At 44.6% G+C, this 128,537-nt stretch overlaps 3 protein-coding genes, 1 long non-coding RNA gene and 2 other non-coding genes across 13 annotated transcripts; 4 read left to right on the top strand and 2 right to left on the bottom strand.

Annotated features, from left to right (window-relative positions):
- The first annotated feature begins 9,519 nt into the window (after positions 1–9,519).
- Positions 9,520–23,824, top strand: LOC133241373 (uncharacterized). The gene is made up of 2 exons (XR_009734585.1): positions 9,520–10,021; positions 21,833–23,824. It is a non-coding gene; the product is annotated as an uncharacterized LOC133241373 (long non-coding RNA).
- A 19,433-nt stretch (positions 23,825–43,257) lies between these two features.
- On the top strand, positions 43,258–68,509 carry CGN (cingulin). 3 transcript variants are annotated; one of them, XM_061406639.1, is made up of 21 exons: positions 43,258–43,333; positions 49,864–50,738; positions 51,480–51,580; positions 51,724–51,793; positions 51,897–51,986; positions 53,660–53,787; positions 54,423–54,555; positions 55,119–55,331; positions 55,753–55,901; positions 56,158–56,290; positions 59,350–59,550; positions 59,882–60,088; positions 60,847–61,104; positions 62,112–62,282; positions 63,357–63,518; positions 64,860–64,949; positions 65,422–65,505; positions 65,619–65,737; positions 66,068–66,176; positions 66,561–66,724; positions 67,004–68,509. In XM_061406639.1, exons 2-21 carry the CDS (start codon positions 49,878–49,880, stop codon positions 67,143–67,145), a joined length of 3,585 nt encoding a protein of 1,194 aa, XP_061262623.1. In that variant the 5' UTR covers positions 43,258–43,333; positions 49,864–49,877; the 3' UTR covers positions 67,146–68,509. The 3 variants fall into 3 exon arrangements, 2 of the variants coding, with proteins under 2 accessions (XP_061262623.1, XP_061262632.1); XM_061406648.1 differs by lacking the exon at positions 43,258–43,333 and adding an exon at positions 45,310–45,976; XR_009734580.1 differs by lacking the exons at positions 66,561–66,724; positions 67,004–68,509 and adding an exon at positions 65,868–65,958 and having other exon boundaries at positions 66,068–66,156.
- A 1,330-nt stretch (positions 68,510–69,839) lies between these two features.
- Positions 69,840–119,964, top strand: TUFT1 (tuftelin 1). Of its 6 annotated transcripts, XM_061406692.1 has the most exons (13): positions 69,840–69,994; positions 94,662–94,736; positions 95,147–95,248; positions 102,219–102,305; positions 102,860–102,949; positions 104,864–104,929; positions 108,354–108,467; positions 112,496–112,624; positions 113,379–113,473; positions 115,560–115,665; positions 116,506–116,589; positions 117,514–117,614; positions 118,435–119,964. In XM_061406692.1, the coding sequence occupies exons 1-13, from the start codon at positions 69,935–69,937 to the stop codon at positions 118,496–118,498; spliced, it is 1,173 nt and encodes a 390-aa protein (XP_061262676.1). In that variant the 5' UTR covers positions 69,840–69,934; the 3' UTR covers positions 118,499–119,964. The 6 variants fall into 6 exon arrangements, with proteins under 6 accessions (XP_061262676.1, XP_061262694.1, XP_061262704.1 ...); XM_061406710.1 differs by lacking the exon at positions 94,662–94,736; XM_061406720.1 differs by lacking the exon at positions 102,860–102,949.
- LOC133245467 (small nucleolar RNA SNORA11) lies at positions 72,228–72,358 on the top strand. The gene has a single exon (XR_009735724.1). It is a non-coding gene; the product is annotated as a small nucleolar RNA SNORA11 (small nucleolar RNA).
- Positions 98,216–99,887, bottom strand: LOC133241364 (calponin-3-like). The gene has a single exon (XM_061406747.1). It carries the CDS (start codon positions 99,692–99,694, stop codon positions 98,705–98,707), a length of 990 nt encoding a protein of 329 aa, XP_061262731.1. The 5' UTR covers positions 99,695–99,887; the 3' UTR covers positions 98,216–98,704.
- Positions 106,947–107,018, bottom strand: TRNAG-CCC (transfer RNA glycine (anticodon CCC)). Its single transcript has one exon. It is a non-coding gene; the product is annotated as a tRNA-Gly (tRNA).
- Positions 119,965–128,537: the final 8,573 nt, after the last annotated feature.

Below are 128,537 nucleotides of genomic sequence, written 5' to 3'. Positions count from 1 at the left end.
AGACATACAATATACATGTAAATTGTTCCAATATCTTTTATAGAATAACAAATGGTTGCAAAACTTGGTGGCTTAGCACAACAGTTTTATTATTATCCCTCACAGTTCTGGGAGGTCATTAGACTAAGCTAAACAGTTCTCACTTGGAGTCTCATGCAGTGGCTGAGGCTGAAGTCATCCCAAAAGCTTCCTCAAAAGTTCAGAAGTTGATAATGACTGTTGGCTTGGACTGCATGTAGGGCTGTTGGTCAGAACAGTCACCAGTTGGCCTCTCCACGTGGCCTAGGCTTCCTCATATCATAATGGCTGAGTTCCAAGATTGAGGGTCCCAAGAGGACCAGGCAGAAGGTGTATGGGTTTTTGTGACCTAGCCTCAGAGGTCACTGAGGCTAGCATCACTTCCATCACGGTTACAGACCCACCTTGGTTCAAGAGGGATGGGAAACATGTCTCAAAGGAAGTAGTAGAAGCATCACATTGTAAGAAAAGTGTGTGGAATGTGAAATCTTGTTGTGGTCATCTTGAAGAATACAATCTACCACACAAATAAATGAATATATAATAGTGATATGGTGTAAGTGCTAGGGGTGAGGAAAAAGGAAGACAAGGAACTGGGGGTGTAGTGCAACGGTAGGGGTGGTTGGAGGAGGCTTCGTCATTAAAGTGACATTTGAGCACAGACCTGAAGAAGGTGAATTCAAGTTCAGGTTTTATTCTTAGTGAAAGTGAAGTCATGGGAGGATTTTGAGCCAAGGAGTGACATGGCCTGACTAACATTTTTAAAGGACCACTCTGGCCACTTGGAGAGAATAACTGGTAGGGGCAAGGTTAGCGAGCTATTGCAATTTGCAGGTAAGAGATGATGGTGGCCTGGATCAGGGTGGAACTGTGGAGCTGTGCTTCAGTTGAGTGAGTTCTGGAGTATGTTGTTTACTTCTCAGTGACCTATTTTTCTGTAATTTAGTTTGCGCCCTGGGAGACAGTTTTGACCCATAATGGCTAACAAAATGTGTGTGAGTGATGGTACTATGCCTGCCACAAAGAAATAAAGGAAGAACATTCTGCTGAATGATAAAATGGGAGTTTTGCAGGGGCTGGGGACACCTTTGAGGAAAGAATTCAGGAAACAAGGATAAAGATCAACAGATCATCACAGGATGGAGTAAGTTCTTTGACACCGGAAAAGATATTCTAGCTCTGCCACAGCCTGGGGGGATTGATCAACAGTTGAATGACTTGTAGTTGGAAGAAATCAGAGGTAGAGGCATCTATAACTTCAGAGCATTTGAAGAAAACTCTAAACCTTGCAACAGCAGAGCAGCATCTCAAAAAAAACTATATAGTTAGCATTTCCATTTCCAGAAATGTATTCCCCTAGCTAAAGAGGGAAAACCTGTATTAATTTGGACAGTCTTGGAACATTGTGTCATCAGCTAACACACAAGTTTCTAGAGTGAAATATTAATAATATAATTGATACTTATCATTCTCCTATATTTGAACTATCTTGATGATTACGGGAAAAACCAAAGCAGCAGAACAAATAGCCTGGATCAAATCCTTAAGAATGAATTCACATAGGCCTCTATAACATATTGGGGATGGGTCTGAAAGCCAGCCCAGTTTTCTGTATTGAAGAAATTGGGACCCTAATACTGCTGCTAAAAAGCTATCCCAGTCTTCAGTAACCAACTTAGAAAAATTGAATCCTCTCCATATGGGTTTCTAAGAAAGAAGGTCAAAAGTTAATGGAAGTCCCAAGTTGGGCATTTCACAGTTAGGTAGCAGGAGGGTGTTTCTTTTCAACAGTTTTTGGAAACACTTATTTGCTTCCTTGGCTTATGGTTTCTGCCACGAGTTGAAAATTGGAAACACCTGTAACTTGGAGCGTGTCAAGGCAGAGATACAAATGATTTCAACATGTCTTCAGAAGTAGTGAGCCTTGGGTGCCCCTCTGCTGTCATTCTGTTAATGTACTGAATGCTCAGGTTCAGTGTGTGGGTGACCGGTACGTGTCAGGGTGGGGATTGGAGAGGACTGTGAGGTCAGTCCAGGCAGAAAGCAGCTTCGTGGGGACCAATGCTAGGTTTCCTTAAAAATGAGCATCCCATTCTTATAGAACACACTCAGGGTCGTCAAAACCAAGAACTCAAAGGGAGCGACTCATTTTGGAAAACAGTAGCAACATTTTTCACCACCTGAGCATCTCCCGGAAAAGGCAATGGCACCCCACTCCAGTACTCTTGCTTGGAAAATCCCATGGACGGAGGAGCCTGGTAGGCTGCCATCTATGGGGTCGCACAGAATCGGACACGACTGAAGCGACTTAGCAGCAGCAGCAGAGCATCTCCCAGCTTGAAAAGATTGACAACTGATTGCACTGAACCTGGAAGTCTAAAGAAGTCAACATGTAGGAGGAGAAGGAGACACGAAATGTCTAGCTTGACAGGGAAATCATCGTGAAATAAAGGGCAAGTGAAGAGCTATATCTGACCGGTGTCAAATAAAAAATGGGGAACTTGGAGGCTGCTATAGATTGTACTTATGAATATTGTTTGGTAATTCCTTATGTTTATAGGCTCTGAGGTCTTTCCTAGGGGCTCAGAAAATTCTCAGGAGGTGAGAAATAGCTGGAGGAAGTTTTCATATTGGGTTTCTCAAAGCAGAATTCCTCATTCTCTTCCAACAAGAAGCAATGGAATGTCTCTGTCTTCAAAATATAGTTCTCAAGACATGCATGAGCAGTAACTGCATCAGTCATGAAGACTTCTCTGTGAGCTGCTATATGATTTCATGGAAGATAATAACTTAGTTAAATTTAGAATTAAGTTAACATTAGTTAAGAGATACCAAGAAGCAAACCTATACTTGTTGCATCTAGGTTGTTGCTATGGAGGTGAGCAGGTATAAGAATTGAGTAATTAAACTGATTCTATAAAACTTCATGGCAAAATGAATTGGATTACTTTATGGACACACTTGGTTTTTTTTGTTTGTTTTTTTAGTTTTACCAGTTTATTGCTACCAACCCATCTCCCTCCACCCTCATGCACACATGCTCAGTCATGTAACCCCATGGACTGCAACCCGCCAGGCTCCTCTGTCCGTGGACTTTCCCAGGCAAGAATACTGGAGTGGGTTGCCATCTCCTTCTCCACTTTATGGACACACTTGTTATGTGGCTTGTTCATTATAAAAGGTTGCAAAGCAAAATTTAATTTAAAAATGTTTTTGGTCTAAGATACATTATTTTTCTAATTTAGCAGTGTATGTTTTTTATTATAGTTGTAATAATTTCCAGACACAACTGTGGATGTTAAAAAAAAACTTGAGTCATCCTTTTGAAGGACATGAGGATTTTTTTTTTTTTTTTTGACATGAGGATTAAAATCATTGTTTTACAGTTGAGGAGACTGAGGTAGCCTCCAGAATTAAGTTTAAAAATTTTCTGGTGTAGATAAGTGGTCAGATTTTTTTGGGTATCTTGTAGTTGTTGGTTATATACAGTAAGAGTTAGAGATAGCAAGGAGACCATCTCCTGTGATAGCCAAAGAGGCATTTTTAATGCCTTTCCCATTGCCTGAAACATAAAGGTAATAAAATTTGAAAATGTGAAAGTGCCAAGATTCACCAATTTAAAATCATTTTAAAGGAGGAAAATTATTTAACCTTCATTCAGCCAGGAAATAATTCTCACTTCTAGGTTTGCATGTAAATGCATTGGTGTGTTAGTACTATGAGTCAGGTGGGAATATGAATTTCCTCTTTCCTATGCACCTGCTTCCTGACAGCCTCTGATCTCTGCTTCTCCTATTTAGAAATCCTATTCCTAGTCTAGAAAAGTAAATGTTAATGTTTTATGTATTATGAAACTATTGAAAATCTCTATGAAAGCTATGGATAATGTCTACCAGAAAAACACACATTTGTGCATATACACAAAATTCTGCAAACACTTTGAGGTTTAAAGCCCATTCCCATGTCTGTACATGGTCCCCAGGGAAAGCACCTCAGGTCCAGGGTTCGTTGGACAAGATGCTTCACGTCCTATCTTCCCAGAGAAATGATAGCCTCTCGATAATTATATGAACACGTGTGCCCAAAGAACTATTATAGAGTTCCTTCTTATTCTAAGTGGCTTATTATTATTGTTGTTGTTACTGTGATTTTATGTCTTCCTTTACCTTTGCCCCAAATGTTCTTCTGTATCTGTGAAAGTCCAAGCACCTCTAAAACCTGAAAGATGATCAGATAGTCTAACTACCTCAGCCAGCTGAACTTGATACCACTGGAACTGAGGAGGTTATCTCTGATTCACCAATCCCACAAATAAAGTGACCCTCTTGGTATGCCTGGCCCCACTCCACCTGATTCATTGGCTGTGGCTTATTGAATATTCATGTTCTCTCTGCATTTCTCAGGCTCCCTTGCAAGTGTTAGGCAGGGCCTCGAGATTGAGTCCTGGCAAATGGGAATACAGGTGTTAGGTGATGGGTGACTCCCAGCCCACTTAAAGACTGGTGTGGCTCTCCTCTTCCTACTTAGAGGAATGGTAGAAACATAATATAGAAACAGCCAGGATTCCTAAGTCACCCCAGGGAGAAGACCTGAACTACTGAGCTTTTCAACATACATTGGGTTTTACCAGAACAACCACAAACCTTTATTGTGCTTAGCCTTTGCGATTCGATTAATTTGCTAATTCAGCATGGCCTAACTATACTGATAAATACATTGGTATAAAGAAATTGGATTAAAAAAAGAAGAAAGAAATTACCCCAGAACATTTTTATGGAATGGAAATAAGTATGGTTAACTTGATAGAGCTTGATATTCCCTACATCGAAGGGTTATTGTATTGTAGATATGACAGTATATAGAATGCCTAGGATGGCATCTGGGTTATGTTAGTTACTCTATAAATGGTGGCTTTTATTGTTAGTTCTTAAGATATCCTATCCCATAAGTATTTAATGGGACATGATAAAACTTGACTACACTCATGGATGATAGGCTCCATATTCTGATTCTTTCTCAGATTTCTTCCCTTTAGGGTATCTCTCCTAACTAGTTTGGGTGTGGGGCTCAAGCATCTTTTATAAGATTACTGCAAATCATAACTTCCAAGAAATAAACTGTATACTGTCTTTAATCCAATAAAAATAGAGTCAAATCCTGTTATTTCTTCCACATGTTAACTAACAAAACAGCATAACAGGCAAAATAATATCTCTAGGTGCTACTTCTTGTAGTCCAGACAATGAAAGAATATGACGTATAAAATAATGCTACATGAGGGACTTTCTTGGTGGTCCAGTGGCTAAGGCTCCATACTCTCAATGCAGGGGGCCCAGGTTTGATCCCTGGTCAGGGGACTAGATCCTGCATGCTGCAACTAAGACACGGCACAGCCTAAATAAAGAATTTTTAAAAAATAAAGTAATGCTGCCAGAGACAGACAGTACACTCTGGGTTGGCGGGGAGGATAGCTCTATGCAGGCTCAAGTCTTCAGTGAAAACTTGAAAGAATTAGGGCTCAGATCTTGTCTTAAAGCATAGGTAGGATGTAGATAAGTGAAGGAAAGGAAAAACATTCCAAGTGGGCAATAGAATGATCAAGGTACTGATCAAACTCATGAAGGTTAAATATCAGGTTAAATCATATAAAATTATTGGGTTTTTTGGAAGGTAAAAAACAGTCAAATATGGGCAATTTCATATTGTTCAACCTAATAAAAGTGACATTTGTGGAGTGGTATACTGGAAGTTTCAACTGTATTGGTAATGTTTCTGTCTTTTGTACTGAGTGGTAGTAGATATATAATAAGTTCTTTACATGATTTCTTCTTTCTTAAATATTTCACAATTATTAAAATAATTAAAAGAAAAGCAAAAAAAAAAGAAAGTCTCATCAAATAATTTAAATAATTCCTTTAGGTAACACTTATTCTCTGGATGAAAATAACATTTCTCAGCAATCTCACATTTTTCTCAGCATTCTCACACCTTCACCCTCTTTCCCAGCATTTCTCCAAATGTACCAGCAGGGCTTATCAACCATATGACAAAGGAGAGAACCCGGAGAGCCCTCAAGCGTAGTGTCCATTGACTCCTCTGGCCTTGGGGGCCACGTCCCCCCTCCGCCTGGCCACACCTTGCCGTGTTGGTGTTTGCAGCTGAAATTCGTGGTTGGAGACCATACAGCTATGATCTGTGAGGTGGCCTTCCTCGGGGTGCTCAGGCCCTGTGGCCCTCCCTCAACCTTTTCTTAGCTCTCTGACTGTGGGTCTATGAGGCCCATGGCACCCTGGCCCAGGGTAGCGGAAGGGGGTGGTTCCCTCTGCAGTGTCCACTCCAGGGTCACCTTGCCCCGGAAGTTCACCCCTCCAGCCACCAGCCAGATAGTCAGTCACTGTGGCTTTCCCAGGAAAGCTAGATCTCCAGGCCTCCTGCCTGACCACACTTCTCCACGGTGTGACAGAGGGGAACAGGGCATCCTGGGCTTCCTGACGAGGGCCCAAGTAGGACCAGTCTCGGCCATTCCCTCCGATTCTATGATGCGCCCCTGCCATCTCTACACAGAAGGCTGGAGGGGAGAAATTGGGACACACATCTGACAGTTCCCCCCTTGTGCTTATTTCTTGTTCCCATCTTTCCACCATTCCCCCAGGATCAAAAGCATAGGCCTGCCTGCCTTCCTTGGCTTCATGTCCTTCTGCCACTGAGCAGCAGGCATTGGGCCTGGCAGTCATACCCTCTGGGAGAACTTCCTGAATTAAGTTCCCCAAGCGGGGCTCTTCAAGGAGGCACAGGAATTCTCTTTTTAAAAGGGAATTTAGGAAATCCTCTTTCAAGCCACTAACCTGGCTTATAAAGTTCTTGTCTTGCTATAAAATCCCATGTTGACTGTCAGAAGCCAAATATCTCAGTTATTTCCCCCTCATGCCTTCTGTAACAAATCCTTATTTCCCCTAGGCAGATGAATGTCAAGGGCCAACTGAGGATCAAGTCATTTTCTCAGAAAGGGAAAAAGGAAAGCATGTTATTCTTCAAAAGATTACTTTTCTAATTGCACAAAAATTCTCCCCATCCCCTGTTGCTCTCCCTCAAAGAGCTCCAACAACTCTCATGACCCTTAAATTTCAAACACCAAGATTTACTGGCAGGATTGGCCTCAAAATGTTGAACAACTAGCTGAATAGCAACCCTGACCCATGACGAACATGTACAGGAAATAAAACCAGTTAAGTAAGTTCACAGTGTTTGCTTTTCTTCTCTCCCAAAACACATCTGTGTACAGCTTTGTAAACAATTTACCCAGGGGCTCCCCTTCCTCCATCCACATTTGCAATGACCCTTTCTTGCCTGGTAAATAAAATCTGTGGTGCACTTCAGATGCCAGTTAACAAGGCCTGACTTACATAATCTATCTCATTGGTATCACAATTGCCTTTTAGGCAAGAGGTCTTTGGAGGAAAACACTCAGATTCCGTATTCAGTCAGTGAAAAAAAAATGAGAGACCAGGTAAGGAGTCCTGCCAATCACAAAGCAGCACATTACTTACCCTCATCTAAGCTCAGTTTCTTCAATTATGAGATAGGGTTATTAGGAGAATTCACTGACCCAATGCACGTAATTTGCTTAGCACAGCAAAGTGTTGAGAAATATGTGTTAATGATAATCATCATTATTATTTTATTGTTATTATTGGGCCAGTGGCCCACTATTGATGATGGAAGTGTTTCCCTGCCTTCAGCACCTTTACCCACACATACATGTGAGCCTTTTGATCCAAACGTTGAACTAATGAAAATGGCAGGAATGAAGTGAGTGTGTGTAATGGGGGCAAAAACAGAAATTTCAGTCGGAGACCATAGTCCTGATTAGCACAAAAGCAAGCTTCCCCCACTGAGAAGGGACAAAGTCAAATTCAAGCACTTCAGGCTCTCATATGACTTATATAGAGCAATAAAAATATTTTAATAAACAATGAGGGAAAAGAGAAAAATGTTTAAAGCAAACATATATTAAAAAACAGACCCACAGGAGTACGTGACCACACGATATTCTAGTAACCCAGGCTTTCAGCTCTGCACTTCCGACAGTGCTTCCCGACGTGGAACGTGTCCATGGCCCCGGGGTCACACGGTAATAGAAGAGCCACAGAGAAAAGAGGAGCTTGGCAGAATTCCCTTCATATTTTAAGCTACAGCTTTCTTTACTGAAATAATAGCTTTCAAGACACAAATTGTTCACAAACCATTAATAGTATATATTGAGATGGGAGGATAAGCAAGAAGAATAACTAAGTCTGGTCTATTCTTTAAATGGGGACTTCCCTGGTGGCTCAGACAGTGAAGAATATGCCTGCAATGCAAGAGACCCAGGTTCCATCCCTTGAAGATTCCCTGGAGAGGGGAATGGCAACCCACTCCAGTATTCTTGCCTGGAGAATTCCATGGACAGAGGAGCCTGGCAGGCTACAGACCATGGGGTCTCAGAGAGTTGGATAGGACTAAGCGACTAACACACACATTCTTTAAATGAAACACTGCCTAAGTATAGAGGAATGAAGTAGAGGACTTTTCAAACCTTTCTAGGTCTCTTAAAATAATTCCATTGTCTATTGCAGTGGTTTTTCAGACATTTTTTTGACCACAACACACGGCAAGAAATATATTCTACTTCTTGATCCCGTACATGCAAACATGACACTGGTTTCATGAAAGAATACTGACTCTTAGTATGTAATGTTTTTCTATTCTTTTACTCCGGCTCCTTCCTTCCTTTCCCTTTGTTTCTCCCTCCCTTCCTTTCTAAAACTCCTTGCCAAACTGATTTTTGCCACTTATAATCTGAAAAAATACAGGCCTAGTGGGTTTTTCTAATCACTATATATTTCTGCAGGTGAGTTTACCCATCCAGAATATGGATAGAATTCAGCCAACTTCCCAGGACAGCCGTTTCTAGGTTTGACTTTTTTGTCTCTAGGATTTAAGAAGTCATTCCCAGGGGATCTTGTTTTCTCTATAGCTGAAGGTAAGGATTTAGGAGCCTGGGGGAAGAAGGGGTTCAGATGAGAATCAACAGAAAGAACTGCAAGGTCTGAAGACAAGAACCATTTATCTGGTGCAATATATTTTATGTTAATTTAAGAAAAACTCTTATCTTAAATATTTAGCATCATCAAGCACCTTTTACAGTTAACCCAGCAAACAAAGCTCTGGCTCGGAGGCCCAATCATTTATTTTCACGGCAGAGACCTCTTTTCTAAAAGCCAGGTCCCATCCCCCGCCCCCAGAGCCCCGACCCCTCCCAGGCCTCGGGTAACTTTTCCCTCCAGTTTGGTGGAAGGTTACATTAGAAGAAAATAGTCCCTACCGTCTAGAAACTTTTCAGGGGAAAGGAGGGCGTTTGACGTGTGGGTGGGTGTGCGGAAAGCGCCAGCATGAGCAGCGGGAGCGGCGAACGCCGGGGGCTGGGCTGCAGAAGAGTGCGGAGGCGCCAGCGGCGGGGGCGGGACGGGACGGGGCGGGGGTAGCGGGGCGGGGGTAGCGGGGCGGGGCGCAGGGGAGAAGATAGCCCTGAAGTCTCCCAAAGGGCAGTGGCTGCCGGCTCTCCTCGGTTGAGCAGCTGCTGCCCGTGAGGGGGCGCTGGCGGCCGGGGAGTTAAGGATGGGGCCTTGGTCTCCCGAACCCAGTGAGTGGCTTGGGTTGTCAAGCCACTCGTCTTTTTTTTTGATAATTTTTTTTTTTGTCATGATGCTGTTTTGGCCTCCGACTCCGTGAAGGGAGCCATATTAAGAGTGCAGAAGAGGTGACCCGGAGGAAAAATTAAAAGGCGACTTTTAAACATAGAGTTTTTCTTTCTTTTCTCTCTCTCAAATTAATTTAGATGTAAATTACATTTGGAAAGATCAGGCTCGAAGGCTCTCATTTACCCTCACCAGATACTTAGAATAAGATTTCGGTGCGATAGTAATTTTGCCAATGGAGGCCGACTCCCTAAAACATCACCCTGGTAAGTAATGAACATTTCCATGGGTTATGACTTTGAGGTTTTGTTTTACTTCATTCTAATACATGGCCCTTCTAAAAGTGGTACGATCATAACTCAGCCCAGGTTTAATTAAGATTATTTTTGAAAAATCTCGATGGGTAGGTAATTTACCTAGTTTCTCATTCAGATTTAGGAAATTTTGCTTTATTGCTGCATGCATTTCTAATTATCTTTTCCCATGCTGTTCTTAGTATGGATGGAACACAGTCTCTCTCTTTCCTGCTTGGTATGTCAGCAAACATTTGAGGAGTGTTTAGTTCAGAATACTGTTGGGTATTATGGATTAAATAATCTGATATACCTGTCAATTTCATCAGAAACAGCATTTATGTATATACACATAGTCTATATCGGGCTTCCCAAGTGGCATAGTGGTAAAGAATCCGCCTGCCAGTCCAGGAGATGCAAGAGATGCAAGTTTGATACTTGGGTCAGGAAGATCCCTGGAGAAGGAAATGGCAACCCACTCCAGTATTCTTGCCTGGAAAATTACATGCACAAAGGAGCCTGGAAGACTACAGTCCTTGAGGTCAAAAAGAGTCAGATGCAACTGAGTACACACACACTCACACATCTATACCACGTTATACGCCAGAACACACACACACATGCCTATACCATGCTATGCACCAGAAATCTTTGTGAAATGTAAACTCAAATTAGAGACCTTGTTTTATTTTGCAGTGAAATGGAGTTAATCTCATTGCAGTGTTGTGTATTTTAAGATACCTAGATTATAATAGGGACTCATTAACTGATAACTATTTATTATTTATCTAGATATGCTCCAAAGTGCTTTGCTCATGGCAAACAGTAAATACTGGTTGAATGAATGAACATGGCGTGTTCCTTACTATACACGTAGGGAAAACGCCAGGATGGGGATCCAGTAGCGCAATGACGTCATCAGTGACGCTTAGCGTGGATGTGTCTGCCCTAAACCTTTCACCAGATGCAGGCTCTCTTGACCTTGGAATGTGGATTACTTAAAATTTTAGGGGGAAAAAAATGTGTACCTAGTAGGCCCTCGCCTCTTGTTAGTATGGAGCTTGAGAAGTTTTCTTAAATGTGGAAAAGCTAAGCTCACTTGACACAAATCAGGGGGAAAAAAGGTTTCTACAAGTTATTCAAGTTATTCATGTCAAAAGCGATTAGTGGGCCCCAGCTTCCATTACATCATTCATTGGGAGAGGCTGGGAGCTCTGCAAGTCATATGATTCCATGGAGGAATTAAGGCTGAATTTTCTTTTGTGTTTCTGCCCTTAGCTATATTCAGTAGTAAGCATGTTTGGAAAAGGTTAAAACAGAACATGGAGCTCTAGTTTATTTTAATGCTGTCAGACTGCTAAGCAGTGGAAACTTGCTGAAGAGATTTACCAAGCTGTTTCCTTAAAGACTTTAGTGAATTAATTAAAAGGGTTCTGAGAGATACAACATGCCAGACCCCTACTGGCTCAGAAAATTGTTCTTTCTGATTGATGTGACTTGACAGCTAAGCACAGCACATGTAAAGCTGCAGGGGAATAAAACAAGAGTAGTGCTGATGTGTTCAAAAGACATGTAAGTGTTCCACTTGAATTGGCTGTGACCGCAGAGTCAGCTGGACACTGTGCTCGTTTCCTTTGGCTCAAGTACCCGAGCTCTGTAGAAGCACAGATTTGGCAAGGTGCTCAACTACTGAGTGAAAATGAAGTCACAGCTTCAGAAGAGATTCACAGATGGCGATGTGTAGGTATTCTGTTTCGCATTTGCGTCATTGCCTTTAGAATGCCTGCTTTAAGATGGTCCTCAGTTATGGAACCATGCCTGTGCCACACGGTCTCCAGAGGGACTGAGCCACAAGTGAACTGTGTTCTTTAGTAGACAAATATCTAAGACAAGCAGATAGCTCGCAGAAGTATTCTAAAATTTTTAGCCAAATTCTGGGCAATGTTGGGTCTAACTGATTTAGAAAACATACTCTTTTTCAGCCAACAGTGAAGCCGACATTGTTAACGATATGAACCAACACTGAAAGCCTTCATCAGTAATACATACCTGCAGTCAGAATTTGAATGTGACCTGGCCAAATGTATTTACTCATTCAATGCTTATTTAAATAAGTGGTAGGCCTTGCAGATACCTCAGTTCTTATATTCTTTCATAGTGCTGTTCAGTAGGAACATAAGGTGAGCCATATATGTAATTTAAAATTTTCTGGTAGCCCCATAAAGACATTCAAAAGAAACCAATAACATTAATTTTAATAATGTATTTTATGTCCACCAAATATATATATATATCATTTTAATATGCAGCAATATGGAAATTATTAATATTTGCATTCTTTATTTGAATTGTTATAATTCAGTGTGTATTTTACACTTAGAGCTCATCTCACATTGCACTGCTCAGATTCCACATATGACTAGTGATGTTGGGCAGCCCAAGTCTAGAAGGAAACACAGATGAGTAAAAAGGTAATTTCAGTAAGACGTAATAAAGGCAACGATGAGAGAAGTGTAAGGTACAATGAGAACACATAGAAGGGCTTAGTTCATTTATTCTTCCACCTGAAATTTCCATACTTCTCTCTGCTCCTCTATATTCTTCCTGCCTCCATGCTAATCCAAGCTGGCATCATCTCTCTCTTTGATTTCCACAACAGCCTCCAAAATTGTCTGCCTGCATTCACCCATGGCCCTCCCTGCAGCTACAGTGGTCTTTTAAAAATGACCATGTGGGACTTCCCTGGTGGTCCAGTGGCTAAGAATCTGACCGCCAATGCAGGAGACATGTGTTCGATCCCTGGTCCGGGAAGACACCACGTGCTGCAGAGCGACTAAGCCCATGCACTGCAACTGTTGAAGCCTGCTCGCCTACAGCCTGTGCTCTGCAATGAAGAGTAGCTCCTGCTCACAGCTAGAGAAAGCCTATGCACAGCAGGAAAGACCCAGCGTGGGCAAAAATAAATAAGTACCTTTTAAAAATGTCCATCTGATAATATCATTCCCCTGCTTCAAACCTTAACTGTATGATGAATGCACATTGAACAAGTGTGGAATGATGCATATAAAACGCCTGGCACAAGGCTTCTGCTCACTCTTTGGTTCTCCCCACATCTCCCTTTCCCTGTCTTGTTTCTGTCATTTTCCTCTCTGGCTCTGGAAAAACCATCTGCCTCTCACTTCCTTCTTCCTCTTATTACTTCTTAGTCTCTTATCATCTGAATTTTCTTTTTTCTTTCTTGCTTTCCTCTTTCCTTTTCTCTCTCTCATGCTTTAGTTTATTACAATATAGAATTTAAACAGGCTTAAATTTTAGTGCTGTAGTGAGTTCCCTGGTGACCTAGTGGTTAGGATTCTGGTCGCGATTCTGGACTTTCACTACCGTGGCTTGGGATCAGTCCCTGGTCAGAGAACTGAGATCCCATCACGCAAGCGTCACAGCACAACTGACAAAAACAAACAAAAAAATGTGTGCTGTAGTTATGTACTTCAAGTTCTTCATTTTCTTTGTTTATTTGCTACTCGGCATGCGAGATCTTGGGCTTCCCGGGTGGCACTAGTGGTAAAGAACCCGCCTGCCAGTGCAGGAGACATAAGAGACACAGGTTCAATCCCTGGGTCAGGAAGGTCCCTTGGAGGAGGGCATGGCAACCCACTCCTATATTCCTCCCTGGAGAATCCCATGGACAGAGGAGCCTGGCAGGGTACAGTCCATAGGGTTGCAAAAAGCTGGACATGACTGAAGTGACTTAGCACAAACGTACTCATGTGAGGTCTTAGTTCCCTGACCAGGCAATGAACCTACGCCCCTGCTCTGGAAGTAGAGTTTTAACCACTAGACCATCAAGGAAGTCCCAAGTTCTTCATTTTAAAACTTAGAAGAGATTGACCTTGTATCAGGATTAAATTAATATGCTTTTTATTTCAGCATGGCCTTCAGTTAACTCTTCTTATAGAGAACTTCTGTAGAAGCAAACGTATTCTCTCCTGGGAGGAAAGCAATCCCCTTTCATGTTTTGTGGAGGAGAAAATGATGCAGCTATATACACAGTATCCTCCTCTAGTGATTTGAAACAAGTCAGAAGGAGAACCCAGGTACCTGCCCGTAGCTGTGCCTTTCTTAGGTAGATTGCTGCTGCCTTCTGGCAGTAGGGCAGTGAGGCAAGTTAATTATTCAGTGTCAGAGGAGGTAAATAAATAAATGAATTACCTAATTAAATAAACCTTCGGGGTGCTAAAAGCTGGCAGTTTCCTTAACCACACACTTTTTTTTGAGAACTAGTCCTCTTGTATGAAGGAACAGCCAACCCAGGCATATGGGCTCTTCCCTTTTACCTCTGAGAAAGTGCATTTATGACCGTCTGTGTACTCATCTCTCTGTTTATGTCTCTGACATAGACCACTCTGCCAGTTGCCAGCACTCTGTCTACCTCCACTGAGAACATGGAGAGATTCTGCCACTACAGAAGGAGGAAAGAAAGTTATAATTCAAGAAGGACTTCCTGGCCTTCCCTGGTGGTCCAGTGGTTAAGAAGTTGCCTAGCAATGCAGGGGACAAGGGCTCGATTGCTGGTCCGGGAGGACCCCACGCGACGCAACTACTAAAGCCCACCCGCCCTAGAGCCTGTGCTCCACAATGAGAAGCCACAGCAACGAGAAGTTCACACACCACAGCTAGAGAGTAGCCCTCACTCGCCACAACTAGTGAAACCCACATGGAGCAACAAAAACTCAGAGCAGGCATAAATAAACAGATATTAAAATGTAAAAAAAAGAAAGGACTTGCTGCTGTCAAGGCATGACAGACACCACCACAAAACAAGTGAGGGAGAATCTTAGCTGAGAAAAGATGTTTCTGTTATAGAAAATACCCCACCTCACCCCCTCGCCCATCCCAAGCCTCGCTTGAGGGAGGCTCTACTCCCGGAAGGGCTTGGGCGGTCAGAGTCAGAATCAGCAAGCTTTTGTTGAATAGACAGATGCTGCATACAAGGCAGCTCCATGTACTTCTTTCTACTACACCCTTTTAATATTTGAACTTAAGAGAAACCCTCCAACTTTTTCCTAAGTGGAATTTTATTTTGAAATGAGATCCTGCAGCGTGAGGACCAACTACAGAAACACTTGAGTGTTAAGGGACCTCCACAGCCTGAAACATTTTTCCTAACTTGGACCACTGTTCCATGCGCATCCAGAGGCTATACTACATCCTGCATTAACAGCTTGTTCTTAACCTCCCACTCCAAAGATTTACTGAGAATTTCTTTCTGAGCAGAGCTACTCTCGTAAAAGAAATAGTAGAAGCATGTTGTGCTAGGATAATTGCTATAATAGAAAGATCCAAGTGGAGAACATAGCTCACATACAGTAGTTTATTTCTTGCTTCTAGGGTTGTATAACTTTTGAACTGTGGTGTTGGAGACAACTCTTGAGAGTCCCTTGGACTCCAAGGAGATCAAATCAGTCAATCCTTAAGGAAATCAGTCCTGAATATTCATTGGAAGGTCTGATGCTGAAGCTGAAACTCCAATACTTTGGCCACCTGATGCGAAGAACTGGCTCATTGGAAAAGACCCTGATGCTAGGAGATATTGAAGGCAGGAGAAGGAGACAACAGAGGATGAGATGGTTGGATGGCATCACCGACTTGATGGACATGAGTTTGAGCAAGCTCTGGGAGTTGGTGATGGACAGGGAAGCCTGGCATGCTGCAGTCCATGGGGTCTCGGTCAGACACGACTGAGCGACTGAACTGAGGGTTGCAGAGCAGCACTCCTCCATGTAGCCATTTAGGTACCCAGGTTAATGAAAGCCTGCAAAAGGCATGGAGGAAACAGGAGGTTTTTATGAATCTAAAAGTAGGGCTGTTGTCATTTTTTTTTGCTAAGTCATGTCTGACTTGGTGACCCCATGGACTGTAGCCCACCAGGCTCTTCTTGTCCACAGGATTTCTGAGGCAAGAATACTGGAGTGGGTTGCCAAAGAAAATTTTCATATATAGAGAGGACTGGGCCCCCAGGATGAGGGTGAGCATGTGGAGCGTATCCATCCTACTTTCATCAGTCTGGAGACCGCTGACGGCCATTGGCATTAGTTACCATCCAGAAGGATTTGACTGCTAAGGCCTGAAGGAAAAATGTTGTGTTTATTGACTGTGTTCATCTCTCACACTCAAACTTTTCTTTCCATTCTCTCAACTATGTCTTAATTCATCATTTCCTTTTTTTAAAAAAAAAAATGCATGTATTTGGGGGCACTTGGTCTCAGCCACCGCTCACAGGATCTCTGATCTTTGTTGTAGCAATTGGGATCTTCAGCTGCAGCACGCTCAATCTTTTAGTTGTGGCATGCAAACTCTTAATTGCGACATGTGGAATCTAGTTCTTGACCAGAAATTGAACCCAGGCTCCCTGCATTAAGAGCTTGGAGTCTTAACCACTGGACCACCAGAGAAGTCCCCAGTTCATCATTTCTTAAACTATGTAAATAGCCTCCTAACAGAGGCCCCTACCTCTGTCCTCTCGCACCCTCAACCCCATCTAACATGTGACTCACCGTGTTATGCTTCAATGGTTCCTCGTCACTCACAGGCTTGAGTCAACTTTCGTGATAAAAAAACTGAATTCACATTCCAGTCCCTTCCTACCTCTTAGACCTCATCTCCTGGCATTGCACCCTGGGCATTCTGTGTCCAGCTTTGTCTTCCCCGCATACTCTATGTACTGACATGCCTCCTTGCCTGGGATGTGCCATCCTTCCTGGGCCCACTCCCACCTGTCCATCAGTTTTCTCTTTAATGTCACTCCATTGGTGAAACCTTTCTTGATTCTCCTTGGCTTGGTGATGCACCCCTTCTTCAAGAGAATCATAATTGATTGGTAAAGAATAGTTATCTCTCTAAACAATGTATTTTTCTCCTTTAGACTCTAAGCTAAATGAGGCCCTAGAACATGTGTTTTCATTGTGTATCTCAAGTGCTTCATATGGTTTCTGATGAAGAGCTGGTATTCAGTGAAGATTCGTCAAGTGAATGAATGAATGGTTTTTAACCCTTGGATCATTTAAGGATGAAGATGCTCTTTCTTGTCTGTCACCCACCTAAGAATAAAGGGTTTGAAACTTCCCTGATGATTCAGTGAGTAAGACTTCGTGCTCTCAATGCAGGGGACTCTGGTTCAGTCCCTGGTCAGGGACATCCCATATGCCACAGGTGAAAATCACACATGCCACAACAAAGACCTGGCACAGCCAAAAGAAGAAGAAAAAAAAAAGAATAAAGGGTTTGAAGAAGACAGGACAGGAAGTTGACACAAAAGCAGAAGAAATGAAAGTTGGATCTCAGAAGACTGTTGAATGAGAGGACTCTGACATGTCAGTGTGTAGGGTTGGATGGGGCATCTTAATGCTGTGAGAGAGGAGACTGGTCGTCAGTACCCAATCTTTCATGGCTCCTTACTGACAGAGAGCCCTTATATTATTCAAAGTGTCAATGCTGCTGCTAAGTCACTTCAGTCATGTCTGACTCTGTGTGACCCCATAGACGTCAGCCCACCAGGCTCCCCCACCCCTGGGATTCTCCAGGCAAGAACACTGGAGTGGGTTGCCATTTCCTAGCTTATTGGAGGGGGTTTCTTGGAACAACCTTTAAAGATGGTTGACTTCACTGGGAGGTCTCCCCTTTGCCTCAGCCTCATTTCTGCTGCTTAGAATGGATGTGGTATCTGCAGCTGCAAATCTTGTTACCAGGAGACAACCCTGAGGATGGAAGCCATGGGCTAAGGAGAGCGGAATAGAGATGTAGAAGGAGCCTGAGTCCCTAATAGGATGGAGTCACCCTACCGGGCCTGCTGTGCCTATTTTGAACTTCCCCATAAGAGAGAACTAAAGTTTCAATTCGTTTAAATCACTCTTACATTTCCTGTTTTATGTGAAAGTGAAGTGAAAGTGTTACTCGCTCAGTTGTGTCTGACTCTTTGTGACCCTATGGATTGTAGCCTGCCAGGCTCCTCTGTCCACAAATTTTCCAGGCAAGAATACTGGAGTGGGTTGCCATTCCCTTCTCCAGGGGATCTTCCCCACCCAGGGATCAAACCTGAGTCTCCTGCATTGCAGGCAGATTCTTTACCATCTGAGCCACCAGGGAAGCCCAAACTAATCCCAGCTGATACAGAGGAGACATTTACAGAGTCCTCATACATCAGATGGAGAAGGCAATGGCAACCCACTCCAGTACTCTTGCCTGGAAAATCCCATGGATGGAGGAGCCTGGTGGGCTGCAGTCCATGGGGTCGAGACTGAGCGACTTTGGTTTCACTTTTCACTTTCACACATTGGAGAAGGAAATGGCAACCCACTCCAGTGTTCTTGCCTGGAGAATCCCAGGGATGGTGGAGCCTGGTGGGCTGCCGTCTACGGGGTTGCACAGAGTCGGACACGACTGAAGTGACGCAGCAGCAGCAGCAGCAGCATACATCAGATATTTCATGCATGTTACCTCTTCATAGCTTCATGATAGTGCTATAAAGGTTGGTCAGCCTGCTCCTTGTCCAGCTGTGTGTTATTGGGAAAGTTACTTCACCTCTCTGCGCCTCTGTTTCCTCATCTGTAAGATGAAGACAACACAATAATAGCACCTCCTCATAGAGTTATGAAGATTGGACAGTTCCTGTATGTAAAACGCTTAAAATTGTGCTTGGCGTGTAGTCAGTGCCTACTCTTGCATGCATGCTCAATCACATCTGACTCTGTGACCCTATGGACTGTAGCCCACCAGGCTTCTCTGTCCATGGGATTTTCCAGGTAAGAATACTGAATTGGGTTGCCATTTCCTTCTCCAGGGAAACTTCCTGACCCAGGGATAAAACCTGCGTCTCCTGTGTTGGCAGGCGTCTTTACCACTGAGCCACCAGGGAAGGTGGTGCCTACTCTTAGCAATTGCCATATTAGCAATAACATAATCACATTCAGATGCCTGTCTAAGGTGACACAGTAAGTGGTAGAGCCAAGTTGCAAACACAAGCCTACATGAATCTTAAAACTATGCATTTCTCCATGCACTTTGGAAGGACCCAATGTGGGTAGGCTGCAGGGTGGAGGGCAGGAGATGGTCATGATCATGGCATCCAGTCCCATCACTTCATGGCAAATAGATGGGGAAAAGTGGAAGCAGTGACAGAGTTTATTTTCTTGGGCTCCAAAATCACTGCAAACAGTGACTGCAACCATGAAATTAAAAGATGCTTGCTCCTTGGAACGAAAACTATGACAAACATAGACAGTGTATTAAAAAGCAAAGATATCATTTTGCTGACAAAAGTCCATATAGTCATGGCTTTTCCAGTAGTCATGTATGGCTGTAAAAGTTGGACTATAAAGAAAGGCTGAGCACCGAACTGATGACTTCGAATTGTGGTGCTGGAGAAGACTCTTGAGAGTCCCTTGGATAGCAAGGAGATCAAACCAGTCAATCCTAAAGGAAATCAACCCTGAATATTCACTGGAAGGACTATGCTGAAGCTGAAGCTCCAATACTTTGGCCACATGATGCAAAGAGCCCACTCATTGGAAAAGACTCTGATGCTGGGAAAGATTGAAGGCAAAAGGAGAAGAGGGCAGCAAAAGATGAGATGGTTAGCACCACCACCTCAATGGACATGAATCTGAGCAAACTCCAGGAGATAGTGAAGGACAGGGAAGCTTGTGTACTGTAGTTGCAGAATCAAGACACAATTTAGCAACTGAACAATAATACCACCTGGGCTTCCTAGGTGGTGCTAGTGGTAAAGAATCCTCTTGCAATGCAGTTGGCCAGGTTGGATCCCTAGGTCAGGAAGATCCCCTGGAGGAAGAAATTCAACCCACTCCAGTATTCTTGCCTGAAAAATTCCAGAAACAGTGGAGCCTGGCGGGCTACAGTCCAGGTGGCCACAAGGAACACACACGCATAATACCACCTACTTTATGAGATCATCGTGAAGATTAAATGAGGTAATATATGTAAAAGAATAGTGTCTGACATATAGAATAAATGCATAGTGTGAAAGTCACTCGGTTGTGTCCGAGTCTTTATGACCCCATGGACTACACAGTCCATGGAATTGTCCAGGTCAGAATACTGAAGTGGGAAGCTGTTTCCTTCTCCAGGAGATCTTCCCAACCCAGGGATCAAACCCAGGTCTCTCACATTGTGGGAGGATTCTTTACCAGTTGAGCCACCAGGGAAGTCCATAAACACATGTGTTGTTTAAATAAATATATACAATTCGAGAGTTATAGATAACATATAAATGAAACACTCCTTTTGTAGTTTAGTGCCATAAAAATTCAAAAACAGGAAAAATCATAGGAGAAAAGAAATTTCACTTATTTTAGTAGAACCAAATAATGGACAGAGATGTGGGCTGGATCCAGGCAAAAGTATGGAGGCAGAAACTGGCATGGTCAGTGCTACAGAAGAGGTGGGGGTGAGAAGGGATGGTCAGACAGTAGAACTGGGGAATAGGGAGAGATAAGGTTGAGGTCTGATTACATAAGACTCTGAAAGCTAGATTTGCTTTAATGGGCAATGACGAATGGTTGGAACATTTCATGATGAATGTGGCCTATTTGGAAGATTCATCTGGCAGATGAAGATTGGAGAAGAGAAAATTAGAAGGAAGGACAATTAGGAGGCAGTTACAAAAATTCTGGCTTGAGGCAGTGAGAACCTAATTTAATATTACATTAGACATGGAGGAGATGAGGGGAAATTTTGAGATATATGGTTTTATTTATTCTTTTAATTTTTATTTTATATTGAAGCATAGTTGATTAACAATGTTGTGTTAGTTTCAGGTATATATCAAAGTGATTCAGTTATACATGTATCTATTCCTTTTCAATTTTTTTCCCATTTAGGTTATTATAGAATATTCAGTGGAGTTCCTGTGCTATATGGTCAGTCTTTGTTGGTTGAGATATATGGTTTTTAATTTATTTTCAAAAAAATAAAGGTAAGATATACTTAAAGTTGAGCTTCCCTGGTAGCTCAGCTGGTAAAGAATCTGCCTGAGACCCCGGTTCAATGCAGGAGACCCCGGTTCAATTCCTGGGTAGGCAAGTTCCCTTGGAGAAGGGATAGGCTACCCACTCCAGTATTCTTGGGCTTCCCTGGTGGCTCAGATGGTAAAGAATCTGCTGCAATGCAGGAGACCTGGGTTTGATCCCTGGGTTGGGAAGGTTTCCTGGAGGAGGGCATGGCACTCCAGTATTCTTGCCTGGAGAATCCCCATGGGGAGAGGAGCCTGGTGGGCTACAGTCCATGGGATCACAAAGATTCACACATGACTGAGCGACTATGCACAGCACAGAACAGCATACTTAGAGTTAAAAAAATCGAATAGTACATAAAGGCATAAAATGAAAAACAAAATCTCCCGTCTCTTCCTCACCTCAAGTCTAGCTTCACAAAGGCAACCACTCTTTAACAGTTTCTTGTGTATCTCAGATGAGTTTTAAGCACATAGCTATCAATAAACAGTTGACTCTCTTTTATTTCAAGGAGGTTGCTTTCTATAATGTTGCCTCCAACGTTGAATTAGCAAATACCATTGCTCCTGGGGGGAAATACAGGGTAGGTTCTTGCAAGCCTATGATCAGAACATTTTCAACTAATAAATTCATAACTTTGTTTTGTGTTTCTGTCAAAAGACACCTTCTTTAATAACTATTGTTTCATTAACTTGTGACTAACAGCCTTCTAAATCCTGCCTGAAGGAAGCTTATTTAACACCTGTTTTCTCTGTAGGGCACAGCTCAGCCTTCTTGCACCTGGAAGCACGTAAGCACTACCGTTGGGGGCCGCTGAAAACAGTGAAATCACCCGCAAAAACAAACCTGAAAAACAGCACTAAGTAGACCGTGAATGGGACACTTGGCAGGATGAGAGCTGAAACAAGAGGCGGAGTGTTGCTGCTGGGCCTCAGCTGGGAACGTAACTGTCCCATGACTCAGATTGGTTGTTGCTCTGGACTTGTCTGGGATTGACCATGAAAACCTTATGAGTACTGATTGGGGAATTACAGATAAATTTTAGTAAGTAGGCAAATTGACAAATACAGAACTTGCAAATCATGAGGATGAACCAAATGTAGAGAGAGGACCAGTTTCTCAACTGTGTGACTTGTCCAGTCACAGATTGCATTCAGAAGGGCCTTGAGCTTGGTTTAATGCTCTGCTGTTGTTACTGTCCTGAAATTCCTAACTTAAAAAAAAAATTATAGTTGATTTATAATATTGTGTTAGTTTCAAATGTACAGCAAACTGATTGGGTTATATATATACTATACATAATTTTATATAAAATAAAATTAATAAAATGTTTATTTTATATAAAAATACAGATTATTTTCCATTATAGGTTATTATTAGATATAAAATATAGTTCCCTGTGCTATACAGTAAACCCTTGTTGCTTGTTTTTATCTATTTTATATATAGTAATGTGTATCTGTTAATCCCATACTCCTAATTTATCCCTTCCCCCCACCTTGAAATTCTTAACTTTTAAACAAGAGGCCTCATGTCATTTTCACTTTGCTGGTCTTGTAGCTGGTCTTGTCGCTGGTCGTGTCTTTATGTTTGTGTATGCGTATTTAATTGCATAAATGAGATCATATTATAAATACCCTTCCTTTTTTCCTTCTTATAGTTTCCTTTTTTAAAAATTCAATCTTTGGTGGTATTTTTATATAGACATATATAAATCTACTTTCATCCTTTTAACGTCTGTGGTATAGATGTATCATGATTTATTTTTCAAGTCTCCAATTACTTTGGACAATACTTTGTTTATGAATTTTTACTTTTAGGAATTATGCCAAAAGAACTACCCTTGTTACACACACACACACACGCTTTGGCATATCATCCAATTATATTCATACACTACACTAGCAGTAGAATTGCTGCTACATTGAAGTATATTTGTATTTCAAATAATGATCATTATTGCCTTGTTGCTCTCTAAAAAGTTTGTACCAGTTCTCACTCATACCAAGAAAATTTGAGAATTTATGTTCTTAAATATAGCTTGCCAACTTCACAAATTTCCAAACTTAAAAAAAGTTGTCAATCTGGGCTTTCCTGGTGGCTCAGTGGTAAAGAATGGAAGATCCCCTGGAGAAGGAAATGGCAACCCACTCCAGTATTCTTGCCTGGGAAATCCCATGGACAGAGAAGCCTGGTGGGTTACAGTCCATGGAGTCGCAAAAGAGTTGGATACAACTTATTGACCAAACAACAACAATATCATTCTAAAAAAAAAAAATAGTGGAAAAAATATTTGCCAATCTGATCAGCTGAAGAGGTATTTTGAGCTTCCCTGGTGGCTCAGTGGTAAAGAATCTGCCTGCAATGCAGGAGACCTGGGTTCAATCCCTGGGTTGAGAAGATCTCCTGGAGAAGGAAATGGCAACCCACTCCAGTATTCTTGCCTGGAGAATTCCATGAACAGAGGAGCCTGGCTGGCTACAGTCCGTGGGGTTGCAAAGAGACATGACCGAGCAGCTAACATACTAAAGAGGTGTTTTGTAGTTATTTTAATTTGCATGTATTTAATCATGTGTGAAGCTGAACATTTTTTCTCATGTTTATTTATTAACCATTTTTTCTCTGTTTTTGCATCTCCTGTTGCTACCCTTTGTTCATTTTCCTATTCGGTTGTCTTTGTACTTTATATAAATTAAAGAAATTAACCCTTTGCTTGTTATATGAATTATAAATAATCCTGACTTATGAGTCTTTTGCTTTTATTTGCAGCATTGTTTTTTCCAAAACAGAAATGAAGATTTTTGTGTTATACACTGAAACTTCTAGATGAGAGATATTTTAAATTTCAAACAGCGAATTCCGTGGTGGTCCACTGATTAGGACTCTGTGCTTTCACTGCTGGGGTCTGGAGGGAGCTAAGATCCTGCAAGCTGAGTGGTGTAACCAAAAACAAACCTTTCTTAATCAATATTACTTGATGATAGCTCAGATGTAAAGGGCCTGGGAGAGGAAGACATCAAAGACAACAGCAGTGTTCCTAGGTTTGGGGAATAATAATAGTGTCTTTACCAGGTTTCTCCGACAGGGATTCTCTCAGTGATAGGTCCTTCACCATGAGCTTAGGGAGCTGAACTTTCAAAATCAAGAGTTCATTAGAGTTTACTGCTTTTATTTTTTAATAAATGATTTAGGATTAATTTTAGATTTACAGAAAAGTTGCAAAGATAGTAAGAGATGGTTCTCAGATACCTTATGCCCAATTTTTCCTATTATTAACGTATTACATTAACATGGCGTATTTATAGCAATTAATGAGCCAATATTGACACATTGCTATTGACAAAGTCCGTACTTTCTTCAGATTTCCTTGGTTTTTAGTTTCATATCTTTTTTCTATTCCAGGATAATGTCTTTTTTAGCTTCTTATTGGCTGTGACAATTGAGTTTCCTGATTTTTGTCACTGTCATTCCACATCAGTTCACTAATGGGAGCAAAATCCTATCTGAGCTAGCCGTCCCAGGTTAGAGGATCAGCAGATAACTGACTCTAGATTCCTATCTTCCCTCTCTTCCTGCTTTAAATCCCCCCTTTCTGAGGCTGTGAGTCACCCTCCACTTCCTCTCCATTCACTCCCGTACCCTGCACATTCCTTCTTTGTCCTCTGACTTCAACCTAGTATTGGTTGTCTTCATTTGAAATCAAAGACTGTTTTCTAGATTCCTTTGCTAAGATTAGGATTAACCCCCACATCTTCCCATCAGTTTGCTTTATTTATTTATATAATGGTTTGTTTATCCCCTGAATCAGGGTAGCTGGCTAGTTTTCTTAGCAGCTAGTCTCTAGTACAGTTCTAAGCCTGGAGTTGCTCCTGATACTGGAGAGAAGGAGGACTATAATTAGCAGAGGCAGGGAAGTTGGGAAGGAGAACTGTTTACTAAGGAATTTAGTGCACCTGGTTTGTATGTGTCCTAAGCAAAGGTGAGATGCACAAGTGCAGAAATCCTGGAGCAAGTTAGAAGTACAGATTTCGTACGCTGATGAGAGGTCAGTGTTTAAAACAGAGCTTGGAGAGATGTCTACTTTTGGAGGTGTCAGTAGGAAGCATGAGAGTGAGAGAGAAGAGTAGGGGGAGAGGAAAAAACCTTGTCCACAGTCAGGGGACGGGGAAGACACTCCCACGTAGGAGGCAGGGGAGGAGCTGGAGTAGTAGATCATGGACAGAGCATTGGTGTAGGAACCCAAGGAGAAAGGAATATGGAACACCAGGAAGCCATTCAGTGTAGGGAGGACTAAGAAAAGCCTTCAGTTTCTGAACTCACCTGCAGAGGAGGGACGAGAGGACTTGGAACCCTCGCATAAAATAAAGTGCTTGACTCAGACATAGTAAACAGAAAGGAAAGAAATAAGACAGCTTCAATCTTCAAAAGAATGGGGCTAAATTCCTCCTATACATCTTCAGGTCATAAGGAAGGTATCACAGGGAAGAATTATTGAAGATGATAGAGAAGAAAGGGAGGCTAGTGGAAATAAGATTCTAGCTTTTAGTTGTCCTACTTCACTTAGGATGTCAACTCATGAAGGCAGGGGTTTCTGTCTGTTTTGACTTCTTTAATATTCCAGGAGCCTAAAACAGTGTCTGGTACCTGGTGGGTTTTCAATAAATATTGCTGAATGGTGGAAAGGAACAGAAATTATTAAGTCTAGACACTAAGAGGAGAGGCTGGTTTTAGAATGAACGATAAATAAATATATCTTCGTCTAAGACCATGAGGAAAACTGAGGGGCCAGAGGGGAAGAAGGAACTTATACCCGAGGCCCTAAACTGAATAATAAGGTACCTGATGATGATGGACTGCAGGAAAGCAGATCTGGCAGGGAACTGAGGGCAACAATCCCTTTCTGCTCCCATGCAGGGAAGCCAAGAACTGGCTTGGGACACCAGCTGGGCACTCTTCCCAGCCCTTGCATTCCAGCCGAATACCCTACACAATGAAGAAAGGGGACTGACAGTGCAGTGACATGATTTAGGTTAATGAACTACTGATCGTCTGCCAAGTGGGTGGGAAGTTGTTTTTGTCTGCTTGCTTCTATGGAAAAAAATTGTTATGAATGATTCATCTTGTCTCATTACTCAAGAGCACAAATTGATAACAAGAGTTTAAAACCTAGGGAGAACATAGCTACCTCCACCCTATCCCACAGCCCAGTTTTTGGTGGATGGGTACGTTCACCCTCTCACTTTCTTGATTATGAGGGTTTCACAGACGTGTGTGTGTGTATGTATATATACATGTATATGTATATATATAGTCAAATTGTATATTTATATGTGTGCAGTTCACTGTGTGTCAATTATACCTCAATCAAGCTGTTTAGAAAAAGGAAAACAGAATCTTACATGTAAAATTATTTAAATCACAGAGTTTGGATTATATATAATATATATACACACATATATACACAGGGCTTCCCTGGTGGCTCAGATGGTAAAGAATCTGCCTGCAGTGTAGGAGACCCAGGTTTGATCCCTGGGTCAGGAAGATCCCCTGGAGAAGAGAATGGCAACCCACTCCCGTATTTTTGCCTGGAGAATCCCACGGACCAAGGAGCCTGGCAGGCTACAATTCATAGAGTGGCAAAGAGTCAGACACGACTGAGCAACTAACACACACACACACACATACACATATATATATTTACTTGCATATATAAATTCATCTAATTTATCTTTACAATCCAAGAGAAAGTCATTTTGAAATAAATTATTTGAGGGGAAAATAAAGGTCAATCTTGGGAGACAAGATACAAAGAGAACCACTAAGATTTCCAGCCACATCCCAGGATAAACTAAGGAATTCCTTCTCTCAGGGGGAAAACTGAAGAGGAGAAAGAAAGTTTTTGGTTAGCTGGTGGTGAGAGTGTTGTGTTCTTTTTGTAAACTTTTTGTAATTCTTCTTGAGGTCATGCTGTCCTTGTAATCTTCAACCTATAGAAGACCCTCTCTTCCACAGCCTGGAGAGAAAGATGGCTTTTTCCTAGGAAGGCCTGTTGCTCTGCCATTCTGCTGCTGCCAAGGGTCACATTTCTTCATCCTCCTGATACACTACAGAACTCGAGAGACACCGGTACAACTCACCACATAGATGGATCTGGGGCCTGAGCGGTGAACCAAATCCTGGCTGAGGCCGGTTTACTTTAAACTTTTCTGAAGAGGTTTTGTAAATCATTTCCAAAGGAATTAAATTTAATCGAGTAAGGACTGAAATTACTCCCACTGTGGTCTCTGCCATCACCTGGCAGTCTTAGGGTTTTTATGCCAGACAATATGCATGAAACAGTGCTGGGTGCTGTTCTTAACCCTAAAGAGGCAGGGTTGGTTCTTGATCTCAACTTGAAATTCAGAAAGCCTAAAGAATAAAAATCCCTGGGGTAGGGATAACAAATAAATATTTACTTTGTGAGTTGGAACTGGTCTGCTTAATAAAGCTCGTTCATAAGTGAGAAGGGTAAATATCAACTCACTTCTTGAACTAACAGGCCCCCCAGTTCACCAAAAATCTCCAAAGGACTAAAGGGATAACAGCCAAGTGTGCTAGTAATTGCTTTCTAGTCCTTCAGGCTGTGCCTCCAAAGCCAGTTCCTGCTTTTGGTCAGATCACTCCCCAAACTTGTCACCATCATGATGCCCTTTAAAAACTGTCTTCATAGCACTTAACAGTGTTTCATCAATTAATTTATCTGTTTATTTTCTGTCTCTTCTACACTGGAAGAGAATCTCCATGGGAGCAGGGATCTTACCTCCTGTTTTCGACACTGTATTGCTACAATAATGTAGTATAATGGCTTCCCCAAAATGGGCTTCCCTTGTGGCTCAGTGGTAAAAAACCTGCCTACCAACGCAGAAGATGCAGGTTTGATCCCTGGTTGGGAATGTTAGGTTGTTAGAATAGGAAAAAGGAGTCCAAAATGGGGGTGGCTAAAAGACAAAAGGAGGAAAAAGTCCTTGAAAAGGGAGCAAAGGAAAAATTTATGGACCCAGAATGGGAATCTCAGGTGAAATAAACACTCCCCCTTCCTGATCATTGATAGGTGTTATGCTAGTCTTAATTTGCAAAGGGCAGGCTCAGGGGGAGGAGACAAAAGGTATAAAAAGAGGGAGCCAAGACAGGCTGGAGCCTTTCCTTCCAGGGTTGGCCTGCCCTCATGCCTCCGGGGTGTATTATCCTTTGTTTACCAAATAAAACTCTGAGCTGTAACCCTGGTCCTTCGTTTCAAACCTTTGTTGTGGCAAGACTGAACAGAGGAAATTATGCAGTCTCCCTACAGGAAGATCCCCTAGAAAAGGAAATGGCAACCCACTCCAGTATTCTTGCCTGGAAAATCCCATGGACAGAGGAACCTGGTGGGCTACAGTCCATGGGGTCGAAAAGAGTCAACCATGACTGAGTGCGCGCACACACACACACACACACACACACGTAAGTCCCAGGGGGAGTGGTGGGCAGGGTTCTTTCCTTGCCTGTCTTGTTCAATACTGTATATCTGCAGTCCAAGGGTCACAAAAGAGTTTGATGCAAACTTAGTGACTAAACAACAAACAAAAGATGGCCACGTCCTAATTCTAGGAACTCCTGAGTATGCTACCTCATGTCATTAAAGGGACTTTGCAGATTTAAGGATGGAGATATAAAAGTAGGGAGAATATCCTGCATTTTCCAAGTGGGCCCAATGTAATCACGAGGGTCTTTATAAGAGGGAAAGAGGATCAGTGTCAGAGGACATATGGCAACAGAAGTAGCTGTCAGAAAGTGGGAGAGGGACTGGCAGGTCCTGTGCTGCCGGCTTTGAAGATGGAGGAAGGGGCCACGAGCTAAAGAATGTAGACAGCTCCTAGATGCTGGAAAAGACAGGGAAATAGATTCCCTACTAGCCTTTAGAAGGAATACAGCCCTGTGACAACATGATTTTAGGATTTCTAATCTCTAGAACTGTAAGATGATAAATTTGTATTGTTTTAAGCTGTTAAATCAGAGAAGGCAATGGCAACCCACTCCAGTACTCTTGCCTGGAAAATCCCATGGACGGAGGAGCCTGGTGGGCTGCAGTCCATGGGGTCACTAAGAGTTGGGCTCGACTGAGCGACTTCACTTTCACTTCTCACTTTCCAGCATTGGAGAAGGAAATGGCAACCCACTCCAGTGTTCTTGCCTGGATAATCTTAGGGACAGAGGAGCCTGGTGGGCTGCCATCTATGGGGTCACACAGCGTCGGACACGACTGAAGCGACTTAGCAGCAGCAGCAGCAGCAAGCTGTTAAATTTGTGCTAATCTTTTACAGTACCCATGGAAAACTAACACAAATGATACCTGATGCATAACAGACTTTTAATAAACATTTATCGGTTGACCAACTTCCTTATATATGAGGCCCCAGTGAGCAATAGAAACAACACTTCGCAAACTTCATGGTGGTGTATAATAGCCAAGTGTGTTCATAATCCTAAATTCATTTTATTTTCACAATTATTATTCTTATATTACAGACAGGGAAATTAAAACTCAGTTGTCCAAGTTCCCATAGGTTTTAAGAGGCAGAAAGTATATTCAGAACCAATATTCTTCTTTTTTTTTTTTCAATATTCTTATTTTCTCCTTATTTTTGTCTGATCTATAAACAATATTAACAATAAAGGACAGGTTTTAAAAAATTCATTTGCAATCCTATTACTCTAATAGATCAGTTTTATTTTTCTGTGTTTTCTTCCAGGTTTTATCTATGTAAATGTAAAACATCTTTGTAATTATAGTATGTGATATATACATATGTAGTTTTAATTTTTCTTGTTAATATATTTTACTGCCTGGGTGTATTGGTTTGGGTCTTTTGGGAAACAGATGCTAAGACAAAGTTAATAATAGAAGAAGTTTATTGGGAGTAACACCTGAGAAAGATACAGAGCGAGGAAGCAGGATTGGGCAAGGAGAATTCCAAATCATCGTGCAGCTCTGACAATCTCAGCAGGCCCAGCAGGGAGATCTGGGACAAAGATGGCCAGTGAGAGGAGTCTATGGAGCAGAAGCTCCATGAAGCTGAAGCTCTAATACTTTGGCCAACTGATGTGAAGAGCTGACTCATTGGAAAAGACCCTGATGCTGGGAAAAATTGAAGGCAGGAGAAGAAGAGGATAACAGAGGATGAGATGGTTGGATGGCATTACTGATACGAGTTTGAGCAAGCTCCAAGAGATGGTGAAGGACAGGGAAGCCTGGAGTGCTGGAGTCCATGGGGGTGCAAAGATGCGGACACAACTGAGCGACTGAACAACATGGAGCAGAAATGGCCAGTCCTGGTACCCACATTGGGCTCAGTCATTCCTGGGGGCTGCCTGGGAAGAATCTGGTCTCAACTTGAATATAATCATGAATCCTATAGGTGCTGCAACTGGAAGCTGTGAGGTCATTGCATTCTGGCAGGTGAACACAAGGACTTTCCTGAAAGGAATCCAAGTGGGGCAGCTCCAGGGCTACTACAGTCCACCTCTTACATCATGAGGATTCACTTCTCCCTACATATTGAGTAAGTGTTCCCTGGACCTCTCCTTCTCCGGAGAAACTTAGACAAGGGACGTTAGTGCAGTAACGTGCAGTCCCATTGCTGCAGCTGGTCTCAGGGCTGCAACTTGTGCTCACTGTTTCCTTCCTCCACTCCAAATCCCCTTTGTTCTCAGCCGTCACCTCTACTGTTCTCAGTGGCTTACCCAGTGGCGCAGCCCAACCCCTAGCCCCTGAGGAGTGTGACGTACCTTCTCAGGTCAAAATTACTACATTTGTCCATTCAAGGTCAAAATTAGGCAAAATGTGCCCGGGTGGGTCACTGCACATATTCCTCCCTGCCCAAACTGGGTAGCAGCAGTTTACCTCTTCCGTAATCAGGGCCAATGACCCCCGACAACATGATCACTTCTCTTCTTGCCTGCTGCTCCCTGTGTATAAGGAATCCAAAGTGACCAGGCTGCAGCCATAGCATGAAACTCAATGTTACCCTTCTAGGAAGAATATAACCCTCTGGGGATTAGAACTTCAAACCCTGCAGAGCCCAGAGTTGTAGAAACAGTCAGTGCAAAGTCCCTGGTGAGTCACTGAGAGTGATGGTGAGTGGGTGCTATTGTCTGAATGTTTTCGTCCCTCCAAAATTCATACGTTGAAATCCTCATGCCCGGTGTGATGGTGTTAGGAGAAGGGGTCTTTGGGAAGTGATTAGGTCAGGAGGGTAGAGCCCTCATGAAAGGTATTAAGTGTCCTTATTAAAGAAGTCCAAGAGAGACGCCTCCCTGCTTCTGCCATGTGAGGACACAGTGAAAAGACAGCCATCTAAGAATCAGGAAGCCCTTACCAAATACTGAGATCCTGGGTTTCCCAGACTTCTGAATCATGAGAAATAAATGTTTGTTGTTTATTAGCTACCTGATATGTGGCATTTTGTTATAAGGGTGAGCTAAGATTTGGGGGCTACTCTTTTCCTGCTCTGGGCCCCATTCAGAGCTGGCAGTTTTTTGTCACCTAGTATGTGGGCCAGAGCACTATTACTAGTGTGGAAAGTATTGCCTTCACAAGCTGAAGAGGCCTCCCAGGTCTGTGATCCCTTCTTTGCGATAAGGCATGGAAGATGAAGTAGTATGTCTTTTCCTTTGGAAGGGATGTCCTGGCATGTCTCTTCAACACTGGAATCTTAAGAACTTGACTGATGTCATAGGCCCCTGCATTTCTGTAGGGATTATCTTCCGCGCTCTGGCGTGCATGTGTCTTCCCGAGGCTTTTAGTGTGCCAGCTCTTCTTGCTCATTCTGACCGATCAGCACGATGTCATCAATGCAGTAGACCAACGGGTGCTCCGCAGGATGTCCACACAGTCCACATTGCTTCTGACTAGACAGAGTGGATCCACAGGACCCTGGACTTTGACTGGGACTCTACTTACCACCTGACTCACACAGGGTCCCACCCCAGCAGTGGGGTAAGGATGATGCTTTGGGTCTCCAGGTGTCGATGTCAACTGAGATTCTGTGTCCCACAGTCCTCAATACACCTGGGGGTTCTTTCCTATCTTTACAGTCACCTGAGTAAATAGTCATAAGTCCCTTTCTGGAAAGACTGGGGAATCACTACAATATATACTTACTGTGGTGTTGCCAGTCTTGGAGACATGGACATCTCTTTAATCAGTGAATTCTGGGTCTGGAAACTGACTGAGGCTGGGGAACGAGATAAGAGATCATGATTTCTTTTTTTTTAACTGGGACCTCCATCTTGAGTTTCTGCTCATCTATGTTTGCTTTCTTTTCATTACATATATTCAGTAATACCCTTGTTTTGACTGCCCCTAGGGATGTCATGGAGAAGGCAATGGCAACCCACTCCAGTACTCTTGCCTGGAAAATCCCATGGACGGAGGAGCCTGGTGGGCTGCAGTCCATGGGGTCGCTAAGAGTCGGACACGACTGAGCGACTTCACTCTCACTTTTCACTTTCCTGCATTGGAGAAGGAAATGGCAACCCACTCCAGTGTTCTTGCCTGGAGAATCCCAGGGACGAGGGAGCCTCGTGGGATGACGAGTATGGGGTCACACAGAGTCGGACACGACTAAAGTGACTTAGCAGTAGCAGCAGGGATGCCATGTTCTATTACCCATCTACACAACTCCTTGTGTCAAGCTACTGGGCTGTCACTATGACTTTGCTAATCATTCATTATAACCCCCAACCCACTGGCAGTTAAATGTTGCCACTTGGCCTCTATTGCTTTGGGACCCCATTATCCCTTTGCTGTTGGAGAGCCAGGCTGTGACAGCATCTTCTCTTGCTAGCTCTGGTTTGCAGAAGAAAACCAACACTGAGCTTCTTAGTAATGCGTCACTCCTCTCACCAGCACATTCCTGATGGCACTGGTAAATGGACTGTTCTAGCCCACTCCAGTATTCTTGCCTGGATAATCCCATGGACAGAGGAACCTGGTGGGTTACAGTCCACAGGGTCACAAAGAGTCTGACATGACTGAAGTGAATTAGCATCCACGTAGACCTTCCATGGAACATCCTTTGGTAGGGTTTCTGGCCTCTTATCATTGACTCTGGCATGATCATTTCACTGAGCCATTTAATCCTTTCTTCCCCCAATTGCTGTGGCAATCCAGGCAACTGAACTTAACTCAGCAAAGTTTATCACATCCTCCATGTTCCTAGGAGCCACTGAGGCAGGTCCTTAAGAGGAAGTTAAATTCTACCCCAGAAGAGGGTGGAGGGTGTCCCAGTCAATAAACTCTTCCTTACCCAGTCTTGTATTTCAGCCCCTTGATTAAGCACCATCAAAAATCCAATTCTATAGATATTCCCCAACTCTTACAGTTCATATTGGTCAGTTGTCACAGCTACTTTGGGGGTATGTCCTTTTCTTCTCTCATCAGGACCAGTATGTTTTCACTGGACTATGCTGTAACTTAACCCTAATAAGATCCTGGCAGTCAGGAGAGGAGGTGGAGACAAAGTCTGAGGGGGTAGGGGTGGGGGTGGCGGGAGGCCTCTGCAGTATCTTTCCACATGGAGGGAATGCTAGGTCCTAACAGGAAAGGGTGGGCCCCCTCTTAAGGCACTGAGGAGTTCAGAAGATTGTAGGGAGTCAAAAATCTTTGAAGGAACCCCCTAGATGCCTCCATTCAGTGTGTCAGGGTCCTGGGTTTTCCTAACTAGGATCCTGACCTTGAGTACAGATCTGCCTCCCAGAATTCTCAAGTCCTGAGTTTGGTCTTCAGCATTTTTTCTTTTTTCTTTCCTCCCCCAATGCAATAGATAAGGGCCTCTTTGTAACCCATCAAAGAGGCTCTCTGGCCTTCACAGTCAATTTTCAATGTTTGGTAACTGCTCTAAGCTTTTCATTATCTCTTGGCAGGGCTCAACACTACTTAATAACAGTCAGCCCATTCCATTGTCCTTGGATTCACTGCTATCCCTCCGCCTACCACATATATCTGAATTGTTGCACCATAGGAATATTTTCCTGCTTCACCATCAGTGAAAGTTTTAGCAACTGGATCGCCCTCTTGTCTCAGAGACTATCTATCTGTACCCCCACAAACTATCCAGGAGGGGTTGTTTTTTTAAGGTTCAGTGAGGCAAAATGGCAAAATGGTTGTCTGAGGAGGCCTTACAAGTAACTGAGAAAAGAAGAGAAGCCAAAGGCAAAGGAGAAAAGGAAAGATAAACCCATCTGAATGCAGAGTTCCAAAGAACAGCAAGGAGAGATAAGAAAGCCTTCCTCAGTGATCAGGGCAAAGAAATAGAGGAAAACAATAGAATGGGAAAGACTAGAGATCTCTTCAAGAACATGAGAGATACCAAGGCAATATTTCATGCAAAGATGGGCACAATAAAGGAAAGAAATGGTATGGACCTAACAGAAGCAGAAGATATTAAGATGAGGTGGCAAGAATACACAGAAGAACTGTATTAAAAAGATCTTCACAACCCATATAATCACAATGGTATGATCACTCACCTAGAACCAGACATCCCAGAATGTGAAGTCAAGTGGGCCTTAGGAAGCATCACTATGAACAAAGCTAGTGGAGGTGATGGAATTCCAGTGGAGCTATTTCAAATCCTGGAAGATGATGCTGTGAAAGTGCTGCACTCAGTATGCCAGGAAATTTGGAAAACTCAGCAGTGGCCACAGGACTGGAAAAGGTCAGTTTTCATTCCAATCCCAAAGAATGCTCAAACTAGCACACAATTGCACTCATGTCACACGCTAGTACAGAGAAGGCAATGGCAACCCACTCCAGTGTTCTTGCCTGGAGAATCCCAGGGACGGTGGAGCCTGGTGGGCTGCCATCTATGCGGTCGCACAGAGTCGGACACAACTGAAGCAACTTAGCATCAGCAGCAGCAGCACATGCTAGTAAAGTGATGCTCAGAATTCTCCAAGCCAGGCTTCAACAGTACATGAACTGCGAAATTCCAGATATTCAAGCTGGATTTAGAAAAGGCAGAGGAACCAGAGATCAAATTGCCAACATTCACTGGATCATCGAAAAAGCAAGAGAGTTCCAGAAAAACATCTATTTCTGCTTTATTGACTATGCCAAAGCCTTTGACTGTGTGGATCACAACAAACTGTGGAAAATTATTCAAGAGATGGGAATACCAGACCACCTGGTCTGCCTCTTGAGAAATCTGTATGCAGGTCAGGAAGCAACAGTTAGAACTGGACTTGGAACAACAGACTGGTTCAAAATAGGGAAAGGAGTACGTCAAGGCTGTCTATTCTTACCCTTATTTATCTTATATGCAGAGTACATCATGAGAAACGCTGGAATGGATGAAGCACAAACTGGAATCAAGATTGCCGGGAGAAATACCAATAATCTCAGATATGCAGATGACACCACCTGTATGGCAGCAAGCGAAGAAGAACTAAAGAGTCTCTTGATGAAAGTGAAAGAGGAGAGTGAAAAAGATCGCTTAAAACTCAACATTCAGAAAACTAAGATCATGGCCATCCGGTCTCATCACTTCAGAGCAAATAGATGGGGAAACAGTGGAAACAGTGACAGACTTTATTTTCTTGGGCTACAAAATCACTGCAGATGGTGACCGCAGCCATGAAATTAAAAGATACTTACCCCTTGGAAGAAAAGCTATAACCAACATAGACAGCGTACTAAAAAGCAGAGACATTACTTTGCCAACAAAGATCCAAGAGTCTTGTTCAACACCACGGTTCAAAAGCATCAATTGTTTGGCACACAGCTTTCTTTATAGTCCAACTCTCACATCCATACATGACTATTGGAAAAACCATACCTTTGACTAAATGGATCTTTGTTGGCAAAGTAATATCTCTGCTTTTTAATCTGCTATCTATACGTGTTTGCTGCTGCTGCTAAGTCGCTTCAGTTGTGTCCGACTCTGTGCGACCGCATAGATGGCAGCCCACCAGGCTCCACCGTCCCTGGGATTCTCCAGGCAAGAACACTGGAGTGGGTTGCCATTGCCTTCTCTGTACTAGCGTGTGACATGAGTGCAATTGTGTGCTAGTTTGAGCATTCTTTGGGATTGGAATGAAAACTGACCTTTTCCAGTCCTGTGGCCACTGCTGAGTTTTCCAAATTTCCTGGCATACTGAGTGCAGCACTTTCACAGCATCATCTTCCAGGATTTGAAATAGCTCCACTGGAATTCCATCACCTCCACTAGCTTTGTTCATAGTGATGCTTCCTAAGGCCCACTTGACTTCACATTCTGGGATGTCTGGTTCTAGGTGAGTGATCATACCATTGTGATTATATGGGTTGTGAAGATCTTTTTAATACAGTTCTTCTGTGTATTCTTGCCACCTCATCTTAATATCTTCTGCTTCTGTTAGGTCCATACCATTTCTTTCCTTTATTGTGCCCATCTTTGCATGAAATATTGCCTTGGTATCTCTCATGTTCTTGAAGAGATCTCTAGTCTTTCCCATTCTATTGTTTTCCTCTATTTCTTTGCCCTGATCACTGAGGAAGGCTTTCTTATCTCTCCTTGCTGTTCTTTGGAACTCTGCATTCAGATGGGTTTATCTTTCCTTTTCTCCTTTGCTTTTTGCTTCTCCTCTTTTCAGAGCTATTCATCCCCAAGGAAAAGAAATGCAAAAAAGCAAAATGGCCATCTGAGGAAGCCTTACGAATAGCTGTGAAAAGAGGTGACTTTGCACAAAGGCACAATACCTGTGAAAGATATAGGGGAATGAAACACGAATGGGTAAGTAAAGTTTTCGGGTGGTGATACAGATGTGATAACTGAAAGAAAAGGAAGTAGGAAGGAAAATTGGGGAAAGAGAATCTCAAACCATGATGCAGACAGATCCTCCAAAGTTGCAGTTGACCCAATGGAAGGTTCCAGGGCTTAGAGAAAGGCTTAGAGAACACTGAACAGAAATGAGCAGTGAGCAGAGAACAGTGAGCAGAAACGGCCAAGTCCTAATGCACACATGGTGCCTAATCATAGGCTGAGAGCTGCTCACGGGGAGTGGGGCCCCAGCTCTACCACTGCGAGTGCAGTCGCTCGGTTGTGTCAGACTCTTTGCGACCTCATGGGCTGTAGCCCACCACTCTCCTCTGTCCATGTAATTTTCCAGGCAAGAATACTGGAGTGGGTTGCCATTTCCTTCTCTAGGAGTTCTTTCCAACCCAGGGGCTGAACCCAGGTCTCCTGCATTGCAGGTGGATTCTTTACTGTCTAAGTCACCTGGGAAGGTGATAGATCCTAAGATTATGTCACTGAAGGCTGACAGCTAACAGCACTCTGGCAGTTGAATGGCATGTTTTTCTTAAAGGGAGATCTGAGTTACATTTCTCTGTGGCTGCTGTATCAGGCGTTTGGTTTTCGAGTCCAGTGCTCTGTCTGTGTATCATCTTGCCTCTATTTGAGACATATACTTTGAAAATCATTCAGATAAAGAGCCTAAGTAAATCAACGTGAGACTCTGCTGAAATTCTCACAGTCCACAGTGGACTGTGAGAGAAAGTGGGGCTTCGGGAAAGTGTGTATAGGTTTAAGCTGTCTAGATTCTGCCTCCTTCACTGATGAGGAAAGGAAAGCAGGGTGGGAGGTGGAATCAGCTGTTGTTTGGGTGTGTGGAAGAAAGCTGGTTCTCTCCTCAGAATGGTGATTTACCAGCTCAGAAAAAAAAAAAAAAAGTATGCAGAAGGAATCTGTTCCATTTAATTTCCATTGGAATTGCAAGTATGTAGCCTTCTTGCTCTATTTTTCTTTTAAATGATACTCATATTTTGAACATATGCCAGAGACTGAACATACTGGAATTTCGTTGCTCAGAGCATTGGAAGCCGGGACTGATGAAAGGGTTTGAGGTTAAGGGGTCAACTCACGAGCTGGGAGAGAAGTCTTTCCCTTATCAGGAAGTGACTCTGATTAGACCCAAAATGTTGCTTGGAATTCTTTGTCCCAAACAGTTACCTTGTTGTATATCAGATATTGTTACACATATTCATGTTTCCAGCTGATGATAAAAGGAGGAGCTGCAAGACCAACATGACTTTTTCCTCCCAAGGAGAGCAAAAGAAACAATATAATTAAGGAATCTGGAATTATCTTAATTTCTCAGAAGAAACTGAGCTCCAGATTTAGGAAATTTGGCTAGGATTATAGCTTTTTCAGACTCAAAATTAGAATACAGGTCTCTTGACTCCTGACTCATGCTCTGCCTCAGTGATGTCCACTAATAAAATCTCTGTGGACAGAGTGGAAGATGTGGGTTAGAAGAAGTGAAATATCTTTGGGGGACTCTTGGCAATCCTGAACCCCAAGACTGGAAGAGTGTATCAAGTGAGTATATAAAGTGGCCATTTCTTATCTTCCCTAACAACACCCATAATAGAAATTTTACTCAACCAGGAAAAGCCCTAAGCATGAGTGCAATGACATGTTGGTACTGCTGTTGAAGAGCAAAATATTTGTAATGAACTTTGTAAAGAAATGATGAATAATGTGCTAAAAGGACATTCCTCCCTTGGTCACTACTCTAGCGCAGGGCTTACCACCTCAATCAAGACTTGCCATTGCATTCATCATTCCAACCTAGGTTCACCTTCTGAAGTACACCTTCACTTTCTTGTTCAAAAATCTACAGTAGCTCTCTGTGATCTATCAATAAAGCCCACATTCCTTACCTTGATTTTCATAAAGAAAGTGAAAGTTGTTCAGCTGTGTCCGACTCTTTGCGACCCCATGGACTAACTCTCCAGGCCAGAATATTGGAGTGGGTAGCCTTTCCCTTCTCCTGGGGATCTTCCCAACCCAGGCACCAAACCCAGATCTCCCGCATTGCAGGTGGATTCTTTACCAGCTGAGCCACCAGGGAAACCCAGGAATACTGGAGTGGGTAGCCTTTCCCTTCTCCAGCAGATCTTCCTGACCCAGGAATCAAACTGGGGTCTCCCGCATTGCAGGCAGATTCTTTACCAACTGACCTATGAGGGAAGCAAGGCCTTGAATAATTTACCCTACAGTTTACCTTTCTGGTCTGTTTCTCAATACTCGCCTGTCTCTCTGCTCAGCCTGGAGGATCTCCTTCCAGTGTCCACAATAACCACTGTGCCTTCCTGCTCCAAGGGCTCTCCCTACCCTTTCACCTACCTGTTTTTTTTTAAGGTCCACATTAGATACCTTCCCATTCTAGTTGAAAGGAAGACTTTTCAGTAGTATTTCACTTGTGCCATTCATTTGGCACTTTTCATACTCTTCCTTAGGCTTATGGGTAATTCCAACAGCTTCAAAACTTATTTACAAAGTCTCCAGCCCTCAGAATCACTCTCCTTGGGACTTCCCTGGTGGTCCAGTGGCTAGGACTCCGTGCCCCCAGTGTAGAGGAGCAGGTTCAGTCCCTGATGGGGGAACTATATCCCACGTGCCACAACTGGCAGTTCATGTTCCTCAGCTAACAGATCCTGCGTGCCTCAACTAAGACCCAGCACAGCAAATAAATAAACAAATAAATACGAAAATAATAATAACAATAAATAATTTAATTTCTCCATCAATCTGGTGGGCTAAAGTTATCTGACTCAACTTCTGCAACTTCTTACCCCTTCATGTCTGGCCTTCCAATTTAAGTTCCAGAACACAAAATTTACCTTTTCTTCTATGTCCAGGCTTTCACTGCTGTTTCTTGAATCTTGCTCACTCTTCTGGCTTATTCTTAAAATACAACCAAGTCTCTCTTTCCTGAAAACAAAACCAACATAAAACTTCCCCTTTCTTTACCCTGTTTTTCTTTAAGCCAAGGTACATTTCCCTCTTTTCTTGATATACTTGTTATTGCAGTTTGCCCTAAGGGTCTGCCACTCTGCTGAAACCAACAACTAGAAGATCAACCATAATTTCTAAATCCCAAATTTCAGTCTCTTCTACTTAAACAATGCTCTTCTATGGACTTTTTCATCTACCTCTCTGCCTACTCCATCACTGGTTTTTATTTTTGCTTTTATCCACCTACTCCATACTTCTAAAGGTTTGTTCTTTGGTCCTGTTTAGAAACTTTCACATCTATGAGGATGATTCTTAGATCCGGTCTCTAGCGCTAACTTTACCTTCATTTCTAGTTGTTTGCTAGACTGCGTTTGTGTGTGAAGGAGTCTTTGGGCCTAGAAAAGAAAACAACAGTCTCAAAAGCCCTTGCTGAACCTTTAGGTCCCGTCCTGATGCTCCAGGCCGGTTGTATCTACCTGGGCCTTATCAAGCCCTGCCCAGAAACCTTCCACCTCCTACATCTGTCAGGGACTTACCACCCCCTGCCCAACTACAAATGCCATCTCAATTAAAGAATACCCAAAACATCCCGCCTAACGTTTCCCTTATTGCTTCCACAAACCTCCCTTTAAATATGAAGCCTCCCTGATCCCTCTTTTGCACTCAGTCTGGTCTTTGGCCAACTGTCGCCCCTCCTTGCCTAAATAAAGGTAACCTGCCTCTGTTGAGGTCGTCTCTCCTTCTTCTGCCTCGGCCTGAACTATACCTTATGGTGTGTGTGTCCCACCTCCCAAGATGGAATTTCCAAAGCTAATTTATTTTATTCTTCCTCTTTTAGGTTATCCCCAAATCCCTTCTGTCTCCTGTCCTTTTAAGCTCAGCCAGTGGCATCACTCCTTTTCAGTTATTTTAGTTCAGTTCAGTTCAGTCGCTCAGTCGTGTCCGACTCTTTGCGACCCCATGAATCGCAGCACGCTAGGCCTCCCTGTCCATCACCAACTCCTGGAGTTTACTCAAACTCATGTCCATCGAGTCAGTGATGCCATCCAGCCATCTCATCCTCTGGCGTCCCCTTCTCCTCCTGCCCCCAATCCCTCCCAGCATCAGAGTCTTTTCCAATGAGTCAGCTCTTCACATGAGGTGGCCAAAGTACTGGAGTTTCAGTTATTTACTTATCTTTAATTACTCCTCCTGTGTAGCCTTCCTGCTGCTCCATTTAGGAACTGGGCATAGAATAATAGGTGATCCCCGGGACAACGATTTCAGTAGAGTTGTTAGTGGTAGTGGTGACAGTCTTGGATAACTCAAGAACTGAGGAAAGAATTGTAGGATAAGAATTTGGCTCCAAATTCACTTTTCTTTCATGAAGCCTTCTCCAGTTTACCTATATCATTCTCTTCTATTCCATGTCACAAAAGTAAAATTACCCTCTTGAATATACCAATGTAATTCATTTCTTCTTCCTGGATTCTATGTTTTGCTCTAATTTTCTGCCTTTGCTGTATTTATAAACTGGTAAATTCTGCCAAAGTGTAACATTTCTTAAGGAGAGAGAACATCAGATCAGATCAGATCAGTCGCTCAGTCGTGTCCGACTCTTTGTGACCCCGTGAATCGCAGCACGCCAGGCCTCCCTGTCCATCACCAACTCCAAAGGCCTCAGTGTCACCTTTGCCCCCTGTGTCTGGGAAGTGTCTCTCTGAGATTGTGTGCTTCCTTGAGGAACAGGTGACTATCGCTGTGACTCAGAGGCCTCCCAGTTTTTCCTTGTAATCTGTATTCAAAGGGTTGGGGTGGGTGTTTCCTTTGTCACTCTAACTTTACAAGTACACTAAGTAGCCTAACGATTGAGGCGTTACCTTAGGAGAGTTTAGGCATTTCCGTTTCCCAATATTTAGGTCAGTTAAACAATCTTATATTAAAAAAAAAAAAATCTCTTAAAAAACCACCCCAGGGGTTTGAAGGTACTTGGTCCTGAAGAGGCACTTCCTTTTCTGATCCCCAACCCCCTTGCTTTTCATTTCTTTTCTGTCCCACCCTGGGGCATGGGCCAGTTTGACGACTTTAATCCCTACCTAAAGCTTCCCTTGGAATGCAGATTTGCTTCCCAGCCTAGGAACCGGGAGACGGACTTTACTGTCCAGGACCTACACCTAGCCTTCGAAGCTTGGGGGAAGGGGAGGGAAATGAGCTCCCTCGAAAGCACTAGACTGTCAGCAGCATATAGGATTCCTCTTCAATGCCAAATAGGTACATAATCAATATTTGTTGAATAAATGCGAATATCGGAACCTAGCAACTCAAACTAAGTCTATCTCTTTTTCATATATCTCAACCATTGAAATCTCGGAAGTTAGCTTTCTCGCTGTTTAACTGCAGCTAGTTGATTAGCCGGCGTGTCTGCAGTTTGCGGAGCACCCCGACTTTACTCTTCAGGGTTCTGGGATCAATTTCCCCACTTCTTGAAAAGCTAAAGTCTAAAATGGACTTACAATCTGGGGTTGAGATCCTCTTCTGTTTAGAATGAAAGTCATTCGTATTCCATGTAAATTCACCCCGCCCCTTCCCATTCATTCACTCGACAAATATTTACTAAGCGCCTAACAGATGCCTGTCCCTGTTGTAGGCATTTGGGATAAACCAGAGAACAAAACAAGAGATTTTTGCTCTGGTGGAGCTTAGAGTAGGGCGAGAGACAAACGACGAATACGAATTTTAGATTAAATCATATAATCTGGAAGGTGATACATACTATGAAGAAAAAGGTGCCAGGCTGAATGGAGGCCTGTTGTGGAGGCCAGGAGATTAGGGAGGAGAATCCAAGATTGGGATCCGGCTCAGGTTGGGAAAAAGGGAGACGGAGCTGAAGTGAAGGGGCTGCAGACGTCTGGGGACCGGGAAGGTATCTTCCGCAGGATGCCACGGAAGAGTATTCTGGTTTATGCGGAGATAGGGGAAGGGCAGAAAGGAGTCTGGACAGAGGTTCCGGCCGAGAACCCGGCAGCGGGGCACTGCTCAGCAGCTGAGGCGAGAAGATGCTCTGGCAGGCGGCTTCCAGTCCAGCGCCCGGGCAGGGGCCGGTCAAGGGCGGCCAGCCACTACGCCCCCAAAATGGCCTCCCAATGCCCCTCGCCGCCCCACCCCCGCCCCCGCGCCTCACCGCCAGCCGGCCCACGTGACCGCCGGCCCCTCCCGCCCACCCTGGCTGGCGACCCCGGGTCCCGGTCCCTGCGGCGGCGGCCCCGCCCCTCGCGGGAAACGGACCAACCGGAGGAAGGGTAGGGCGGGTCGGGTGGTGACGGCCAATGAAGGTGGAGCTCCGGAGGGGAGTAACAGGTTGGTGGGAGGGGGAGAAAGAAGGAGGGAGCGCGGAGGGACAGAGGGGGAGGGCCCGGGAGCCGATCGTGCAGCTCTCCCCGAGCCCGAGCCCGAGCCCGGGAGCGCCGAGCCCGGCTAGGGTGAGTGAACCGGGCGGGAGGCGAGGGCACCCAAGAGGCTGGCGAGCTCTCAGGTGTACCCTTGAGGGGCGGGAGTCAAGGCGATCAGAGATACCCAGGGCACAGGTGCTGTGTTGGCGAGAGGAGGAGGGGAGGTCAAGGTAGGGTGGGAGTACTACTGATAAAGAGCTGGCTTCTGCTCTAAGGTGCCAGACGCAGGTGCTTGGGAAGGTGCCAGGTGAGGGGCACCTGAGGCTGAGGCTATTCCCCGGGCATGAAAGCGTTTCAGGGCCAAGATATCTCTGGAGGTCAGACGCCAGTCCCTGGGGCAGAATTTCTCCTGGAGACCGGAATGGTAGGGGGAAGGAGTCAGTCTCGGTAGGGCAAAGGGGACTTGTTGTCTATGGTTCAGAGACGGAAAGGAGAGGGCGTGGAAAGGTGCTGTTTCTCTGAGGTTCTTTCCCCTACTGCCAGTCTGAGCCGTCCCTGATACCTCTCTTCTGGCTTTGAGATGGCTCTGAGGTGTGGAGTCTTTAACCTTTCACCTATGGGAGGAGACAGGTGCAATTAATAGACACTGAGAGGTAAAAGGAGAGGATACCCCCATCTCTTTGCTAGGTGTGAAACTAAGGCTTTCAACATTTGTCCTCCTTTGCTTTTTTGCCAGAGAGGATTTTTCCTTCTTCCTCTTGAGAGAGTGCTCTATGAGAGAGGGATTTGAGTAAGCACTGATCCCTAGGCTTACAAAATATGTAGAAATACTTTTTTCTAATGAGGCCTCTTTCTGGGAGCTAATGTCAAACCCTCCCTCCAAGCACACATACTTCTGGGGTTCTAGATGAAGCTGTTGGGTGAGGTTTGGGAGCCTAACAAATTTTCTCAATGCCTCTTGGAAATTCTCCATTATTCGCTGAGACCCCACCAGGCATCCCTAACAGCTGGACTGTGGTGGCTGTCAGACTGGCAGAAGACACTGGTGCAGGAAATAAGCAGGGCTCCTCAGGAGACCCCAGGACTAGGAGATTCAGCACCTCTAAGTCTTCAGGCTGGATGAGAGGTGCACATGAGGGCCTAGACTAAACTTCTGAGGCAGATTTCCTTGCCTTAGGCAGGTGAGGGAACCAGAGCCAGCCATAACTTGGCCCCTTTGATGCCCTGCCTGAGGAGTTGTTATAATTGGGAAATAATTAGCAACCGCTATGTAGTCGACAGGCTGCTTACACATGCCTCCATACCTCTTTTTTCATCCTGGGTATTTGGGAATGGGGGGCTGGCCCTAGGGGACTGCTAATCCAGAGATTTGCCTGACCCTAAGAGGATTCTGGTTTCCTAGAACCCTTCCTGCTTTCCCCAGGCTGACCTGCTTGCCACCACCCCTGTGGGAAGTGAGGAGAAGAGTAGGGCCGCTGGTTTTCTTCATGCTAGGCAAGGGGAGAACTAAGAGCCAGGGAGGTGGCCCAGGTTATGTGGGATCTGAAATGCAACCTTGGAAACTCTCAAGAGGGAGGGGTAGAGGGAGACAGTCTTCCTGTCGCACACTGGGCTGTCTCTCACTCACCAGGCTCATTGTGTATCTGTTCGTATCTCTGTTCCTCCTGCCTGTTCCTTTCCCACCTTCTGCCTTGGCATCTAAGCTGGACAGAGTCCCTGCCCCTGGTTTTGCCCCTCTGCCTCCTCTGTGGTGTGGAATTTCTCTGATCTGCTTCACAAACTGCCAGTGGAGTCTCCCTGGCCCTCCCCTTCCTCTTGCCTCTCAAACCTGTCCAGCCAGTTTCCAGGGGCCCAGTTCCTCATTGTGTTCCCCCCCCACCCGCCCCCACTGGCCCAGCAGCTCTAGCCTGGCGCTCAGGTTTGGCTGTTTCAGTGGACTGAACCAGGAGTACACTTGGGGGGTTCTTTTTGGATCCTCAGTCAACCTTATCTCATTACCTGTATGAGAAAATAGGAGCCAAAAGATCAAGGTCACTGAGTGGTCCTTTTCTATTTTGTTTTCCTTGTTACCTCCAAGGGGAGTCTAATCAGTGTACCTCTACCCATTTTCTGCCTCTGCCAATTATATAGCATCTAGTATATTGCAAGGCCCTCTATATACCAGTTCTTCCTGGGCACACCCGAAACCACCCCACCCCCACTTCTGCCAGGAGTCCAGAGACCCTGTCACTCCTAGTTGGAAGCCAGACGCTTATGGCTGGGCCAGAGATGATGGAATTGGGGCAGGGCAGGCTAATGAGTAACTCAGGGAGAAGTGGCTGCCTGATACAGGTGCTGTGTCCGCCCCCTCCTCGCAGGCAGGAATGACAGGCAGACAGATGAAGCTGAATTAACTTGTGGTCTAGTCTTCTTCCCAAGTCCAGTTGGTGAAGAGCGCCCTGGGCACATGCCAGTGGTGGGAAAAGCAGGGTCAGGCATCTGGTGAGAGCAGAGGCTCTGGGCTCTCTGTTGCCTGGCACTCGATCACTGTTTACCTGCCTCTGGCGCTTACGCAAGACCTTGGAGCTGCCCTACTCCCTGGACCCCGCCCCGCTGTCCTCTGTAACTGAAGGCGGATAGGTTTCGGGTTTTCCATGTTGAATCATTTAGAGCCCTGCTTTCTGACCCACTCCAAAGATCCCTTCAGCCCTCCTGGCCCTGGATTCACATGTTCTGGGGCTGAAGAAGATTGAGGTATGGGAGTCCCTGGGACCTAGGGGTAGGCTTGGTTCCGCCTCTGAGCAACTTGATGCTCCTGGGTGGGCAAGGGGCTATGTATTCTCTGGGACTAGGCTGAGAACTCCTTGACCTGAATCTGGAAGATCAGTTGATATACTATCATGGTAGAGCCACATCATGACTTCTGATAGCTGGCAGTCTAGGCACATTTGGTTCCAAAATTATGACTGAAGAGGGCAGGGAGTCCAGGCCAGGAAGAGGTTCTGTTACTAGGGCAAACAAGAAATGGCTGTGTGGGATCCTTGGGAAATCTCCCCACGGCTGTGTGAGTTCTCCTTGGTTCAGGATACAACTTTTAATAGATTCATGTTGATGTCTACTATCTGCTAGGCCCTGGGGACACAGGAGTCAGCTGAGAGCAATGTTTGTTTCCCCTCCAGGAGCTTATAATCGAGTGGAGGAAACAGGAAACAAATTGTCCCTCGATAACTATATAATTGTGGTACATGTATACAATGGAATATTACTCAGCCATGAAAGGGAATGAATTTGAATCGGTTCTAGTGAGGTGGATAAACCTAGAGCCAGTTATATGGAGTGAAGTAAGTCAGGGAAAAATAGATATTGTATATTAATGCACACATGTGGAATCTGGAAAAATGGAACTGATGGACCTATTTGCAGGGCAGGAACAGACGTGGATGTAGAGAACAGACTTAGGGACATGGCTGGGGAAGAGGAGAGTGGGATGAATTGAGAGCGTAGCATGGAAACACATGTTACCATATGTAAAACAGATCGCTCATGGGAAGTTGCTGTATAACTCAGGGAGCTCAACCTGGTCCTCTATGGCAACCTAGGGGAGTGGGATGGGGTAGGGGGTGGGAGGTAGGGTCAAGAGGGAGGGGACATGTATATACTTAACGGCTGATTCATGTTGTTGTATGGCAGAAAGCAACACAACATTGTAAAGCAATCATTCTCCAATTAAAAATAAATTAAAAAAATAAACTGAGGCAAACTCATGAGGCCATCTGTGGAGTATATAATGTGCATCTGATCTAGTCTGTGGGAGGGAAGGATCAGGAAAGGCTTCTCTGAGGAAGTGACATCCTTCTGTAAACCAAATGAAGCCAAGAAGGCCCCCTTGAAAGGAGCAGCATATGTGCAGGATAACATTTGTTGACAACTTTGTGACAGGCTTTTGCTGCTAGGTGTGTTCATGTTTACTATCTTGTCATTTGCCCTCTTTTTATTGAAGTAGAATCTAAGTAAATAAAGGGCAAAAATCTTGTGTATAACTTAATAAATTTTTATAGTTGTATATACCCATATAATTGTTGTTGTCTAATTCTCTTGGGCAATTACCTACCTTGTGAGGTAGTATCATTATGCCCATCTTACAGATGAGGAAACAGGCTTAGAAAAGTTGTGATTTGTCCAAGGTAATATACATTAAGTGAAGAGCAGAAACAAGGATTCCAGGTCAGATCCGGAGTCTAGTCCGGAGCCTTTCCTATCAGATGAGTGGCTTGGAGAACTTATACCTTTGCCTTGTAGCTTCTTTTCTGGTCCCATTTCTTTTCTTTTTAAAAAAGAATTATTTATTTATTTTTGGCCGTGCTGTGTCTTCATTGCTTCTTGAGCTTTTTTCTATTAGTGGTGCATGGGCTTCTCATTGGCTTTCTCATTCCCTTGTTGTGGAGGATGGGCTCCAGGGTGCCTGGGCTTTAGTAATTGTGGCTCCCAGGCTCTAGAGCACAGGCTAAGTAGTTGTAGCACATGGGCTTAGTTGCTCCACAGCATGTGGGATCTTCCCAGATCTCTGAATCTGTGTCTCCTGCCTTGGCAGGTGGATTGTTTATCATTGAGTCACCAGGGAATCCCTCTGGTCCTATTTCTTACTTGAATTCCAGCATAGGGTCCTACCAACTAAGTATCTTGCTGTCTTGGGTATCTGAGTCAGAGGTTGGTTGGTCCAGAGAGGTTGGTCCTCCCCATTGTCTGCACAGTGGAAGGATGGGGTCCTCGGGTTTACAGGTGGGCTTTGAGGACCTTTTGAGATGCTGTGCTAAAAGTCTGGGTGAGCTGTCACCTGGGGGAAGGGTGCATTGCTTTCATGTTTTCTCAAATACCAAAAAGGTGAAGAACCATTGCTGATAAGGGGTTCCTCCCCGCAGTATCTTCCTCTGGAGGGGAGGGACTGGGAATGTTAGGAATGCTCTTACTCCAAGCCCTGTCTCACCTAGAGCTCTGCCCCTCCTTTCCTTGCTCCCGCTGGTTCATGGGCTGCTTAGCCCTTCTACAGTCCGTGCCTGAAAGGGGCCTTGCCAAGTTTCCTTGGCCCAGAGCTCTTCTGGAGGGTTGAGTTAGGTATGTTTGTGTCTCTGGCACTTCAGAGGCTCCTCCTCCAGTTTGGTGCTAGGCCCTGGTGGAGGTTAGCAGAAGGGGCGGGGGAAGCTGGTTTTTTATTTGCTTAGAGGAGAAACTCTCCTCCCCAAGTTCCTGGAGCCGGCACATACCTGGACTACATTCCATCTGCTGACTCTGGGCTTAGGCAGTATGGACCCAGGGAGGCGACCTGCAGGTGGTCTTGGCTCTGGCCCTCAGATGGACAAGTCTGCCTGCCCTGGGGCCTCTTGGACTCATCCCACATGGCCTGCGGGATCTCAGTTCCCCAACCAGGGACTGAACCCTGGCCCCGGCAGTGAAAGCATGAACTTCTAACTACTGGACCACCGGGGAACTCCCTGGACTGGTACTCTTAAATGTTATTTAAATCTTTTCTTGAGTGGGCTTCCGTGGTGGCTCAGATAGTAAAGAATCCTCCTGCAGGGTGGGAGACCTGGGTTCCATCCCTGGGTCAGGAAGATCCCCTGGAGAAGGAAATGACAACCCACTCCAGTATTCTTGCCTGGAGAATCCCATGGACAGAGGAGCCTGGCTGGCTACAGTCCATGGGGTTGCAAAGAGTTGGACTTGACTGGGTGACTAACGCTTACTTTTTTCTTGAGTAGGCAATACTCAAAATGGACCAGATTCAAAAGGTAGCAGATTCAAAAGGGACCAAAAGGTACTTCCCTGGTGGTCCAGTGGCTAAGACTACCTTCCTAATGTAGGGGACTGGGTTCGATTCCTGGTCAGGGAACTAGATCTCATGTGCCACAGCTCAGATCCTGCATGCCACAACTAGACCCGGCACAGCCCAGTAAATGAGTAAATAATATAAACAAACAAAAAACCCCAAAGGGACAAAAAGATGTCTAGGAGAGAGCCAGTCATTCTCCCAGCCCTGTCCCCTATCCTCAGTTCCCCCACCCCTGATGCCATCACTGCTGTCGGTTTCTCTGAGCATCCTCCCAGAAATGGGATGACATACCCTGGGGTCTGCTGTATTTAAAATGAGCTCTGGGAGCGGAGGCCCCAGTTCTCCACTGGGCTGGAGGCATCTGCATGTGGGGCTTGTGCCTTCCTTGGGGTTGGGGGAAGCATACGGTAGTGCTATATGTGTATGTGTGAAGATGAAGAAAAGTCTTTAAACTTTGGGCAAAGCCAAGCTCCTCAGGACTGTATTAGAGGAAAGAAGTCCTTCTGGGTCAGTGGGTCTCAAAGTGTGGAATCTGGATACGGCATCAGCATTTCCTGGGAACTTGTTAGAAATGTAAATCCACGCTTGGGGACTACCTCCTGAGTCTGATACTCTGCAGAGGGTCGGGGTGGGGAGGGGGTGGAGTCTGTGTTTTAACAAGTCCTTCAGATGCTGCTGCTCAGATGAAGGATGAGGACCACTATTTTATATAGAGGGAACTGGCAGGCAGTCAGCCTCGTAGAAGCTGGCAAGTGGAGGTTTCTGGGTTTCTATTTCTAATCTCTCAGCTTAAGCTCTTTCCTTCATCTTCCAGGACCCCTCCTGTCCATGGAGCAGGCGTCCACCATGGCCGAGCCCCGGGGCCCTGTTGACCATGGAGTCCAGATTCGCTTCATCACAGAGCCAGTGGGTGAGGCAGAGATAGGCACCCTACGTCGTGGTGGGCGACGGCCAGCTAAGGATGCAAGAGCCAGTACTTACGGGGTTGCTGTGCGCGTGCAGGGCATCGCTGGGCAGCCCTTTGTAGTGCTTAACAGTGGAGAGAAAGGCGGTGACTCCTTTGGGGTCCAGATCAAGGGGGCCAACAACCGAGGGGCGCCAGGAGCTCTGAGCTCTGACTCGGAACTTGCTGAGAGCCCCTACTCTCAGGCCAGGGAGTTGCCTGCCCCCTCGCAGGGCAGCACCTCAGATGAGGAGCCCGGGGCCCACTGGAACGGAAGGCTACTCCGCTCCCAGTCCCAGGCCTCCCTGGCAGGCCCTTCCCTGATGGATCCAGACAATAGGAGCACCAGCCTGCTGGAGCTGGCCCCGCAGAGGACTTCCCCTGGCAACACCATTGACACTGCCCCCCTGTCTTCGGTGGACTCACTCATCAACAAGTTTGACAGTCACCATGGGGGCCAGACCCGGGGCCGGACTGGCCGCCGCACGCGGATGCTGCCCCCTGAACAGCGCAAGCGGAGCCAGAGCCTGGACAACCGGCTGCCACGGGCCACCCTCCAGGAACGGGAGCGCCAGTCCCCTGATCACTGGATCCCTGGCACAAAGCATGACCAGCGCACGGGCAGCTCGAAACCATCAGCCCAGAGCTCTCTAGGCAGCTTTAGCCGTGCCCGTCAGACCCAGGACTGGGTCCTTCAGAGTTTTGAGGAGCCACGGGGGAGAGTACAGGACCCTGCAGTGCTACAGGTCAGACCCCATCCTTCTGTGGCTTCCAACCCCTGGCCCCTTCTCATCAGCCCCAACCCACCAGCCCTGGGCCCCCTAGTGGACTCAGATGGTCTATAGCAGAGTCTACATGTTGTCTTCCACTTTATCCATCTGCTTAACAGATGATATTAACATGTACAAGATACTTCCATGGGCAGAATTCTAAAGGAAGTGGAAGTAACTGTGAAATCACCATTCACAAGCCTGGAGAGCTAACTCGTTCTTGCCAGACCACTGTGTGTGCCTCAGTCACTGGCATTTGCTAGGGCTGCCACAGATGTGAAGCAGGCTTGGAGGATATGAGTGGCTCTCTGCTGCTCTGGCCAAAACTCCCATCTTTGTCTCCCACTCAGGAATGTGAGTGAGTAGGGGAGTGACGTTACTCTGAGACAAAGTTAAATCTATTCTAAAAGTAAATCATTTACACATTCTAGTACATTAACTGCCATTAGTGACAAATAGCCTGTGACACAGCTCACAACTGGTTGAGAGCTGCCTGTCGAGCAAAATCTGGTTTGCAGCAATAGTGAGAGGTGGATCCTTCCTGGCCTGTTGCTCTGGCCTCAGAAGTATTGCCTCTGTACCCCCTTTTCAGGCTCGTTCTTCATGCTTGAAGGGCCTCATCTCCCAACTGCCGCTTCTCTTCTACCTGCACCCCATACACGCTTCTGGCTTAATCTTCTCAACCTCCCGATTTCTTTGGGTTTACTTCTTGTGTAGTTCAAATCAACTCCAGACCTTCTCCGAGACCAGCAGGAGGCCGCCCCACCAGGCAGTATGGATCACGTGAAGGCCACCATCTATGGCATCCTGAGAGAGGGGTGAGTAGGGACCCCTCCCAACAGCAGAGTCACTTTCTTGTTCTAGCTTTGTTCGCCATCTTCCCTGCTCATAACCCTCCCTTCCCTCATCTCTTCCATCCCTTGCCTCCCCTTACCTTTGCATCTGTCCTTTCATCCTCCAGAAGCTCAGAAAGTGAAACCTCTGTGAGGAGGAAGGTCAGTTTGGTGCTGGAGCAGTTGCAGCCTCTGGTGGTGAGTGGCCTTCTCATGGTGGAGTGAGGGGGCAGGCTTAGGGCCTCATGCGCCTCAGAATCTGGATGTGGACTCACTTCTTTCCCCACTGTGTCTCTGGCAGATGGCTTCTCCTGGTTCTGCTAAGGTAGGGCAGGCTGAACTCACCCAAAAAGTGGAGGAGCTACAGAAAAAGCTGGATGAAGAGGTGAAGGTGAGGAGAGGGTCAGAGGTGCAGGAGGGGTGAAGGACCACATGGGAGAAGAAACTTGGCCTGGATGGGCCCTTCCAAGCAGTGGGAAGAGCGCTTGTGTGTCCTGAGAGATGAGACAAGAGTGTGTGCTAGTCCCAGGAAGGACTTTGGGGGTTCTCCAGAGCCTGGAGAGGAAGAACACATTCATCAGGGGTCCAACTACTTTTCATTCTGTTCCTCTGGACAGTCCTGTCCTAGCTCTGCCCCTTGTGCTGTGCTTAGTCACTCAGCTGTATCCGACTCTTTGCAACCCCATGGACTGTAGCCCGCCAGGCTCCTCTGTCCATGGGATTCTCCAGACAAGAATACTGGAGTGGGTTGCCATGCCCTCCTCCAGGGGATCTTCCCAACCCAAGGATTGAACTCAGGTCTCCCACAATGCAGGCAGATTCTTTACCATCTGAGCCACCAGGGAAGCCCAGCTCTACCACTTACTGACTGTATAAATCTTGAGCAAATTATTTACCTCAGTTCTTTTCATCATTATCATAATGATGGCAGTAATAGTAGCTGCCATTTATTGAGCTGAATTATTGTAGTAGGTACTATCCTGAGTAATATGTAATGATTATAGTGACCCTATAAAGTAGGTATCCTGGACCCTTGTATGATAAGAAAGTTGAAGATCAGAAAGATGAAGTGAATTGCCCAAGGTGGTAAGTTGTAGAGGAATTTTAAAATTCAGGTCAGTCTTATGCTCAAGGCTTTGTACTCCTTTTTTTTTTAAACACTGCTTCTACCTTGGCACAGTGGTAAAGAGTCCGCCTGCCAGCACAGGCGGTGCAGGAGGTGGGGGTTTGATCCCTGGGTTGGGAAGATCCCTTGGAGTAGGAAATGGCAACCCACTCCAGTATTCGTGTCTGGAAAATTCCGTAGACAGAGGAGCCTGGTAGTCTACAGTCCATGGGTCACAAAGAGTCAGACACAACTGAGCACATACACACAGTTATTACTGTGTAATAAATTACCTCAAAACAAACATCGCCCAGTATCAGAGTGTCCAAGGTCTGGGAGCCACTTAACTGGGTAGTTGTGGCTCAGGGCCTGTAATAAGCTTCCAGTCAAGATGTTGGCTGGGGGTCTCGTCATTAGGATACTTGACCGGAGTTGCAGGATTTACTTCTAGCATGGCTTACTCAATGGTGGTTAGCTGGAGGCCTCAGTTCCTTGCTACGTGGACCTCTTCATAGGGCTGCTTGAGTGTCTTCACAGTGTGGTGACTACCTTCCCTCAGAGTGAGTGATTCAAGAGAGAAGCTTAGAAGGAAGCTGCAGTGCCTTTTTATGACCTAGTCTTAAAAGTGACACATCACTTCCTCCTTTTTCTGTTTGTTAGAAGAGATGGCCTGTACTCCAGGGGAGTCTATACTAAGTCCAGCCTCTGCACAAGGGGAGAGGTTTCACCTTTTGGAAGGAATGGCAAAGAATCTGTGGACATATTTTAAACCATTACAAGTATAAGGACTATTACAAGGTTTCATCTGAGGCTTAAATGCAGATAATACACACAAGATTCCTAGTTCAGCGCCTGTCACATAGTGAATATCAATAGGTGTTAGACATTTCCATTATTCCTGGTCCTTCTGAGAGGCTTGACCTACCCTTCACCTGTTTCATTCTCCTTTCCTTTTCCAGAAACGGCAGAAGCTAGAGCCATCCCAGGTGGGGCTGGAACGGCAGCTGGAGGAGAAGGCAGAAGAGTGCAGCCGATTGCAGGAGCTGCTGGAGAGGAGGAAGGGGGAGGCCCAGCAGAGTACCAAGGAGTGAGTGCAGCTGCTAGTGCATGCAGGGCCATGTGGGGACCTCAGCCAGATTCAGAGACTCCCCCAGTGCTGGGGGAGACAGGGAAATCTCCAGAAGCTGAAAGGGGCAGACAGAGATGGTTAAAGATGGGACCTTTCTCTTTACCTTTTCTATCAGATATGCTCATAGTGCATGAGTTAGGCTGCCTGGGTTTGCCTCTGTGCATCAAGTTCTTAATCTGTAAAATGGGCTTAATAATAATACCTGCCTCACCAGATTGTTGTGAGGATTCAATCATTCATGTAGCAGAAGTTTTGTGATCAGTATTATATAGTAGGTACTGATCTAGATTCCTATGGTTCATCAGTGAGCCATAAAGCAAAGTTTCTAGTGAGGAAAAACAGACAGTAAACAATAAGCATATTATGTAAGTAAATGTGTAACATGTGAGAAGGTGGTAAGTAGAGTAGGTTAAAGAACCTTAGGAGGGCTGGGTTGTAGGGGAGCAGGTTATAGTATTAAATCAAACAGGGGAGACATTGTTTAGATTTGAACAAATGCTTGAAGGAAGTTTGAAGGAATTACTATAAGTAAAGTGTTTAGAAAATGGACTGACACTTAATGCTCAATAATGTTGTCTGTGATTGATTATTAGGCTCCAGAACATGAAGCTTCTCCTGGACCAGGGTGAAAGGGTACGGCATGGGCTGGAGACCCAGGTGATGGAGCTGCAGGACAAGCTGAAACAGGCCCACGGTCCTGAAGCTGCTAAGGAGGTGCTAATGAAGGTAGGGAGGGGGGTGTGTGTATTAATTGCTTCAGTCATGTCCAACTCTGCGGCCCCATGGACTGTAGCCCCCGCCAGGCTCCTCTGTCCATGGAATTCTCCAGTCAAGAATACTGGAGTGGGTTGCCATTCCCTTCTCCAGGGGAATCTTCCCAACCCAGGGATCAAACCCAGGTCTCCTGCTTTGCAGATTCTTTATCATCTGACACCAGGGAAAGCCCAGGGAGTAGGGTGGGGTACTCTCATCCCTGCTCCCTTTCAGCAAGAGCATCCTCAAGTCTGCTCATCTATTGTTTTCCCAAAGTATGGGGAGGAGGTAGCTGACTGTTTCTTTAGGGTGCTTTCAGGCAGGCTCAGTGGTGGGGTGATCCCAGAGACAGAATGGTGGATTTCCTTTAGCCTAACTAGGCATTGTAGAGGGCAGAGAGCACCTGTTCACATGCCTAACAGATCAGAGGTGCTCAATACATTTTTTTTGACTGACTGGATTAATGAATGAATGAATTAACAGACAGGTGGATTCTAATATGGTCACCTCTGTACTTCCACCTTCACTTTCCCCAGGACCTGATAGAGACCCGGGAGCTTTTGGAGGAGGTCTTGGAGGGGAAACAGCGGGTGGAGGAGCAGCTGAGGCTGCGGGAGCGGGAGCTGACGGCCCTGAAGGGCGCCCTGAAGGAGGAGGTGGCCTCCCGGGACCAGGAGGTGGAGCACGTGAGGCAGCAGTACCAGCGGGACACCGAACAGCTTCGCCGGAGCATGCAGGACGCGACCCAGGTATGTGACAAGAGCAGGGCTGGGAAAAGAGGGCATCCCAGGGAAGGGGGCTGCCTTGAGGTCTTGGTATCTGGGGATTTTTTTTCCTGGTCATCACTGGAACTCCTGCTAAAAGACACGTGTGAGATGTAATGAAAACCTTCGTCAGGAAACCTGTAAGGGTGGAGAGAAGGAGTATGGGCCAGAAGTCCCATGAGCGTGTGTGATTGAAATAATGGAGGAGACTCCCTCTAGATGACAGGCAAACTGTGTCTTAGGAAGAGAGCCTTGTACTAGCACTGCGCCAGGCTCCCTGGGTGTCAGGGTGTGCAGCTGGCACAGTGCCTCTGGATCTGAGCCTTACCATCTGCACCCTCACACTTTGCTCTGGAGTTAGCTCTCGCCTCTGAACCTCCTGGCCCCTGACTCTCCTCTTCACTAGGACCACGCAGCGTTAGAAGCCGAGAAGCAGAAGATGTCAGCCCTGGTGCGGGGGCTGCAGAAGGAGCTGGAGGAGACCTCAGAGGAGACAGGGCATTGGCAGAACATGTTTCAGAAGAACAAGGAGGAGCTTAGAGCCACCAAGCAGCAGTAAGGATAATCCCCCCCAGGAAGCTTGTCCAGGATTCTTCTGTCCCTGCTCTTCTCCGTCAGCGCTGTGCTCTTCCCTCTCCCGTTTCTCAAACTGCCCTCAAAGTGCCCTCCGTATCCACCTTCTTCCCTCCTGAGGGCGGGGGCCCAGCGTATTAACCTCCAGGGAGGTGGTTTTCATTGTTCTTCTAGCCTCTCCCCAGCAGGTGGCCTCACTCTGTTCCCCTTCCCTTTTATCTCACCTTGCTGGGCTCAGACTCCTGCAGCTGCGTATGGAGAAGGACGAGCTGGAAGAGGAACTTGGGGAGAAGATAGAGGCCTTGCAGAGGGAACTAGGGCAGGCCCGAACTGGTGCTGGAGATACTCGCCAGGTGGAGGAACTCAAGAAGGTACTTGGAAGCTGGGGGGCAGAAGGGCAGGTTGGGGTGATGGGCACATGCCTCACCCATCCACGAGGGCCTTCGTGCTGTCTCCCACTGCTTTGTTTTCAGACTTCCTCCTGCCTGCTCAGCCTTATCTCTTCGCAGCACACACTCCGGCAGGACTGGTGTTCTCATTCACTGTAGACATTTCTAATGGAAAGAACTCGCCATGGCCAGCTTGGGTTATAGCCAGAGGCTGCTGGCTGCCTCCCAAGAGACCTCATGGGTAGCAACATTGAGGTGAATTTGTGAAACTCCAGGCTCATTTTTGCAAGCTTGGAAACCTCATTTGGTCATCATAGCAAGGGTTACTTCATCTTTTAGAGGGGACTCATTAACTACACTTATGAAACCAACATTTACAATTAGAACACTGGTTTATTAACTTACAATGAGCAGTGTTGTCACATGGATTGGAACACTTGCAGTACATGGCCAGCTGACCTACATGGGAAGCCAAATTGTAATTTGAAGGCTACTGCAGAATCTAGACCCAGGGAACTAAATGTTTTTATCATGCGTGGATATTTTATAAACAATCTCATAGAATTGAAATGAACACAAATAATTTCTTCATATTCCTGGTATTAGTTTATGAAGGACAAGAAAGCAGTGCTTTATTTCAAATGATTTGAAAGTTAGAAAATATTTTCATTAATTATAATTATGGAGAATTGGCATTTACAGCCTCTTGAGAATCCTTCTGGGTCTACATTTCTTTGATTGTCTATGCTTGGTATGTAGTAGGTAATCAGTTAACAAGTATTAATTAATCAATGCTTATTGATCATGCATTTACTATAAGGCTACCTAACTGTAATCAGTAAGCATTGTATTTTTAAATGAGTAAAGAAATATACCTCTGAATGATGATTTCCCAGATAAATAAAAGCTTGAGCTTATAAAAAAATTTTTGGTGGAGAAAAAGATAATAAGTGTTAACCAAATATACTTTGGTGGTTGTCAAATCAGAAGTACTCCTAGTTTTTACTGTATTGTTATTAAGTTAACAAATAAAGATAGTCTGAAGTTTGTTCATTATATTAGCTGACATAGGCAACTTGGACATTCCTCTGGACAATCTCAATTGATTTATTATGCTAGGTAAAGCTAAAAAGTAATAACTACTGTTTCATTTATCTCATATATTAAGTACATTTTATTAAATATTTAATCAGCCTATAACATATACACGGAGAAGGCAATGGCACCCCACTCCAGTACTCTTGCCTGGAAAATCCCATGGATGGAGGAGCCTGGTAGGCTGCAGTCCATGGGGTCACTAAGAGTCGGACAGGACTGAGCAACTTCACTTTCACTTTTCACTTTCATGCCTTGGAGAAGGAAATGGCAACCCACTCCAGTGTTCTTGCCTGGAGAATCCCAGGAACAGGGGAGCCTGGTGGGCTGCCGTCTATGGGGTCGCACAGAGTCGGACACGACTGAAGTGACTTAGCATAGCATAGCATATACATTAGGAAAACAGACTAACTCAGTCCACTGTAAGCCACACACTGTGGTAGTTTTCTTTTTCTTTGTAGTTAGTGTCTTATATAGAAGACTCACTCTATATATATAAACAACCTTTCAGCCTAATTATGATACTTTCTGAATTTCAGAAGTAGCTACTAGATAATTAGAACCAGAAATCATATTTTAATATTAAAAAAAAAATCAGATCAGCAAATCACACTAATATTTATTGTGTCACATACTTTGGTTTTTAGCATTTGAAAAAAAATAGCTATTTTTATCTTATTCATACACTCATCTGTTCTTATTCCACATAGTTTTTTTAAAGTAGAGATTTAGTTCATGTACCATAAAAGTCACCCTTTTAAAGAATACAGTTTAGTGGGGTTTTGTACACTCACAGAGTTTTACAACCATCACCACTATCTAATTATAGGATATTCTAATTACCCCAAAAAAGAACCCTGTATCCATTAGCAGTCACTCTTCTCATTCCCAGGAGCCACTAATCTACTTTCTCTCTCTATGGATTTGCCTATTCTGGACATTTCATATAATCGGACTCCTATAATATCGAGCCTTTTGTGTGTCTGGCTTCTTTCATCTAGTATGTTTCTCACGGTTTATCTGTGTTGTACCAAGTAACAGTATTTCGTTACTTTTTATGGCTGAATAATATTCCACTGTATGGATATACCACATTTGTTTCTCTTCATCAGTTTTTAAACATTTTAAAATTTATTTATGGCTATGCTGGATCTTCATTGCTTTCCTTGGTCTTTCTCTAGTTGTGGCAAGTGGGGGCTACTCTTTGTTGTGGTGCGTAGGCTTCTCATTGCGGTGGCTTCTCTTATTGTGGAACATTGGCTCTAGGCAAGTAGGCTTTGGTAGTTGAAGCACACGAGCTTAGCACTTGTGATGCATGGGCTTAATTACTCTGTGGCATGTGGAATCTTCCTGGACCAGGAATTGAACCTGTGTCCCCTGCACTGGCAGGTGGATTCTCAGCCACTGTGCCACCAGGGAAGTCTTATCTGTTCATCAGCTGATGGACACTTGGGTCATTTCTATATTTAGCTATAATGAATAATGCCACTATGAACTTTTACTTACAGGTTTTTTTGTGATCATATGCTTATATAGTTCTCTTGGGTATATACCTAGGAGTGGAATTGCTGGGTCATATGGTCACTTTATGGTTAACTCTTTGAAAGTGGAAGTCATTCATTCGTGTCTGACTCTTTGTGACTTCATGGACTATACAGTCCATGGAATTCTCTAGGCCAGAATACTGGAGTGGGGAGCCATTCCCTTCTCCAGGGAATCTGCCCAATCCAGGGATCGAACACAGGTCTCCCCCGTTGTAGACAGATTCTTTACCTGCTGAGCCACAAGAGAAGCCCAAGAACTCTTTGAGACATTGCCAAATTATTTTCCAAAGTGGCCATACCATTTCACACTCTCACCAGCAATGTATGAGAGTTTCCGTTTCTCCACTTTCTGGTATCCCAAGCTGGTTCTCTCTGCCCTGTCACCATTTCCCTTCCTTCTAGGAGCTGCGTCGGACACAGGAGGAACTTAAGGAGCTGCAGGAAGAGCAGCAGAGCCAGGAGGTGGCAGGGCGGCACCGGGAGCGGGAGTTGGAGAAGCAGCTGAGGGTCGAGGCTGAACGGAGCCGGGGGCTGGAAGAGCAGAACCTCCAGCTACAAAAGACCCTACAGCAACTGAGACAAGACTGTGAAGAGGCTTCCAAGGCAAGGGGAGTGGGCATAGGGCTTAGGAGGTGGAGGCTGAGGGGTCTGGAGGGCTGAGGAGCCAGAGGGCATGGAAAATTACCTATCATGGGTATGTATAGACCAAATACCACGGTCCTAGGTGTGTGCTTAAACGTAGCCAGGATGTGGCTGGGGAGGCCGGGCTGTACCTTGTGACACCCACTGCTTCTCTGTAGGGTGGGGTTCTCAGGGAAGCCTCTGGCTGGCGGTACCACCCCTCTTTCAGTCGCTCTCTGTGGGGTGGTTTTCCTGGGAGTCGTCGGCGATCTTGAGCCCCGGGGTCTGAGCCACCTCTCTGAACCGGCCTCAGGCTCAGATGGCAGCAGAGACAGAAGTGGCAGTGCTGGGGCAGCGTCGAACAGCAGTGGAGACGACGCTTCGGGAGACCCAGGAAGAAAACGACGAATTCCGACGGCGCATCCTGGGTCTGGAGCAGCAGCTGAAGGAGGCACGAGGCTTGGCGGAGGGTGGGGAAGTGGCGGAGGCTCGGCTTCGGGACAAGGTGCAGCGGCTAGAGGTTAGTGCTTTCGCTAACATCTTTGGCTTCTTCCCTGTCCTCTGTCCTCTCATCCCTGGCTACATACTGGTAGCTTAGATGGTAAAGAGACTGCCTGCAATGCAGGAGACCTGAGTTCAGTCCCTGGGTCAGGAAGATGCCCTGGAGAAGGAAATGGCACCCACTCCAGTATTCTTGCCTGGAAAATTCCATGGATAGAGGTATAGTCCATGGGTCGCGACGAGTCAGACACGACTGAGAGACTAATACTGTTACTCTCATGGCTCAGATGGTAAAGAATCTGCCTGTAATGCAGGAGACCTGGGTTTGATCCTGGGGTCGGGAAGATCCTCTGGAGAAGGGAATGGCAGCTCATTCCAGTATTCTTGCCTGGAGAATCCCATGGACAGAGGAGCCTGGTGGGCTATAGCCCACGGGGTCACAAAGAGTCAGACATAACTGAGCGACTAACATGAACATGGGAATACTCAGCCATCACTTTTATTTTGCCTGTAATGTGTTTCTATTTGCCTCCCTAGCCCTCTGTTAACCTTGGGTTTGTTTCTGGAGTGTGCTTTGGTGTGAATGTCTTAGCCTTTGCCCTAGTGTTTTTGTCCACCTCCCACTCTACATGGTCTCTGATCTTGGAGCCTGTTTTCATTGTCCACCTTTTTCAGAAATATCTCTTCCTCCTCCCTCCCAGCTGCTCACCTCCAAATGGCTTGAGCCTGAGCTTTGCATCCTCTTGGTCCAACATCACTCACCTTCTCCTCTCCCAGGCAGAGAAACAGCGGCTACAGGAGGCCTTAAATGCAGCTCAGGAAGAGGAGGGGAGCCTGGCAGCAGCCAAGCGGGCACTGGAGGCACGGCTAGAGGAGGCCCAGCGGGGGCTGACCCGCCTGGGGCAGGAGCAGCAGGCGCTGAACCGGGCGCTGGAGGAGGAGGGGAAGCAGCGGGAGGTGCTCAGGCGCAGCAAGGCCGAGCTGGAGGAGCAGAAGCGCTTACTGGACAGGACTGTGGACCGGCTGAACAAGGAGGTAGGCACGGGCTGGCCCAGGCTCAGGAAGAGGCTCAGCTCATACAGAAGCTTGCCTGGAGCAGTGGACAGGGGAGGGAATGGGGTCACAGCGTGTGGTGTTTGCTTTCCTCAAGTTCATTGTTGGGGAAGCCAAGGCCAAAGAGGCAGAGTGGCATCCTTCCTGTGTCCCCTGAGTGTTTTTGCTCACCCCTGCCATCCCATTCCTTTACGGTCTAATCCTTGGAGACTGTCTGTCTCCTGGAGTTCCTTTTAGAAGTCTATAAGACCTAAACATAGGAATCTTCATTGACAGAACTTTATATTTAGGGGAAGGGGAAAAAAAGGCCTATGGTCCCTCCTTAGACATCTGTAAGACCTTAAAACAGGAATTTTCATTGGTAGAATTTCATATTCAGGGGAGGGAAGGAGAAAGGAAGAAAAGGAAATAAATTGCTTTTTTTTCGAGTAAGGTCATCCACCTAGACTCTTATTTATAAAACTGGAGCAAACACCTATTTCATCAGTTCTAAAATGTACATTGTATCATCTCTGGAATTGATTTGTCTTATAATTGATGGTATGTTATAGTTCAGTTGGCAACTTTTTCTTTCAGTGGTATACCTTATAATAATCATTGGTATCATGGGTTTGGTAAAATATGGTCATTTCAGGCTTACTTTGTATCAGGCACTGCTGTGAGTACGTATATAATTAATTAACATAATTCTCACAACAACCGTGTGATGTACTATTATTATCCCATTTTACAGATAGGGAACTGAGACAGAGAGGATAAGTAACTTGCCTGTGGTTGCACAGCTAAGTGGTAGAGCAGGATTTGAATCCAGGAGGTCTGTATATTACTCCCAGCCATACTAGGGACCTAGGTCCAGGAGAGAGCAAGAGAGGGCTGTTGGGGCAGGAAGGAGGCTCTGGGAGAACCTTGGGAGTCTGGGCCTAGAGAAGGGACAGAGGCAACTGTTAAAGAGTTGCAGGGTTGAAAAAGCTCTTCTCTCTGTGTCTCAGCTGGAACAGATTGGAGACGACTCAAAGCAAGCCCTGCAGCAGCTCCAGGCCCAGCTGGAGGATTACAAGGAAAAGGCTCGGCGGGAGGTGGCAGATGCCCAGCGCCAGGCCAAGGAGTGGGCCAGTGAAGCTGAGAAGACCTCTGGGGGGCTAAGCCGGCTTCAGGATGAGGTAGGAGCCTAAATGGCAGGATACTGGGAACCCTCCCAGTATTCTTATATTGAAGGTCATTCATTGCCTCTTAATTAAGTGTGTCTGACTCTTTGAGACCCCATGGACTACACAGTCCATGGAATTCTCCAGGCTAGAATACTGGAGTGGGTAGCTGTTCCCTTCTCCAGGGGATCTTCCTGACCCAGGGATCGAACCAGGGTCTCCTGCATTGCAGGCATACTCTCTAACTTCTGAGCCACCAAGGAAGTGAAGTGAAAGTTGCTCAGTCATGTCCGACTCTTTGCGACCCCACAGACTACACAGTCCATGGAATTCTCCAGGCTAGAATACTGGAGTGGGTAGCTGTTCCCTTCTCCAGGGGATCTTCCCAATCCAGGGATTGAACCCAGGTCTCCCACATTGTAGGCGGATTCTTTACCAGCTGAGCCATGAGGGAAGCCTGCCTCTTAATTAAAGCTGTTGCCAGAGGATCCTAGGATCTGCGTTTAGGTCTAATCATTTAGGCGGGGGAGGATGGAGGGAGTTGTCCACCCTAGATGCAGACAGAGGATGCATTCCCCAGTGGCTCAGCAGTAGAGAATCCGCCTACAATGCAGGAGACATAGGAGATGCAGGTTAGATCCCTAGATTGGGAAGATCCCCTGGAGGAGGAAATGGCCACTCACTCCAGTGTTCTTGCCTGGAGAATCGCATGGACTGAGGAGCCTGGCGGGCTGTAGTCCATAGGGTCATAAAGAATCAGACATGACTGAATCAGCTGAGCACGCATGCACTTAGGTGGGGCTGTACACTGTAGCGGTGCACTTACGTCACTCCTGTACAGACAACACATCCTCTACTGATGCGTTTTCAAACCCTGCTGCACATTAGGGGCACCTGGGGAGATTTTTAAAAATCTCAATACCCAGGATGCATCCTGTCCACTTAAATCATACACCCTGAGGCTTGGTTTCAGTATCAGTTGTCTAAAAACTCAGGTGATTTAAAGAATTTTCCCCTGCAGGGTGGACTGCTCCCACCCCGCCTCCACCTCACTTTATCTGAGCTGTTGCATTTTTCTCTTCTGACCAGACTCAGAGGCTGCGGCAGGCCCTGCAGGCATCCCAGGCTGATCGGGACACAGCCCGGCTGGACAAAGAGCTGCTGGTCCAGCGACTGCAGGGGCTGGAACAAGAGGCAGAGAACAAAAAACGCTCTCAGGATGACAAGAGCCGGCAACTCAAGAGCCTTGAGGTGAGGGGTTGACGTGTAGAGGCAGGGTGGGGGAAGGTGGGGGGAGGTCTGGATCCTGGCACAGGTGGGACTTCTGTGGGAAAAGCCAGGGCACTCCCAGCCTCTTTCTGTATTAGGGGTAGAAAACTGGCAGCCCACAGCTGATGGGTTTTGTTTGACTACAGTGCTTTAAGCAACTTTGAATTAATTGCCACTGTTTAGAAATTTAAAGACGTCAAATAAAATTTTGGATTTCTGGCCTCTTGTTTACCTTTGAAAAATATAACAACGAGGGCCTTTGAGTCCCGAGTTTTCTGCATGGTAATCATTGGCTGGAGCTGAGCAGCAGCTTCTCCCCTTTAGAGTCAACAGTGGTTTTCAGTTTGCTGTGTTTGGCAATAACGACAACAGTAATAATAGCAGCAAATGCTTAATATATTGTGCTATGTGCCAAGTATTTAAGAATCATGTAAACCTGAGCAACGCAGGAGACCCGGGTTTGATCCCTGGGCCTGGAAGATCCAATGGAGAAGTGAATGGCAACCCACTCCAGCATTCTTGCCTGGAGAATCCCAGGGACAGAGGAACCTGGTAGGCTACGGTCCATGGGTTCACAAAGAGTCAGATATGACTGATCAGCTCCTCAGTCCTGAGAATAGCCCTTTGGAATGGGTAGTTTTGTTTTGTCCATTTTACAGATGTGGAAAACAGATGCGGAGAGGCTAAGCCACTTGTCCTTGGCCCCTGTGCTAGGAAGTGGTGAAGTGAAATGAAGTGAAAGTCGCTCACTCATGTCCGAGTCTTTGCAACCCCATGGACTATACAGTTTATGGAATTCTCCAGGCCAGAATACTGGAGTGGGCAGCCTTTCCCTTCTCCAAGGGATCTTCCCAACCGAGGGATTGAACTGGGGTTTCCTGCATTGCAGGCGGATTCTTTACCCGCTGAACTACCAGGGAAGGAAGTGGTAGATCTGATTTTTAAACCCAGGCAGTCTGGCTCTGGTGCCCACACTCTTAGTCTCTATGTGGTACTGCCTGGCTTGAGTTTAGAAGCTTTGGTTTCTATTTTCCCATTAGGGAAATAGGGCTGCCCCAGTGAGAAACAGATTCTGGGGTTTGTCCTCCTGCCAAGGGGTCAGGATCAAAGTGGGCCCGCTCCTTCCTCTTGATGCCTCACTTGGGCAGCAGAGGGCGCTAGCTCCATGGTGGCTCTGGGCAGGGGGAGGGACCAACGGATTGTGGGATGGGGAGAGACAAGAATCTCTGGAGGCTGGGGTCTGAGAGCGTCCAGGTGAGAGTGGCATTGTGGTGTCCAGCATTTGGGACAGAATTAACCCAAATTGTTGTCCCTCTGCCACAGGAAAAAGTCTCACGGCTGGAGGCAGAGTTAGATGAGGAGAAGAGCACGGTGGAGCTGCTGACCGACCGGATGAATCGTGGCCGAGATCAGGTAGCCCCTTCCTGACCCCTCATCTATGTTTATGCCTGACGACAGAGCCTCTCAGCCCTTTCAAAAACAACCCTACCTTCCCATCTTTCATGTCTGGAGAGATCTGGCTGCAGAATTGGTGCGTGACTAGTTCTACTGCAGAGTCTCATCTGCTTTCGGGAGGGGTTGGCAGGTTTCCTCAAGTGGAAAGAAGCCAGGAATTGAATGGAGGAAGGAATCCTGGTGGCCTGGGTTACTGACCTGAGTCTGGGTCATCTCCATTCAGAAGGGATTCTGGTTCCTGGTGAGACTGAGGAGGCCTTGTTTCAATCTTTATGGCTCCTCTCATTTGAGTAGGCTGTGATTTCTTAGTTGCCTGGGAATTTGGGGGATTCAGAGAGCACCCTCCATTTACTCTGCCCAGCTTGGTTTCAGCTTGCTGGTTCATCATCAGTCCTCCCCAAGTCCAGTTCCTCTGGCCTATCCCTGCTAGGTGGACCAGCTGAGGACAGAGCTCATGCAGGAGAGGTCAGCCCGGCAAGACCTGGAGTGTGACAAAATCTCCTTGGAGAGACAGGTGAGGGGGTGGGGTGGGCAGTCTCAGGGAGAGACCTTGGGAGGTGGATAGAATGACCATGAAAGCTATTGGAAGTAGAGTGCAAATCAAGGAGGCTTCCTGTCCCCTCTCAGAACAAGGACTTGAAGAGCCGGTTGGCCAGCTCAGAAGGCTTCCAGAAGCCCAGCGCCAGCCTCTCGCAGCTTGAGTCCCAGAATCGGGAGTTGCAGGAGCGGCTGCAGGCAGAAGAGAGGTGACATGAGCCATCTTTTCTCTCTCCCTTTGGACTTTTCTCCTCTGCCCCCACCCCCCCGCCACCCCGATCTTCTGCCTCAGTCATGGCAATCTGGCTTGATCTTTCGGGAGCCCTCTTCTCTTGATAGGGAGAAGAGAGAATTATGGAAAGTCTGAAATGTGAATGGCCTCTGTCTACCCAGTTCTTTGGATCTGCCCTGGATCCTCCCCAGCCTAATGGTGGGGCTTGTGGCTGAGCCCTTAGAGTCCTTGGAGGCAGTACGGGGCCAAGTAGCAACTTCTTTAGAAATGGCAACAGCCTAGACATCCCCCTACCCTGCCCTTTCAGGGAGAAGACAGTTCTGCAGTCTACCAACCGAAAACTGGAGCGGAGAGTTAAAGAGCTGTCCATCCAGATTGATGATGAAAGGCAGCATGTGAATGACCAGAAAGACCAGGTAAGGATGGCAGCTAGGGCCAGTCAACCATAGGGCAAGTATATACTATGCATTTTCTTGAAGGCCAGGGGAGGGCCTACCTCTTATGTGTTCTATCTTAGACTTTTTTTCTATAAGGACAGAGAAATTAGAGCAAAAGGACTAGATTAGTGCATAGTAAGCATAGGTACTGAGTACTTACGATACACTGGGTACCTTTTCTAAGTGATGTATTAACTCATTTAATCCCCAAGACAAACCTATGAGGTTAGGGAACTTGCCTATGGTCACAACATTTTTCTAGGGGCAACTACATATACCTTGTCAAGATTGCTACAGGGGAGGGTCTCAGGCCTTGGTAGCAGCAGATGCATTTCTAATGGGGGGACTTGATATCCTGCCTAGCTAAGCCTGAGGGTGAAGGCTTTGAAGCGGCAGGTGGATGAAGCCGAAGAGGAAATTGAGCGACTGGACAGCCTGAGGAAGAAAGCCCAGCGTGAGCTGGAGGAACAGCATGAGGTCAATGAACAGCTCCAGGCCCGGATCAAAGCCCTGGAGAAGGACTCCTGGTATGGGCTGCTCTTCTGCCCCCTGCTCTGTTGGGAATGAGCTCTCCTGAGCTGGGTGGGGAAAAGGGGACTTCGTGGGCATTCATTCCTGGATGAAAGCCAGGATGGTTGTCTTTTAGTACCTCAGTATCCATCCTGTACCCCATCTCCCCTACTTCTTAGGGGAGTCTTATGGGTAGTTTTAGGCTTTAGGAGAACTGAGTTTCCTTAGCATGAGAAGGGAGGCTGTTTTAATCTTTCTGTCATCTCCCCTGACTGGTATTCCTCTCTTTGACTCAGGCGCAAAGCTTCCCGCTCAGCTGCTGAGTCAACCCTCCAGCACGAAGGACTGAGCTCAGATGAGGAATTTGACAGTGTCTACGATCCTTCCTCCATCGCCTCACTGCTTACAGAGAGCAACCTGCAGACTAGCTCTTGTTAGCTTGTGGTTCACAAGGGCCCATAAACCACACCTGAGGCCTGGTCAGTTCTGCTCTGCTCTGCCCAGCTTCAGATTCCTCATCTCTGGCAGGGATCCAGTTATTAAAGACCTAAGATGGGGAGGGGTTTGAGTGATGGTGATAAAAAAAAATGCATCTGCGCTAAACCGGTAGAGGGACATTCCCCTTCCTCTGGGGGGAGTGGGCTCTTTAGGCCAATTGAGCCCCCTCCTTAAGTGCCGATAACCCCCTCCTCTGCTCCCTCATAAGAGCAGGCTGGTCAGGGGGATTGAGTGGGCTAGGAAGGGATAGAAATTGCCATGTATATAAAGCTTGCTTTCTTTAGCTCTTAACCCTAGGCTCAGGGAAATACCCTATGTGATTCTGCCCCCTTGACTCCTGCAATTCATTTCCTTCCTATTCTGGAGTGGGGTTAGGGGAGCATTATGGGTAATGGACATGCTGGCGTGACTCTGCCCACTTCTCACATGCTCTTCTTTGCACAGTCATGGGGCCCATGCGGTAGTCCCCACCTGTCTCCATTACATATTTTTTGTCTTCCCTAGGCTAGGATCCAAGGGACCCTTTCTCCTTCTCTTCCCATCTTTACCATTTCTATGTTCCTTCTTCTCGGTGCCTTAGCCAGGGTGAGGAGATATGGATGCTCTTCTTGCCTTTTATTACCTGCACATTCATACCTCTCCAAAGATCACCTTTTCCCCAGCTGGGGCCCTCTGCCTTCCCTGCTACCCCAGTGACTGGTCAAGAGATTTGCTGGCTTCTCTGCCTATGAGCCCCTGTGAGAGGGGCTTAGGTAGGGCTGTAATAAAGTGGTGGAGCCTGCTTCTGCTCAGGGTTTCCATCCTTCCTCCTCTCTCTCTGGACTATGATGTGTTTATAAGATGGTTGGACCTGGGAACCCTGACAACTGTCTACACAAGTTTGAAAAGCAAACAATTTTGGTCTCTATGGCCATACTTGTGGTTTCTCTTATCAGAGGTGCCCAAGCCCTGTAGGGAACTGAGGGACCCTCATTATCTCAGGAGCCTGGACCTGATACAGAGGGGCTAGAAGCTGACTCTTGGTAGAAATGGGAAGAGGCAATGGAGGATTTGTTCCTCTTTTGGGATTTGGGGAGAGCCAAGTTCTGGTGGGGAGGAGGTGAGGAAGATGATTCACCTCTCTTATTTCCTAAGCAGGCTCTGTAAGGAGCCTAGAGGAGGGAGAAGCCTGTTCTCATCAATGACTTGTAATTTCATGATTTAGAAAAATTCCTCTATTCTGAAAATCATATATTCTCTCCCAATCCAATCGAGCATTGAATTTTTATTTTAAATTAAATAAAAATTATATATCTATACTGAAATCCTTGACTTCTCATTCATTTTCCTGATTTGTTTGGAGATCTAAATTATATGAAGAAGCCATATTACTGTGCAACTTAGAGGCTGAAACTGGAGTTTTCTTACCTTACTTTTAGAGGTCTTTTACAACAGATCAGATGGGGTCTAGAGAGACTAGAAGTTTATAGCAGCTCCATTCTTTCCTGGGAATAGCAAGACCAGTAAATGCCTTCTTTGAGAATTAAAGAAGACAGGTGAGAACTGAGTTTTATTCCTATGGGGCATAAGGATACCCTAAATATTTGCCTTCCAGGTGCAAAGATACCACCCATTCCTACATTGCATGTGACCTAGTTCCTACCTGGGAAGTTTGTCATCCCTGCTCTTGTGTTCCCTTGAAGAGGGGGTGAGGTGTTCACCAAAGTCTATTGCCAGATTCAGAAGTTCTGCCCACTCAAGAATGGGTCAGACCTCCTCCTGTCTGATGTCCATGAAGATCATAGCCCCATTGAGAAGCCACCTGCCAAGAGCGGTTGGGCTGGAAGAAGCTCCAAGGTCCTGTTTGACCAACCTCTCTTATGGGCCCTTAAGATGCTAACCTGGGCTTAGGGAGCAAATGCCACTGGAAAAATTGAGATTTATCCCTTCCCAAGAATACAAATTCCTTTTAAGGCAATGTGTCCCGCCTCTCCCTTCTATATAAGGGCAGCTTCGATATAATAGCTTCTGCCAAACAAGCCCCACCCATAGCCAAGCTGGCATTGACTTTGGCCTGGGCTTCCTGCCAGGGAAGGGCACTTGCCAGACTGGCTTAGGCCAGTCTGAGTGAGCTGGTCCTGGAAGTCTGTAAGGTTTGCTCAGCTCCACAAACCCTACAGGCTGGCCTATATGTAGGAACAGGAGAATGGAAGACTTTTCCAACTCCTCATCCGCTAGGGGCTGGCAGGGTGATTCTATCTTACAAACACTGGTCTTGGAATTGAAAGGTGAAGCCAAGACTAATGTTTGAGGTACAGCCCATACACGCATATGTGCTTAGTCGCTCAGTCATGTCCTACTCTTTGCGACACTCTGGACTGTAACCCGTCAGGCTCCTCTGTCCATGGGATTTTTCAGGCAAGAATACTGCAGTGGGTTGCCATTTCTTCATATAGGCATAAAATGCTATGCAAAACTTCAGTTAAGCAAATAAGTTGCTCCCAAGCCATAATCCCCACCTCTACGTAAATCAGAGCGAGCTCAGATGGGCGTGTCCTGATACATCTAGACCACGCCTATTGCACAGTTTCGCCCACTCGTTGGCCAATGGCGTCTTAGGGGCGTGTCCTGTCTTGCTCCCGCCCTGACGCAACAATACAAGGTGGGGCGGTTCGGCGCGCGCCCGTTTAGTAGGAGCCGGACTGCAGGGCTGAGGGTTGGGCTTTGTGCTGCGACCCCCGCAGGAGAAGATGAACGGGACGCATAACTGGTGTACCTTGGTGGACGTTCACCCGGAGGGGCAGACCGCGGTAAGTAAAAGCGTTCGCGCTGCCTACCTAGCTTGGTATTCTCGTTTTCGAATTCTTCATTTCCAGTGCCCCGCGAGGAGTTCGCTGACATCACCTGATGCCGCGCTCGGTGTGGTCAGCTCCTCGCAGCGCTTTTCTTTCTTCTACCACTTTGCGGCGGGTAGTGGGGTCAGCAGGATAAAGACTCTTCTGAGGCTCGAGGACACAGGGCTTCCCTGCCCTTTGGGAGGACACTGCGGCTCCTGCCCGGGCCTCGGCGCTGGTCGCCGGTGCGCGCTGCTCAGGGGTCCTATGGGCTGTTAGGTTGTGTCGTAGGAGAATGAGCTCCAGGGACGGGATCCCTGTGCTCTTTTGGACTTCGGTTCCTATCGAGGGGGATTAGGCCTTTCTGTGGGTTCTGGTGACTTCAGGGGCTCTTCAAAGAACTTCGTAGTGCTTTGGGCGAGCAGTAGCAAGACAAAGGATACAAAGTGAAATTCTAGGGCTCGGACTGGAGGGTGGGGTGGTAGAACTCCAAGTACGCGGAGATTGGCCAAGGACTCTTACCTTTTGCTAGGAGGCTGGCTGCTTGGGGTCACCTCTCTGCTATGATTTCTGCTCTTTCCCCCATGCAGGTTTTCCTGCTCCCCTCCTCCCATCGGTCAGCCGATAGCTTCCTGGGACTTTTGGTTGGTTTTGCTTCCGTCTTCAAGCACGGAGCAAGCAGATGGAAGGGATGCCAGAACCTGGGCTGAGAAGGGGAGGGAAGTGACCTGCACGAGTTTCTAGACGGAGTGAGAGTGGGGGAGCGAGGACCCCTTCCCATCTGCTCCAGTGCTAAGCGATCTGCCCAGCTCCCCTCACTCCCTTGGTCTCCTCCCCACCACAGCAGACCGTATGATTTTTCCTCGTACCCTCAGAGGAGGGTAGCTTGTGGCTCTGCTGGGAAACCTAACCCAGAATGAATGTGTACTATTTCATCAGTTTTCAAGCTATTCTGGAGGAGAATGAAACGGGAGCTAAGGTGATAGGGAGTTTGTATCCCTCCCTTTCCCCCACTGCACTCTGATTCCATTCTGTCTTCCTGTCTCAGCATGCTCTTGAGATAGAGCTAATCCATCTGCACCTGGATTATGGCTTTTCAAAGTATATTTCAAGTTGAGGGTATAGATGATCACTTAATTCGGCTCACAGTCCCCTCTCCATTTCTGTCCAGGCTGTGAGTGTCTATCACATTACAATTCAAGTATTGCTACTGCCCAACCCCAATACCCCCATCCCTGTCTTCTGTTATTTGCCACTCCCCCAGCTCTGGGACACAGAAGAGATGAGAAGAAAAATCCAACCTCTATTGTGTTAGACCCAAGTCCTTTTCCACATGCTTGCTCACTGTTTTGGAATGGCTGAGGCAAGGAACAGGATATGAGGGAAATAAAGGAGAGGGATGACTAGAGTTTTTGCTTGTTGTAGAAAAGAGATTCAGAGAAGTCTTAAATCTAAGGCATTGGCAGTGTTGAGAATGAATTGACAGTCTATCCCTTGATGTTTTGCTGCTTGTCTGGTGGGGCAGAAAGAGTGGATTGGAAAATAGCAAGAAATTCAGACAGTCTCCAGCCGTAGATTAGTTTGAAGCTAATCAGAGGCCTCTAGAACAAGAGAGAGACAGGAATTCTCTTTTATTCCTTCTTACCAGGCTGAACTTGAAAGTTATTTGACTTCAAAGGTGGGAATGAAATCACTATTGCCCATATCTGGTGTTGGAGACATTCCTGAGCTCTTACGGAAGAGGAGATGGTAAACAATCAATCAGTCAGGAGACAGGCTTTGTCCTGGATTCCTTTCCTCTGAGCCATCTTGAAGACAGAATTTATGGCTCTGGACAGTCCCCAGGAACCTCTCATATATTCACATTGTTGAATGAGTGCTCAGTGCATGTGCAAAGTGAGTGAGTGAATAAATGAATGAAGAAGTTGTTTCTTTTGGTGTCAGCAGTGCAGACAATTTAATTTTCTGGTGTGTCCTGCTGAGTGTCAGGACCCTGGGACTGTGTTGGTGTTTCTCCAACAACCAGGCCATGTGCCTCAGTGCACCACACATGGTCACTGGAAATACGGCTGCTGCATTCTCTGGGTTGTTTTTATTGTTGGAGGCAGTTGCAGTAGGTACAAGGAGCCAGTGCTTTCCAACTGCTGATCGTAATCACATAGTCACTAAAAATCAACTTAATGGGTCAGAACCAGCCTTAAAAAGGAAATAGATGTGCTCAGAGCAGGAGGCCTGAAGAAATGGCCCCTGTATTTGTAACACACCCTAACAGGGATCTGGGTTCATTGTAACAAGAGGCGCAAAACTTGTGGCCTTCCTGTGAATAAATACCTTACACATGTCCGCCTGCACCTCCACTGGGCAGGGACAGTGGGACAGGGCTCAGTATTGGAAGAAAAGTTGCAGTATTTAGTGGAAGAGCTTGCTACCTACAGCCTGTCTAGCCCGTGCATGGGTGAGCCATGAATGGTCTTATAGTCATAAAAGCTTTGAACCTCTCTTTTCAGGAAAAAAGAAAGAAATTCCAACTGTATGCTCTTCTGGAAATGGTAAAACCATAGAGACAATAAAAAGATCAATGGATGCCAGGAATTTGGGAGGAGAGTGCAGATGAATACACAGAATACAGAAGTTTTTTAGGGCAGTGAAAATACTTTGATAGTATAATGATGGATATATGTCATTATACATTTGTCCAAACCCATGGAAGGTGTAACATACTCACTTGACATAGAGTGAATCTTAAGATGATCTGTGGATCCTGGGTGGTTATGATGTATCAATATACGTTCATCTTTGGTTAAAAAGTACCATTCTGGTGAATGATGCTGATAATGGCTATGCATGTGTGTGGGGAGGGGGTATATGGGAAATTTCTATATCTTCCTGTCAATTTTGTTACAAACCTAAAACTGCTCTAAAAAACAACAAACTTCTTATTTCTTAAAATAAGAAATAAGAGTTAACAGGCTCAGAGTGTTAGGGTAGACATTTTTGGTGAAACTTTTGTTTCAGTTATATCTTTGTTTACATATTACATATGTGTATGTGTATTTATTTGATTGTGATGTAAAATGTGTTTTTTAAGGCCAAAAAGCTTTGCAAGCCACTGTACTAAATTGTACTGGCAAATAAAAGCACAGATTAACTTCATATTCATTTTTTAAAAGACATTTCCAATAAGTTCTCTTATTATAAACAACAGAGAGTGGCTTCAACTAACTTAAGCAAAAGAGGAATTTATTAGAAGGAAATAGGCAGCTCACAGAATTTAAGCTTAAAAAGTCCAAACCAAGGGAGTCCTGGGGGCTGGGTAAATGAAAGGAGAGAATGGAGGGTTTCTAGTTCTGGGTGCACTGTTTCCAGCTGTGTTAGGTCTTTTTGCCATTCTGTTCAAGATTCCAGGGAGAAAGTGTCATTGGCCCCTTCCCCACTTGGCCAGGGCTTGGGGTTCCTTGATTAACAGGCCCACCAAATTACCCAGTAAAGGAGGGAGATTCTCTGAAACAAAACCCAAGTGCTGTTATCAGTGGAGGAGGATGAAAATTGGTAACAAGAGCAGCAATAGACTTAATTTAAATGATCTCTGATTGTCTTTCTTTTCCTTTTTAAATCACTTTTAATCAAAGGAATGTATGTGTATGATTTTAAAAAGATCTAGTAATATAAAAGGCCTTTAAAAAAAATAGTGAGCAATTCCCTACCTAAGGCTGGCTGAGCAGTAAAAAATCTGCCTGCTGAGGCAGGAGATGCAGATTGTATCCCTGGGTAGAGAAGATCCCCTGGAGAAGGAAATGGCAACCCACTGCAGTATTCTTGCCTGGGAAATCCCATGGACAGAGGAGCCTGGCAGGCTACAGTCCATGGGGTCACAAAGAGTCAGACACGACTTATACTTAGCGACTAAAACAACAGCCACCCAAAACCACCCAAAGTGGAAGTTACCACTCTTAACTCTTAGTTCTGTCTAGTGTTTATAGCCATGTTTCTAAATAGTTTGCTTATCATTTATCAGTTTTAGACATTGTTGACTTCCTGTTGTAGGAATTATAGGAAGGTTTATACTGGCACCTCTTACATGCTTCCTTTCCCTTCTCCCTTCTTCCCAACGAAATTATATCACAGTTTTTGACTAAATTGTGGTTCTATTCATAACATTGCAGTTAAGAGCCTGGTTCTGGGAGTCTGATCCATTGGACTAAGTCAGAGCTTCAGTGTTTGCTTTGCCCAAGTATTTTATCTCTTTAGTCTCAGTTTCCTCATTTGTAAAATGGGGATAATAATTACATCGTTTTCATAAGGTTGTGAAGAATGCATATGAAATATGAAGTACAATGCCTGGCGCATGGTAAGTGCTGAGATGTTAGTCATTATTTTCTCTTTGTTACTTACAGCGAGACTGTTTTAACTCCCCCTGGTCAAGGGATGGAGAAAGAACACTCTGGTCTGGTTAAGTTTTGCTCCTTCTCATTATGTTGATGTCTGGTCTTACCTGTTCCTTTCCCCTTTCCTCTGCCAGTGGAGGATCTTGAGGGTCAAAAAGGACGTCTAGATAGACCCAGAGTGAAGACCTGAATAAGCTTGTCTAGTCTCAACTTAGCTGGGACTGTCTTAGAGTGATAGTCAGGGTTCATGTTTTAGCATCCTGTTCTGGGCTCTTTTCCTCCTCCTCCTTTTTCCGAAATCATGGCCAAGGCAGCTGGTGTCCCCTGATGCTCTGGACTCTGATAAGGTCCCTTTAAGCATCCTATCAGTGTTACCCTTCCTTAGAATATTTTCTCCCCACCTCCACCCCCGGACTTCCCTGGTGGCTCAGATGGTAAAGAATCTGCCTGCAATGTGGGAGACCCAAGTTCAGTCCCTGGGTTGGGAAGATCCCTTGGAGAAGGGAATGGCTACCCACTCCACAATTCTTGCCTAGAGAATTCCATGGACAGAGGCTATAGTCTGTGGGGTTGCAGACAGTTGGCCAGGATTGAGCAACTAACACTCCCCTCCACCAGCACCCAGTCCTCTCTACATTTTTTATATTGGTCAGTCTAGCTAGAGAGGTTTTCTCAATATCTAAGTGGATTTGAAATTTTACATCAGCTGCAGTCTGAACCTTTGTCTTTACCCTGAAATTGGTGTCATTCCTTTAGGACTTCAGAATCTGCATTAGTTTAATGCCAAGTCTTTCCTAACTTAGACTTTTTTTTTTTTCCCATAAAGTTATGATTTACTGAAGGCTCACTATAGGCCTCATTTTCATTTTCTTTTTATAATAGCTTTATTGAGGTATAATTCACATGCCATACATATCACTCATTCCATATACAATTCAATGGGTTTTAGTGTAATGACAGAGTTGTATAGTCATCAACACAGCTGATTTCAGAACATATTTCATCACCCCATAAAGAAATCCTGACCCATTAGCAATCACTCCCCATTTTCCTCCAGTAGTCCCTGACCCCAACTAGCAGTCTACTTTCTTTCTCTATGATTTGCCTATTCTAGATACTTATCTAAATGTAATCATATAATATGTGATCCTTTGTGACTGGCTTCCTCTAGTTAGCATGTTTTTGACCCATGTTGCAACGTGAATCATCATTTCATTCCTTTTTATGACTGAATAATAAATATTACATTGTACGAAAATATTTTGACATGTTCATCATGGATAAATGTCAATGGGCTTTTGGGTTGTTTCTTTAAAAAAAAATGTTTTGAAATTGGAGTATAGTTGATTTACAGTGCTGTGTTTGTTTCAGGTGTATGGCAAAGCAAATCGCTTATACATATATAAGCGATTTTTTAGAATCACTCTTTTTTAGAATCTTTTCCTATATAGGCCATAACAGAGTATCGAGTGGAGTTCCCTGTATGACACAGTAGCTTCTTATTGGGTTGGTTGTTTCTTCTTTTCTTTTTTTTATGAATAATGCTCTTACGAACATTTGTTGACAAGTTTTTATGTGGACTTATGTTTTAATATCTCTTGGCAAGAAATACCTAGGTTTGGAATTGCTGGGTCAGAATATTTGCATTTTAAAAGAGGATTCTTCTGGAGCCATTGACGTTTACTCCAAAGGAATGAATGAATTCTAAGCCGGTGGCAGCCCTGGCTCTGTGACACCTGGGTGGGGAAAGAAACTCCGGGGCAGAGGAACCACTCAAGTTCTGTGACTGCCTGTTCCTTTCACTCATGGGCTCTGCCACAAGCTCAGCCCGTAAATTCCTCCCCACATCATTCTGTGTCCCCCATTCGTTGCCAAGTTCTCACCTTTAGGAGCACTACGGCTGATGATGTCTCCAAGCCTGCCTGGAATTTGGGGAATGCTGGGCTCTGTGGGAGGATTTGAGAGGGGAGGCTTACGGAGCCACCAGGCATTGGGCGCCAGCGTTTGCCCATACTTCTCGCAGGTGGGAGTGGTGGGGTGGAGTGTGCACCCAGATGGTTTCGGTTCCATACATGTGTACTCAGAGCAGGTGGGACAAGCTTCCTCGCCTGCTGATAATTATGGTATGTGCCTCTTTGGGTCACGATTCAGTCTTGTGAAATACCTTTGTCTCCTAGGGGTGGGGAGGTTTAGTGGAGGGAACAGGTATGTGCCGGGGAGACGCTTGGCCCAGATTGAAGCCTGGCCAACAGGGGCAGGAAGAGGAAAAGAAAATAGAGAGGAAGGAAAAGGAAATGGTTTTCTAGGGCTTGGGGGCAAAGAAAGCAAAAATCACAAAGCAAGGTAATCAGAGACTGGAGAAGGGGAAGGGATGCCCGGGAACTGGGGATTCCAGGCTGGCTGGGCACGAGGTGGGTTTCCTAAATGAAGATTGGCCAAGCAAAAGGGTGTCTTCCTCAGAGTTGAGAGTTCCGGAGCCCACCTCCCTCTCACTGCTGGCCCCTGTGTTTTGCTGTGCCAGCGGTCCAGAGAATGAGAACAGCTGCCCCAATTTAGGGTGCCACCCTAAATCCCTTTTTCTCATTTCACCTCCTAATCACCTTGGTTAGCTCTCTGCGTCGAGCTTGTCCAGCCCATGCCTTTGGGCAGGGAACCAGACAAAAAGCAAACACCTGTTTTGTTGGTTACTCTGTGGGGAGGAGCAGGAATGCAACAAAGGGCCAGCTCTGACCGAGAGAGCCCTGCAAGAGGCAGGACCAAGGGTGCCCTGTGAGACCTGTGAGCCCAGTGGGTTAGGAGTCTCAGCCAAGAGAGAGTGGTCCCCCAATCACTGCACCTAGCCTCTTTGACTTTTCTGGGGCTTTCCTCGACCTGACCTCTTGGGAACCGTTGTTTCAAGAGGCTGGCTATTTCCATTTCTCAGAAGGGAAAAATTGAGGTGGCTGCTTCAGAGACCACGGACATTCCAAGTGGAAACAGGGAACAGGATCAAGGGACAAGATGGTGGAGGAGTGTATTTTAGGGTACGGGTAAATTAAGGATGCTGGTTTTCAGCTGAGGGGCAATCTTACTCAGAGGCCCTTGACTCTCATCTGCCATTCAGTCCTCATGGCCCTCATAGCAGCCTGGGGAGTGGGAGCTGGGGAGACATATTTTCCCATGGATCTTTCCACTATTCACGTGAGCCTGAGGTGTGGGAACCTCTGGGGCCTCCCTGTTTATCTCCCTATCACTGTTCCTTAGCGTCTTGATCTCTAAGCCCTTAGCTATGTGTTTACCCCATCCCCGCTCTGAGGAGTGAGTCACAGCTGGAGATTTGTTTGAACAGAGTGGAGAGGCTGCCTATAATTTAGAGGTGGCTGGGCTTCTCCCCAGGAATGTTTATGAGGTTAGAGGCTGCTTACCTTGTGATTAGCTCTGTTCCTTTTTCCCTAGAGAAGATGGCTCCCCTTCCTATCTTGCCATTCAGAGAGTCCCCAGAGGGGACCCCCCTGCTAGATATTTTGGGGTATTCCTAAAGCTCCCTGAAGCCCGCTCACAGCCCTGGGGTCCCTCCAGCCCCAGAAACCAGTGGCACCAAATAGAGAGGGGCCTGGGTTTTCCTCCTTGGCTATGGTTTGAGGTTATGGGGTGAAGTCTGTGGCCTTACAGACTGGATCCTCTGGTTCTGGAGGATGAAGTGCCAGAAAGAACCCTAGATTTATTCATAGGCTCCTTTTATTTTTTTATGTATTGAAGGTGCACGGGCTTAGTTGCTCCATGGTGTGTGGGATCTTCCTGGACCAGGGGTAGAACCCGAGTCTCCTGCATTGGCAGGCGGATTCTTTACCATTGAGCCACCAGGGAAGCCCTCACAGGCTCCTTTTAGACAGTTGGTTTCACATACTCCCCTCCCTTGAAGTTTTCCTAGAGCTCCTTGGGAAAGTCAATGCTGCCTGACTTTTGGGAAGTGATTTATGGTTTGCAAAGTGCTTTCACACTGTTCCTAAATATCTACTGCCTACTTGCCTAAAGTACAGGCAAGGTAGGTATTATTAACCCCTATTTTGCAGATGGGAAATTGCCCAGAGAGATAAAATGATTTGCTCAAGGATTAGTAGGTGCCATTTGTACTCAAACCCCACCTCTGTCTCGAAGTTTAGTACTTTTTCTTTCCGTCTCTTTCTTTTATATATTTTATATAGGAATGTCACACAAATGCATTTTTGTTGCAGACATTTCAAACACTGTAGAAATATTGATATATGACCTGAAAGTCCCTTTACTCCTCTGATTTCTTCTGTGTGTTCAGTCGTGTCCAACTCTTTCCGACCCCACGGACTGTGGCCTGCCAGGTTCCTCTGTCCATGGGAGTTTTCAAGCAAGAATATTGGAGACGGTTGCCATTTCCTCCTCCAGGGGATCTTCCCAACCCAGAGATCAAACCCGAATCTCCTGTGTTGCAGGCAGATTCTTTACTGCTGAGTAGACTTTTTCTAGCTTAGTGTGTATGAGTTCAGTGCTTTTCTGTTGTGGTTACTTTCAAGAAATGCCAGTGTGGCATGGTGGTTAGGAGTATAGACTCTGGAATCACAGGGCCTGGGTTTGAATCCTGACTCCTCTCCTTATTAATTATGTGACCTTGGGCAAGATACTTATATGACTCAGTTTTCTCATCTGTAAAATGGGGATTTATACCTAGCATATAGTTGTCTTGTGAGGATTAAATGAGTTAATACATATAAAGCACTTAGAACAGGACCCGTAGGGCCCAGCACGTAGTATTCGCTTTATTTAGGAGCTGACAATTACTAATTCTCTGAACATATATATGCACTTAAATAAATAAGAGGTCATATTTTATGAATTAAATTGTGACTTGCGTTTTTCACTTAATATACCTTTTTAATATTTATGTGGCTGCATCTGGTCTTAGTCATAGCGTGGGATCTTCACTGCATCATGTGGGATCTTTGGTGCACAGCCCCTCTATTGCAGCGCGTGCAGTCTCTGTGTGTGGCATGCAGCCTTTCTAGTTGTGGCACTTGGGCTCCAGAGCACATGGGCTTCAATAGTTGCAGTGTACAGACTTGGTTGCTTCACGGCATGGGATCTTAGTACCCCGACCAGGGATCTAACCTGCATCCTCTGCATTGCAAGGTGGATTCTTAGCTACTGGACCACCAGGGAAATCCCTCACTTAATATATCTTGGAGGTCTTTTCCTGTCAACTTGCAGAGGTTTACTTATCAGCAGTGTAGTATCTCATAGCATGGATATTACTATACTTAATTCACTCCCTCGAGACTACTTATGCTGTTTCCAGGCCTTTAAGTATTGTTAAGAGGATTGCAGTTAACATTTTTACACATATATCTTTGGGTAAATGTGCATGGATTTTCATAGGGCATATTCCTAAAAGTGGAATTAGTCAAAGGGTTTAAAAAAGTATGCACTCTTAATATTGGCCAAATTGACTTCTAAAAATACTTGTGTAATCTCTGATGATACGCATTTGAAATTAGTCTTTTTTCCTGCATCCTCACCAATCCTAGGTATTATCAGTATCTTTAAAATTTGCCATTCACTTGATCTAAAAATGATATTTCTGCAGGATTTACATGAAGTAACTCACTCACTTTACTGAAAAGCAAGGAAGGATACCTTTGTATATGGGAAGTTGTTTTTTTTTTTCCTGTCACACCATGTGGCATGCGGGATTTTAATTCCCTGATGCCCAGGGATCGAACCCATGCCCGTGCCCCTGCAGTGGAAGCACAGAGTCTTCATCACTAGTTCACCAGAAAAGTCCCTATACGGGAAGTTTTAAAACATAGCAAATAAAATGGTCACCTGTGTACTGAAAAGCCACCTTAAGAAACAGAACATTAGCAATACTTTGAAGCTCCCTGGGGTCCCTTATGGATCATAACCCTTCTGCTTCCGCCACAGAACTTTGGAATTTTGTGTTTTTATTTTTTTTGTTTTTTATTATACTTTTACTACATACTCAAGTAATGTATTGCTTAGTCTGACGTGTTTTGAACTTTGTGTACATGGCGTCATCTGTATTCTACTGCTTACTTTTTTGCATAATATTAATTTTGAGATTCTTTCATGTCGATGCATGTAGCTGTAGTTCATTTATTTTCACAGCTGAATATACTGGTTCATTGTATTACTGTGACAGAGTTTATTCACCCGTTTCCTTGTCAGTGCACCATTCGGGTTGTTTCCAGTGTTTTCCCACTGCAAGCAGTGCTGCCGTGAGCATACTTCTACGTGTCTTATCTGACACTTTTCAAATCAAAATTTAATGAAATTCCCCCCAAATGATAATTCATTATTATTTTAATTTTTGCATTTCCTTTATTACTGGTAATGTTGGGCATCTTTTATATGTTTTTTAGCCATTTGTATTTCTGTTTTAAATTCATTCATTCATTCATTCATTCCTTTATTGGCTGTGCCGGGTCTTCATTGCTGCCTGTGGGCTTTCTCTAGTTGCGGCAAGCAGGGGCTACTCTTCAGTTGTGTGCATGGCTTCTCCTTGCAGTGGCTTCTCCTGTGGCAGAGCACAGGCTCTTGGGTGCCTGGGCTCAGTAGTTGCCGTACACAGGCTTCAGGAGTTGTGGTTCGTGGGCTCTAGAGCACAGGCTCAGTAGTTGTGGTGCACGGGCTAAGTTGCTCTGCAACATGTGGAATCTTCCCGGACTAGGGATTGAACCCATGTCTTCTGCATTGGCAGGCTGATTCTTAACCATTAGACCACAAGAGTAGTCCCTGTAGTTTTTCTTAGTGTTGCCTTTCTTGGTCTTTGCTCATTTTTTTTCTTGTTTCCCCCCTTTTCATATCTGCTTTTTTCCAGTGTTCTATACCGCTTCTCTAAACTGAGGAGTCCAATGTTCTCAAAAGAAAAGGAATTGGGAAGATCCCAGATGACATTACCTGGAATTCACGCAACACATATTCTTTGACATGCCTACTCTAAGCAAGGCACCGTGCTAAATAAGCCATCAAGTCTTCAGGAGCTTATGATTTTATCGGGGAGAAGAGTGAATAAGTAGTTATGAAGGAATGGGGCCTGTGTTACACTTAGGGTATGTAGGATGCAGTGGGTGCAGGAGCAGGCTCTGACAGAGGGGTGCTGGCGTAGGACTGTTCGAGCAGAGCCTTAAGGTTGAGTGCAATTCTCCAAGGAGGCAAGGGAGGGGAAGGGAATCTCAGAGGAGAGAACAACGGGCACACCTTTGGGGAGGTGGAAACGTGTATTGCATTGGAAGGCTCATCAACAGAAATTTGGATTTGGGTGCTTTGCTACAGTTGGATCAGGAAAGTTTGGAATAGCTTGTGTCGGGTACAGGTGAGGTCCTGGTGGGAGTCAAGACATTATGTGATCCGGACAGTGATAATAGGTCTGATCATAAGGGAATTTTAATGCTATGATAAACAGTTTTTAATTTTTTTTTTTTTGCTTTAAAAAAAGGCATACATTTATGTATGTATGCAGTAACATACCTTCATAAATGTACAATCAAGTAATTTTCACACACTGGACACTAACCATCACCCAGATCAAGAAACAAATCATTACCAGTATCAGGGAGTCCCCTTTTGTCCCCTTCTAGTTATTATCTACCCTCTATCCTCACTGGTAACCACAATCCTGACTTCTGAAAGCATTCTTTATTTTGCTTGTTTTTATACTTTTTGTAGAAATGGAATCATATGGTATGCTTTATTGTCTGACTTCTTTTGCTTAACCTATCTAAAAACATATCCATAACATATCCATGTTGCATGTCCATTAGTTCATTCTTTTCCATTGTTGTACAGTGTTCTGTTATGTGGATGGCTATATCACAATTAATCCATTCTACTCCAAAACATTGCTAATTTTGGCTATTGTGAAAAATGCTACTATGAACATACTAGTGTGTGTTTTTTATGGGGAAAATATATATGCATTTCTATTGAGTAGATAACCAGGGGTAGAATTGCTGTGTTATAAGATGCTTATACGGAGAAGGCAATGGCACCTCACTCCAGTACTCTTGCCTGGAAAATCCCATGGATGGAGGAGCCTGGTAGGCTGCAGTCCACAGGGTCCCGAAGAGTCAGACACGACTGAGTGACTTCACTTTCACTTTTCACTTTCATGCATTGGAGAAGGAAATGGCAACCCACTCCAGTGTTCTTGCCTGGAGAATCCCAGGCAAGATTCTGGGGGAGCCTGGTGGGCTGCCGTCTATGGGGTCGCACAGAGTCGAACATGACTGAAGCAACTTAGCAGCAGCAGCAGCAGCAGGATGCTTATTGGATTGAAGGCAGGAGAAGGGGACGACAGAGGATAAGATGGTTGGATGGCATCACCGACTCGATGGACGTGAGTTTGAGTGAGCTCCGGGAGTTGGTGATGGACAGGGAGGCCTGGCATGCTGCAGTCCACGGGGTTGCAGAGAGTCGGACACGACTGAGCTACTGGACTGAGGGTGTCACTCATGTGTTCATCTGTGGTAGATACTTCCAAAGTGACTGTGATTGATTGTGATAATGAGTAAACCCTCCATCAGTGTATGAGAGTTCTGATTGTTCTATAGCCCCTAACACTTGGTTGTTTTTTTTTAACCCTTCATTCTGATGGGTATTTTGTGGTATTGCCTTATGGGGTTAGTTCCTAGTTCTTTGATGACATGGCTAATGAAATAGAACCCTTTTCATATGTTTTATTGGCTGTGTGAATATCCTCTTATGTGATGATTCTATTGAAGTGTTTTGCTCATTTTTCTGTTGGGCACCACTCTCTCTCCCTCTCATGTTCCCTCCCTCCCCTTCTTTCTTCCTTTAAATATGCTCTTTATTTTGAAATAATTTTAGGTTTACAGAAAAGTTGCAAAGATAATACTCATATACTCTTCACTCAATTTTCTCCAATGCTAGCATCTTTTATAACCATGGCACATTTGTCATAACTAAGAAATTTTTAATGGATATAATACTGGTTAACTAAATTGTAGACTTTAATTGGATTTCACCAGATATTTTCACTAATATCCTTTTTCTGATCCAGGATTCAGTCCAGGATATCATGTTGTTTTTTGTCTTACAGAAATTCTTAATGTATTCTGAATATCCTTTGTCAGATATTCATAGAATGGATATCTTCTACTCTGTGGGTTGTCATGCACTCTCTTAATGGTGCCTTCTGATGAATGAAAGTTCAAAATTTTAATATAGTCCAATTTATCAATTTTTTACAAGAAGGACTTTTTTATGATGTGTTTAAGAAAAATTTTGCCTTTGTCAAGGCCGTAAAAATGTTCTGAAAGATAGAAAGTGAAGTTGCTCAGTTGTGTCCAACTCTTTGTGACCCCATAGACTATAGCCTGCCGTCCATGGGATTTTCCAGGTAAGAATACTGGAGTGGGTTGCCATTTCCTTCTCCAGGAGATCTTCCTGACCCAAGGATCCAACCCAGGTCTCCCTCATTGCAGGCAGACTCTTTATCATCTGAGCCACTAGGGAATCCAAAAAAAATATTCTATAAAAACCCTTATTTTTCTGGGAATTCCCTGATGGTTCAGTGGCTAAGACTCTGCTCTCCCGATACAGGGGGCCTGGGTTTGATCCCTGGTCAGGAAACTAGATCCCATGTTTCACAACTAAGACCCAATGCAGCCAAAAAAAAAAATTAAAAACTTTTATTTTTCTGCTTTCCACATTTACATCTGCAATCCACTCAGAATTAATGCTTATATATAGTATGAAGTAGGAATTAATATGTATTTTCTCCCATAACAAGGCATGTTTATTTTAACCTGTATGCTTATGGAAAATATTTTAAAGAGGAGCATTGTCAAATTTTGAGGAACTGGCATTTTTGTATGTCTGTGTATATTAGTCACTGTGTTCTCACTGAAATGTTGTACTGTCCATCTTACCAGCTAGTAAAGTAAGGCTGAGGGAGAGTAAAATTAATACACACAACAAATGAAAGTCAGAGCTAATGTTTGGGCCAAGGTCTAACTGTTCTAAATGCTGTTCTTTTTCTGCAAAGAAGGTAGAAAATCAGTCTGGGCTTGAGGGATAATGGACCAGGCAACAGACCTGGTGGTGATTTGGGAACTACTTGTTATGTATCATCTCATTCTATGGAAATAAAATATGCTTTCTAAAATAAAAAATAAGTATATGAAAAATAAAATGAAAGAAGTTGATCATATCCTACACTGAAGTTGTGGGTCAGTTAGGCTGAATAAATTAGTCTGATCTATTCATGGAGTATTAGTACTGCTGCTGCTGCTGCTAAGTCGCTTCAATAGTGTCCGACTCTGCATGACCCCATAGACGGCAGCCCACCAGGCCCCACCGTCCCTGGGATTCTCCAGGCAAGAACACTGGAGTGGGTTGCCGTTTCCTCCTCCAATGCTTGAAAGTGAAAGTGAAGTCGCTCAGTCGTGTCCGACTCTTTGCAACCCCATGGACTGCAGCTACCAGGCTCTTCCATCCATGGGATTTACCAGGCAAGAGTACTGGAGTGGATGCTTAATGTGATGAAAATTAATGATGAAATATTAAAGGGGGAAAGCAAGTATATAACTGTATATAGTAGTATGCCTTTCAAAAATGTGCATAGAAAAAATTGTAAGGAATACATTTTAATAGTGGCTATTTTAGAGTAGTAGGATAATAATTACTTATTTCCTTTATTATTTCTTTAATTTTTATCTCTGTAGGTATTTTTTTAACACAGTTGTAGATTCACATGCAGTTAAAAGAAATAATAGAGATCTTTTGCATTTACTTAGCATTTCACTTTGACTTTTCACTTTCATGCATTGGAGAAGGAAATGGCAGCCCACTCCAGCGTTCTTGCCTGGAGAATCCCAGGGACGGGGGAGCCTGGTGGGCTGCTGTCTATGGGGTCGCACAGAGTTGGACACGACTGAAGCGACTTAGCAGCAGCAGCAGCAGCAGCAGCATTCCTCAGTGGTAACATCTTACAAAACCATAATGCACTGTCACAACCAGGATAGTGACATCAATACAGCCAAGATATAGACTGTTTCCATCACTACAAAGATTCTTCAGCTTCCCATTTTAGAGTCACACCCTCTTCCTTTCCACCTCCTTCTTCTCCCTAACTCCCGAACCCCTTTGCCTGTGCTCTGTTTCTGTAATTTTGTCCTTTCAAGACTATTAGATACATGGAATCATATAGTATGTAACCTTTTGTGATTGGCTTCTTTCATTAAGCTTAATTCTTGGGAAATTGATGTTGCATGCGTCAGTAATTAGTTCCTTTTTATTGCTGAATAGTAAGCATTCCATGTTTAATCATTCACTTACTGAAGGGCATCCAGGTTGTTTCTGGTTTTGGGGTATTACAAGTAAAGCTGCTATAAGCATTAGCGTGCAAGTTTTTAAAAAATGTTTATGTATTTTTAAGTGGAGGATAATTGCTTTACAATACTGTGTTGGTTTCTGCCATACATAACATGAATCAGCCATTGGTATACATATGTCCCCTGCCTCTTGAACCTTCCTCGCACCTTCCACCTCAAGTGTGCAATTTTTTGTGTGAATGTAAGTCTACATTTCTTTGTGATAAATGCCCAGGAGTATAATTCCTGGGTCATATGGTGATTGTATGTTTAGTTTTTAAAGAAATTCCAAACTATTTTTCAGAGTGGCTGTGTCACTTTATATTCCCACCAGCAACGTGTGAGTGATCCAGTTTCTCTGCATCCTTGCCAGCATTTGGTGCTGTGGTCTTTGTTTTAGCCATTCTAATAAGTGTGTAATGATATCTCACTGTGGTTTTAATTTGCCTTTCTTTAATGACTAATGATGTTGAACATCTTTTTACATGCTTATTTGCCACCCGTATATTTTCTTCAGTGAAATATCTTTTCATGTCTTTTACCCATGTTCTAACAAAACGTTAGGGAATAAAATCTTTGTATTTATGAGAGATATTAGTTTGTAGTTTTTTGGGTTTTGTTTTCTTTTCAAAATTGTCTTTGGTCTTGGTGCCACAATAAGAATAGCTTTCATAAATGAATTTGAAAGTGTCCTTCCTCTTATTTTCTGGATGAGATTATGTAGAAATAGTATTGGTGCTAATTTTTAAAATACTTCATAGAATTCTCCAGTGGAGTCATCTGGGCCTGGATATTTCTTCTTAGGGAATTTTTTTTTTTTTTTTTGGCTCTGCCACATGGCTTGTGGGATGTCAGTTCCCCAGCCAGGGACTGAACCCAGGCCATGGCAGTGAAAGCCTGGAATCCTAATGACTAGGTCACCATGGAACTCCTCTGAGAATTTTAAAATTATGATTTAAATTTCCTTAATAGTTATAAGGCTATTCATATTACCTATGTCATATTAGATGAAGAACTTCAGTAGTTCATATTTTTTTGAATAATTGATTCGTTTTTCTAAATTGTCAAATTTATGCTCATAGAGTTGTTCATAGTATTACCTTATACTTTTAATACCTCCAAGTTCTGTAGAAATATTGTGTTTCATTCCTGATATTGGTATTTATGTCTCTCTGTTTTCTTCTTTGTCAGTCTTATTTGAAGTTATGAATTTCATTGATCCTTTCAAAGAATAGCTCTTTGTTTCATTGGTTTTTTTCTATTGTTGTTCTGTGTTAAATATTATTTATCCATGCTCTTATTTTTATTAAGACCTTTTCCCTGCTTGCTTTGAGTTTTGTTTTTTTTTTTCCCTAAATTCTTGTAGTGGGAGCTTAAATTATTGATTTGAGACTTTCTTTTCATCTAATACATACATTTAGTGCTATGAATTTCCCTCTCTTTAAAGGGAGTTTCTCTTGCTTTCCCTCTCTAAAGAACTACTTTAGCTATATCCCACAAATGTTGATGTTTTGGTTTTTCATTTTCTTTCAGTTCAGCGATTTTTAAAAATTTCCTTTGACAGTGTCTTTTTGACCCAAAGATTATTTAGAAGTATGTTGTTCAGTTGCCTAGTGTTTGGAAAATTTCCCATTATCCTTCTGCTATTTATTTCTGGTTTGAATCCATTGTGGTCATATAACGTCCTCTGTATGATTTCAGTTCTTTCAAATTTGTTGAGCTTTTTCATAGTCCAGATTATGGTCTGTCTTAGTATGTGTTCCATAGATCCATGAAAACAATGTGTATTCTGCTGCTGTTGGGTGGAGTATTCTGTAAATGTTGATTAGATCTTGCTGGTTGATGGTGTTGTTGAGTTCTTATATATTCTCGCTAATTTCCCCCGCCCCAATTGCTCTGTCAGTTGTTGAGGGATAGGTATTGAAGTCTCTAACTATAATTGTGGATTTGTTCTATTAGGTTTTGTTTCACATATTTTGCAGCTTGGTGTTTGGTGAATATACATTTGGGATTGCTCTGTCTTCTGTGTGGATTACATTACGTAACGTCGTTTTCTATTTATGGTAATTCTCTTTGCTCTGAAGTCTTCTATCTACTTCATCTGATATTAACATAGCACTCCTGCTTTCCTTTGATTAATATTTGCATGATATATCTTTTCCCATTCTTTTACTTCAACCAGTCTATATTTTTATATTTAAAGTATTGAATATGTTTCTTATAGACAGCATGTAATGAGTCATTTTAAAAAATCTATTCTGCCAACCTGCTTTTTATTTTTTGGTTGTGGTTGTACAGCTTACTGGATCTTAGTTTCCCAGTCAGGGGTCTAGGCTGGGGGAAAGTATGGAGTCCTAACCATCGGACCAGCAGGGAATTCCTGCCAATCTGTATTTAAGTGATGTATTTAGACTGTGTACATTTAGTGTAATTATTGGTATGGTAAGCCTGCTATTTTATTTTTGTTTGTTGTTTGTTTTCTTTGTCTTTCAGCCATTATTTCTTTCAGCAAGTTGAGTACTTCTTCAACTTTCTTTCTTGTCTCCAACTGAGATTCTGATGACACAAATAGAGGAGATGACCTCTCAAGGCCCAAATCCAGACTAGTCTGTGCTCTTCCAGTTAAAATGCCATGGCTGAACCCAGGATGTGGCAGTGAAAGCATCAAATCCTAACCATTGGATCATCAGGGAACTCCCGAGACTATGCTTTAATCAAAGTGCATGCCTGTGTACTGCGGAAAAGAGTTAGCAGCCACTTTGGCTATTTTGGGCTTCACTGGTGGTTGAGTTGGTAAAGAATCCGCCTGCAATGCAGGATACCTGGGTTCGATCCCTGGGTTGGGAAAATCCCCTGGAGAAGGGAATGGCTACCCACTCCAGTATTCTGGCCTGGAGAATTCCATGGACTGTATACTCCTTGGGGTCACAAAGTTGGACACAAGTGAGTGACTTTCACTTTCACTTGGCTATTTTGAAATCATTTCTTCTTTTTTTGGTAATGTTCTCTTGACCTAGATGTCGTGGAACACTCACTACGCATTCAGATAAGGCTTACCTTTGTTAGGGGCTGTGGCAGACAGCTGCCCACAAGGAGTTAACAGTTAGAAGATCACATGGCTCTCAAATAAGTGAGAGGCACTTGCCACCAGAGGCCTTGTGAAGCAGAGGGAGCACAGGGAAGAGAGTATGTGTTTCCCGCAGGATGTAGGGAAGTGTCATGGAAGATGTGGCAGTTGAATGCAAACTCTTGAGGGACTCACAGGTGCCCCTGGTGAAAATAAGAAGAAAGAACAGTTAGGCAAAGGAAATTAAGAGAGTGAAGTTACTAAAGTAGGAAAGCATGGGGCATTTTGGACCAGGGGCAGTGAAGACCAGTGACAGCAGAGGCGAATTGACTCAGATTGTAGAGAGCCTTAAAAGCCACACTAAGGGTCTGGGTTTTATTTGATAGGAATTAAGGACTTCCGTGGTGGCTTAGATGGTAAAGCGTCTGTCTACAATGAGGGAGATCCGGGTTTGATCCCTGGGTCAGGAAGATACTCTGGAGAAGGAAATGGCAACCCACTCCAATACTATTGCCTGGGAAATCCCATGGACGGAAGAGCCTGATAGACTACAGTCCATGGGGTTGCAAAGAGTCGGACATGACTGAGCGACTTCACTCACTCACTCACTCAAGTGTTTTTGTAAAAGCTAGCTACATTGCCAGGTTTGGTAAGTCTTAAGGGCCATATGGGAGTGTCTTCAAACTTTCTTGTATTTGGGCTTGTTCCAAGAACTGGGAAGAGGCTAATATTTGAATACTTTCCTCTTATGTGGCTTCCCCAATGGCTCTGCTGGTAAAGAATCTACCTGCAGTACAGCAGACACAAGAGACTTGGGCTCCATCCCTGGGTTAGCAAGGTACCTGGAGAAGGAACTAGCAACCCACTCCAGTATTCTTGTCTGGAGAATCCCATGGACAGAGGAGCCTAGCAGGCTACAGTCCATGGGGTCTCAAGGAGTCAGACATGACTGAGTGACTAAGCATACACTCTTAAGTGGCAGAGAACAACCTCCATATATTTTCAGTTAATCTTAAACAAAAAAGCTAGTAGTTGGATGGTAGTGTTTCCATTTTATAGGGTGAACACAGGGTATCTGATTACAGAGGCTGATTACTTCTCCACCCATTTGTTCTTTCTTGTGGAGGAAGATCTGTTGCCTCCCAGAGAAGCTTCGCCCAGCTTTCTGGGCAGAGTCTATTCTTTCTTCCTCCTGTCACTCCATCAGATATTTGGAAGGTTAGGAGGATTCCTCAAAACTGTTAAGAGTTCAGTTAAGTTCATTTGCTCAGTCATGTCTGACTCTTTGTGACCCCATGAACCACAGCACACCATGCTTCCCTGTCCATCACCAACTCCCAGAATTTACCCAAACTCATGTCCATTGAGTTGGTGATGCCATCTAACCATCTCATCCTCGGTCGTCCCCTTCTCCTCCTGCCCTCAATCTTTCCCAACATCAGGGTCTTTTCAAATGAGTCAGCTCTTTGCATCAGGTGGCCAAAATATTGGAGTTTCAGCTTCAACATCAGTCCTTCCAATGAACACCCAGGACTGATTTCCTTTAGGATGAACTGGGTGGATCTCCTTGCAGTCCAAGGGACTCTCAAGAGTCTTCTCCAACACCACAGTTCAAAAGCATCAATTCTTCGGTGCTCAGCTTTCTTTATAGTCCAACTCTCACATCCATACATGACTAGAGGAAAAACCATAGCCTTGACTAGATGGACCTTTGTTGACAAAGTAGTCTCTGCTTTTTAATATGTTGTCTAGGTTGATCATAACTTTCCTTCCAAGGAGTAAGCGTCTTTTAATTTCATGGCTGCAATCACCATCTGCAGTGATTTTGGAGCCCCAAAAATATAAAGTCAGCCACGGTTTCTACTGTTTCCCCATCTATTTCCCATGAAGTGATGGGACTAGATGCCATGATCTTTGTTTTCTGAATGTTGAGCTTTAAGCCAACTTTTTCACTCTCTTCTTTCACTTTCATCAAGAGGTTCTTTAGTTCTTCACTTTCTGCCGTAACGGTGGTGTCATCTGCATATCTGAGGTTATTGATATTTCTCCTGGCAATCTTGATTCCAGCTTGTGCTTCTTCCAGTCCAGCATTTCTCATGATGTACTCTGCATATAAGTTAAATAAGCAGAGTGACAATATACAGCCTTGACGTACTCCTTTTCCTATTTGGAACCAGTCTGTTGTTCCATGTCCAGTTCTAACTGTTGCTTCCTAACCTGCATATAGGTTTCTCAAGAGGCAAGTCAGGTGGTCTGGTATTCCCATCTCTTTCAGAATTTTCCACAGTTTATTGTGATCCACACAGTCAAAGGCTTTGGCATAGTCAATAAAGCAAAAATAGATGTTTTTCTGGAACTCACTTGCGTTTTCCATGATCCAGTGGATGTTGGCAGTTTGATCTCTGGTTCCTCTGCCTTTTCTCAAACCAGCTTGAATATCAGGAAGTTCACGGTTCACATATTGCTGAAGCCTGACTTGGAGAATTTTGAGCATTACTTTACTAGCGTGTAAAATTAGTGCAATTGTGTGGTAGTTTGAGCATTCTTTGGCATTGCCTTTCTTTGGGATTGGAATGAAAACTGACCTTTTCCAGTCCTGTGGTCACTGCTGAGTTTTCCAAATTTGCTGGCATATTGAGTGCAGCACTTTCACAGCATCATCTTTTAGGATTTGAAATAGCTCAACTGGAATTCCATCACCTCCACTAGCTTTGTAGTGATGCTTTCTAAGGCCCACTTGACTTCACATTCCAGGATGTCTGGCTCTAGGTGAGTGATCACACCATCGTGATTATCTGGATCATGAAGATCTTTTTTGTACAGTTCTTCTGTGTATTCTTGCCACCTCTTCTTAATATCTTCAGCTTCTGTTAGGTCCATACCATTTCTGTCCTTTATTGAGCCCATCTTTACATGAAATATTCCCCTGTTATCTCTAATTTTCTTGAAGAGATCTCTAGTCTTTCCTAGTCTATTGTTTTCCTCTATTTCTTTGCATTGATCACTGAAGAAGGCTTTCTTATCTCTCCTTGCTGTTCTTTGGAACTCTGTATTCAAATGGGTATGCTGCTGCTGCTGCTAAGTCACTTCAGTTATGTCCGACTCTGTGTGACCCCATAGACAGCAGCCCATCAGGCTCCCCCATCCCTGAGATCCTCCAGGCAAGAACACTGGAGTGGGTCGCCATTGCCTTCTCCAATGCGTGAAAGTGAAGAGTGAAAGTGAAGTCGCTCAGTCATGTCTGACTCTTCACAACCCCATGGACTGCAGCCCACCAGGCTCCTCTGTCCATGGGATTTTCCAGGCAAGAGTACTGGAGTGTGGTGCCATTGCCTTCTCCATCAAATGGGTATTTCTTTCCTTTTTTCCTTTGCTTTTCGATTTTCTTCTTTTCACAGCTATTTGTAAGGCCTCCTCAGACAACCATTTTGCTGTTTCTCATTTCTTTTTCTTGGGGATGGTCTTGATCCCTGTCTCCTGTACAATGTCATGAATCTCTGTCCGTAGTTCATCAGGCACTCTGTCTATGAGATCTAGTCCCTTAAATCTTTTTCTCACTTCCACTGTATAATCATAAGGGATTTGATTTAGGTCATACCTGAATGATCTAGTGGTTTTCCCCACTTTCTTCAGATTAAGTCTGAATTTGGCAATAAGGAGTTCATGATCTGAGCCACAGTCAGCTCCTGATCTTATTTTTGCTGAGTGTATAGAGCCTCTCCACCTTTGGTTGCAAAGAATATAATCACTCTGATTTCGGTGTTGACCATCTGGTGATGTCCATGTGTAGCGTCTTCTTTTGTGTTGTTGGAAGAGGGTGTTTGCTATGACCAGTGCATTCTCTTGGCAAAACTCTTATTAGCCTTTGCCCTGCTTCATTCTGTACTCCAAGGCCAAATTTGCCTGTTACCCCAGGTATTTCTTGACTTCCTACTTTTGTATTCCAGTCCCCTATAATGAAAAGGACATCTTTTTTGGGTGTTAGTTCTAAAAGGTCTTGTAAGTCTTCATAGAACCATTCAACTTCAGCTTCTTCAGCATTACTGATCGGGGCATAGACTTGGATTACCGTGTTATTGAATGGTTTGCCTTGGAAATGAACAGAGATCATTCTGTCGTTTTTGAGATTGCATCCAAGTACTGCATTTTGGACTCTTTTTTGACTATGATGGCTACTCCATTTCTTCTAAGGGATTCCTGCCCACAGTAGTAGATATAAGGGTCATCTGAGTTAAATTCACCCTTTCCAGTCCAACTTAGTTTGCTGATTCCTAGAATTTCGATGTTCACTCTTGCCATCTCCTGTTTGACCACTTCCATATTGCCTTGATTCATGGACCTGACATTCCAGGTTCCTATGCAATATTGCTCTTTACAGCATCGGACCTTGCTTCTATCACCAGTCACATCCACAACTGGGTATTGTTTTTGCTTTGGCTCTATCCCTTCCTTCTTTCTGGAGTTATTTCTCCACTGATCTCCAGTAGCATATTGGGCTCCTACTGACCTGGGGAGTTCCTCTTTCAGTATCCTATCATTTTGCCTTTTCATACTGTTCATGGGGTTCTCAAGGCAAGAATACTGAAGTGGTTTGCCATTCCCTTCTCCAGTGGACCACAGTCTGTCAGACCTCTCCACCATGACCCGTCTATCTTGGGTGGCCCCACACAGCATGGCTTAGTTTCCTTGAATTTGACAAACTGTGGTCCGTGTGATCAGATTGGCTAGTTGTCTGTGATTGTGGTTTCAGTCTGTCTGCCCTCTGATGCGCTCTCTCAGCGCCTACCGTCTTACTGGGGTTTCTCTTACCTTGGACGTGGGGTGTCTCTTCACAGCTGCTCCAGCAAAGCGCCGCTGCTGCTCCATTCTTTCTTCCTCCTGTCGCTCCATCAGATATTTGAAAGGTTAGGAGGATTCCTCAAAACTGTTAAGAGTAAGATGATATTTATACTTCTGGACCTCATGGCGGGGTATGACCAGATGACCTGAAAGTCACTTTTGTCTTGGCTAGTTCAGCACCCATCTTCCCATCATTAGCTGCGAGAGGCATGTACTCCTCTTTATGCTGTTATAATATCAAATATGGAAGGAGCCTTAGAGATACTTAGTTCAACCCTTATTTTTCTAGTGAGATACACGGATCCAGAGTTGCTAAGCCTCTTGTCTACCTGTACGTGTTACACGGGTTACTGGCAGGGTTTGGTGCATTCTGCCTTGCTGATCCTCTCTCAATGTTGTTATCTCCCCAGATCTCCAGCCCACCACTTTTCCCTCTTCTTGCATGTTTTCCCCCTCAGGTTTTCTATTTTCCTCACAATGAAAAGAAGGTTTTTAAACCTTCTTTAAGTTACGAAAGAACACCTGCTTCTTCCTTTGAAATTAGGCTGATCTACTGTATCGCCTGCTTTCTTCTGGATAATTTCTGTGTGGCTCATAGAAATAGGGGTTTGGATTCAGGTACCTTCCTATGATTTGGTTCAGGAAAGATATCCTAGTCTTGTAAAGGGAATCAGTAACTTCCTGGGTGGATGTCAGGTGCAGAAGTTCTGAACTGGGGATGACCAATCCAGGGATGCCTTCTGAACAGTGGGGAAAGGAGAACGCACACAATGTGCTGTGTGAAGAACACTGTCAGAGTCCCTGGAGACATCCTCATCACCCAAGAGTGAACTGACCTTGGGCAAGCTGATGTACCTCTCTGACCTCAGCTTTTCTTGTCTATGAAATGGCAATAATAAAACCCACTCTACAGGACTGGCAAAAGTGCATGTGTACTGATAGTAGACTGTAAAGTGAGAGATTATTGTTGCTGTGATTGTCATTATTAGGGCAGCGTGGACGTGCTCAGGCTGACTCTCCAGAGTGAACTGACAGGAGATGAACTTGAACGCATAGCCCAGAAGGTATCGAGATGGCTGGTGGAGCGAGGCCTCCTCGTCTCTGCCAGTTCTCCTTCCTTGCTGCTGACTCCTCAGCCCAGTGCTGGCTGGAACCATCTCCTCTGCTGCCTGGGAGCATCTCCTTTCAGACAAAGCCAGCCGACCTCAGCATCGTGCCTTGCTTTGGGGATGTAGAGGCCCCCATTACAATTAAAACTAACCTGCAATTTCAACTAATTCTCCCATCCTGTGTTCTTGCTGCTGCTGCATTCATACTGTGGCTTCAGGTTGAGGTTCTGAAATGAATTTTTGCAGGGAAACATTGGACTAACCCTTCAAGTCTTTTGAGCAGCAGTTCTGCATTGGTTGAGGGGCAGAAGTTCAGTGCTGGTCGTATGGTTTCTGATCCACTTTTCTTTCCCTCTCTCTGGCAGGCGGGCAGGAAGACCTATGCCATGGTGTCCAGCCGCTCAACTAGTCATTCTCTGGCCTCAGAACTGGTGGAGTCCAATGATGGACACGAAGAGATCATTAAGGTAGGCTTAGTTCACTTTCATGGTTTCTCCCTCCTCTCTTTCTCCCTGCAGACACAGGAGAGGAAATGGCTGCCTTCACCAAAGGGCCTTGTGGTTTGACTGGGAAGAACCAGATCTGTGATACTAGTTCTTGGCTGTCTGTCTCCTGGAAAGATCTTAATTAACACCAGGAGATCACAATCAGGCTATGGTGGCTCTAGTGCCACCTGGCACTTGGCAGGGGAATGGATGAGATGGCCTTTCCAGGTGCTTATCTACTGTCTGTATTCATGTCAGCTGCTGAAAACTGTGGAGACAGGTAAAAAGTGTGTTTACGGAACTTTTTTTTTTTTAATTGAAATAATCTTTGTTTAATTAAGGCAATTAAAACAATTTAAAAAAATTAAAAGTTTCTTTTCTAAAAACAACTTTTTGAGATGTAGTTCACATACCATACAATTAACTCAGTTAAAGTGTACAATTCAGTAGTTTTTGATATATTCATAGAGTTGTGCAGCCATCACTACTACTAATTTCAGAACTTTTTCAGTCACTCCTTCTAGCCCCTGGTGATCACCACAGTTCTATCAGTACCTTCTGTCTCTATGGATTTGTCCTTTCTAGACATTTTATATGGAGAAGGAAATGGCAACCCACTCCAGTGTTCTTGCCTGGAGAATCCCATGGATGGAGAAGCCTGGTGGGCTGCAGTCAATGGGGTTGCACAGAGTCGGACACAGCTGAAGTGACTTAGCAGCAGCAGACATTTCATATGGGCTTCCCTGGTGGCTCAGAGGTTAAAGCATCTGCCTGCAATATGGGAGACCTGGGTTCAATCCCTGGGTCGGAAAGATCCGCTGGAGAAGGAAATGGCAACCCACTCCAGTATTCTTGCCTGGAGAATCGCATGGACGGAGGAGCCTGGTGGGCTACAGTCCATGGGGTTGCAAAGAGTCGGACACAACTGAGTGACTTCACTTCACTTCACTTCAGACATTTTATATAAATGGACTCATGTGGCCTTTTGTGTCTGGCTTCTTTCATTTAGCAGAGTATTTTCAGGGATCAGCCATATTGTAACATACATCAGTACTCACTGCTTTTAATGGCTGAATCATATTCCCTTGAATGAATATATTATATTTTGTTACCCATTCATCAATTGATGGGCATTTGGGTTGTTTCTACTCTCTTGCTTTTATGAATGATGCTGCTTTGAATATTCATGTACAAGTTTTTAGGTGAACATGTGTTTTCAATTCTCTTGGTATATACCTAGCAGTAGTGAAATTGCTAGGTCATATGGTAATTCTATATTTATATTTAATCTTTTGAGAAACTACCAGACATTTTTCCAAAGCATTTGCTCTATTTTGTATTCCCACCAGTTATATATGTGGGTTTCAATTTCTGTATATCCTCATTAACACTTGTTATTATCCATTTTTTTTGATTATTGCCATCCTAGTGGATGTGAAGTGGTGTCCTATGGTGGTTTTAATTTGCATTTCCCTAATGACATCTTTTCATATGCTTATTGCCTGTTTGTATATCTTCGTTGGAAAAATATTTGTTCAAATCCTTTGCTCTTTAAAAATCCAATTGTGCTTTAATTGTTACAGTGTAAGTGTTCTTTTATATATTCCAGATAGTAAGTGCTTATCAGATAAATGTTCTGGAAAAAATTTTTAATTTTTTCCCAATCTGTGTGGTTTTTTTTTTTTTTTTCTTTCTTGATGATGTCCTTTGAAACAAAAATTTTTAATTTGTTGAAATCCAATTTATATATATTTTTTCTTTTGTTACTGTGCTTTTTTTTTAAATTATTTTATTGAAGTATATATAGTTGATTGACAGTGTTTTGTTAATTTCTAGCATACAGCATGATCTTTTTAATTTTTCCTCCCTTTTCGTAAAGGACAGAGCAGAGAAGTATTTGATCCCTTTATGTATGTATGTATCCATGTATATATGCATTTGTGTACTTATGTGTTTATTTTATTATTCTTGTGCCACCTAATCACTTTTTGGCTTTTCTTGGAGCTTTCATGCGTAACCCTCTTTAGCTGGAAGCTAATAACGTCCAGCAAGTCATTTCCAGCAACATTAAAAAAAAAATCCAGTAAGCATGCAAGAGTCTGATGCTACTTGCAGCAAGTAACTATTTCTCTGTTAATTACGTTGTTCTAATCTTTTTTTTTTAATTTTTTTAAATTTAATTTTATTTTTAAAACTTTACATAATTGTATTAGTTTTGCCAAATATCAAAATGAATCCGCCACAGGTATACATGTGTTCCCCATCCTGAACCCTCCTCCCTCCTCCCTCCCCATACCATCCCTCTGGGTCGTCCCAGTGCACTAGCCCCAAGCATCCAGTATCGTGCATTGAACCTGGACTGGCATCTCGTTTCATACATGATATTTTACATGTTTCAATGCCATTCTCCCAAATCTTCCCACCCTCTCCCTCTCCCACAGAGTCCATAAGACTGTTCTATACATCAGTCTCTTTTGCTGTCTCGTACACAGGGTTATTGTTACCATCTTTCTAAATTCCATATATATGCGTTAGTATACTGTATTGGTGTTTTTCCTTCTGGCTTACTTCACTCTGTATAATAGGCTCCAGTTTCATCCACCTCATTAGAACTGATTCAAATGTATTCTTTTTAATGGCTGAGTAATACTCCATTTTGTATATGTACTATAGCTTTCTTATCCATTCATCTGCCGATGGACATCTAGGTTGCTTCCATGTCCTGGCTATTATAAACAGTGCTGCGATGAACATTGTTACTGTGCTTTTGGTATTGTATCTAAGAAGACTTTGCCTAACCAAAGGTCACAAAGACTTATCCCCATACTTTTTCAGAGAGTTATAGTTTTAGCTCTTATGCATAGGTCTATGATCCATTTGGGTTAATTTTTGTGTATGATGTGACTTCATTTTTTTTTTTTTTTGCACACTGATCAGGACTTTATTTAAAAATTAGCAAACAATACTGTAGAAACATTGATATGTAAATTTCTAAAACGCTGCATCTTAAATTTAGTTGGCAAAGACCACATTTAGCTATAAGCATGTTTAGTCTTCCATGTAGAAACAAGATACTAAACTGTAAAAAAAAAAGGCTTCCTATTGTTTGAAAATACCAGTTTAAGTAGAGGACTGTAAAAATGCATAGATTTTTAATGAAAGAATTGACTGTACAAGAGTACTCCCCTTTCACAGTATTCCTTTTTACTTCATATGTGAGTTATTGGTTATGCTGTAGGATTTAACTGCCACAGCACTAAAAGGCAACTATTTAGGGAAGAGGCAGAAAAAGGAAAAAGGAATGTATGTAAGGCAATAGTTCCTTTAGGTACAATAAGCATGATAGTGTTTTAGGAAGACAAGATAAAAATTACTCAAGGCTAGCTTGGTTCTCACTGAATAAAAACAATGGGCTAAATACTGAGCTCCTCTGTGAATCTAATAATCAATGCCTTGGTCACCATACTGGTAATCTCTGGGGTAGTCATCTTGGTACTCGCCATGATATTCATCGGGGTATTCTGCCTGATAATCACTATCACTGATTTCTGACCCATTGGTTCCTGTTCCTTGGCTTCCGTTGTGAATGACAGGTTCTGTGGGAGCAGCACAGTATTTGGGATCATACACTTGCCGCCCAAGCCCATACACACTCATTCCTTTCTGGGAAGCGACTTTGTTGGTACCCATCTGTAGGGAAATCGTCGAGTTGTCCACGGGTTGTAATGTTAGCTTCTGATCGTAGATGTCTCTTCGGGTACCCGGTGCTAACATTCCCGCCTGGCTGGCTCCTTTGTTGGTGCCCATTTGCAGGCTAATTGTGATCTGATCAAAAGGTTTGTCAGTTTGCATTTTGGGATCATAAAGGTGCCTCCTCGTCCCATAGGCTGTCATACCTGCTTGGCTGGCGCATTTGTTGGTTCCCATCTGCAAACCAATTACACTCTGGCCAGCTTTTAATTTTCCTTCATCAAAACGTCTTGTTTGTTTTTCTGCATACTTAACTCCAATGTCAATGGTTGTATGGAATCCTTTTGTTTTGGCCAGACCTGCTAGGGCCACCAACGTAGTCTGAACCTGGGTCATGTTTCCATTCTCAAAAAGATCATTTGCTTCAAATATGTCATGTGGCTTCATGCCATAAGCCTGAATAGCTTTAATAAAGTTGCCGATATTCTCCAACTGAGGCCAGTTTAATGAGGACTCATTGACCTTCTTCACTGAGCCTGGCTGTAGCTTGTTTATGAGTTCGCAGAGGATAATGCCGTCTTTCAAGCCCAGCTGGAAGTTGGCGCCAATGCTCATGCCTGTCACCTCTTCTATCCAATTGCGGAGATCTTCTTCTGCCTGATGATCATACTTGGAAGCAATCTTGTTCTTGACCTCGGCCGAAAGCCCATAGGAAGGGCCCTTGTTGAAGTGGGTCATGATGATTCGCGCGGCGGGAAGAGGTTGAGTTCGGGTCCGGGGGTTTCTTGCACTCGGTTTCCCCGCTCCTGACCCCGAAGAGTGGCCGCACTACAAGATGCTCGGAGCTCGCTCTCCTGGGCGGCGCAGGAGTCGCCGGGAAGCGGCGGCGGGACGCGGGCGGTGCCTCTGCTACTCGGTCGAACGAGGTCCCCCAGACGCTCCCGCTCGGCTCTGGAGTCCCGGACGAACTCAACTTCATTTTTTTGCACATGATGTCTGTTTTTACCAGCCTCGGTTGTTGAAAAGACTGTTACTTGGCACACTTGTCAAAAATCAGTTGACAAAAATCAAAGTATGTAATTATTACTTCTGGACATTTTGTATACCATTGATCTATGTGTTTATCCTATATCAGCCCCATGCTGTCTTGACTTCTGTAGCTTTGTAGTAATTTCCATATGAATTTTAGGATTAGTTTGTCAGTTTCTGCAAAGAAACCAGCTTGGATCTTCATAAGAATTGTGTTGAATTTGTAGTTCAGTTTGGGGAGTATTGCCATCTTAGCAATATTAAGTTTTCTAATCCATGAAAATAGGATGTTTGTTCACTTTTTAAGGTCTTCTCTTATTTCCTGTTCTGTAATTTCTTGCCTCTGTTATGTTCTATAATTTTAAGAATGCAGGTTTTGAACTTTGTTAAATTTATTTCTAGATTTTTTTCTTTTGGATTGTTCATTGCTATTAATAGTGTATAGAAATATAACTTTTTTTCATATATTGTACTTCTATCCTACAACCTTGCTGAATTCATTTATTTGTTCTAACAGTTTCTTATTGAATTCCTTAGGTTATTCTGTATGCAAGATCTTGTTATTTATGAATAGTTTTACCCTATCCAACCTGTATACTTTTCAATTAATTTTTTTTATTCAAAGTCATTACATGGCCTTTACGTGGCCATTACATTACCACCCCCTAATTCTATTAATATAATCATTGTTAACATTTTATTGTGTATCCTCTCAGACATTTTCCTATACGTTTGTATTTTTAAAAAATTGTATTGTATATTTATACTACAATTTGCTTGCCTCCCTTTAATGGTAGTTTATAATATCTTCTGTATCCATAAATGACTTCATAGTATTCTATTATACACATACCCTATAATTTCTTTAATCCCCTATTGTTGAACATTTTGTCTATTTCTACTTTTTGCAGCCATAAATGATATTTTGTCAAGTATATATATTACTAACTTGTGTATGTTTTATAGTATAAATAATAAAGAAATATTTTCTCAGTTGTAAAAAAGTCAAGCATGGTGTACAGAGAAAAATGTGTAAATCCCCTTTACAATTCCCTTTTCATGAGTTTACATGTATATATGTAAGTATCTATACTAGTTTTTAGCTCAATTTATTTCATTAGGATAAATTTCCAGAAATAGCTTTGGTAGGTCAAAGAGTAAATATAGTTTTAAGTCTTCTGATCAGAACCACCAAATTACCACCCAGAAAGGTGGTGACAATTTACCCTCCCACCAGCAGTGTAAGGGTCGGACACGTCTGAGCCACTGAACTGAACAGCAGTGTATGAGGCTACCTGTGTGGAGTTAATTTAACTGGAGGTTTCTTTTCTTTTTCTAAAATTTTTATTGAAGTATAGCTGATTTACAATGATGTGTTAGTTTCAGCAAAGTGATTCAGTTACAGATATCTTTTTCAGATTCTTTTCCCTTATAGATTATTACAAAATATTGAGCATGGCTCCCTGTGCTGTATCGTAGGTCCTTGTTGTTTATCTATTTTATATACACTAGTGTGTATATGTTAATCCCAACCTCCTAGTTTATCCTTCCCCCCTTCTCCTTTGCTAACCATCAGTTTGTTTTCTGTCTGCAGGTCAATTTCTATATTGTATATAAATTCATTTGTATCATTTTATTTTTCTAATTTTCACCTGTAAGTGATCTCATGTGATATTTTTCTGGCTTACTGCACTTAGTATGATAATCTCTGGGTTCATCCATGTTGTTGCAAATGGCATTACTTCATTCTTTTTTATGACTGAGTCATATTTTAGTGTGTGTGTGTATGTACCTACCACCTCCTTTTCCCCCCAGTTTTTGTGTATTTATTTAGTTTTGGCTGTGCTGGGTCTTTGTTGCTACTTGGGCTTTTCTGTAGTCGTGGCAGGCAGGGGCCACTCTCTAGCTGCGGTGCGTGGGATTCTCACTGTGGTGTCTTCTCTTGTCGTGGAGCACAGGCTCTAGTATGTGAGGGCTTCAGTAGTTGTGGCACGTGGGCTCTAGGGCACAGGCTCAGTAGTTGTGGCACATGAGCTTAGTTGCTCCATGGCATGTGGGATCGTCCCAGATCAGGAATTAAACCTGTGTCTCCTGAATTAGCAGGCAGATTCTTTACCACTGAGCCACCAGGGAAGCCCCTGTACCACATCTTCTGTATCTGTTCATCTGTCAATGGACATTTAGGTTACTTCCACTGGAGATTTCTTAATTAGTGTTGTTTTCCTTATTTCAGGTGTACTTGAAGGGGAGGTCTGGAGATAAGATGATCCATGAGAAGAATATTAACCAGCTGAAGAGTGAGGTCCAGTATATCCAGGAGGTGGGCACCCCTTCCCTTTGTGGAAATGACCAAAGTCGTTTCTCTAAACCTCACATTTTTTGGCTCCCTTCTTTCATAGGTTCTGATTTTCTCCCTTCTGCTTCCTTCATATCTCCAAAGTGCCACCATGCCCCCTCATGTGTTAATATCATTTCTGACCCTTCCATTAATCAATAAATACTTATTAAGCACCATACACCTAGCGCTGTCCCCCAGTCATCCTATCTAAAGTGCCAGCCTTGCTTCCTCACTTTTCTTAAGCCTTAACCTGTCTCGTATTTCTTCTTGGCACTTGTGGCCGTAACATATCACATTGGGTTGTGTGTCTCCCCAACTGGAAAGTTAAATACACCAAGACAGGATTTTTTTATTATTTTGTTGCTTCTGTAGGAGAGACTGGACTCCAGCCCCACTTGAGTAGAGTCTCTGCTTTCCCAGCCAGCCCTGAGAACAGTACTTGACTCATCAGAGTATGGGCTGGGAAAGGGCGCAGAGGTGGGTGAGTTGTTGTGCTCTCTTTCCCGAAGCTAAAGCCCCTTGCCCTCTCCTCCCAGGCCAGGAACTGCTTGCAGAAGCTCCGGGAGGATATAAGTAGCAAACTTGACAGAGATCCAGGAGATTCTGTCCATAAACAGGAGATACAGGTAATAAGAAATGGTCCACAGTCGGGTCCAAACTGAGGAGGTGGAGTTGTGCCATTTACCAGTCACCCATTGGTTACCAAATCTAATGCCAGTACTGGGAAAGTTGAGAATACAGGTGATGCTGGCTTCTCTGAGCATTCACACCTTGTTAGGGCTCTCCAGAAGATAGACACTTGTATTCACACATGTCAGCCTATATATAAGCATACCTGTCCCTAAAATATGTACAAAAGAAATTGAATTTATATCAATAAAATTATCATTCAATTAATGGCAAGCCATCTTGTCCCTTCCCCCTATAAATCCAAACTTCTTGTAAGTTGATCTTGCTTAATTTGGCGATGCTTGTGGTATAAATTGGAAGTCTTGGTCCTGGCCTGTTACTGTGTGTGTCTAGAGCTATCTCTACCCTAGCACAGGAAGCTTCTCCAGGTGAGAGTTCATTCTCGCACCCTCGTCTCTGTGCCCACACCCCAGTCCAGGGTCTGGGATGCACAAAGTGAAAACAGCTCAGTCATGTCTGACTCTTTGCAACCCCATGGCCTGTACAGTCCATGGAATTCTCCAGCCCAGAATACTGGAGCGGGTAGCTGTTCCCTTCTCGAGGGGATCTTCCCAACCCAGGGATCGAACCCACGTCTCCCACATTGCAGGCGGATTCTTTGCCAGCTGAGCCACCAGGGATGCACAAGGTCATCAGTAAATGTTTGTTGGACCACACTGATTGGAGAATCCTTCTTGGCATGGATGATCCTGGGATCCTGCTTTTTAGTCCTTCAAAAATTTGAGGATAGAAATATCCCCAGGAGAGCAGAACTGTCTCTTCCATGAGTTCACCCTCATCCTCTCTTAGATTCCGGGCAGTGTCTCCTTCGTCTGCTTTCAGTTTGGGTGGGGTGGTTCTTCTCCAGTAGCCCCTGCCTTCGTTCTCCTAAGGGGAACAAGTGACCTAGAGCCAGCACAGTTACCCTTCACCTTGGGCACGTGCCAGGCTCGTGTGGTGGACACCCCCTAATTCACTTTGCTTTGGCTCCAGGTAAGACTTTCACTGCCTGAGCTCACATCTGGCTGGTGGGAGGTGCTTTGTTTTGTGATTGAAGAGCCTAATGTGCGCAGAGCCCAGAAGTCCAGGGCCCTTGTTTATATAAACCAGCAGTCATATGATGACTAATTAGGCTTTGGGTTGGAAAGAATGGCAGCAAACTCCGCTTCCCCGTTTGATTTATGTTTTGTCAAACCTTGTCTGGATCCCCGAGGGGCAAGGGAAACTCTGTTTATGGCAGGCAGCTGCTTGTGTTTCCTGGGCTTCGGGGAATGGGCCGGCACATTTTCCAGTCTGCTGAAAGGTTTTAGCCTGGGGTTTCCTTCCTCCTCCTGATGAGGCTCAGGTATTTTCTCTCAAGGCTGTGCGTGTTTCTCCACTCCCTCTTTTCTCCATTTTCCTACAGAGCACTAGACGTCTTTTCTTTTCTTTCCTCCCTTCTTTTTCTTTCCCTCTTCCTCTCCCCCCACTCCTCCTTTTCCCTTTTAATCTTTCTAAGATTTGAACTCTTAGAAAAATAATATTTCAAGATATCACGTAATATGGTTTATATGGAATCTTTAAAAAGTGATACAAATAAACTTATATACAAAATAGAAATAGACCCACAGACATATAGAACAAACTTATGGTTACAAAAGGGGAAAGGAGAGGAGGGATACATTAGAAGTTTGGGATTACACACATACACACTACTCTATATCCCTGGAGGGGAGGACATGGCAACCCACTCCAGTATTCTTGCCTGGAGAATCCCATAGACAGAGGAGCCTGCTGGGCTGCAGTCCATGGGGTCGCAAAGACTTGGCCATAACTGAGTGACTAAACAACAACAGCTATTTTCACTACCAATTTGATTTTTCTTTGAACAGGTGGTGCTAGAAAAGCCCAATGGCCTTAGTGAAGGTCCCCTGACCACGTATAGCAGCCCACCCGAGGTAGGTAACAGGGAAAGTAGTGGCAACTACTGGTTAGCCAAGAGGCAGGAAATACACCTTCCTTATCTTTTTGTTTATTGCTTGCTCTCTCTGTCTCACTAAATATGAAAGTGATGTTTACTGGCTGTAAATACGCAAACAAAGGAGAAACATATGAAGCAGAAATTCTGCTTCCCCAGTTCCACTCCTTGTAAATACCCATGGTTAACAGAAGTGGGTAGGTCCTTTTATTTATTTATTTTTTTGGCTGTACTGCATGGCTTATGGGATCTTCGTTCTCTGACCAGGGATCAAACCTGCGCCCTCCTCAGTGAAAGTGCAGAGTCCTAATTAGACCGTCAGGGAATTCCCATGGGTGGGTCCCTTTAGAGCAGTGCTCACCGTTTGTTATTATGATGGCCTTGGGAGCTTTAAAGGATGCAGTACCTGTGTGCCGTCCCTAGAGACTGTAATTTGACGGATCTGAGATGTGGCCTATGCATCAGGACTTAAAAAAATTTTTTTTGACCATGCATGCCACGTAGCATGCAGGATCTTAGTTCCTGACCAGGGATCAAAACTTCACCCCCTCAGTGGAAGCAGGGAATCTTAACCATTGGACCCCCAGGGAAGTTCTACATTAGGACTTTTAAAAGCTCTTCACTTGATTCTAATATTTAGCCTGTTCTATTAGTTCTAATATTTCTAGTTTAAAGTTCTAGAGTGTTTTTCTGTACATAGGCATCCATATTTAAGAGCTATATGTGTTTGTGTGTGTGTGTGTGTATGTGTATACACTAATATATAGACATGCATCATATATATATATATATAAATATATGTATATAATATGCACATGCTTTTTACAAATACGGGATTGTGATAAATAATACATTATTTCTTCTTGTTTTTTAATTTTTTTTAAACTGAAGAGTGTAGCCTACTTTCCATGTTAGTACATGTAAATCTAGGGCTTCCCTAATGACTCAGAGGTAAAGAATCTGCCTGCAATGCAGGAGACACAGGTTTGATCCTTGGGTTGGGAATATCCCCTGGAGAAGGAAAAGGCACCCCACTCCAGTACTCTTGCCTGGGAAATCCCATGGACAGTGGAGCCTGGCAGGCTACAGTCCTCGGGGTTGCAAAGAGCTGGACACGACTGAGCAAGTAAACAACAACGATACACAAATCTGTCTCATTCTTTTCAATAACAACATAGTATTTTTAATCTCCCCCCAGCTTTATTAAAGTATAATTGACAAACACATGGCTATACTTTTTTTAAAAATGACTTTTGTTGTTATATTTTTTGTGATTATGTAATAATACAAGACATGCATACTGTAGAAAATTAGGGAAATTCAGAAACATAGAAAAAGTTGAAAGAAGAAAAAGATATCAACTGTAATCTACCCAGAGAAAAATCAGTTTGGTGAACTTGCCTTTGTTTTCCCTTCAGTGCAAATATATATTTACGATATTGAGATTAGACCATCTGTAGCAGTTCTTTGTTCTTGTTTCTTGGGCGGTTATTTTTTGTGTTGGGTGTATTTGGCTCTCAAGTGCAGAGCTGACTCAGACCTTCCCTTCAGTTCAGAGCTCGTTATCATCACTGGGCCCACAGAGGCCTCTCACTGCTTCAGCTTTTTTTTTTTTTTTTGGTCTACCTGACCGAAAGGTGCTCACTCTAACATATTTAATATATAATTTAAATATGCCTATTAAGTATGTTTTTAATTTTCAGAATAGACTTGCGCTCTATTTGTTTTTTCCTTTTTCATCCAACACCATATGTTTAGGGTTCTGTTTACATTGCTGTGTTAAAATCAGTTTTCTTGTCTTTAGCTCCTACATGTAAAATTGTATAACTCCCTTTTATTCTCTTCATACTGTATCATGAAATTTTTCCATGTCATCAAAGAGTCTTACAAGAATGACATTTGGATGAATCTTTTTTTTAATGAATTTTTTTAGCTGCCGCAAGTCTTGATCTTTATTTGCTGCATGCAAACTCTTACTTGTGACATGTGAGATCTAGTTCCCTGACCAGGGATTAAACCTGGGCCCCTGCATTGGGAGCACAGAGTCTTAGCCACTGGACCACCAGGGAAGTCACTCATGGCTGGATTGGGAATGTTGTGATTCTAGCCACTCACTTTAGATGTGCAGTTTGGATTTTTTCTTCCCCTGAGTCACCATATTTGGCAAATATGCTGTTAGCAACAAGTTATAGTAACACCTGGCACTATCTGTTCAGCCTTTCTTCTTCCAAGCTCCAAGATATTATCTGACTTAGTTTTGAGGCAGCCTTGAAGGCAGGGTGTGGTAAGGAGTCTTCTCCATTTCCCAGTTAGAGAAGCAAGGCCCACAGGACTCAGTGATAACACACCGCCTGGGACACTGTCCTCTCTTCCCCGCTGAGCTCTGTGCTCTGGTTTGAAGGTGCTGCTGCCTCCCACTGTGCAAGGCAGGGAGAGACTCTTCTGCCAGACTCGAGGGAGCTGGTAACTGAAGTGTGGCAGAAATGGAGGCGAGCTCCTACACGCCAACTCAGCCCTAACCACCCCCAGTTTGGGTGTGTCTGGGGGAGACAGTAGCCTCAATGAGACACCTTTTCCTACACCGCATCTGATTCCTGGATTCACTGGGTCTTTTGCCCTAAGCTGCCCATCTGTCAGTAACCCTTAATCTGCTGATCTCTGTGCTCAGCACAGAGAACCACAAAAGATATGGCTCTTGGGCTGTGCCCCTCTTGACCAGCACGGCACAGCCCTTGCCCTTGGGGGCTGAAGTCTAAAGAGGATCATGGCCCCTGCTCTCAGAGGGCTCTAGTCTGGTGGAAAAGTAGGACACACACGTGAAGATGGCATAAACATACCTGGTCATCAGTCCATCGACAAGTATATAAAAGCTACTGTAGTGTGTCCTAAAATAATGAGGTGACTGGAAGCTGCTGCTGCTAAGTCGCTTCAGTCGTGTCTGGCTCTGTGCGACCCCATAGACGGCAGCCCACCAGGCTCCCCCGTCCCTGGGATTCTCCAGGCAAGAACACTGGAGTGGGTTGCCATTTCCTTCTCCAGTGCATGAAAGTGAAAAGTGAAAGTGAAGTTGCTCAGTCGTGTCCGACTCCTAGCGACCCCATGGACTGCAGCCCACCAGGCTCCTCCATCCATGGGATTTTCCAGGCAAGAGTACTGGAGTGGGGTGCCATTGCCTTCTCCGGATTGGAAGCTAGTTGAGTTCTTTAGGGTACGAGTGTGTTTTCATATGAATAACTTAGAATGCTTGGGTGCCTAAGACTGACTAACTTTACTCCCTTATGCGATGTAAATTCCTTCATGAGGGTGGTCTGGGCCAGTCGGTCTAACAAGTGTTTATTATGGGGCGACCTTGTCTTACCAAGTCACATAGTGGCTTCACCTTCTCGTCCCTCTCCTGGCTATAGGTGGACACCCATATAAATGAAGATGTTGAGAGCTTGAGGAAGACGGTTCAGGACTTGCTTGTCAAGCTGCAGGAAGCTGAGCGGCAGCACCAGTCAGACTGTTCGGCTTTTAAGGTGAGATTTGGGATTTGAGGAGAAAGTGCCCTGAGGGCAGGGCCACTGGCTGCAGGTGCAGATGAATTTCCTCCTGGCTGGCATGCCATCAATCAACTGGAAAGGCTGGGTTTGGTGGCCCGGGGCACTTCCTGTCAGCTTTGCCCTTTCTTGGATATTTATAGTTTTTGCTGTCCGAAGCTAGCCCATAGTTTGAAGGTCAGCTTTTGAGTCTCTGCTCTACTGGAGTGGAGAAATGGCACTGATTTAGGAGAGCAGGTAATTCAGAAGTCCTTTCTGTCAATCCGTGGTAAGAACTGCTGGGCTGGATGTGCCATGCAGGCAAGGATTGTTGCTGTAAAGTTCACCACTGCGTCCCCAGTGTCTGGGACAATTCTAGGCATCGGGTGGGTGCCTCTTAAGTGTGAATGGGATGCATGGATGGATTGGTGTGGTCTTAAGAAGAAATGTGCCTGTGGAATCAGGAAACTTTAGATCAAGTCTTGGCTTTACTACACAGAGCTCTGTGATTTTTTTTTTTTTAATTGAAGTATAATTTATTAACAGTGTTTTAAGTGAAAGCGAAGTCACTCAGTCGTGTCTGACTCTTTGTGACCCCGTGGATAGTAGCCTATGAGGTTCCTCCATCCATGGAATTTTCTAGGCAAGAATACTGGAGTACGTTGTCATTTCCTTCTCCAGCAGATCTTCCCCACCCAGGGATTGAACTCGGGTCTCCAGCATTGCAAGCAGACGATTTTACTGTCTAGGGAAGCTCCCCAGTAGTGTTTTAAGTGTACAGCAAAGTGATTCAGTTACACACACACACACACATATATATTCTTTTTCAGCTTCTTTTCTATTATAGGTTATTATAAGATATTGAATGTTCCTGTGCTATATAGTAGGCCCTTGTTTATCTGTTTTATATATAGTTAGTGTGTATCTGTTAATCTCAAATTCATCCTTCTCCCCACCCAGAGCTCTGTAAGCTTGAGTATCTCAATTATTGTTATAAAAGGTTATTATAGAAGATTTTAAAAATACAGAAGTCTATATTTATAAAACCCCTTCCTCAACTATTGAAAGTGTGTGAGGTGTTCCATGCTTTCCAGAAAATTCCTGGGGTAAAAGATGAGGTACGCAAGACGAACGCAGAGCAGTTTTCCTAGTGCTCTGGGTGAGAGGAACCATTCCGTATCAGTCATAAATAAGTAATGATAGGATTCTGCCCTGCCCAGGCTTGCCTGGGGCTGACGGAAGGAGAACTCCCAGCCTGAACTCTTTTCTTCCATGGACTAAAGAGAGAGAAGTTTTGAGAGATGTTTTGAGGGTGTGGACCTAAGGTAGTGAGAGTGATTAACTGCCTCAAGAGTAGTTAAAGTCTTATCTGGGTAATTTAACCTCCCTAACCATCAGTTTCAACTTTCGTAAAAAGGGGTCATGAGTCGTGATTATTTAGGAATATAGTATATGATGGAGGTGTCCTTTTAAACCAACAGAGATAGATGAGAATATTCAATAAATGAAAATGGAATTAATTAACTAGTATTAAAAATAAACAACATAGATCTTTAATACGTCACTGTTTACAAAAATAGAATTCAATTGGATTAAAGAGTAAATGCAGAAAAATAAGATTCTGAAGATATTAAAACATATATATAAGGACATATTTTTTTTTTAAAGGGTCATGAAATATACCTCGCAAGTTTGGTGCATTGATTGAGTGAGGTAATATTTGTAAATATATTTATTACTTGAAAGAGTTTTAGAAATAATAAATATTCCACATTTTTCTTAGTCATCAGTTTAACAGGTGGGTTTTCCTATCCTAAATAAATTAGACTTAGGGTCCCCAGTGGCTCAGTGATAAAGAATCCATTTGCCAATCCAAGAGAAGGGGGTTCAGCCCCTGGGTTGGAAAGATCCCCTGGAAATGGAAATGGCAACCCACTCCAGTATTCCTGTCTAGGAAATCCCACGGACAGAGGAGCTGAGGGCTATAGTCCATGGGGTCGCAAAGAGTTGAGCACGATTTAGTGACTAAATAACGATGACAACAACAGGGTAATACTAAGATTAATTTGGTCTCAGAACAAAGTAGCTGTGTGGTAAAGGAGTTTATTGAATCTATTTCAGATTCTACAGTTTGGATAATTCAGTCGATAATGAATCAGTTCAGTGACCCTTTCTTACTTTCCTAGAATAGAACAGGAGGAAGGGGAGGTTGAGGCTGTAGCACTGACCAGGCTGTAAATGTTGGAAAGAAATTTCTACATTGAGAAACACTGTGAAGTACTAGTTGGTTTTGGCAGCAAACGGGAGAGCTCTGCTAACCTTGGGTTTCAAAACTTGAGCAAAAGTATCCTCAGTAAAAGCCCAAGGCTGTAAGGCCTCTGACTGCTGTTAACCACACACTCATGGCTTCTTACAAGGGGCTGCCCTTTAACCCCATGACATGTGGCACAGATCTACAGTAGGAGATGCTTCTTGGGTTACTCCCACTACTGGGGTAGGTCCCCACACCCTCTCATGATTAAGGGGTTCCCTTAGGGCAGGGCTGGCTGGAACTGTGGGGCCGATGTAGCAGAGTGTGGCTTTTTTGCTTTGTGATTTTACAGCTGTGTGTGAGGATCATCTGTGGCCCATTGGTGCTGTGCTCTGAGCACACAGCAACTGGGGTGCAATGTTTGTGTACAGAAATGAGAGGCCTTCTTTGTACACTTCTGCCCAAGGGGCTGGCCTGTTTCAGGCTATTATGGGACATTGGAAGGCTTTTCTCAGTTTCTCCCGGTGGATTAGACTCTCTGGTCTGTTTTTCTGAAGCTGGCGGGCAAGAAGGGCAAGATTGTCTATTACCATGAAGACAACCTGTCATGAAGCGTGGGTTTCCCGTTCTACTGGCTCCTGGCTGTCATGAAGGATTTACTCTGGATGGGGCTGTGTACAATGTGGACAAGTCCCATCACACATCATCCTTTGCTTTGCTTTCTTCTCCTTGATTCTGACTTCGGGAGGAGCCAGACAAACTGGTTGCTGGTGTTTCGTTTTACCAGGCCTGGTTAGGCTTTCCAGAGATTACCCGATTCTTTTTTAGTCTCTCATTGGAGAGTCAGAGTGGGGTACCTGGAAAGCATTGAAATTGATGATGAAGCAACTGAGTTTACTGTCATTTACTGGCTGTGTAATCTTGAATAGGTCATTTTTCCTTGAGTTGTGAAGGGAGAGGGTTGGACTAGATGATCATCCAGTCCATTCATGATGTTGCAGAGCACTGGCTGTGTGCTCAGTGCTGTGCTAAGCTCTGGAAAGGCAGTGATGCCCAGCGTCTCTGCCGTCATGAAGCTGATGGTCTCCTGGGGGGTGCGCACAAGCGGCCAGGCAAAATCTGCTCAGTGCAGAAGAGGGAAAGTTTGTGTGTCCTCTGTAGACACACAAAGGACACACACCTCATCTGAGCTCCAGCTCCCTGGAAGAAGGGGTGTCTAAGCTGAGAGCTGAAAGATGATCAGGAGTTGGCAAAACTGCACACAGGAGGAAAGGAGGCAAGTTCTTATTTTACTTTTTCACTCTAAATTCCACTTCTGTCCTTTCCATATTGGAAAATTCTTCCTGGTGCTAGTAACGCTTCTGGGTGCTGTTTTGGCCTTTCCAGATTGTTGGAAGTGAGGATGAGGAAGAGTGGGAGACAGAAGGAGGGACACAGAGATTCCTCCATTGGATTCTTTGTATTAGGAAGAAAGTCATAATACTGGTTTAAGCTTGGGTGACCCTGGAGGGCTGGTGGGGATGCTGAAGACGTCAGCTATCTGGAAAGCGGAGCTTGTGGGTTCCAGGTGTCACTCTGATTATGTGACAGTTATCCTTGGGAGTGGAGTTAATCTGCTGGTCTCCTTCGTGGTCCTGGAACAGTGATGGGGAGACGACGGTGTGCCCATCAGGGTTGCCTCCTCCTCCCATCCCTGCACCCACATTCCTGGTTTTTTTCCTTTTTATCCATGTTTGTCCTTCCACACAGTTCACACAGTCCCCATCCTGTGTCCCAGGTCACACTCAGCCAGTACCAGAGAGAAGCCAAGCAGAGTCAGGTGGCCCTTCAGAGAGCGGAGGACAGAGCGGAGCAGAAGGAGGCAGAAGTCGGGGAGCTGCAGAGGCGCTTGCAGGGAATGGAGACGGTAAACTGCTGGGGTCTTGCTCTTTAGCACCCATACTCCTGGGCTGGAAGGTGCAGGTGGACTGACTGAGATGGTTGCAGAGACCTTCCTTTTCTGAGTGGTTGCAGAAAAGCGCATTTCACAGCTTTGTTTGGAGTACTGTTTAGCCCTTAAGGAATGGGAAGGTTTTTTTTTTTTTAATCTTTTATTTATGTATTTGGCTGTACTGGGTCTTAATTGCAACGTGTGGGATCTTTAGTTGTGGCATGCAGGATCTAGTTCCCCAACCAGGTATCGAACCTGGATCTCCTACATTGGGAGCACAGAGTCTTAGCCACTGGGCCACCAGGGAAGTCCCAGAGAAGGTCTTTCTTTATCTAACTTAGCCCTTGGTAACTTGACTTGAACTGATTTCCCTTTTAGGTGGGTTCTGGTAGAGCTGCCCTTTGGCCTTTGAAGACAGTTCTTCAGGAGCCACTCAGCCTAGTTTCCTGGGGATTGGTAGCCAGAGCTGGCAGGTGGACCCAGCTGATGCAGGGCCAGATTCTCCCTTTGGGCAGCTGGGCGAGGCTGAGAAGTTTCTATGTGCTGAGGGTGGGAAGGGTTATCCCTGTCAGGGGAGAGAACCCCATCAAACCAGCTTGACCTGCTGCTCCCTGGCAGCTGTCCCAGGCCCCGCAGGGGCTGAGTCGCAGCCCTTGGTGCCCATCTTACCCCGAACACAGACACCGTCACCGTTTCCTCATTGTAGATTTTCTTTCCTTTGGCCCACCAGGAGTATCAGGCCATACTGGCGAAGGTCAGGGAAGGGGAGACAGCCCTGGAGGAACTTCGGAGTAAGAACGTTGACTGCCAAGCAGAACAAGAAAAGTAAGGGCCCTGGCTCACCGTGAGGTTGGGGTGTGGGGAGGAGAGGGTGCCAACCTGGGGAGGAAGCTGGTGCTGATGTCAGGTCTTCCAGCTCTGACTCACTGTGTGCCTGCTCGGGGTGGGGCCCTGCCCAGGGAGATACTGTGGGGAGGCTGCCATGTCTGAGGCGCTCATTTTCCAATACCCTGAAGAAAAGGCTTCTGTGGTTGTATGGACAGGGGCAGGCGGGAGCTGGTGAAGTGTCTACCGTTGCGGCATGTCATTCTGAGATTCTGAGGTTGTTACACTGGATGTGTTACTAGATTGCACCACAGCCTACTCCTCCCTAAACAAAGTGTTAGTTGTTCAGTCGTGTCTGACTCTTTGTGACCCCATGGACTGTAGCCCACCAGGCTCCTTTGTCCATGAGATTCTCCAGGCAAGAATACTGGAGTGGGTTGCCATGCCCTTCTCCAGGGGAATCTTCCTGATGCAGGGTTCGAACCCACATCTCTTACATCTCCTGCATTGGCAGATGGGTTCTTTACCACTTGCGCCACCTGGGAAGATCACAAATGGTAAATCAAATTTAACATTAGCATATTGGGGGACTTCCCTGGTGGTCTAGTGGCTAAGACTCCACGCTCCCAATGCAGGGGGCCCAGGTTCAATCCCTGATTGGAGAACTAGGTTGCACATTCTGCAACTAAGATTTCACATGCCACAACTAAAGATCCCGCATGCTGCAATGAAGATTGAAGATCCCAAGTGCTGCAACTGAGACTTGATGCAGTCAAATAAATAATTAAAAACCTGGACCTTTCTAAGCTCAACAGATATTACCTGAAGGGCCTTCTAAGTCATTCCAAGATGAACAGACACAATCCTTGCCTTCTTGGACCCCCTCGGTCTGCTAGGGTCATCTTCTCTCCTTTGGGATAACCTTGGTCTAGGCCTGCCTGACATGGTAAATACAGACATCTTATTGTAACCTTCTTTCAGACTTCATAGCAGAATTGCTTTAAATTACTCAGCACTCCTCACCACTCCTGTGGTGGAGATGCTCACAGGCAGGAGCCTGAGTGGAAGGAGCAGGAGAGACAAAGAAGACCAGATAACCGAGATTTGGGGATGGCAAGTGACAGTTGCACATCAGAAACACTGATTTTCTAAATAAAAGGAGACCAAGGAATAGAGCGCTGCAGAGCTGAGGGTGGGAACTTAGAATGTTTGAACTTAGGAAGAGTGAGTTGGGCTCAGATTGCATTGTTCCCCACTCCTAGAGCTGTCCATCTTCTAGCAATGGGCTCTTGTCTGCTTCCTCAGGCAGACCCAGAGAATAATGGGTATCAGCAATTCTTAAATGCCCTGAACGCCTGGGCACTCTCCCCAGCCGCCTGACCTTTGGAGATCTTGACCCAGTTTGCTTAGAAGATGCAGAGGAATCAGCAGTGTCTGGGAGTCAAGAGACTTAGACTTGGGACTTCCCTCGTGGTCCAGTGGTTATGACTTCTCACTCCCAGTGCTCTGCACTGGGCATGGGTTTGATCCCTGGTCAGGGGACTAAAATCCCACATACAGCCCGGCACAGCTGAAAAACAAAACCAAACCAGACTTCTGTGAAGACACGTTAAGGGTCCTCAAATCTTATCTCCCTGTTGGTATAAAATCCCTGCTAACAGCTTGATGGTCTTGGGTATCATAATCCCAGCTTGTACATGAATCTTTCCAGGAATAAGGAGCTCATTAGACATGAGGCAGTCCACTTTCTGACAACTTTAATACTGAGAATGTCTTTCCTATGTTATTAAATAACATAAGAACTGCTACCTTGGTACATCTACCTATTGGCTGTAGTTTTACTGGTGAAACTATCCAGAATGATTTATCCTTTCTAACCTTTCTGAGCCTCAGTTCCCTTGTTTGGACTGGGTGATCTCTAGAGATGCCTCTGATGATGTATGTTCCCACTGCCTCCTCTTTGCAGCCGAGCTGGGGTGGAAGCAAGCACATCTGATTGGAACCCCCTGAGCTCAAGGTCCTTACTGTGATCAGGTGGAGAAAGCATCTTTTCCTCTTACCTCAGCCTTTCGGTCTTAATTCCCAGGGCTGCTAACCTGGAAAAGGAAGTGGCTGGGTTGCGGGAGAAGATCCACCACTTGGATGACATGCTCAAGAGCCAGCAGCGCAAAGTCCGGCAAATGATAGAGCAGGTACGTGGGTGACCGCTGCTCCGGGGGCCACTCTGGGAGTCTCTGCATTGTGTCTAGCCCTGTTTTCCTGTCAAGCCTACACCTTTATTTACTTATTCTCCCGGGTGTCTTGTCTTATATTCTTGAGTGTCCCATAAAACACTTAAGTCTGCCTATTAAATTAGGGTGATTGGGATTTGCTTTTCTTCCATCTTTCCCCTACTTTTTTTGTCACTTGCCTTGTGGTTTTCCATGGGAAAAGAAGGAAAAGGTTAGTCTTCCTTGCATGTTAAAAAGTGCTGGTAAATGAGTAATTAAGTCCCAATAAACTCATTTATCTGTGTGTAGATTTTCAACCTTTGCACCTCATGATGTATTTTCTGCTTTTCCTTGCCTGAGCTTTCGGTGGTCAGAATGTGCTGTTTTGTGGAATTGTTCCGAGAATTTCAGAGCCCCTAGTTGGGGGGGCATAGCTGTGGCCTCCCAGCCCCATGTGCGCTAGGATTTCTTCCGTCTTGTTCACTGCTGTTTCCCATTGTCTAAAATAGGGACTGTCATATAGTCTGGCATTCAGTATCCCTTTCTTGAACCAATACATCATTTGTGTTTCCCAAAGGCAAATGAAATGGTTTTTGAGCCATTCATTATTTTGGATTATGAGGGTGGTGTTCCCCCTCAGCCCCCTCACACAAATCAGGATAATCAAGCGTTTAATGTTTACTGAAAAGCTAAGGAAGTCACGTGAGAGGTGCAGTACTCTGCCCTTTGTCTCCGCTCGCTCCCCCAGCAGCCGGGCAAAGTTGGATGAGTGTGTCATGAGTCATTTCAGAGTGAGCCCTAGTGTCTCCCGCATCTTTGCAGCTCCAGAATTCAAAAGCTGTGATCCAGTCCAAGGATACCACCATCCAGGAGCTCAAGGAGAAGATTGCCTACCTGGAAGCCGAGGTGTGTGTTCCGGGCAGCCCTGGGAAGGGAACAGACTCTTGAAGAAGAAACTGGACACGGGGAGGGGGAGATTCTGGAGGGGACTTGGTCGTGTCTTGCTGCTGCTCAGAAGTGAGTATTTGCGGTGTTTGGTTGATCTCCAGCTTTTCTGCTGGCTGAACGTTTTCTGAGACTCTTCAGGGACTGCGGGCAATGGTAAGACCTGTCCCCACTCTGAAGGGATAGTCCTTGTGGTGCCACCCCTGTGCCACAGCAGCATGAAGGCCAGCCCTTCATTCTGATTCTGTGGGCTTAGCAGAGGAGCTGACAGTGGAGCTGAGCCTTGAAGGAGCACACATCCTATAGATGGGGTCTTCTCCATGGCTAAGGTGATGGGCTCGACTGGCTAAGGAATTCTTCTTGGTCTGATGTCCACCATACTTCAGAGGGCTTCCTGTCCATTGGCTGACTCCCTGAGATTGCTTTGCAGCCATTGTGTGAGGATGACTCAGATAGAGGGGGAGATCAAAAGAAATAGGAGACAGAGTTGTTTATCTCCAGGGAGTCTGCAGTCTAGATTTAGAGATAAAATCCATTAAAAATATACCTAAGGATACTTTATAGAAAAGCATATTAGCAAATGCAAGTAAATATCTCAACAGATTCTAGGAGATTATATGTAGGAAATGTATAGAGGGGGAGTACAGGAGATGATCAGTGTTTAATAGTTATCGAGAGAACACATCCTCAGGGGAGGAGGCTGGAGCAAGTACTGGGAGGAGAGGGCAACCTGGAGTGGTGACGATGAGGGCTTCCTGGTGGTGGCAGGCCCAATGGGGGTGGGGTGACAGCAGCACCCAGAGGTGGAGACCAGGATGAGCTGGTTAAATGTGGCCCACGGCAAACTGGAAGGACCAATGCTAATCTCGTAAACTTGTGTTACAGAATTTAGAGATGCACGACCGGATGGAACACCTGATAGAAAAACAAATCAGTCATGGCAACTTCAGCACCCAGAACCGGGCCAAGACCGAGAACCTGGGCAGGTGAGTGAGTGCACATGGAGCGGGGCCCCAGTAGGAAGTGAAGGAAGGAGGGGCAGAGCCACACGAAAGACACCTTTAGTACCAAGGCCAGGACGAGGCTCTTCAAAGTCCAGTTTCGTTCTCTCCGTCTCTCATCTGACCCATTCTCCACCTGAACCACTTTCTAACCAGGTTAGAGTAGAGCCTGATACCACAACCCCAGGGAGGCCCATGAACAACACTAGAGGCATATGAACCCCTAAAATTGGATGCAAAAATTATGACTGTGTAGCAAGGGCATATGGAGCTTCCCAGGTGGTTCAGTGATAAAGAACCCACCTGCTAATGCAGGAGGTGCAAGGAGACGCAGGTTCGATCCCTGGGTTAAGAAGATCCCCTGGAGTAGGAAATAGAAACCCACTCTAGTATTCTTGCCTGGAAAATTCCATGGACAAAGGAGCTTGGTGGGGGACAGTCTGTGGGGTCACAGAGTCGGATGTGATTGAGCACCCACATACATAGCAAGGGCATATATCTAGGGAGAGGGCTTTTTGTTTCTGAGAGATTCATAGAAAGGTCTAAAACTTTGAAAAAAAAAAATCAGGAATCACAGTCATCCCGCTCCTTAGGTGTTCAGCTGCACCCTCTGTGTTCCCCACCCCTGTCATGAGATAAAAGCACCAGTCCCCTGGCCGCTTAGCACTGACAGTGATGGTTTCAGGACATTAGAACCAAGAGATCAGTGGGCCCTGAAGGGTGGGACCTGGAGGCAAGCCGGAGGGGTGGCTCTGGGAAGGCTGGGCCATGACAGGGCACTCAGCATTTCTGACTTTCTTTTCAGCATCAGGATATCCAAGCCCCCCAGCCCAAAGCCCATGCCTCTCATCCGAGTGGTTGAAACATGAGCCCGAGGAGATGGATGTTGCTGCCGCCTCTGGCCTGCGGAGGAGCCCACCACCCCTGGAGGCCGCCAGCCCTGACTTTGACTTCCCAACTGCTCCCTGGCTGTGCTCAGGCTCGGGCTTCACGGTTCTGTACGCTGGGCAGACAGAGGACTAGCGCCCCTCTGGACACTGTGGCCTCTGAAGGCTGGTACCCTGCCTGCAGGAGCCAGGGCAGTAGCCTTGTTCCCGTAATTACTATTTCTCTCTGTAGCAGAGCCTCCCTTCTGTTGTAGATTGGAGTTCAGCTGCCCCAGAAGCAGGCCCTCCGCGGGTCAGGTCGGGAGAGGTGATGAGATCTGCCCTAGGAGCTGGAGTCCTGGGGGAACAGAGTTCCTTCCATAAACATAGCTCAGTTCTTAACAACAAACTGTTTCTCTACTTGCTCCACCCTCAGCCCACGCTGAGCAGGGCCTCCTGCAGACAGACTATGGGGCTACCTGTCATCGCCTGGTCAGAGTCAGTGAACCTCAACTTTGACCGGGTGGTCTTGTCTTTGGGGGAGGGGAAATGTCCTTCAAGGCGTAGCTGTGAGCAGAAAGGTTCTGTGAGGCCACGGACAGTTATGGGCAACTTCTCTCTGCTGTGAAGTCTCCCAGAACCTCTTAGGGTTTCCCCCTAAGTGGAGGTGCAAGATACACCTCATTCTTCTTGACTCAGAGCCTAAAAACTGTTTTCACTGGGTTACATCAATCTCAGCGAAGAAACTCTTCTGGTATTTATTTTGCTAAGTTATTGGTGTTTTTCCTTCCATTTCACAACTGATTTAATCCCAGAGTTCTGCAGTCTTCTCTTGCGGTGTTTGGATTTACTTGACAGAGGGAAAGGAGCATTTTCAACGGACTCATCGATTTCAGAATGACGTTATCAGTCTTTTCCTCTCTTTCCTCTACCTGCTGCCTTTCCCTTCCTCCTCCAAACCTCAGGAAGGCAAGTATATTTACCCTGAGGCCATCAGGGTTTGCACGTCTGTTGTTTGGGGGAAGACAGCAGTCAGGAGGGATTGAATCCCTCTCTTAACCCTGCTGTGCCCTGGTGCTCCACCATCAGTTTGTTATCCCGGCTCTGAATGAACCTGCCACTCGTCTGTGTTTTCTTTAGGGCTCTTCCTGCAGCTTTAAGAAGGAGTTAAGCAGCAGAATGTGGTACTCTAGGACACAGAAAAAATGAAAAATAAACATAAAGTCTCTTTAGGTTCTACTTGGCTCAAAACCAGAAGCCTTAAGTCTGTGGTTTCTGTGCGTTGGGGCTGAGCTCCCATGCTAGCTTTGTTCATTGTGGTGTTCTGGTGTTCTTCACACCATTCCCGTTTGTACAATGAGGGGGTTGCACCAGATAATTTCCATGGGTCCCTCCAGTTCTGATACTCTTTCCCATGGCATATTCTTTGTATGGTGAGTTTAATAAATTATGTTAATGTGTGTCTTTGAGCTCCTGGTGTGGTTTCTTTTCACTTTTCGGGGAGGATGAAAGAACATAATTCTAATGCTTCTTGCAGGTGGGCCCCCTGTTGTCCATATCTGGAAGGTGTGGAGACATCCCCAGTACTATGATTTGGGGACTTAGAGGCATTCAGAGGAGTTAGAGTGCCTCTGTTAAGCAGCTCAGCTCCATGGTCTGAGTCCTTGCTGTAGGAGGTAGCCCCTAACTTTTGCTCTGACCCGTCTGGGGTGGTGGCCTTGTGGGATCCCTAAGCTTGGCCAGTTGGAAAAGAGCTGCTTGCAGACAGAGGTCTCATGATTATTCAGAGATTTACTGATCTCAAAACTTCGAGATTTATTTGCAGACAGAGGTCCTGTGATTACTTAGAGTTTTACCAATCTCAAAACAGATTTACCAATCAGCACTGGAGAGAGGTGACTAACGCCACATCCTTCGCAGAAATGAAAAGCTGACTGCAGCTGTTTGAGGCTTTAGGTTTTGGCATCCCTAGGTATTGCATTCAGTTAATCCAATGATCATCTTTTTCTTTCTGCCAAAAAAATGTAGTTGACTGCAGGGTCCAATGGGGACATAGCGAAATTTACAGGAATCTTCCCTGTGCCAAAGGAACTAGAAACCCCCTTCGTCTCTGGCCCCAATTCCTCTCTCGGTCCCTTTCTCCTTCAGTCAGAAAAGTGTAATCTTTTCCCCTTGTGACTTTTCTTCCCTTTTTGCTTCTCAGCTAATTCACATTCAGCCTTCAGAATGCACTGGAAACCTCCTTCCATTCCAGACCTGGGTTTGTCTTTGAGCAGTCTGAGTTCTCTTCCTTCTTTGGCCGTCTTGCCTGGCATGGGTGTATCTAGACTGTGCTTGTTTTCAGAATATTAAGAGGGTGGAAGCAGGGTGGGGTCGCCTAAGGTGCCAGGATGACTTGCAGAGCTGGAAGAAGATGGAGTGAGGAAGAAGATGGAGTGAGTGAGCCCGCCATACAGGAAAGAGAAGCTCTGGACTGAACCTCAAGGACTTGGTGAGACAAGCAGAGATTAGACTTGCAGATAATGAAATGGCCTGGAAATGTTCTGGGGAATAGAACTAGATAGAGCTCTAACGGGAGTTCCCTGGTGGTTTGGTGCTTAGGACTCTGTGTTTTCACTGCCATGGGCCTGGGTTCAATCCCTGGTTGGGGAATTAAGATCCCGCAAGCTACACACCATGTCTGGAAAAAAGAAAAGAGAGCTTCAAGAGATTCCTGGGACCAAAAAGTACTTCTGGTGTACATTTCCCCAAGTTCAGTTGTACCACTGCCAAAAGGAACAGGGGCTAAGGAGGTTCTGTGGGAAGAGAAATAGGCAAGGGAAAGATAGTTTATATGCTGGCAGCCTTTTCAATTAGAGATGGAGAATGGGGACTGGAGAACGGGTAGAGGCCCAGGCCTGAGAAAGGGCGTGGTGAGAAGCTGCTCCTGACTTCAGCAGCCTGTTTATTGCCTGTGTTATGTCATGTGTAAGCCACTCCTCTGTGCTCCCTGAATGTGTTGTAGACAGAAGATTGAGTCTGACTCTCTGGGATCTTTGCCATGATGGCCTGTTTCTTTGAGCTGGGTGCTGAGAGCTGCCCGGACACGCAGCCGTCATCAGCAGCACCCTGTAAACTGGGAGCATCATCCCAACATGGGAAAAGCTTGGAAGAGTGCTCCCTGCCTCCTGAATAACTGCCCCTGTCCTCCCACCTCCTTATTTGTCCCCTCCCTGGGTAGAAAAAAGCCTGATCGGGACCTGGTATTTCAACCAAATGGTGTATTGGGCCTTTTTTTTTTAAACTAAGTACCTGAAACCAAAAATTGATTGACTTATCATCTCTGTTTTAAAAAACTTTGCATTATGAAATGTTCCACGATGTCACCTGGAAAGATGCTTTGACATGAGGTGGCTTAAAGCGACTTAACTTGACTGAGGAGGGTGATACTGTGTCTCTAATCAGCGCTTTGATGTGTGTTGCTGGTTTTTGTGGAGCCTCTGCTAATCCCCTGGGCTCCCTCGTTCCTCAGAGCCAAGCGTTGCGGAGCGCAGGCCTGAGTTTGTTCAGGCTCTGACCCAACAGCAGATGTTCGCCTAGGGCCCTTGGCCTCTTTTCCATGCTTCGATTGAGGACTCTAGCTTTGCAAAGAGAAATCATTTCATATCTTCCCTGTCCCAGTTCTAAGCACCATGGCCTTGAAACTCAAAAGTTGGAGACCTAAATATTCTCTTGCTCCTCTTTCTCCAAGGAAAATCCTTATCCAGGCTAAAGCTAAAGAAGATCTTTTTTTTTTTCCAAAAGGTGAGAAATTTCTAGCTCTGTGTGCTCTTACAGGTTGGCAGTGAGACCTACACTTTGAACTCTCAAATGTGTGGGCCTTTTCTCCTGGAATCTCTCTTCCTCTGGAGCCCTCTGGGACATGGGCTTGAGGATAGATGATGGCAGGATAATTAATTTCCTGACCGGGTGTTGGTCTCCAAGTCTTAGACCTCAGGACCTCACAAGCTGAGGGGAAGGAAGTCATTTGTCCTCATGACTTTATCTATCAATTCAGTGCTGATTACGCATCTCACATTTCCTCCCTCTCACTAGTATTCCAGGCCAGACTCGTGCATGTCTGCAGAAGTTGGGGCACCCTTATGTCTGTTTTATATCTATTTCTATGTGTTCGAACTGGCCTGCTATGTAAAATATATAATTATGGAGGAAAATCAGAAAAATACTAATATTTAGGAAAAATATTAGTTTTTATAATAATTTATTAGTTATAATTGTAAAATAATATAACAATAATATAATCAGTTTTTATAATAATTGTTTGGCTGTGTTGAGTCTTAGTGGTGGCACACATGATCTTTATTACACTTTCTTTCATTGTGGTGCATGGACTTGCTAGTTGCGTGCCTGGGCTTACTTGCTTCTCAGCACGTGGGATCTTAGTTTCCTGACCAGAAATGAACCTGCAACCCCTGCATTGCAAGGTGGATTCTGAACCACTGAACCACCAGGAAAAACTCAGTTTTCCACCTGTGTGTCTTCTTTACAACATACACAGACCACTTCACTTGTGGTCACCAAGTGTGTGGGGTTTTCTGCCCCCCACAACAGGCAATTCTTAGCAACCACCAGCTGGGTTTAGCTCAATTCTGATACCATCTACCTGGAGATAAGGTTAAGGGCTAAATTGCAAGAGGCTGCCCCTCCCTAAATCAGATGCCAAAGGTAAGTAGCAGGTCCCTAGCTGGATTTTTGCCTGACTTGACTGGGAACCAGAGATTCCCACAACCCTCTCCTTAGGTTCAATTAATTTGCTAGAGAGACTCACAGAACTCAGGGAAACACCTACTTACCTTTACCAGGTTGTAAAAAGATATAATAAAGGATGCAGATTAATAGCCAGGTGAAGAGATTCATAGGGTGAAGTCTGGGAGGGTCCTGAGTGCAGGAGCTTTTGTTTTTGTGAAGTTGAGGTACATCACCTCCCTAATATAAGGATGTGTTCACATACCTGGAAGTTCTCCGAATCTCATACTGTTGGGATTTTATGGACTCTTCCTCACCTAGGCATGATTAATTATGAATTCCATTTCTAGTTCCTCTCCCCTCTCTGGAAAAGTGGGGGATGGAGCTGAGAATTCCAAGTTTCTAATCATGGCTCAGGCTCTCTAGTGACCAGCCCCCAATCAGAAATCCATCCAAAGTCTCCTCATTAGAGCAAAAGATGATCCCAGTACTTTTATCACTCAGGAATTTATGAAGGTGTTAGAAACTCTGTGCCAGGAACACTGGGTCACAGACGAATATGTATGTCTTCTATTGGACAACTAGTCTATAGAGCTGTCTCCTAGGATATATTGTACTTTTTTTTTTGACCACTCCACGTGGTGTATGAGATCTTAGTTCCCTGACCAGGGATCGAACCCATGCCCCAGCACTGGGAGCGTCACGTCCTAACCACTGGACCATCAGGGGAGTCCCTGGATATGTTGTAATTTCAGGGTCAAGAGAAATGAAACTGACTTCCTTTGAAACAGACTTCCCTTTTCAACTCTCGTACTTCCTCTTAATAGACAGAATCACTGTCTTCAGTGATTCAAACTAGAAATTTAAAGCCACTTTCGACTCTTATTTCCATTTCTTTATCTCTTATATCTAGTTTGTCAACACGTCCTAATGTTTCCTCTATTGAGAAATATCCCAGACTTTCCCTTTCTCGTGTTTACAGTCTCATTGCACCCATCTCTCTCTTTCTCTCTTTTTTGGTCATGCTGCATGCCATGCAGGATCTTATTGATACTGTATTTCCCTGACCAGGGGTCAAACCTGTGCCCCCTGCGTTGGAAACTCAGAGCCTTAACCACTGGACTGCCAGGGAAGTCCCTGTAGCCCATCTCTGTAAGCCTGGATTACCACAGAAACCAGTCCTTACTGGCCCCTCACCTCTAGCCCAACCTACCCCCAAATCTACTCTCCTCACCACTGTCATCTGAATTTTTCCCAGGTACTATTTTCATCCTACTAGATGGGTTTATTTAGTCAGGACAAAAGAAGGCTGATGGAAATATGATAGCAGTCTCCAAAGAGATGAAAATCTGTCCCATAGAAGGAGGTGCAGTTTTACTCCATCTAGCTCCAGAGGGCAGAACTCAGACATGTGGGTGGTACCTGCAGGCAGATGGCTAAGAAACAAAAGGATGAGTTGACAATTTGAGTGTCAATGGGACTGTCTTGACAAGTTAGCAAGTTTCCCTACATGCACAAGTATTTTTCCCAATTAGAAAGCAATCTAAAATAACAAATATTCGATACAATATACCAAGAAATGAACTTTATTTGAAGTGTCAGTGATCTATGTGAGAAAAATGACCATATTTTGTTGAGAAATATGGGAAACTTAATGAAGAAAAATTTTCCCAGATGGCAAAGTTAAAATTGTAAAAATGTCATTTCTTCCTTAATTTACTTTTAGGCTTTGTGTAATTTTAATGAAAATTCCAATAGAGTCCTTTTAGAATTGGATATAATTATTTAAAAAATTCATCTGGAGTGAAGTAAGCCAGAAGGAAAAACACCAATACAGTATACTAACGCATATATATGGAATTTAGAAAGATGGTAACAATAACCCTGTGTACGAGACAGCAAAAGAGACAGTATTGTATAGAACAGTCTTATGGACTCTGTGGGAGAGGGAGAGGGTGGGAAGATTTGAGAGAATGGCATTGAAACATGTAAAATATCATGTATGAAACGAGATGCCAGTCCAGGTTCGATGCACAATACTGGATGCTTGGGGCTAGTGCACTGGGACGACCCAGAGGGATGGTATGGGGAGGGAGGAGGGTTCAGGATGGGGAACACATGTATACCTGTGGTGGATTCATTTTGATATTTGGCAAAACTAATACAATTATGTAAAGTTTAAAAATTAAATAAAATTAAAAAAAATTCATCTGGAAAAATAAACAGGGGAGATGGCAAAGGAAATTTTGAAGACAGTTTAATTAGGGGATTATTAGCCTTGGGGATACTGAAACATTACATAGCTTACACATCAATTTAACATGCTTGCAAGGCAGAAGTAGACCCAATTTTATAGAAGCATTAAAAAAGGATAAAAGAAGCATTGCAACTCAGTCAGGAAAAGGTATTTGAACAATTGGTTAAGAATTTGAAAAACAAAAAAAGAATTCTAACCTTAAACAGTACACCTGAATAAGTTCTAGGTAAATTAAAGAAATTAAATATTACACCTTAACTGTAGGAAAACTAGAAGAAAATACAACTGAATATCTACTCTGAGAGATCTATTTAGCATTTTAGTATTAAAGGTCAAGAAGGTATATGTCAATTGCGTCTCAGTTAAAAAAACAGAAATAAAGGCCATGAAGAAAAATAATTTAGTTCATAAAAACATAAGAGTTCTAAATTAAAAAACTAAAGAAGGCCAAAATGTGAGGCATTATTAGTGGCAAATATGAAGAGGTAATGTTTTTGTTGATAAGCTCAAACTGATAAAAGTACCAAGATCCTTAGAGATCAACAGTGAGGATTAGAATGGATAATTCATGCAAGAGTTCATATTCTTTTCTCTGCACATATTTATGAGGCTCCTACTCCGTGCCTTGGACTGAGGATTGAGGTAGGGTTACGACAGTGAGCCAGACAAGCACCGTCCTGCCCTTGGAGTCCTTGCATTAGGTGGGTTGCAAATCAGAGAAAATGCAGCTCAATTGGGTTAAGCAATAAAGGATCAGTTTGATTAGCTCAGGTGACTAGAAAGTCCAGAGACTCTTTAGGCTCAAGTGAGCCTTCACAGAACAGTTTGAGGTTTCACCAAGGACCCATCTCCTTCCATTTCTTCTCTCTGCACAAGAGATTTGTGCTTCTTACATTAATAATAGCATAAAATGGGAAACAATGTGTCCAATAAAAAAAGAAATGGACAAGTACCTGCGGATGCAGCCACTCTGGAATATTATGCATTTACAAGTGGCCTTTAAGTCACATCAGGGAACTGTGCTTAGAATGTTAAGTGAAAAAAAGTAGGACACAAAATTTTATGGACACTTATTTCAGCTTTGCAAAAAAAAAAAAAATAATAAAGTTTCTCCAAAAGGCTAGAAATAAACATACCTTAAACACACCTAACTACTAATCATATTAGTGTTCAGGCAGGATTTATTCTTCCGTTTGTTTTTTGTTATCTTCATTCTTCATTTTCCAAATTTTCTATAGGGTTCAGCCTTCCCTTTCCAGTAAGGCTGTGTTCCCACGCTGCCTTCCATTCATGCCAGGATCATTACTCCCTTGTACATTTGCTGGTGTTATTTCCTTCATGAGAAATGCCTTCCTTTTTTGACCTCTTAATCCATTAAATATTTATGGATAATTGATACAAGGGTATTGTGCAGTTTATGGAGTATAATGTCCATGAGAGCACTATGTGAAGTGTTTTACGGATGTTAATTGTTATTGTTAGGAGAAAAAAAGAGAAGAGGAAGAAAAGGAAGAGAAAAAACTATTATTTAGACAATATTTTTCTGGGTGCTAGGGGAGGGCAGGATGGAAAAACATAGAACATTCTGCAGTCCTCCAGAAGCTTAGGATCTTATCAGATGGGAAAGCGGGGCGGGGGGGGGGGGGGGCGGAAATACCATGTTGTGGAACAGAAATGGATAGAAATAGATAATTGAACATGTGAAATGCAGATATGAGATAGGCAGTCAATGCTATAAGAGAAAAACAGAGAAGAAGGGTTGGAGGAGGCAGAGCTAGAACCAGACCCTGGGGGTTTGGAGACAGGAAGGTTCAAGGAGAAAGGACACAAGGAAAGCTTGAGTTGGAAATAAATGAGCCATGTGGGAGGGTGGTGAGCCTGGCTGAAGATCCTGCTGGAAAGTGGTAGGAGGTTAGGGGGGAGGTAAGCCACGTCGCTGGAATTTTTATTTTATTTAATTAATTTACTTATTTTGATTGCACTATGTGGCATGCAGAATCTTAGTTCCTCTATCTGGGATCAAACTCATGCCCCTTGCATTGGGAGCGTGGAGTCTTAACCACTGGACCACCAGGGAAGCCCTGTCCTTTGGAGTTTTAAAAAACTAACATGTACATCCCAGGGTGGGCAGGGTTCTTCCTTGCCTATCATGTTCAATACTGAATACCTTAGTACATAGAGAGTGGTGCCTAGAACCCAGTAGATGCTCAATAATAAATATTAATTGAATGGAAGTTGGGATGAATGAATCATAGGAGTGACATCATAAACTACAAAGGCTAATCCAAAAGAGGTGGATGACACAGACTGAAAAGGTAGAGGCTGGCAGCAAAGAGAGAAGTTAATAGATTATTAGGGTACTTCCAGGCATGAAATAATGAGGGGCTAAACTAGAATCATGGCTACTGGACTTGAAAATAAAGGACTGGTGTGAGAATCATCTGGAAAGAACCAATAGGCCTTGGTGACTGACCAACCAGATCTACAGAGATGGAGAGAAAAGAATTAAAGACGATATCAGAAAACCTTAAGCATGGTTCAAGACTTAGCCTAAGTTCCTCGTCTAGGAAGCCTTCCCAGAATTCTCAGGCCTGTGCTGTGTGTTCTGTTTCTGCAATCAATTAACACAAATAACCAATATCATCCTCTATTAGGATGTAATCATTATAATATTATAATCAAATTTTGCATATGTTTGTTTCACCAACTAGATTGCAAGCTTTGAAAGGTCAAGGAGATATTTAATCCCCACAGTGCCTGGCCCTGGTACTGCCACAAAGTATACGCTCTGTAAATCCTCACCAATTAGAAGAAATCTGTATTCTCTTCTGTACTGAAGAGGGCACTTACCTCTGTTTTCTGTTTCCAATTGTTTTCATCTTCTCTCTTAATTGGTCCCAGGTAGTGTGGTAAAGGGGGCTTCCCAGGTGGCACTCTCCCAGCCAAGCAGGAGACATGAGACATGGGTTTGATCTCTGAGTTGGGAAGATCCCCTGGAGGAAGGCATGACAACCCACTGCAGTATTCTTGCCTGCAAAATCCCATGGACAGAAGAGCCTG

The sequence above is a fragment of the Bos javanicus genome, chromosome 3, assembly GCF_032452875.1.
Source record: "Bos javanicus breed banteng chromosome 3, ARS-OSU_banteng_1.0, whole genome shotgun sequence".
Taxonomy (NCBI): Eukaryota; Metazoa; Chordata; class Mammalia; order Artiodactyla; family Bovidae; genus Bos; species Bos javanicus.
Note: the sequence above shows the minus strand (reverse complement) of the source record. Positions and strands in the feature narration are given on the sequence as shown.

Coding starts and splice junctions, on each gene's coding strand:
- TUFT1 (XM_061406692.1), top strand. CDS start 69,935: ATGAACGGGACGCATAACTGGTGTACCTTGGTGGACGTTCACCCGGAG. Junction 102,306..102,859: donor AGGTCCAGTATATCCAGGAG/GTGGGCACCCCT, acceptor CTCTCCTCCCAG/GCCAGGAACTGCTTGCAGAA. Junction 102,950..104,863: donor TCCATAAACAGGAGATACAG/GTAATAAGAAAT, acceptor TTCTTTGAACAG/GTGGTGCTAGAAAAGCCCAA.
- LOC133241364 (XM_061406747.1), bottom strand. CDS start 99,694: ATGACCCACTTCAACAAGGGCCCTTCCTATGGGCTTTCGGCCGAGGTC.
- CGN (XM_061406639.1), top strand. CDS start 49,878: ATGGAGCAGGCGTCCACCATGGCCGAGCCCCGGGGCCCTGTTGACCAT. Junction 51,987..53,659: donor AGCTGGATGAAGAGGTGAAG/GTGAGGAGAGGG, acceptor TTCCTTTTCCAG/AAACGGCAGAAGCTAGAGCC. Junction 60,089..60,846: donor ACAAGGTGCAGCGGCTAGAG/GTTAGTGCTTTC, acceptor CTCCTCTCCCAG/GCAGAGAAACAGCGGCTACA.